The sequence below is a fragment of the Diadema antillarum genome, unplaced genomic scaffold (assembly GCF_040938485.1).
Source record: "Diadema antillarum isolate AM-2024a unplaced genomic scaffold, OU_Dant_1.0 seq00000697_RagTag, whole genome shotgun sequence".
NCBI classification, from domain to species: domain Eukaryota; kingdom Metazoa; phylum Echinodermata; class Echinoidea; order Diadematoida; family Diadematidae; genus Diadema; species Diadema antillarum.
In genome coordinates this window covers 1,032,929-1,177,107 of record NW_027271602.1, presented here as the reverse complement: position 1 = coordinate 1,177,107, position 144,179 = coordinate 1,032,929, and the positions used below count along the sequence as shown (strand labels likewise).

The window sequence follows — 144,179 nt, the reverse complement described above, 5'->3', positions numbered from 1 at the left end:
GGAATTTGTAATTTTCATGAAAAATGGATTTTTGTAGTATTTTCTTTATATTTTCTTGGTATTGTTGTCCACTCATACGTCATAACCTCTAGTAGTCTCCTCATCCAGCGGTTCCAACACCAAAACTTTAAAAATGCATAACTTTTGCATCGATTGTCTGATTTTCTTCAAACTTTCACTGATGTGTTCTACTAATGTTGCTGCTTTCACTCAATCCACATTGCTCCTGGGGTTTATCTTCCCTTTAACTATTTCAATTCATTTATTTCATTCTCATTTTTTTCTTCCAACCAAACATATCACAAGGTAAATCAGAAAATCCATCATAAGCATATATACATTACAAAGTGCAAAGGATAAACGATAGTCAACAAACTAATAAAAATAAATTATGTATACATACGGGAAAATACAAAGTTATATTTTGAGGAGAAAAAAGGAGAACTGAGAGGTCCACTAAAAAGCAGTGCTTGTGGATTGTGGACCACTCAAGAATTTACTCCAAAAATACTTACAATTACAAGTACATCACACAAAAATGATTCAGACAAAATGGAACAAACAACAGAGACACAACAACATGACACGACTAAACTGAGGGGGATACGATTGAACGGAATGGGACAAAAACAAACTTAAAGGAAGAAAAGGAAAGAAAGAAAGAAAGAAAGAGAGAGAAGAGAGAGAGAGAGAGAGAGAGAGAGAGAAAAAAAAAAGAGTGAATGCCTACACGCTGAACAAGAGAAACGGAGGAGAGAATTGAGGAGGTGCTTCGAACAGCTGGTGACTGCACGTAGCTGTGTAAAAATTATGCAAATAATTGCCTGGTAATGCCGTTTTTCACTGCGTAATGATGAATTCAATAACTGATGATGACCCTCGTGTTTGCTGTAACCTGTATAGGTAATGAAATTAAATATCTCAGCCAGAATTTAACAAAAAAGATTTCAAATTACGCTTAAAAATGTGTAACGATGGAGAATTGTTTATTTCAAAACCCAATTCCAAAATTTAGGGCCGGTGTATATAAATGTTTTCTGAGCTAATAAGGTTCTCAAAAGAGGTGAATGAAACTCATTAGACTGCCTAGTAGGATAATCATGAAAAGATTGATTTCTTGGAAACATTGAATTAAAAATATTGGGAAGAGCATTTGTGTTGTAATTGAACATGAACTGACCCAGTTGAAAAAGAAACATATCTTTAATTTTTGAAATCTTATATTTAATTAACTATAAATCTGAATGGGAACGTGGCCAAACCCCACAAATAATACGAAGTACTTTCTTTGGTAATGATAATAATTTATCTAATAAAGTTTGATGGGCGCTAAGAACAAGCATTACCCAAGTGCTTTGAGGAAAGGGTGCACGTCACAAGACCAACACCCAGGAGTCATACAGCCCACGAGTTCAACACTAAGTGAACAAAGCCCATGAGTTCAACATCATGTAAACTAGGCTCACGAGTTATACAGCCCACGAGGTTTGACACAGGCAAATAAAGCCCATGAATTTGACTACGCAAAGAAGGCTCATGAGACCCACACTAGATAAAGAAGGCTCACGAGGCCAACACTACGCACACAAAGCCCACGAGACTGACAATGTGAACAGCGCCATCTATAGACCAATGAAGAGTGTGCAGTTGTAGAGGGTGTCCCAATAGTGGCGTAAGGAAGAAATGAGTGATCAGAAAGGGGAATTGCTCGGATGTTACTGCGTCAGTTCCCTTCCCTCACCCCTGGAATTTTCAGGACCTTTATTTGTGTGTACGTGTGTGAGTGTTTGTGCAAAAACTATGAAAACACTACGCACACAAAGCCCATGAGACTGACAATGTGAACAGCGCCATCTATAGACCAATGAAGAGTGTGCAGTTGTAGAGGGTGTCCCGATAGTGGCATAAGAAATGAGGGATGGGAAAGGGGAGTTATTGCTTGGATGTTACTGCGTCGGTTACCTTCCCTCACCCCCTGGAATTTTCAGGACCTTTATTCGTGTGTGCGTGGATGAGTGTTTGGGCAAAAATTGATAACATTTACTAAAAGTGTGCACCAGATCTTTTCACTTCTAATCCAAAAATGTAAAAACACCATCATATACGTTATAACTCCGCAACCTCTTAAAGTATTTTTGCCCCCCCCCCCCTTAAAAAAAAAATGGGTACAGCCATGGTTTGTACAGTTAAGTGGGATTGTCGAAGAAAATGTGATTGCAATTTATATAAAAATTCTTTAATATAGCCTCATTACAATAAGTGTTGGTGTGCTAGTGTATTAGAGTTCCTTATAGAATAAAAAATGTACCTTCCCCATCCACTTTTATTCTTTTTACTTAGGAGGTAGAGGAATTGATCCCCCAAAACCCTCCTGCCCCTTCCAACCTGTTAAAAAAAAAAGAAAAAGAGGAATGATGTGCACATTTAGGTCTGCCTACTAGGAAAAACGTCCTGTAAGAAATGAAGTTTGCGTGGAAATATTTCAAAACTAGAAATGTCGCTATAGCGACTGATGCCTCCGCCATAATGCATGATTCTCCCAATAGGCGTATAGTACAATGTCTTCACAGTGTGTGATCCATGACAGTTTCACATAACTGGCAAAATATTGAAATGACAGGTCTGTCAGAAATGTCTTGAACTGGGTTTGCTATAATTTTCTAAGAGTGCAGGTACACATATTTGGGGAATTGAGAATTTTTACTTGAATGATGGACCTTTTTATAAGTTTATGCATTGAGTAATTTCCAAGGTATGAAGAAAGAGTGTAATGACGGTTCAAAATAGATTTTTTTTTTTTTTTTTGGGGGGGGGGGGGCATTGAAACCTGGCCTTTGACCCTTAACCTCTGACATTTGACCTGGCTGGAAATTTCCCAGAGAATCTCCTTTAGGTAATGCATGTATTAAGATTTGAAACTAATTATGCAAGCATTGCATATACTAGTATATGAGGGAAATAGTAAAATTTGCAACATTTTCACCTCACCTTTGACCTTTTGACCTTTGACCTTATGACATGAATCTCTCTGGAGAATCTTTACGCAGTAGTACATGTCCACACCAAGTTTCAAGAAAATACCGTATGGGCATTGCATAGATATGGGGGAAATTGCAACATTTGTAGCATTTGACCTTGACCTTTGACCTTTGACCTCTTGCCAATGTCACTAAAATCTACTGAACCAATTGTCCCATCATACATCATCCTTCGACCAAGCTTGGTGAAAGCTGCTTCATCCAGTTTTGAGTTATCACGTAAACAGATAAATTTTAGGATTTGACCTTGATCTTTGACCATTGACTTCTGTCCGATTTCACTGAAAAACTAATCAGGTAATTTTCCCATCATACATCATCCTCCAAGAAAGTTTGGTGAAATTTGCTCGATCCAGTCTTGAGTTATCGCGTAAACGGATACAATTTCATGATTTGACCTTGACCTTTGACCTTTAGCCGATTTCATCCAAAATTTAATCAAATAATTGCCCCATCATACTTTATACTTGGACCAAGTTTGGTTAAATTCCAGTAAATATTACTCAAATTATCGCGTAAATGAAAGCGGACGGACGTACGGACGTACGGATGTACAGATGTACGGACGTAGAGACGTACGGACAGACGGACAATCCGAAAACATAATGCCTCCGGCACCACTTCGTGGCGGAGGCATAAAAAGGTCAATGTCGCAGCGCACACCTATTTTACATGATCTGGAGGGGGCGTAGTCGTCAACGAAGGTGTGGGTTTGGTATGAATTCACAGAAAATAGCATAATCACTTATCAAGGTATTTGTTATGATTCAGGAAAAAAATGCATCCATGAAAAGAGGTATTTATTCCTTTAGAAATTTATCATTTTGAGGAGAATAATCATATGCATCACTGTGATATAATATTTTTTTCATCAATTGACTTTCATACATTGTAGCTACAGATGGGTTCTCTAAATCTTCTCAGCAGTGGGATAGGATATCCAATACTTCATTAGTGCAGTAATGAAAAAGGGGGAAAAATCTTACATCCTGCCCATATATCTTCTAGCTAGAAATGGGGAAAGCCTATTAAAATTAGCATGATGTCATCATAAAAACATAAACTTGAAGCCATACATTGTTCTTATTTTTCCCTTTTCCCTTTATGACATTAATGCAACACCCTGTACAGATACACACTTGTAGTTAAAGGTTTTATGACATACAAATGCATCTTGATTCGTGTTGATTTATGATACCCTCAACATCACTTTTGTGGTGAAACGAATATCTAGAAACATTCCATATATTTTTAAATAATTTTTCTTCTATTTTTCTTCAGATTACTTGGATACACCCACAAAAAAAGCCAACCTTCCAAACCAAGATTCTGGTTGTGACCTCATCTATCAATCATTGCTAAAGTACTAATATGATTATTGATTAACAAAAGACATTGGAATGCACCCTCCCTGAGACCGAGCATAACTTGCATGTTCTCTCGCCATGTCTTTTGTTAGTCACATTAATATCCCAGAAATATGCAAGTTATGCTGAGTGGAGGGGAAAGTGCATATTCCAATGTCTTTTGCTAAACATATCAGTACTTATAGCAATGATTGACAGATGAGGTCACAACCAGAATCTTGGTTTGGAAGGTTTTTTTTTTGTGGGCGTATCCAAGTAATCTGAAGAAAAATAGGAGAAAAATTATTAAAAGATATATGGATTGTTTCTATATTTGTTTCACAGCAAAAGTGATGTTGAGGGTATCATGAATCCACACAAATCAACATGCATTTGGATGTCTTAAAACCTTTAACATAAAGATGGCGCTGTTTATCCTGTTGGTCTTGTGGTTCTTCTTTACCTAGTGTCGGTCTTGTGGGCTTGTTTGCGTAGTGTCGGTCTCATGAGCCCTCATTGCGTAGGGTCGGCCTCATGAGCCCGTTTTGCCTAGTGTCGAACTCATGAGCTGTATGACTCGTGAGCTGTATAACTCATGGGCTGTATGACTCATGGACCTACATATATATTCAATGTTGGTCTCGTGGGCCATATGACTCGTGGGTGTCGATCTCGTGGGATGACCCTGAGGAAAGAGTGCATCAGTAATCAAGACTAGCACTCTCACAGCAGAAAAGACCTCCCCTGATGCAGTTTGCTGTGTGTGTCTGTGTGTGTGAGAGCTTTGAACTGGAGCAGCAAATCAAAATGCAGTGCGAACATGACACTTAAAGGACAAGTCCACCTTCATATACATGTGGATTGAGTGAAGGCAACAATGTTAGTAGAACACATCAGTGAAAGTTTGAGGAAAATTGGACAATCCGTTCAAAAGTTATGAATTTTTAAAGTATATGCGCAGTCATTGCTGGATGAGAAGACTACTACAGTGTATGATGTCACATGCGTACAACAATACATGTATAAGGAAAGTAATAAGAGAATTTCACAAAACTTTTTGAATAAACTGCACATTTCTTCGACTTGTTACTGACATTATGTTAAGGATAATAATTATTCCCCCTGCCTTCTGAGAGAAGTGGAGTGTTCTTTTGTTATGCCAGAAAAATGGAAATTTGTTGAATTTTCTTTATTCTTTCTTTATATCGTTGTACACATGTGACATCACAAGCTATAGTAGTCTTCTCATCCAGCCATGACTGAACAGAAACTTAAAAAATTCATAACTTTTGAACGGATTGTCCGATTTTCCTCAAACTCTCACTGATGTGTTTGCTGCATTCACTCAACCCACATGTCTATGAAGGTGAACTTGCCCTCTAACAGCAAGAAATAGAAAAGCACTCTTTAGTGGTGTTCTTCAATTGAAAGACAAATAATGCAGACCTAAAAGAAAGGAAACTAACATGTGCAAATGTGTGCATTATAGAAAAATATTTAGTTTCTTAAGTGGACCTGATTATCATTTCATTTTGAATGACACATCACAGGTACATGTGTTTGACTTTGAGTTCCCTTTTAAACTGTTCTAAACAAATTCTGATATTTCATTCAAAATTTTACGTTAAAGCACTGCTTGTAATTTAATGAAATTTGAAATTTTTTCTTTGTCTCTAAATTCGGTCATGGAGATGGAGCAGTGCTGAGCATGACTTCACAATGAAGAGGAATGTCAGACATCCCATTGTAATGCCTTAGAACCCAAACATGTTTGCATGGATTATGCAGCATTGGCACTCTTTCTACAACACCTCCCTGGTTACAAAACCAAATTTCTGTTGAAATTGTAAACCTCAAGGTCAAGGAATATGCCAGACAGTCTCTTTGAGCATCTGTTCGCGTCACATCTGGGCCCTGTTGCATAAAACCCTTACCGCTGGACTTACCGCTCCTTTCTAGCGGTAAGTCTTCAAATTAGCGGTAAATTTTATAATCCTTGATGCTGATTGGCTGTGACGCCTAATTTTGACGGTAGCTACCATTTAAATTCAACGATAAGTTTTATGCAACGGGCCCCTGCAGCTCTGTGATTCCTCCATCTTTGCTTTGTTCTCTCATGTGTCATTTACTGTTAACGCATGGTACATTAATTTTCGCATATTTCACGCTACTTCTGGTTAGCGCAAATTCTAAAACACACGAAAATATCTTCACAATTTTCTCTGCACATTGTGAACAGGTTGACAATTGCGCAGCGCGAATTCAAGAACCCGCGAACATATTTTTGAGCCGCTCAGCACGAAAAATTAATCACAGGAAAATATTGATGTTTACAGTATTTGTACATCTGACAGTTTTACTTCTTTACTTATAAGTAAATGTTTCCCACTGAAGAAAGTAATTTCATTAGTACGACAGATACGACAAACGAACAGTAAAAGATGCGAAAGTAGTAGCGGTGTAATTATTAACATTGGTCTTTGTTCAGTCATATTTATTATTTCATTCATAAACAGTACATATGTCTCAAATGATTTAGGATCTTTGTGATTTTCATAAAGAAGAACAAATGAAAGCAACATTTCCTTTAAACAGCCCCTTCAAAATCATTGTAACGAATAATTCAAAGTAGCTGTTACACTTTGTCATTAGCATGACACCAATGGCTTTACAACACACTAAATCTTACTGTGTTCATTTAAATAGAATCAACTAAAGCTGACTTTACACTCGACCAAGGTATTGGTAATTATGCATGTTTAAATATTGACATTTATACAAGTAGAAAATAGTTGCATCCATTATTTCTAATATGAGACATATATGTGAATTTGACTATCAATATATAGATTTTATATACACTTTGTCTAATTTCATGCTCTGATAATTTAATTGTATACAGGATCTCTTAAAAGAATACACAAAGAAAAGTTCTTAAAGTCTAGAGATACAACAAAAATATTTTCACATCATTGAAATACTAATCTTTAAGTTTAAGTCAAACGTATGTGTTGATTTGATGTCAGGCTGACATTTACAAGACATCTTGTTCTACAGTCTTGGCTCTTGACATACACAGAAAAAAAAGACAATACAAACGGTAATCATCAAAATTCAACTTACAGAAAAAGTCCAACAGAGATTCACTGTAGGTGAAGGTAAAAGCCACAACACAGCTTTTCTACAATCAAGTACTGTGTTAAGTGACTTTCTGGAGGCCCTTGAAAGTAAAAAAAAAAAGTACAGGTAATAGAACATTACGATCTCTTTACACAAAACTCTCATGACTTTCCCTGATAAGCATGGCGTATTTAAGTAGAGGTCAATGTTCAGCAATAATTCCACCTTTTATTAACTCTTTATGCATCACAGTGTAAACCCCCATGTGCCACATTATTCCGAGACTGAAACGCAGGCATGCTTTCAGAAAACATTTTTTCAAATCCATGCGATTTTTAATCAATTTTGTTATGCTGGACATGCAATAAGCAAAGTTGTAGAGAAAATCCAACCCTTTGCTATGATGTAAACTTAATGACACATTATGATGATTTATTTTTCAAATGACCAGTGGCTATTTTTATTGTACAGGCATGTCTTTCGCTCACAAAACAATGACAGAAAGTTGAAATTTACACAAAAATCCAATACGGAACACTGCTCGATATTCAATCACCACACAATGCAAGCTACATGTAAGAGAACAGAATCATGAGCAAAGCTTTCATTGTACTGTGGCATTTGGTGATTAACAATTTATCAGTTGGTTTGAGTGGGTTTAAACGTTTGAGTAAAATACACAAACTTGGCATGCCCGACTTGAGTGGGACGTGCGAACATGGCACATAAAGAGTTAAACTTGCAATTTACAACAAATTCAATGAGTTTCAAGACATAACTATTTACTTGCAAAAGCCTTTGTTATTCTGGAGCAGGAACAGCATGTTGAAAATGTCAACACTTGATACATGTTGTATGTTGGACAAGTTATATTGCCTCCATAGCCTGTGTGAAAACTGTATGCATAAATATCTGTGATTTTATTCTTTTCTCTCTCTTTCACACAACATGAAAGACTCCATAGTGTGGGGATACCTTGGAGAGGAAAGCTGGCCCAGCTCAGAAACTTTTCAGAAACCCCCCCCCCCCCCCAAAAAAAAAAGTGTAAACCTACATGTATATCACTAATCTCTATATAAGTACACACAGAGCAAAAAAATCTCGACTGGAGTCAACCATTACCAATGAGCATACGCTGCATATTCACTGACGGGTGATATACATAGTTTTTTAATGTGCCTCCGGTGGGCAGCCAATGAAGATAGATGTTTCCTTATGCTACTGGGTCTTAAAAGGATCTCTGCTTTCCTGTGTTTTGTTATTCTCTGTAATGACTAAATAATGGTAAGAAGTAAGAATTAAGAAAAAAAAACTGTAACTTTTACTGGCTCTTTGAAAGGGAATGTAGAAGGAAGAAGCAACTACTGGTAGGTTGAACAAGTTTGCTATCTTCCCAAATTTACTAAAGATAGAAACGTGGACATCCTGACTGATTTGGTAACATCCAAAAAGTAGTCACTGGTGTGCATTTGTAGTTTCTGCAGACAGTGGGACCGTGCAAAACATTGCCTTTCTGTACTTATGTCTCATTTCCAGGTTATCATACAATGTAAAATATCCACAATATGGAATATATAATTTTCCCCCACTTAGAGAGGGAAAAATTGAAGAGTGTATTCAACACTACAATTACATGGAAACAAAATACACAATATATCACACCTGTAATGAGGGACTTGCAACTCATATTGCAGCTCTGAGCAAAGTGGTGTGTTGGAAGAAAAGAGGGGCAGCACTAACGTGTTGACACAAACCTGTGAAAATTTGAATTTCACTTCCCCTCCTACAATGGCATGATGACATTTGTGTGTGTATCACTCTCTCTCATCCACACATTCATTTATTCACTCTTACAGACAAAACCTATTCTCATTTTCAAAAAAGAAAACATGACAATGATGTGATGAGTAAAGTGTAGGTATGTGGCAAACATGATATGAGTCAGTCTTCCTTAACAACATCATATTCTGACAAATCTTTTACATTATTCATTACTTGTCACAAACATTTTGTGATGGTTACTACACAATGCATGTGTGGTAATTCATACTTATAAGTGTGAACCAGAGGGAAAATAAACTGTTATTTTCACAACATGCCATCATACCTACATTGCACAGACATGAAATAAAAAGTTAATTTCTGTTTTTAATATAAGACTTTTAAAGATACTAACAAATGGGGAAAAGACATTTTACCACAACAGGATATGGTCTATCAGCAATACCAGTGTAGGTATTTGATTACTTTGTTGCTCGTTTTTTTAAAGAAAACTAGAGCAATTCGACTGGGCTGCTTCGGCTTTTCACACAATCACTGCTACTGCCAGAGAAACATGCCACTTCATTGATATTTTGAAAAAGCTGACTGATATTCACAACTGACTGCAGACTGACCAGTGCCTCTCTCTACACAAAGGAAATACTTTGCAATATATTTGTCTATTACACCAAATAATATTATTACCAAACTTATTATTACTCGGCATATACCTCTTAGAATTTGTGCTGTTCAAAATTGCTTTATTATTTTTTTTTTCAAATAAAGCTCACTGACTTCGACCACCAATTGTGGACTGGTTGAAAGCTTTGTATGCACAAAGGAAGTACTCTCCCATCTACTCCTGTCAATTATGCACAATAATATCATAATTAAGCTTATACCTACTAGACTTTATGGCTAGAAAATGACATTTAAGCCAAAATTTGGTAATCTTTAGAACTTGACCCTTAATCTTTTACCCAAGTGATTTCAAACAGCTAATTATTGATATTTTCCCCCTATCCTGCTTACCAACTGATATTACCAATGGACATTCCTAGCTAAAGTTATGGATTGAGAAGTACATTTTACCCTAAGTACAGATCTTTGACCTTGACCCTTTACAATACCTAACACCAGTATCATGTTCAGGCAAATACATTGTGAATTATATTAAAAATATATTAATACCCTGTCCAAAAACTTGCATCATCTCTTGACATTCCTTGCTGAATGACTGGAAGTGACTATCTATATCTCTCTCTCTCTCTCTCTCTCTCTCTCTCTCTCTCTCTATATATATATATATATATATATATATATATATATATATACACGCATATTTTTTTTTAAAGTACTGTGACCTTTGACTTTACACAACTACTATTTCATGTTAGTATCTATCTTTATTAATTCTACCTTTCTTATAATTGGCCAAAGTTGAGTGATATTTGACCATGAGGAATTTTCCACAATTCTAATCAGCATATCAGCATATCAGCATCTCATGTAGCATACCTGGGTCAGGAGCCTAAAAAATGTGTTGAATGTTTTCCTTCAATCATAATAAGAGGTGGGACATGCACACAATCCCAAAACACAATGCCTCTGATACCCTTGGGCAGAGGCATATAATAAAAAGAACTGAACAGGAATACAAAGATTTTTTTTTTTTCACTCATTCAAATACAGGACAGCTACTCTCAGAATTGCAAGCTCCTGAAAAAATACAAGCTTTTAGCAATGCTTTCCTGCATCTGTTACAGCTTTGTTTCCAATGCTCCAGCGGAACATCAATCTTTACAGACATTAACCATAGGCTTCAAAATCTAATCTGCCCAGAATTTAAACCCACTATCACTTCATCTGTAATCAGTCAGACAAGGAATGGCAAGTGCTTCAACAATGCACTTATTTAAAATACACCGGTTGCCATAGCAACATCTGCATGATGCCATTGAATAACTCTAGATCTTGTAAGGCTTCTGTGTGACAAGACAAAATATGGCATAGGTGCATGCAGGAAAGGTTTATGCTGTTGATCGAGGAAAGTGCTCATATTTGACACAGAAAAAGATGAATGAAAGATATAAAGAGATTATTGCAATTTCCATACCTGCCAACATTTCAAGATGAAATATCTTACTCGTGGATTGCAAAAATCTTATTTTATATGCAAGCTGAAGTTAAAAATCTTAGTTTCAGTCAAATCTTCAGAAAATACACATGAAAGGTATATCTAAATATTTCTTAAAAATCTGATTTCTCTGACAGAAAATCTGATTTTGCTATTTTTAACGTAAAAAATCTTACTGAATCTGATAAAATCTTATTAGTTGGCAAGTATGAATTTCCTATTTGTATCAGTATTTGTGCTTTTAAACTGCCATGGTCTTTTTCTGATCTGTGTAATTGTGCCACATTTCCAGTAGGTCTATCACATTTAGGTGCATTATTGGCAATGAACAATCAATCGAACACAAATCTATTGTGGGCGCACTGTGGCTTGTTGGATATGGATTTTTCTTTTTTTTTTTTTTTTTTGGGGGGGGGGGGGGAGAGACCCTGGGTTCATGTACTGCAAAGCCTGTGTACACCAAAGGACATGATTCTTTACTTACTATATGCCATTATCAACCCATGTACAAACATGTACACGGGTAGCGGGTAGTGCTAATAATAACTAGAAATGTCGCTACAGCGACTGGTTATACCCCCGCCAAACAACATTTCATAAGCTTTGGTCAAAACAACATTTCATAAGCTTTGGTCAAAAAACTGAGGAAGTAGTTAAATCCGCAAGATCTTTCCTTGATCTTCTGCCATTAATATGTCGTTACCATGGCAACGTACTTTCGGGTACTGTCGAAAAATGCGTCTTGCACATCTACAACCAAAGGCACACATCTGTACCACGTTTCATGGAAATTGGGCAAAAACTGAGGAAGTAGTTTGCAACACAAAATTTTCCATCATTTTGGCTCATAATATGTGAGCTGTTACCATGGCAACATACTTTTTGTCACTGTCAAGAAATGTGTCATGCTGACCTATATCCTAAGACAAACATTCAATATGAATTCCATGAGAATTGGAAGAACACTGATGAAGCAGTTTTGCCATGAAGCATTTTGCCCTATATTTTACCAATAACATGCCGTTACCATGGCAACGCACTTTTTGCCACTGCGGAAATATGTGTCTTGCACATTAACATATTCAGATGAACATCTGTACCTAATTTCATAAAAATTGATCAAAAACTGTGGGAGGAGTTCGCGACGCAAGATTTGTACCCATTTTTGCCCATAATATGCCGTTACCATGGCAACGTACTTTTGGGTACTGTCAAAAAATATGTCTTGCACATCTACAACCCAAGGCACACATCTGTGCCAAGTTTTATGGGAATCGGTTGAAAACTGAGGAAGTAGTTCGCGATGCAAGATTGGCAACGGACCGACCGCCCGACCGCCCGACCGCCCGACCGCCCGACCGCCCGACCGCCCAACCGCCCGACCGTCCGCTGATTCCTATTTACCCCCTTCAAACTTCGTTTGGCGGGGGTATAATAAGTAATGATACTGATGATACTATGGCAGGTCCCTCTGGGAAAACAGTTCTCATACCAAAGACACTATCCAGAATAAAATGACTATGTTATTAGTATTCAATGTACTGTGGCAGTCCGACACAACTTATACATTAGAGCATGTAAATCTCCAATCTCCCAGTTGGTCCTCTCTCCATACCAGATAAACAACTATATATAAAATCCATCATTGTGCTCAACAATACCAGAAGCAAATTAGAAATATTTGTTGTCACGCAATGGAGGTGTATTCCCCCCCCCCTCCCCCGAGTTGTTTAACTATGGGGGGAGGGGGGGTTAAGTGTATACCACGATGGACCTACATACCAAAGGGGGGAAAAAAGACAAGTGTAGTCAGTAGAGTGTACAAGTCAGCAATCTAAACCTGTTGACCGAATAAAAGATGGAACACTGAGGGCAGCTCTCAACAGAAATAACATGAACCGAGATTGACCATCAAAAAGCTCATTACAAAGTTTCAACAATATCCGTCATGAAACACTACCTGTACGCTGCACACAAGACACCTACCATACGACCTTTGACCCTATAAAATGCAGAACACTGGGAACAGCATTACCAGAAACAATAGGGGTCTAAATTTCAACATACGATGATGCAAGTCCATAGTCCTGGAAAAAAAAAATCAAGAAATGCTGATAGCAGACCACACTCAAGAAATAGTAACACGCTGGCAGCCTTTCATCTACTGTATACGCCAAATATTTCACGAGGTTTTAATTTCGCGAATTTCACGAGTCAGGTGCTATTCGCGAAATTAAAGACACATGAAAATCAAGACTTTGATCCCGATGTGAATGTGACGTACGCGTGTACACTTGGCTGTTCAGTACAGGACTCAACGATCGCAAATTTAACCACTCACGAAATTGTTGGGAATTCCCGATTTCACAAAAATTTGGACTCGCAAAATATGTGCCATATACAGTAATACATGGCTGAACATTGAGGGCAGCATAACCAAAGCTAGCACAAGTCAAGATTTGACAGTTACACCCTTCTGTACAAAACTGGAATGCAATCCATCAAGAAAAGTGGCCAGTAGACTACAGACAAGAAGGTCCTCAAAAAATAAACTATTATATGTGTAAGGACTGAACACATGAGGGTGCAGCATCACCAGAAACAGTAGGGGTCTATGTTTCATTAATATAGAGTGCTGAAGAAAATCCACCACGAAACATGGATGATAAAACAACATTCAAGAAATCAGTCGCAGCGGACGGGTACAATTCACTCACTGTTTTCATTTTGACCTGACCTCGCTTTCCTCTTGAATGAACACGTTTCGCACAAAAACCGCTAGGAAAGTGTCGCAGCAAAACTGCTGTAACTTTACTATTTATTCATATTTTTTGATAATCCGAACGGTTATGAAAAGTAAAAACCTCATTTTAACCTGCCATTATGTTACCTTTTTTAAATAACGATAAAATATTCCAAAATGGAGCATAACTTCACTCTCAAAACGGAAATCGTTGTGAAAATTTCACATTTTGACTTCGTGAACAATAAAAAAACTCTTTTTTTTAAGTATGTATTTCTTTCCGGAACTCTGAAATATCACATTCGAGAAGTCATGCGTCCGGATATGTCTGGAAATAATCGAAAGTGGTGCACTTTTTCTAGCACACGAGAAGACAGGGTACAGTCCCACGTACCCACATCTTTGTCGCCCTCACGTCACCTGTACTTCAGTGCCGTACGGCACTGCTGTACTCTGATCGTAACTCGTACCGGGAATTCGTTGTTGTAATGTTACTTACCAGTGCAGTAAAATCTGCGTTAAGTCCGAATAATCCAATGTCATGAATTTGCAACTGGTATCATAGCTGATAGATATTCAAATATTAGCTACATTCTTTTTAATAGGCCAGTTCTGATATCGTAAGTCGCTTGTTTTTGAGGTGGTGCAGTCCCCTGCAGCGCACTGCTACATTGTGCTTATCGACACCCCGCGTCGACCACTCTCATAGCATGCATGTGCAGTGTACTAGGCATCCGCAGCAGCCACCTCGCCATCGCACAGTAACAGTACGCTGCATTGCATTCGACCAATCAGCTCAGTGGATCGAAGCAGCATGGGAAAGTCCATTCATTGCGCAAGCGCAAATCAGGTTTTCTTAGAATATGACGTCATTATTCTCGTTTGCTGCTCCGAGATTTCTGACAAGATACCTCATTTATTTTCACTTGTAAATTCAAAAATAGGTCTTCGGCAAAGCGAACAGGGCTACATTGACGTCCGCACATGTCTTATGCATATGTATGTCAAGTTCATGAATATTAAGTGGTGCGTCCAGATGTGTCTGGAAATAATCGGACGGTAGTTTTCCGAGACAGCGAAAAATCAAATGTTGAATAACTTGAAAAGTTATCGATCGTTTCTCGTGATTTTTCCTATGTTGATAGAAATCATGATTTTGCATTGATACTGAAAGTTTGAGCAATTTTGGTCCACGTATAGCGGAGATTTGAGAAGGTGAAATTTTGGCGAAAATGAGAACGCCCGATTCGCACTGCCTCGATGACGGTTGAAAATTCAAAACGTTTCGAGGGTTTCGGGGGAGTTAATTATAGTCGTCCGCTGCGACTGAACTATAACATAGTGGTAACCTTTGGCCCTGTAAAAGACAAAACACTGGAAGCAGCATCACCAAAATATATAGGGGTTCAGAATTGACCATGATAAACATCTGTTCATAATTTGAACAAAATCAGTCAAGAAATGTGGCTAGTAAAAGTGCACATACTGTGAGCAGACCCCCCAAATGAACTGTTTTGTGTATAAAAACAGAACAAGTGAGGGTGCCATCACAAGAAGTTATAGGCAGCTAGAATTTTTAATGGCACACCTCCACACCAAATCTGGATAAAATCTGTCAAGAAATGTAGCCCATAGGCCATACAAGACACCAACCAAAATATGATCTTTGACTCTATAAAAGGAAGAACACTGGGGACAGCATCACCAAAAACAGTAATAGTGGGGGCCTCGCATGTGTTATTTTTGATTTTCAGTTCAAGTTGATGTAAAAGTTTAATTTTTGGTACCATTGTAAAGGTAATTGTCTATAGATCAATTTTGGTTCGAGTGTCAAGCACACAAGTAAGAAATACTCAAAATGGCCGCCAAAATCCAAGATGGCCGCCAACTTCTAGACTTCTGTCAAAAAATTGGATAAAACTCTCCATTTGAAGTGATTTAAGTGCTAAACCTGATATTTTCATGGGTAATGAGATTATTGGACACATCTACAAATAAAAACAATGCCTTTTGCTTAATTTGCATAAATTTACATAAATTCCATTTTTAAAGCTTTTTTCCTTAAAAAAATACAATTATTTAGAGACAAAATGTATATAAACAAGGCAAGTGCCAAATTGTGTCTCGCCCATTCGCGTACAAGGAATTAATATTTTTTATAACTCCCAGAAGTTAATTGACCTGCTTATGACCTCTGACCTTGTGGTGACCTTCAACACCCCAAGGGACATTTACCATCCAAGTTTGGTCACAAACGGACAAAGGGATCAAAAGTTGTGAGCCATAAACGAAATGCGCCCTAAAAACTTAACATTGGGCCCTAAAAGTTCGTTGACCCGTCTGTGACCTTTGACCTTGTGGTTACCTTCAACTTCCCAAGAGACATCTACCATCACCCAAGTTTGATTGCCATTGTAGCAACATGTGCTGAGTTATGTGTGATAAGAGAGTCTTGCAAGTAAACTTTAACGTATTACCTCAAATGACCTTTGACCTTATCATGTGACCTCTTACAGCACCATAACATGAAGGTACCCCCAGTGCATCCATCACCCAAGTTTGATTGCCATTGTAGCAACATGTGTCGAGTTACGTGTGATAAGAGAGTCTTGCAAGTAAACTTTAACGTATGACCTCAAATGGCCTTTAACCTTATCCTGTGACCTCCAATGGCACCATAACATGAAGGTACCGCCAGTGCATCTATGACCCAAGTTAGGTTGTAATCCAAGCAACTTATGTGAAGTTATTTGTCAAAAGAGAGTCTTGCAGGTAAACTTTAACATAGAAAAGAGTCTTGCACATACTCTTTAATATATGACCTCAAATGACCTTTGACATCATCACATGACCTCCGACAACACAACATGAAGATACCCCTAGTGCTTCTATCACCCAAGTTTGGCTGCCATTGCTGTAACAGTTGCCAAGTTATGCATCATAAGAGAGTCTTGCAGGTAAACTTTAACATTTGTGACAGACGACGGACGGACGACGGACGGACGACATTTGGATCCCTTAGTCTCGCCTTCACCTCCGGTGGGCGAGACAAAAAGGAAATAATCACAAGGAAATGATAATAAGGAAAGAATTACAGCGAAATCTTAAAGAAATGTGCTAAAATACATTTTCAACACATCCGATGAATAGGGGGTCAATAGCTCCATGTTTTACAGAGGCATTATACTCCAAAGAAAGGTCTTGGAACTGCTAGCGCACCCACGTGACTATTGTGATAAAGTATACCTGCTTTCACCTATCTGAGACAACAAGTTGTACAAATCCTGATGTGACGGATATGATGACTGAAACATTAGAACAATATGTGATCAAGAAAACTGTCAACCATACATGCCTAAAGGAAAGAATACCAGAACACATCCCTAGTTTGACAGAGGAAAGACCTAGTTTAAATCGTTTGTTAAAAGATGCTAAAAAGGTCATATCAGATGCAACTCGAACACCACGTGGATGAGGCAGTACGGACATTATTAATGGCAGCATTTATTCTCAATAAAGCTGTTTGGGATGAAGAAACCGCAATCAGGTTTGATGATTTTTTTTTTTCCCCAAAAGGTTCCAAAGAACATCTGTATTTCTTCTGTCAACTCCTCTCAAAACCCAAATCAATGCCATAAAGAGAATTCCTGAAGATACTCTGTGAGTCAGAAAGCCTTGCTAAATATGACTTCTCTTTCTGCGAATCTGAATTGTGAGCTGCCTCTTCCAGTGTTTTTGTTCCTCAGATTGCTTTCCCAAACAAGGAGCAAGAAGCTGGACTGTAGAACCAAGGAAGTTCAAGAGCATGGTGTTCCAACTGGCTTGAATTATATAATGAGCTGTCAGTTTTCAATAGATGGACAATCAAATCATCAAAGACCTGAAATTTCACCTAATGATAAAACATAATCATATAACTAAAGTCAATCCTGTCCAGAAATATGTGAAAAAGTGTAAATCAGAGCTATATCATGCGAAATGTTTGAAACTGTGTTCTCCGGGAGAGCAGATTTTATCATTTTCTGCTTCATTCCGTGGTACAATGATCAAGTATAGTTCCTTATAGATTACCATGTAAGCTTAGTGGCAAGTCCAGTCGAGTAATTTTGATTCTTATTTCGTCAATTCTTTCACAAACATTGTTTCAAAGAAAATAAGACAATGTGGCTCCATTCTCTCGAACCTCCTTGGTGGAACTACTTAACAAGTATAGTCTCAGCGTGTCACACAATAAAGTCCTTAGCACTGAATCTAGATTTACAGAGGCTGTCGTTGGCTGTTGCAGATTAAACAAGGAACAAAACTTGTATAGACTGTGCTACAAATTGCATCAAGACATTTTCACAGTTTCAGTCCTGGATAACCTGGATCACAGTCCCACACCACGTACTGCAATAAAGCTCATCCTTCCAGGGAACTGGCGTCTTAATATTTCAGTTTAACTCATCACAAAAGCCTGGGTTGGACAGAGAATGCTTACGAATCAACTCATAGAAAGCAGGAACATGCAGCAGTGAACCCATCCTTCCTCGTTCGTACATGTTCGCACCACCAGTGGGCCAAAATTTTGTCACCCAACCTCCCATGAAAGATGCGCAACTGTTTGCAGTAGTAACGAATTTGCTTGATGAGGAGAAACAGCATGAACAGGCATGGATGACTGCAGTTATATGACATCCTAAGATAAAGAAATACACACTCCAGCGTCATAGTCTTCCTACCATGCAGCTCAACACTGTTGGACAACCAGGGACCCCCCCCCAAAAAAAAAGCAAAACATTGAAGCCTCCTTGCCACTTTACCATGAAAAGGCCGCCTCTCCATGAATGATTTCACATGGAGTGAAACGGGTGAAAGAGAAAACTGCGCACCCCGACCTACACCAAGTCCCTGTGTTGGTAGTTGACCAAGCAGTAGTTGACCTTGCATAAAAAGGCAGCTGACCTTTCCTACCATACTATCGCGGAGGGGATTGGGAAGAGTTTTTCATTATGAATCTTCCCCACACCCACCTACATTGTCATCCACAAGGTAGCTCAACTCTTGTACCAAGTCAGATTTGTTGGCATAGAAGATACAAAAGATAGTGCCATTCATGTCAGCAGGGAACCACTCGCACCAGATTGTTACGACATCATTATCATCGACGGTGTAGCACTGATACGCTCACTTCCTGGTATAACTGTCCGAGGCAACAACTTTACATCAGATTTAAACAAGATGTTGTGCCCAGGTATTTGCTACAACTTGCAGTGATTGTCAAGATTAGAGATTGTCTGGGACCAGTATCAAGCAAAGGAGGGACAAGAGAATAACTTGGAAAGGGCACATGACGAGTATCTGGTTCCGCAATAATTCTGGGAAATTGTCATGTCAAAAGTTTCTAGCAAATGATAGCAACAAGGAGGATCTTTATTCTCATTCTTGTCCAGTAAGATCATAGGAGAGCATTTTGCTGATGACAGAGTGTCTATGTCATGTCAGGCAATCAAGTGCTCCATGCTGGAAACGGTTCACCGATAGATCAGTGCAAATTGACACACGTCGTAGTACATCTGCCCAATGCTTTCTATTCTTCATCACTTGGAATGATGTATACTGGAGACACTAATGTTGTCGCAATCCTTCTAAGTGATTTCCATCACATCAACGCTCTAGTCGAAACCGACTAAAGAAATCTGGATCTCCTTCAAAATGAGAAATACAACTAAATGATCTCCCTGAACAGTATAGCCACAAACCTGGGTGCGACAGTGTGCATGCCATGACCCTTTTCCACGCATAAACTGGATCAGTTAGTACTTCTTCCTTCAAGTTCAAGGGTAAGCGATCCTGCTGCATGTTGATGCATGAAATGCCGTTCCCATGAGACAATTTGCTAGTATTGTTGACAATCCTTTACTTTACTGAATCACGTGAAGACAATGATGTTGACCTCGTCCAAGTAAAGTTGTTCTCACAGAAGACTATGGACGTGGAGAGAATTCCTCCATCCAGAGATGCTTTGTATCCACATCTAAGAGAATTGTTTTTCAATCGAATGCCTGGGTAACAGCCCACATGTCTATCTTTTCTCCTGTCGTAGGTGAGGGGTTATAGACTTATAGGTTGATATCTCAGCTGCAGATCTAGTTCAGGGTAGCATCGCGTACTTGCTTGAATAAGTTCTTTGAGCCCTGATGGGAACTTCGGCAGGTGGCAGTCTTCCACAATGTGGCGCAGAGTTTGGAAAGGATGGCCGCAGTCACACGCTGGGCTAGACAAGAACCCCATTTGTGTAGACGGTGACATATGTCCTTGCATGGAGGTTTCAGATGAGGTTTAGGGTGAGCCACTGTTTCTGAGGGAGGTTGAAGCCCTCTGGCTTTAAAGTCAGGTCAGTGATGGTGTTGCACGTGACTTGAGTTGTGTTCGAGACAGCATCAGACCAGCATCTGCGTCATTCACTTTTGGAGTCAGTGTGTTCCAGCGTGATGGAAGGAACATCTAGACTGGCTGCGGTATTTCAGGCGCATTGAGGCAAGTTGTTCAGGTCGTCGTGGATTTGGAGGTCAGGGTCAGCATTGATGGCATTGGCGACACTTACCATCCTTTCCATCCTGCGTAGGAAGGGGGGAGTGATGTGTGCTAAAACAGGTAGCCAGTGAAGAGGGTAAACTTGAGTGCACTCATTTCGTGTGGCAGCTTTTGGCCAACGAAGACGAGCAGTACTCTGCAGTTGAGTAGGCGAGGGCCAGTGTTGCAGTACGGAGAGTACTGGCTTTTGAACCCCAAGTGTTGCCGGCGAGTTTCCTGACGATGTTGACCCATGATTTCAACTTGTCTGCAACTCTCTTTAGGTGTTCTCGGTAAGTGAGGTCCTTTGGAAACTCCTTATGCTTCCAGGCTTGCCACAGAAGGCAACCTTCAGCTTAGCTTTGGCAAGATGGTTACTAAAATGGAAAGAAGTAATGGTAGTCTTTGAAGGGTTGGCGCGAAGTCTCTAGGAGGTGAAGTACTCCTCCATTGTCTTCAGATCTTGGGTTAGGACTTGGCTGATGTCATCCAAGGACCTTCTTTGATATGTAAGGGCGAGGTCACCTGCATAAGCAAATTTCCTGGATGAAGTGGTGGGCATGTCACTCATGTATATGTTGAAAAGGAATGGAACCAACACAGAACCAAGGGGGGGGGGGGGGGGGAGGGGGGGCATCATTGAGAGTCCTAACAGAGCTGGTCTGTTTACCCAGAGTGACCCTGAATTTTAGACCAAAGACAAGCAGCGCAGAGTAGTCTGGCAATTCAGGATTTGAGAAAATTTCAAAAGGAGACCTCGTCTCCACACTGTGCCGTATGCTGATGAAAGGTCTATGAGCGCTAGGTCAGTTTTCAAGCGTCGTTGGAAGCCAGCCTTAATGTTAGTGATGCCTGCGAACAGCCTAGCCAATGAACCATGGATGGAAAAAAGAAGACGGCAAGCTGCTTCCCATTTGGACCATGCTACTCCTTGCTAAGGATGTTTTTCACCTGGATGCGAAGTGCACCTGCCCAAATGCCTGCTCTCAGTGCAAATGTGTTAAGACAAAGCTGAAGTGCACATGTCAGATTGTGTTTACATGCCAGAAGTTGCTAGACGAGAACATTTTTCAATGCGACCACAAAAATATGTATATTTGGACAATTTGTCAACCATTTTGTTACTTTAATGCATTGTGGACGGATTTCTTAGAGCAACTGTTTATGTAATAATGAAAGAAGATATGCTCCAATGATGTCTATTTGTTTAGCAGTCAATTCCTCATACAAGTAAATAAAATTGGTGGAGAGACTGATATTACCAATAGCATAAGTATGAATCTTATGAGGCATGATGCGGAAAAAAGGAAATTTGAAAGTGGCAGCCATCTTGGATTTGGTTGGTATTTTGAATTGAATGCATGCACCAATTGTGTTGGTTTTTTTTTTTATTTGATTCCCCACACATGCAATCATAGGTATAGAGACCAAAATCTCCATTCTAGACTCAATAGTACAAAAGTTACGAGTCACATTGCAAATAAGCTTGAAAATGGCAGCCATCTTCGATTTTGGCGACCATTTTGAATTGGAGATGTGCTCTAATTGTGTTCGTTTTATTTTCATTCAATTGATAATGCATGCAATCATAGGTATAGAGTCCAAAATGTAAATTCTAGACTTAATAGTACAAGAGTTACGAGTCATAAAGCAAATAAGCTTGAAATGGCAGCCATCTTGGATTTTGGCGGCCATTTTGAATAGAGGATGTGCTCTAATTGTGATCATTTTATTTCTATTAAATTCCTGACACGTGCAATAATAGGCATAGCGACCAAAATCTAAAGTCTAGACTCAATAGTACAAGAGTTATGAGTCGCTATGCAAAATAGCTTGAAAATGGCAGCCATCTTAGATTTTGGCAGCCATTTTGAATAGAAGATGTGCTCTAATTGCGTTAATTCTATTCATATTCAACTCCTCACATGTGTAGTCAAAGGTGTAGAGACAAATATCTCCATTCCAGACTCAATAGTACAGGTGTTACGAGTCACAACGGAAAATAGCTTGAAAATGGCAGCCATCTTGGATTTTTGCGGCCATTTTGACTAGAAGATGTGCTCTAATTGTGTTCACTTTATTTTTATTCAATTCCTCACATGTGTAATCATAGGTATAGAGACCAAAATCTCCATTCTACACTCAATACTACAAGAGTTACGAGTCATACTGCAAATAAGCTTTAAAACGGCAGCCATCTTGGATTTTGGCGGCCATTTTGAATTGAAGATGTGCTCTAAATGTGTTCATTTTACTCGTATTCAATTCCTGACATGTGCAATCATAGGTATAGAGAGCAAAATCTTCATTCTAGACTCAATAGAACAAGAGTTACGAGTCATAATGCGAAAAAAACCTTGAAATTGGCGGCCATTTTGGATTTTGGCCGCCATTTTGAATTTTTTATGATACATGCTTGACACTCGAACCAAAATTGTTCTTCAGATCATAACCTTCAATTTGGTACCAAAATTGAAACTTTTACATGAATTTGAAATGACTGAGTGCTAGGGCACCCCACTATAAGGGGTCTAAGTTTTACCATGATGTACAAGCAATGTGGATGAAAGAAAACACAAAAAGAAATATGACACAGTGGCAACCCTGTAATGGGTTGAACACTGGAGGCAGAATAACCAAAACATACAGGCAGTTCAGATTTGACCATGATAAAAATCTACACAAAATTTGAAGAAAAAAAAATTCAAGAAATGTGGCTATTGAGAATGCACATAAACACACCCTCAAAAATCAACCATTTTGTGTATATAGATGACAGAAAGAGCTACATGAAGGGCACTAACACAAAAAGTTGTAGGCTGCTAGATATTTTTAATTGATGCACCCCTCTACTCTATATTGGAATAAACTCTGCAAAGAAATGTGGCCAGTATTGTGCACACAAATGTGAATTGGTGGAGTAACACTACTTAATCCAAAGTATCCTTTGGTACACGTACTGAGGGATACAATTTTGAAAAAAAGAAAGAATCTATTACTATTGCAACTTAAATCATGAAATAAACTGCACTTGTCAAGTGTTCTTTTCAAATGACTTGTTAAATATGACCTATAAAACAAATGTTCTCAAAAATGAGATAATTGAACTCACATAATACTTGTACATGCTAAAACAGAAACTTGAAGAGAGAGGTGTTTCAGGAAGGCAGCAATGTAAACAGATTCACTTAGCTGCAAAGTCCTAATATTTACCTTTTTCATGGTAGAATGACAATATTACATGAAAATGATGGTGATCATAGCATATGTGATAAAAAGTTGCTTGCACTAAAACATGTTTAAGTCATTTTTGTTTACGCACATACGCTACTGAGTGCATGGCCCTAAGCATTCTCAGCAAGTTTTGAAACTTATGTTCTCACTTGTAACTCTGGCATAACACACACACTAAGAAGAAAATACATTCTTTGGCTACAAAATCTGCCGAAAAAACAAAACAAACGAACAAAAAGCATGAAAGAGCTACAATTTTATTTTTCTAGCTGTACTCTAGCCTTTGTAATGATGGTAATTAAAATACGCCAGTATATATAAATTCAGTGATCAGGCCGTATGATTCCATTGCCCTGTAATATTGAACATACGGTATACCATCCTCCACACAATACAAATGTGTAATATTCACCAAAACCTTCTAGCAACCCAAGTTGAAGAAAACAAACTAACAGCAAATTCCAAATTTCACATTAATACTACTTTTTAATACTACAAAAAATTACATCTGAAAGACAGATTAAATAATGCCTCCAGCACCCTTCGGGCAGAGGCATAAAAAGTGACACTAATGAGAACAAACCAAAGAATGGCAAATAAAGGGCATGACAGCAGTACCATTTATGATATACAAAATATATAATATTGCTTGCCGACGTAAATGTTAACATACTTTCAATGAGGCACAGACTTGTTTGTACAATTTGCAATCAAACTTAATGTGGCAATACTGAATAATCTACAAAAATTGTCAAGTGTTCCTGTCCCTTCAGTGTACCACACTCAACTATTGCAAACAGGGATAGCAGGTAAAAGAAGCAGAAATTGAGGGCATGATTGGAGTGGAAGAGGCTGTGTACTTCAGGGAGAGAACCACTAGAATATCACTATGTCACAGAACCAGTTTTTGTTTTGTTTTGTGTCTTTATCTTTTTGTCCCCGCCGAATGAGTTCGAGCAGGGGACTATGAAACGGGCTCCGTACGTGTGTGTGTCCGTCTGTCCGTCCGTGTGTCCGTGTGTGCGTCCGTGTGTGATCAAAATCTTCAATTTGCTATTTCTCTGTCATTTATGAGCCAATTTTGATTCTGTTTGCTTTATATGATAGCACTACATGGGAGCTTTGAAACTTCTACACAGAATTTCAGTCGTGACCTTTGACCTTGACCTTTGACCTATATTGTACATTTTGCTACAAAATGTTACTCCTTCGCCATTTCTAACCCGATTTCGATTCCGTTTGCTTTATATGATGGCACTAGGTGAGGGCTTCAAAACTTCTACACAGAATTTTGACCTTTGACTTCTTTGACCTTTGACCTTGATTTTTGACCTATATTGTACATTTTGCTACAAAATGCTACTCCTTCGCCATTTCTAACCCGATTTCGATTCTGTTTGCTTTATGTGATGGCACTAGGTGAGGGCTTCAAAACTTCTACACAGAATTTTGACCTTTGCCTTCTTTGACCTTTGACCTTGATTTTTGACCTGTATTGTACATTTTGCTACAAAATGCTACTCCTTCGCCATTTCTAACCCGATTTCGATTCCGTTTGCTTTATGTGATGGCACTAGGTGAGGGCTTCAAAACTTCTACACAGAATTTTGATGTTTGCCTTCTTTGACCTTTGACCTTGATTTTTGACCTATATTGTACATTTTGCTACAAAATGCTACTCCTTCGCCATTTCTAACCCGATTTCGATTCCGTTTGCTTTATGTGATGGCACTAGGTGAGGGCTTCAAAACTTTACACAGAATTTTGACCTTTGCCTTCTTTGACCTTTGACCTTGATTTTTGACCTGTATTGTACATTGGCTATAAAATGCTACTCCTTCGCCATTTCTAACCCGATTTCGATTCCGTTTGCTTTATGTGATGGCACGAGGTGAGGGCTTCAAAACTTTTACACAGAATTTTGACCTTTGACTTCTTTGACCTTTGACCTATATTGCACATTTTGCTACAAAATGCTACTTCCGGCGGGGACATATATTACGCACCGCGTAATTTCTACTTTTCCTTGTTTTTCTTGATTTGCTTCTGTGACAACACTTTGCAGAACTCATATCTCCCCCCGCCCACAGTGTGCCAACCATGTCAATCACTGACCAAACCAAAAGTCACTTACAGCCTTCTGAGGGCCCATCTCATGAGATGTTTTGGAAATAAGTCAAACTACACTGTAATCAAGACAGCAGATGACATGGCAGCAAAGCAGGAAACAACCAGTCAGCTGTAAGCATTCAAGCTCTTGTCCTGGTAAATGCATTTAACTGCGGTTACTAGGAAGTGAAGGATGTTTGTTAGTAAGTCTTGGCACAAAAACACATAATTTGTATGACTGACCCATGTCCCATCTTCCTTTCTTCTACTCATGCAAATGATCATGATTTATCTATTTCTAATGGTCAAAAGCACTGTCAAAGGCGAGCAAAAGAAAAAAAGTAGTAAGTGATGAATTAAATGATTTATTGCACTGAAAATTGTTAATTGCTCCATACCAACCTATGAACATTGTCTATGATAGTGTCTTTTTCAGCATATAAGAATTGCAAGTACACTGAAATTATGGAGTAAAACACTGGAACTGCTACACTGTACACTAAAATAAATGCCACAAATTTTTCACATGGACTAAAACTAGAAGGTAGACTGCCTAAGTCATGACTTAAACCTATGACATGTCAAATAACATGCCTATATCCATTAGCTACCAGCAAGATTGTAGGAACCACTTCCAAACATACAAGTTAGTGAGTTTTCACTTTGCATGAACGACATTCAATATGAAATAGGTATGGAGTATGTGTTAAGCCAAGAACTGTGTTGCCACTTCAGTCCTGCAACTCAGAAAATTCTGGGTTTGGGGTCAGCTGGAAAGCATTACAGATTGCGATCATGTTTATGTGCTCTTGACTGTGCTGTTGTGTTGCAGTGCCCAAACACTAAAAAAACAAAACAAAACAAAGGAACTTTCATTCATGCCCATAGTTAGTAAATTTTGTTGTCATATTTGTACGAATATTTGTACTAACCTTTACAGACTATTCACATGGACCCTTGCAGTAGATTAAATGATTGTCATCTATCATAACTAACACGATCCCTGTTTTGATACTAGTCTCAATTCTGCATATGTCAAATGCACTGGGACTAGAGGAAAGGCTACAACTTTGGCAATCAACAACTCACATGGTGTGATTCACACACTGTTCATATCACTTGGGCAAAATTTGACTTATGCCACTGCAGCTTAATCCAACTGCAGTTATTTTGATGTCAAATTCTACATGGCACAGAGAGAACAGTAATCTATGATTTAAGGGCATATCAAACAGATTTTGGTCCTATCAATGGGTTCTTAAAGAATTTTTTTTTCATGAGAGCATGGATTGATTTGGCAAAGAATGTGACACTGTCATTTCAAAAGTACTAGAAGAGACAAAAGTATTGGGTTCAGTTGTCTCTTGTATTACCTGCATTCATGTAAAGTTCTCCTATCCAGCTAAGTTGTGGTTGAAAGTTGTGGATGGCTGTGTTGAGTCAAGGTGTAATAGTTCTTGTTCATGAACAGGACACCATACAATATCCAGCTGCTTGAATCAATCACGAGGTTCAAAAATATTGATCAAATTAGCAAACTGCCTTTAAACATTCATTACGCTCGGTTTAATCATAATCTGCAACAAACATTTTCATAAATTTGCTCATGGGAGGGGGGGGGGGGGTGCAATTTCTTACCAGAAATGGAAAACCTGGGGCTTGAAATGATGATTACTGTGTAAGTGGGAATGTCATCACAATTCTTTCAAAGTGAGAACAAACAAGTGATATTTGAAATATGAGCTTTATCCTAGGGTCAACAAAACTCACCTGGAATGTTTGAAAAAAAAATTAACCCAGCCCCACCAAACAGGAATTTACAGAAGCATTACCTTCCACTTCAAACCCACAACATCATTTATAGGATAGAAGTAGCGTTCTAATGCAAGGATTCCTGGTAAGAGTACCATTCTACTTATAACCTCAAGTATTTGCAAGACAGAAGGAAGTGTTAGAGCTCATGTCAACTCATAATACTTAACCACCACAGCTCTGCTAAGTGGCAAAGTACTGTATATGCTGAATATTTTGTGAGGTTTTATTTTTGCGAATCTCGCGAGTCAGGTGCTGTGCGCGAAATTAAAGACAAGCGAAAATAATGACTCTGATCCCAATATGAATGTGACGCACATGTATACATTTCTCAGTTCAGTACAGTAATCCACGATCATGAATTTAACCACTCCAATATCGCCGGGAAGTCTTGATTCGCAAAAATTTGGACTCGCTAAATATATGGCGTATACAATAACTAATGAAGCACAGACACAAAGGCTCTATTCTTTGGTGATGCCCCATGAACTATTTACCATTTTCTTAAAAAAAAAAAAAAAAGTTTATACCAAAGTTTGTACAATTAAGTGGGATACGCAGGTGGATTGCACAATACATTATTTCCAGACAGCATTTCATTTCCTTTTTTTTTTTTTGTGGTACCAGTCAGTGCTATGAGTGGATATGCGATGCACCCAAGTTGGCTTTGAAAACTGTATTATCATACTGCCTAAAACGTCAACTGAAGGATGTGCATGTTATCTGTTGTAAGTCAATTTCTGTAGGATGTGTTGTGCTGTATTAGTATTACAATCTCTCTGTTGCATCTCTTGGTTTATTTGTCTCAGAGAAAAGAATACATGCAGAGGTGGGCCACTTTGTTTGCATACATTATGAAAGGGCGCAGTTATTTGCTTAGTGAGAACTTGTACATGCACTTTATAGCTCATGAGCAATACTAGATTTGTAGCAACAATATTCAGCCATCTCCCTACATTGAATATGTGAAGAGTCATGTGCTTCTGTAAGCCATCCAAAATTAAACCAACTTTCAAAACAAGGGAAACAAATACACAAATGTCAATAATAACAAAATTTCTATGTCCTATCATAGATCAATAAAGACGAATCTGTATCTGACCGATATTAAAATTAAATCAAATCATTTTCCTGTGATCACATCCTCCAGTACTTCTTTTGAAGTTTTCATAGCTGATGAAATGGAATGACAGCAGTTACACATGAACAGAGACCAAGAATAAACAAATAGTAGGGACCACCCACACAAACAGAAACACACAGGCAATGTATTCACTGATATGTGTGTGTCTATTTTGCTTTGTTTTTGTTTTTTTGGTTGTTTTTTTTTCAGGAACCCCTACATATATTTCTTGAAAAGTACTGTTTTTGTATTACTAAAAGTCTAACAAGCAAAAGAAAACACTATGCGCAAGTGGCAAAATAAGATAAAAAATTTGGAAGTATCTCTGGATGAAAAAATTCTGAAAAAAAAAATGCTCATTTTATGCAATACAAGATTTGCAAGTGGTAAATACACATTTGTTTTTTTCATCATGTTTATTACAATACACAATTCCCAATTACATATGTGCAACCTCATATGAATACAGAGGAAAATGTGAGATGAGAGTATAGAGGCACTGGGCAGTATCACAGTAGGCAGGAAAAGCCGCTCTTCTTTCACAACTACCATCACTGGTGTACTGTAAAACGAGGAATTTTCGCGTGCATTTTAATTTCGCGAATTTTGCGAGCGCCAAGATTTGCGAAATTAAAAATGCACGCGAAAGTTCTTGTCTACACTATATGCATTGAATGCCAGTGGCAGTTCGCGAAAATTTCATGCCGCAAAAAAGGCCGTCGGCTCCAATTCGCGAAAATTTCATGCCGCGAATATATCATGTTTTGCAGTATTCTGTGCAACTGCATTACAAAGAAACCAATGAATTTGTCTTCCTAACTAAATGAAGATATAAATGCAGTGAAACCTGTGAGGAAGTGGTAACTTTCCTGAAAATCAAAAAATTTCATATCTCCTAAAAAAAACAAACATAATTTTCATATATTTCTTTTCTGAGGGACATTGCAATGGTGTGTTGAATCAACTTGTTGCATTTGAATGTCTACTCTCCTGCATGCTTGATGACATCTTGATGACATCTAAGCCAATTCCTAAAAATGGTGTTTCAAGTGAGTAGCTTTCTTACAATCTATAGTGTAGTTTCCTCTAAAGAAAGTGAGGGAAATCATATTAATTTGAAGCTCAAAGTCTGGACAACTGGAAAACAATAAAATTAGAAATCAATGTCCAGTAACTGTCAGGTTTTTGTGACAGGCCAGGAGAAGTCATAAATTGGGTCTGCTTTTGCCTTTCTTGCCCATATTATTGGCTTTTTTTTTTTTGCTGTTAACCAACAAGTGGTAATCACTACAAAAGGACTTTAAAGGGGCATTCCAGACAATTTTCATAATTTCACATCATGTAGTACATAAATCGACAGCTTCATGTATAGACCTGTAGAATTTATTGTGGTCCTTGAGCAGAGAAACCAATACTTTGAAAAATCTTAAAGATAATATAAATTTTTGGTACCTCAAAAGTTTCCTTGAATTTCCTTGTCTTAGTTTGTGTTTCAGGTTAAAGTACCTTTCATATAACTAACACTGTGAGACTTACTCGCCCCAAAGTGCTCTCATGTCTTAGTAATCATGCAATAATGGTTTCGTACCAGAGCCGTCGCGGTACCGCGAGAATCAATATACAGTACATGTATTGTACGAAACCATTACTGCATGCATGATAACTGCGACCAGCAGCCCCATACGCATAGCGTAATGGGGCTGCGCATTGTAGCATTCAGGATCACGACAGACGTAGTATCGCAGGTAAATATCAACTTAAAATTTAAAAATTTCTTCAATTTGAAGACTCACCAGTTAAGTTGAAGTATTGAAAACAGGCTTTGGGCAACGTTTGGTTCTGCCAATAGTCCCTTTCTGTTCGAATTGATGACTGAATGTGACTCGGTCCAGAGGACCTTGGGAGAGCTACTCTGAATCGACGGCCAGCGCATGCGCACACAGACATCTTATCTGTTCATGGATTTGAAATTTGCGCTGACCGTCAATTCAGTGTAGCTCTCCCAAGGTCCTCTCGACCGAGTCACATTCAGTCATCAATTCGAACAGAAAGGGACTATTGGCAGAACCAAACGTTGCCCGAAGCCTGTTTTCAATACTTCAACTTAACTGGTGAGTCTTCAAATTGAAGAAATTTTTGGATTTTAAGTTGATGTTTACCCGCGATACTACGTCTGTCGTGATCCTGAATGCTACAATGCGCAGCCCCATTACGCTATGCGTATGGGGCTGCTGGTCGCAGTTAATTGCATGATTACCAAGACATGAGAGCACTTTGGGGCGAGTAAGTCTCACAGTGTTAATTATATGAAAGGTACATTAACCTGAAACACAAACTAAGACAAGGAAATTCAGGGAAACTTTTGAGGTATCAAAACTTTATATTATCTTTAAACAAATTACACTGAACAGTGCTGATGACATTGGAGCCTCACATATTTCAGAAACGTAGCAGTGTAATTCCATTATAACACGGCTTGCTTAAAAAGTTCACCTGTTCATGCATCTCATGCATCCCTATGGTGAGGCTACCATGTCACCATCCTTGTTCATTGCAATTTGTTACAAATTTTGAAACATTCTTATTCCTCATCCCAATCACTATAAATTCTGAGACTCTGTACTCAGTATAACTAATTTATAGTTGTTCAAAATGTAAAAGTCTGAAACCATCTGGAGATGTCCTTTAAAGAAGAAATCCACTCAAAAATTTTGTGAAATTCATAAGAAAAAGAAAACAATTCCCAACAGAACAGTGCAAAAATGAGCAAAATCGGATAAGAATAAGGAAGTTATGACATTCTGAAATTTCACAACTTTTCCGAAAACACTTTTTGACCAGTCATTATGAATATTCAAATCAGCAATTGGATGTCATGCCATCACGATTTCTTATTCATTTCATATACAGTATGTCCCAACAAAAATTACGATCAGATTTTCGCATTGATAACACCCAATATGATTAAATTGTCTAAATGCTACTTCAGGGTCTTAAAATATAGCATCTTAGCTCTATTTTGCAGAAAACCCCATCCGATTTGGTTAAGAAGTCACAGAGAAATGTGGATCGTTGTAAACAATGTCATGAGTCTGATTCTTCCAAGTTTAGCACTTGGATGCTCTTGTGTGTGAACAGAATAGACAGAACTTGGGAGGGGGGGGGGGGGGAAGAGATTCCTGACATGCTCTACAAAATTCCTCATTTCTCTTTGACCACTGAAGCAAATCGAATGGGGTTTTCTGTAAGATGTGGGCAATGAGTTACAGTTTCGTACCCTGAAATTGTATTTGGATTGATTCACTATTTTTAAAGTTATCATTGCGGAGGGTCCAGTTGTAATTTTTTTTTTTTTTTTTTTTTTTTTTGGGGGGGGGGGGGGGGACATACGGTACAGAAACTACAAATGTCTCAAATTTCAGCTGTATAACTATAAACCTTGTCTTAAATACCCAAAATGAATACAAACAAATGTTAACTATGATATCTTTTGGTATGGGATTATGCTTTTACCTGTGTTAGCTAAAAATATATATATGTTTTTGTTTTTTTCTGAATTACATATATAACATAAATGAAAAACTGTGAGGGCATGACATGAACACGCTCATCTGAATATTCATAAAGGACTGGCCAAGAAACATATTTCAAAACTAGAAATGTCGCTATGGCGACTGGTATGCCTCCCCCATAATGCATGATTCTCCTAATAGGTCTAGATAGTACATGTGGACAATGTGTGATTACATTTTCACAAAATTGGCAAAATATTAAAATGACAAGTTTGTCACAAATGTGTAGAATGTTCACCTTCCTTGACCTAGGTTTAATTGGATGAATAGGAGAGCATGCATTTGGGATTTAAGGACTTTAACTTGACTTTGACCCATTCATACGTTTATGCATTGAGTAATTTTCAAGGTATGGAGAAAAAGTGCAATTTCTGTATTGAATAGTAAATGGTTACCATTTCATCTGGCCTTTGACCCTAAAATTCATAAGATAATCACTGTCAGGCAGAACATGCATAAATATGTAGTACGTTTCAAGATAACCTGAGCCACTTCCGAGATATGGAGGAAAAACTTAGTTCAGCACTTTCACTTGATCTTTGACCTTTTGACCTTTGAGGCAAAAACAAAAGAAAAAAAAAACTTTCCAGAGAATCTCTATTAGGTTAAACATGCATACACCAAGTGAAAAAAAAAAATAATCCTGCTGGCATTGCATAAACATGAGGGAAATAATAACATTTTGAAGTGTTGCCCTTGACCTTTGACCCCTGACCTTTGACCCCATGAACCCTAAATTCTCTAGATAATCACTGCCACTCAGTACATGTATATATACTATGTTCCATGAAGATACCTTGAACAATTTCCAAGGTACAGAGAAAAAAGGTGAAGTTTTAATACTTTTACTTGACCTTTTGACCTTTGACTTCATGACCCAAATTTTCACCAGTGAATCTTAATCGGGTAATATATGTATACACTAAGTTTCAAGAAAATATCTTCAGGCATTGCATAGATATGATGGAAATAGTGAAATTTTATATATTTGACCTAGACCTTTTCTCCTTTGACCTTGAGCATGTGCACCCAAAAGTTGATAGGCACAACTTCACCCCCTAATACACATACATGCCAAGTTTCAGTAGGATACCTCAAAAGGTTTTGATAGTTACACTGTCCACAAAATTCATTACCGACGGACGGAAGGATGGACGGACGGACGGAAGGACGGACAACCCGAAAACATAATGCCTCCGGCACCACTTCGTGGCGGAGGCATAAAAATGTGAAATATCAAAATGTCATATCTTCCTTATTTCTTATCCAATTTTTGTCATTTTTGCCATGTTCCTCTATAGAGGAATTCAAAGTTTATTCATGAAAATACCTACATATATAACTCTGTTGTACCATTCTTACAGTTGATAATCTTATCATTCCCGTTTCTGCAGTGTGTAGACTTTCTCACTTTATCATGGCATGACTAATTTAAAGGAATTATTGAATTTTTGGATGCTCCAGCATTTTGAAGAAATGAACAATTGCATGCAAGTGACAGAACTTATGTATCTCAATTATGATGTTTATGATTTTTATTTTCTTACGAGGACTCCCGCTTTCCCTCAAATTTGTCTCTCTCGATCTCCATCCCTCATTTCTGCCTCTCTAACCCCCTATTAGTAACTCTGTCTATCTTCTCCTTCTCCCTTCGCTGAGGCTTCCTCACAAGTCCATATCCTGGTTAAATATGATGTGTTTATGATGGAAATTATGCCTTTTTGTAATTTTATAATTCTTTAATCCGTATTGTATATGTATTATATTTTATTGTAACATTGTGCAATTCAGTCACCGACTGCGATACGATTGAAATAAAACCATTATTGAATTGAATTGAATCTGAATCGAACTGTACGGAATTTTTTCTCTCTCTCTTTCTTTTAAAGTTTATCTATTTTTGGGATGGATTTCTTCTTTAAAGGGAACCACCCAGCTAAGGAAGAGTTTTATTTATCTATTTTTGCTTTAAACACATATGCCAAAGAAATATTTTTAGGATGGCAATGATGTCTGTGAGGAGAAAACCACAAAACAACTAACAGCATTTCTGGATTTTTACTGAATACATATTGTCTGTTTGTGCATTTTAATAATAAAGTATGCTTAATCCTTATTACTTCTAAATTATTAGGCCCTCTTGTAATGAATATAGTAAAGCTTCAGCTATACCTACTTTCATTTATTATGTGTGCTAGCATTTAGCCCTGTGGTTACAACTGGGTGCATGCAGGTGGTAGTGATATACATGTACACATATATGACTCTATAATGCTACATCCACTGCACTGTTACAGGGCATCAGCAAAAGCTTGCACAAATGTAGTCCTTTAATGAAATCAGTAGGGATTTTATGGAAGTTGCTGCAATATATGTCCATGAGTTGTGTATCTGCTATACGGCAAAAAACAGAGTCCTTGCTAGGCAGAACCCTTTAAAGACATATATCCATGGAACTTGCCCATAAGATAACACTGATCTTAGCCCATATTTGCCTATGTGATTTCCTGTAGTCTACATGAACGCTGCAATTACCGATCTAAGGGATAGTCCGCAGCAGAAATAAATAGGTTAATGACGTCATACACTACCTTTTTATAGCCCATGAACTCTGACCGAACATCCCACAGTTCCATGCCTTACCTCCTGTTACTATTGTTTGGACTGGAGTTCCCTGGCGGGAGATCAAACAATGCCATACACTTACATACTTCACTGTAGTCCCATCCATTGGTTTACAATCTAGACTACACTAGTCCACAGCACCATAACAGTTTCCATTCAATATCTTTTCAGATTTGTAGGCATTACACCCGACGAGTTACTGTATAAACCATCAGAAAGCTCACATTGTGAACATTTGATACATGATGATTATCTTTCTGTGTAACAATTATTTATATTTTTTATATACGGTTTCTGTTGAAAAAGTCATGTGATCAAATGTAAATGTGTACCTCATGTATAAATACTTGTATGTGACAGCACATTCATCAAAGAACTGTGATTTACGTCTGTCACTAAAGACCATTATTTTCTCTCTCTCAATTGAATCTAGTTTTCTATACTTTTCCTCTCATAAGTGTCAGTGACATAAAGTTGCCTATCATATGTAAATATTTATACTATGTGACATCACATCATTCTTCAAAGGACTCTGATTTACATCTTATATTAAAGACCATAATGGTTATTTCTTCTTTCAATTGCTACTAGTTTTCTATAGTTAAAAGAGTACAGTTGATTGAACATGCTCAAAATAGCCTACGGCACCAAGAGCGTATATGCTACCAGCGGATATGGGTTAAGAATTATCTTAAATTGACTACTTTATTGCCCTATGCATTTCAATAATTACAGTTGAACTTGATATTCTTGGGGAAAAAAAATCTTTGTTTGTTACATGTGGTCTGACAACAACACAAGCAGGCCTGAAATATGACAGAAAGTCTGTTATACATAAATACACAATCTGCATGTCTGTATGCCTGTCTCTCCCTTCCCCTCCTCTCTTCAAAATACTAACAAAAACTTGAACCTAAAAACAAGAAGAGAAATTTGATGACATGTGATGCTTGATCAACTCAACAGACATGGCTTGAATAGAAGGGTGCCAGGGAGACCATTCCTACTCTGGCGCTCTTGAGTTTACAGACAAAGAGCAGCTATGTAGTGAGAGCATTGCCTAGTAGCCCATCTGCACAGCCAGCCTTTCCATAGCCTGTCGGAGAAACGCTCGCTCTTCGTCCCAACGCAAGGTGAAGAGACTGGAAGTACCATATGTTTGATCCATCGCCTCACTGTTAGTGCACCTTCCCTCATACCACTGTTCCTCCCATTGTTACTTGCTGTGTCATTCCCTGTATGATGCAAGATATTGTCAGAGAAAAAGAAAACAGAATGAATGGCGGACAAGACAGGCAGCAAAACTGGACTTTGAAATATGACGCTATAATCTCAAAGTGTATGGGGGTGTAGACAATTAAAATAAACCTTTTCAATGAAGCGATTCAAACTAATATTACTAAACTGGATTTGAACTAGAAGCATCACTGAAGGTGATTTTTCATTCATTCATTTCATTCATTTTCACTTAATAAGATATGTTACATAAAAAATGTGATAATAGTATGACAAGTATAACATGAAAGAGTGACAAAACAAACAAGCAAACAAACAATCAAAATTATCAAGTGAAGGGGTTAATGAGAAGGCGCTGGGCCATATTCAAAATTTAAATCATGATTAATACCCCCGCTCCCACAGCCCAGATTCCTATGAAAAAGAATTGAACCTGGATTTGACAAAAGGTTAATATGTGTGTGTGTGTCTGTCTGTGTATACATGTGTGTAGTACCTTGTGAGTACCTGGTGAATTTGACTGCTTCACAATTGTGGGAGTAGTTCACTCCACAAGATTTGAAGAAAATATGCAGTTAGCATGGCAACACGTTATCAGGTACAAACACAAAGAGTGTCTTGCGTAACCACACCTATAGATCATTAGAGGTCCTACATCCTGAATTTGAAATAAATTGCTTAAACACGGTGGAAGTAGTTCGCTCCATAGTTTTTTGGGGAAGTTGTGGTTACCATGGCAATGCTTTCTCTGACAAACACACACAAAAAACATGTCTTGCACATCTATACCTCAATGTCATTATCTACACCAAATTTGAGTTTAAGCCCGATCGCCCAAATGACCAGAGGCTGATTCCTATATACCCCCTTATACACTTAGCGTATGCGGGGGTATAATTAGAGAAATGAACATACGGACCAGTTTTGTTTGTTTGTTTCATTTTACATCTCAGGAGATGGCTGGAAAAACCTATATTCAGCTGTACTAGCTAGTCTTCCATGTGGTCCAGTTGGATGTGAGGAGATCACTTCACTGGTTTACGCTACCTGCTCTTTGCAATGAATGAAGCTGGAACATTTATGTGCATGAGTTTAAGTTGTGAATCTCTCACATACAGGACATCCATTCAATGTCCTATCAGAGGGACAGAGCGTTTTGCCTCTCACTAGAAGGGACGGTATGATTGTAACACATAACATCGCTCATCAAGTCTCGGGAATCGAACCTGGGTAATTTGGATTGGCTGGGCGGCAGATGCGTTATCATCTGAGCCAAATCACCACCCTATAGGTAAAAATTTGGCTGAAAAGACAGAGTACAATTCAACAAGCACAACAGTGAAAATTTGATCAAAAGTAAGAAAGTTTCAAAATGTAGAGAGTCACTACTTTTGCCAAATGGTTCTCAAACAGTTGATATGAATATATGCAAATGAGTGAGCTGATGAGTAAGCTGATGATCACTCGCAATTTTTCATAGATCATGTTAAAAAATAAAGACAATTCAATTCTTTTGTTACTAAATATAAAAGATAATGTTATTTCTGTCTGAATAAATTCACAATAATGGTTAGTTGATATGTATTAGGATTCGAGACTGGGGTATCAATTGCATTTGAAAAAAAAGAGAAAAAAACACAACCCTGAATATTAGAAGATTTTGTGTGAACACTATGGCAAGCTGTGAGGAAATGACATTATCAACTATTTGCATATATTCGCATTAACTGTTCAAGAACTGTTTTGTGAAAATGAGAGACACTTCATAATTTCAACACTTCCATAATCTTCATCCGATTTTGATCAAATATTCAATGTTGTGTTGTTAAAATTACTAGACCCTTTCTTTTCAGACTAACTTTTAACTGGTCTAGAATTCTCCTTTATGTGAAAACTTGTAAAGGAAACACAAGCCAAAATATAAATGTGGATTGAGTGAAAGCAGCAATATCAGTACTAGTAGAACACATCAGTGAACATTCAATAAAAATTGTTCAATCAATTCAAAAATTATGAATTTTTGAATGTCGGTACCGTCATTGCTGGATAAGGAGACTATCATACAGTACCTCATGACATCATTTTGGACAATATTCAAAGGAAATATAAAGAAAATTCAACATATTTTCACATTCTAGCATAATGAAAGAGCATTTGATTTATCTCTATCACAAAGCAGGGAAATCATATCACCCTTTACATATTTCAGTAACAAGTTAATAGAATTTCTTCTTCTCATGAAAAATAAAATTGTGTGAAATTCTTTTATTTCTTTATATCGCTGTCAAAAATGACATCAGGAACCATAGCAGTCTTCTTAGTCAGCAATAACAGCATCAAAACTTGTGATTTCATCAAAAGGGACATCATGCCTGTGCGAACATAAGAGCAAAGGCAGGTTTGATAAGATATATACAATGTATTTGAAAAGGTGTGTGTGTGGAAACATTCCTGACATAGCAGAAGAGCTATGGAATGACACTCACAGATGCACACATACCCAGACATACAACAGTTCTATACACACACGTACTGGCCGATTCCCATCAACTCCCCAACCACTGCTTACACTAAATAGCGTGGATCTGACAGGTCGCACGTGGAGAGAGGTCTCCTTGCTCTCCACAGATGTCAGACATCTATCCATTTTGTATCCATTTTGCATGCTAACCACTGGACATTCCCCTTGTTGAAACAAAAAGTTTCTTATACATCTTAGGAGAAATTTCTTGTAGATTCATACCATTTGTGCACAACTTTTGCCATTCTGTTATGAAGTATTTATGAAAATGATGTATAAAAGTGAACGTCCCAGTTGAGCAAAAGCTCACACTTGTTTTACAGAGCTTGAAAAAATGTTAGCAACTGCTAGCAAGAACAAGTGAAAGGTCAATTTTATGCATACGTCTTTTTTAGCAAATGCTTGGTCTCTAAGCAATTGCTCGCAGGCAGCAAGTAATTGCTTGTGCTTGCCAGCAAAAGCTTTTGCTCCCAAGCAATTGCTTATCTTTATGCATACGGATTCAAGGAAAAGGCTAGCACAAGCAATTGCTCCTTTTTATGCATACGGCCCATTGCCACGACATTTCTAAGACATCTCAGAGACCTCGTAGACAAAATTAGTCTCTGCAACTTGGCCGTAACTAAGGAGATATTGCAGAGACATCTCTGAGACCAGCTGGAGACTGGAAAATGTCTCTGAAAAAACTGAACATGTTCAATTCTCTCGCAACTCCTCTGCAACCAGTGAGACTCTAGTTGCCACCAGGATGCCATAGCTAGTCATTATAAAGCTAATGAGATACCCACTACTAAAGTATAATGTTGCAATAAAGGGATGTTATTATGAGCCAATCACATGGATGCATATGTGGTCACTACTACGGTCTTATTTTCCAAGTATGGTGTTGCTGTTTTGATTACCTACAGAGGTTAATCAAATGCCCTGGAAATTCTTCAGCTGATATATTCTTGCATAACTAGAATATCACTGAAGGTGATTACTGTAAAATGAGGAATGTTTGCATGCATTTTAATTTCGCGAATTTCATGAGAGCCAAGATTTGCGAAATTATAATGCATGTGAAAGTTCTTGTCTACACTTATACGCATTGAATGTAAGAGGCAACTTGCAAAAATTTTATGCCGTGAAAAAAGGCCATCTGCTCCAATTCGCGAAAATTTCATGTTGTAAAAATATCGTCTTACAGTAATAACAATTGCCAAACACTTTTGTGCTGGTAGACTGCCAAGAATAACTAGATTTGGAAATTTGTCAATTTTGACAAATTGGGTGATCTGATGTATCCGGAAATAAATGTTTTGAGCTCCGAACCTGATTTGCGTGACGCTATCTGTTACACATCTGTGATTTGGGACGAATGGCCATGTCAGTTTTGAGATTCTCATCAAAGAAAAGAGAATTGAACCTGTCATTTTGCGTACAGATTTTAAGATTTGATACGGCATATATATACTAACAATGATACAAAATGAAAATGTCATACTTTTGAACGTTATTTTCTGTCTCCCTTTCATTTTTTGCTTTTCAGGGGGCATACAGAGGAAGAGATGTAGGCCTACTTATGGGGGCATTATGCAATGTATTTAAGAAGATAAAGGACAAAATCTGTTTGATCCTTGACCCTACTTTAGAAAGCCAAGATGGCGTCTGAATAGAAAGTTGTTATTTCATGAAATGATCCATATGCCATGGGCTAAATAGTTGCAAAATATGGGAGTGATAGGGCATGTAATTACCAAGATACAGGACAAAGTAGTCTTGACCCTTGACCCTACATACCTCGCACAGCCTAGATGGCATCTGAGGCCAAAGTCATTGTTTTATGAAATGACCCACGTAACATGGTCTATATTATGTACAAAATCTGGCCCTAATTGAGCATTTAAGCCCTTTTTACACTTGTGTTTCTTAACCCCGTACTCTCTCCGACCCAGGACTATCGTTAATCCCGTACCAATTTTTTCAGCTTTTTACACTCGCCAATAAATCCCGTACTAAGCTCTTGTCCTGGGCTTTGGAGAAAAATGACCTTTTTACACTCATATTTCTTAGCCCCCTACTTTCCAAAGCACATGAATATTCATGATTACGCTGTGCACTGTACCAGTACACGCACACACCGGCAGCACTTGATTACCTCGTTTCTGATTGGTCAGTGGGGGGGTCGGACTTCGTCTCCGTCGCTTAGCCCCGGATTATTTTTTTCGTTCTGTTTACACTCGCTTGCTTGGCACCGTAATTGCGGTGCTAACAGTGTTCTCACCAGGAATTTCTTCACGCTTGTCGACACTTATACGCGCTGTTCTGGGGGTGGGTACGTCCCGCGCGAAGCGTGGAAACCTTCGCTTATGCTCAATAGAACACAAATAAATCGCCGCTAAAATTCCACTAAATGCGACATTTTCACGGAGATGAAATGAGCGTTGTGAGGGGCATATTCTCACAGAAACAATTCAGAAACTCCATATCTTTTGTTGGCAGCAGTTCCTAAATAATAAATGAAAGAGAAGTAGGTGCCGATGGTGAAGGTTCCGTTTTCTTTTAGGCCTTTCCTGTTTCACTGCTGCAATATAATTAGCCGTCTCTGCATCACAACAACGCGCGCTGTGTACTAACTACTAGTAGTGTTTTTGCTTTCTCGCCGTCTGCTCGACCATGTGGTAGGCCTACTGCATGCAGATGGGCGAGAATCGAGAACTTTCGGGACATCGTTGCACTTTCCTTTCTGGGTATACTGCGGTAGTTTGGCCGTGACATCAAAGAGATATCATACAACAAGAGACCCGGGGGTCACGCGCTCACCTGAGTATCGCAATTTTACCTTCCATGCATTCTTGCACACTCTTAAATGAGAACATTGGAAACTTAGGTCTGCATATGGATCCCCCCCCCCCCCCCCCAACTCCAGGGTGGGGGGGGGGGGGGGCAGGCAGCCCTGGATCTGCAATGAACAAACTTGAACTAAAGTCATCAATGTACAAACTCATGGTATTAACTTCATCATTTCTGGTTCTAGAGTAGAAGATTTTAAATATTCCTTAATGTGTGTGTGTGTGTGTGGGGGGGGGGGGGGATGGGCCCCTAGGGGCCCCCCAAGAGGGGACATGGTGCCCATTTGAAGGAATTGAGATTATAACCCCTAGGGATGCTACCTGCTAAGTTTGGTCAAAATTCATCATGAGGTTTTCAAGAAGAAGATGAACAAGTACACTTCAGGCCCCCATTACAACTGTAGGACTTCTCCCCATCCCCTCTCCTGGGTCCCAAGGGTGGGGGGGGGGGGGGGGGGGGGGGGCACCCCTGATTCCGCCAACCCCATGAACAAATTTGAAACTACAGTCATCAATGTACTAACTCATAGTATTATTTAAGCCTTATCACTTCTGGTTCTAGAGATGATTTTTAAAGATTCCTTAATCTTAGGGGGTTTGGGCCAGGTGGGCCATGGTGCCCATTTGTACAAATTGAGATCCTGTCCCCCTAGGGATGCTACCTACCAAGTTTGGTGAAAATCAGACATGGCGATCTCAAAGTGAAGATGGAAATGTACAATTTAGGCCCCATTATATAGGACCCCTCCCCTGGGTCCTAAGGGGGGCACCCCTGATTCCCCATGAACAAACTTGAAACTACAGTCATCAATGTACTTACTCATAGTATCAACTAAGCCCTATCACTTCTGGTTCTAGAGAAGAAGATTTTTTTTTTTTAATTCCTTAATTTTACTGTGTTTGGGCCCCCCTGGGGCCCCCATGTGTGGGCCATGGTGCCCATTTGAAGGAATTGAGATTATATCCCCCTAGGGATGCTACCTGCTAAGTTTGGTCAAAATTCATCATGAGGTTTTCAAGAAGAAGATGAACAAGTACACTTCAGGCCCCATTACAACTGTAGGACTTCTCCCCATCCCCTCTCCTGGGTCCCAAGGGTGGGGGCCACCCCTGATTCCGCCAACCCCATGAACAAACTAGAAACTACAGTCATCAATGTACTAACTCATAGTATTATCTAAGCCCTATCACTTCTGGTTCTAGAGAAGAAGATTTTTTTTTAATTCCTTAATTCTACAGTGTTTGGGCCCCCCTGGGGCCCCCCATGTGTGGGCCATGGTGCCCATTTGAACAAATTGAGATCCTATCCCCCTAGGGATGCTAACTGCCAAGTTTGGTGAAAATCGGTTATGGAGTTCTCAAGAAGAAGATGAAAATGTAAAATGTTTACGCACAACTGACGACAGACGACGCACGAATGATGCCGGACGAAGAGCGATGGCAATAGGTCACTTGAGCCTTTGACATCAAAGAGATATCATACAAATATGTACCTCCCTGATTACACGAGTGATGGTCGTTATTCCGAAGGTTTGTTTAATCATAAAGTGAAAGATTCATTACTGAGTACTTCGAAGGTTTGTTAATCGAAAACAACAACACCAAATGTCGGCACTACAGATGAATGTTCAAACTAAACAAAACTGATTTCGTTCGGAGATTAACAAACATTTTTTCTTTATTATTTTCGGATCAACGAACCTTCAGAAAAGAATCTAGTATTATCTATCATCGTTATTGTTTTGGAATAACAAACCTTCAGAGCAAGAAAACTGTAACCGTTTTGGGGCCGTTGTTGTATTCCGAAATTATACTGGCAGAACGTTCAAAATAACAAAACTGATTTCGTTTGGATTTAAATGAACATTTCTACTTTATAATATTTCGATTAACGATCATTCAGGACTAGATTAAGAATGTAGAGTATTTTTTAATCATTATTCTTTCGGAGTATGGAACCCTCAGAGTACGAAAACTGTAACCGTTTTGGGGCCATCGTTTTATTCCGAAATTATACTGCAGAACGTTCGAAATAACAAAACTGATTTCGTTTGGAAATAAATGAACATTTCTTCTTTATCGTTTTCTGATTAACGATCGTTCAGAATTAACAATGTATAGTATTTTATCATCATTATTCTTACGGAGTAACAAACCTTCAGAGTAAAAGAAAACTGTAACCGTTTTGGGGCCGTCGTTTTATTCCAAAATTTTACTGGCAGAAAGTTCGAAATAACAAAACTGATTTCGTTGTGAAATTAACGGATATTTTGTCTTTATTATTTTTGGATTAATGAACCTTCAGAAGATCATTTTATCATAATTTCTGGATTAATGAACCTTCAGAAGATCGTTTTATCCTTATAATTTCTGTCGGAGTAACGAACCCTAAGAGTAAGAAAACTATAACTATTTTGGGGCAGTCGTTTTATTCCGAAATTTCACTGGCAGAACATTCGAAATGACACACTGATTTCGTTTTAAAATTTACGGACATTTTTCTTTATTTGTTTTTCGGTTAACCAACCCTTCAGAATATAGAATCTAGTATTATTTTATCATTATCATTTCTGTCGGAGTAACAAACCCTCAGAGTACGAAAACTAATTGTTTTGTGCCGTCGTTTTATTCCAAAATTTCACTGGCAGAACGTTCGAAATGACAACTGATTTCGTTTTGAAATTTACGGATATTTTTTTCTTTGCTATTTTTTGGTTAACGAACCTTCAGAATATAGAATCTAGTACTATTTTATTACTATTTTTTCTGTCAGAGTAACGAACCCTCAGAGTAAGAAAACTGTAACTGCTTTATTTCAAAATTTTACTGGCAAAACGTTTGAAATAACAAAACTTATTTCATTTGGAAAGTAACGGACATTGTTTCTTTATTATTTTCCGATTAATGAACCTTCAGAATAATAAGGAATGTAGTATTAGAACTATCATTATTTCGGAACAAACCCTCAGAGTAACACCGTTTTGGGCCCATCGCTTTATTCCGAAATTTCACTGGTTGTGAACTGAACACTGGCTAACCAAACTGCCTTGTGTGAACGTGAAAAATATTGTTAACTTTCACTAAATCAAGGACTGATCTGGAAGGAGAACAATTCATGTGTTAACGATAATCAAAACTGCGTCACAAATATGATATGTATCTGCCTAGGCCGTCAATGCTAAAGAGAATAACATTGCGCTCTCTCCCATTAAAAAAAAAAAGAAGAAAATGCTCGACATTTAAGTGCATGAAAAGTCAAAACAATATCTTTTACATTACGTGAACAACCAAACATTCTCTATTTTAAATAAAACAAGGAGAAGTAGAAATTACGCGGTGCGTAATATATGTCCCCGCCGAAAGTAGCATTTTGTAGCAAAATGTACAATATAGGTCAAAAATCAAGGTCAAAGGTCAAAGAAGTCAAAGGTCAAAATTCTGTGAAGAAGTTTTGAAGCCCTCACCTAGTGCCATCACATAAAGCGAACGGAATCGAAATCGGGTTAGAAATGACGAAGGAGTAGCATTTTGTAGCAAAATGTACAACAAAATGTTGGTCAAAAATTCAGGTCAAAGGTCAAAGAAGTCAAAGGTCAAAATTCTGTGTAGAAGTTTTGAAGCCCTCACCTAGTGCCATCACATAAAGCAAACAGAATCGAAATCGGGGAAGAAATGGCGAAGGAGTAGCATTTTGTAGCCAATGTACAATATGGGTCAAAAATCAAGGTCAAAGGTCAAAGAAGTCAAAGGTCAAAATTCTGTGTAGAAGTTTTGAAGCCCTCACCTAGTGCCATCACATAAAGCAAACGGAATCGAAATCGGGTAAGAAATGGCGAAGAAGTAGCATTTTGTAGCAAAATGTACAATACAGGTCAAAAATCAAGGTCAAAGGTCAAATAAGTCAAAGGTCAAAATTCTGTTTAGAAGTTTTGAAGCCCTCACCTAGTGTCATCATATAAAGCAAACAGAATCGAAATCGAGGAAGAAATGGCGAAGGAGTAGCATTTTGTAGCCAATGTACAATATGGGTCAAAAATCAAGGTCAAAGGTCAAAGAAGTCAAAGGTCAAAATTCTGTGTAGAAGTTTTAAAGCCCTCACCTAGTGCCATCACATAAAGCAAACGGAATCGAAATTGGGTAAGAAATGGCGAAGGAGTAGCATTTTGTAGCAAAATGTACAATATAGGTCAAAGGTCAAGGTCAAAGGTCACGACTGAAATTCTGTGTAAAGTTTCAAAGCTCCCATGTAGTGCTATCATATAAAGCAAACAGAATCAAAATTGGCTCAAAAATGACATAGAAGTAGCAAATTGAACATTTTGATCACACACGGACGCACACACGGACGGACGGACGGACGGACACACGGACACACACACGTACGGAGCCCGTTTCATAGTCCCCTGCTCGAACTCGTTCGGCGGGGACAAAAATATTACAAATATATAAAGAATGTGTGGTTCTTCACGTCAAAACATGGGCCTCTGCGCGCGGTATCCATTATTAATTTTACGTGGGAAAAGCGTAGCTCCTTGAAGCAAGAGCACAATAAAAAAAAAATGAACAAACACACACAAAAAACTAGAAATGTCGCTAAGGCGACTGGTATGCCTCCACCATATAGACCGGGGGCCCAGAAGATTTATTCAGCTGAAAAGAGTCACACCTTTTAATGGTCTCATCATATAAGGATGTGTCCAAGGGTCAATAAAATGAATTGCTGGCAAGTCACATCCTGTACCGTAAGCCTAGGGACCACAAAAAGGGACCCCGAAAAATGGATTTATTCAGCCGAAGGGGGTCACGGACAAAAGTTGGTGGATATTGTTCCTTTGGGTGTACTTATCATGAAAACAGCAATGGCAGCTATTTTATCCTGTACGGGGCCCCAGACAGTAGCCCCAAAGGGCCCCACAAATCGGTGTTATTCAGCTGAAAAGGGTCACGGCTAATTTCTTTTGCGATGGAAGTAGTTCCCATCAGAGGTATCCAAAACACCAATGCCAGCTATTTTATCCTGTACGGGGCCCCAGACAGTAGCCCCAAAGGGCCCCACCCCCCATAAGCCTACGTACAAACACACACAAACATTGACTTTATTCAGTTGAGAAGAATCACGGCTAATTTCTTTTGCAATTGAAGTAGTTCCCATCAGAGATATCCAAAACACCAATACCAGCTACTTTATCCTGTACGGGGCCCCAGACAGTAGCCCCAAAGAGCCCCACCCCCCATAGGTCATACGTACAAACACACACAAACATTGATTTCTTTCGTGCAGCTGAGAAGAGTCACGGCTAATTTCATTTGCAATGGAAGGAGTACCCATCAGAGATATCAAAAACACCAAAGTCAGCTATGTTATCCAGTATGGGGCCCCGGACAGTAGCCCCAAAGGAGCTCCCCCCCCCCCCCCCCACACACACACACACATTTTTTTTTCATTCAGCTGAAAAGAGTCACGGCTAATTTCTTTTGCAATGGAAGTAGTACCCATCAGAGACATCCAAAATACCAAAGCCAGCTATTTTATCCTGCACGGGGCCCCAGTCAGTAGCCCCAAATTGCTCCCTCCCCCCCCCCCCCCCCACACACACATAGATTTTATTCAGCTGAAAAGGGTCATGGCTACTTTCTTTTGCAATTGGAAGTAGTAGGCATACTCATCAGAGATATCCAAAACACTAAAGCCAGTTATTTTATCCTGTACGGGGTCTCAGACAGTAGCCCCGAAGTGCACCCCCCCCCCCAACACACACACACACACATTAGTTTCATTCAGCCAAAATGGGTCACGGCTAATTTCTTTTGCAATGGAAGTATACCCATCAGAGATATCCAAAGCACCAAAGCCAGTTATTTTATCCTGTACGGGGCCCCAGACAGTAGCCCCAAAGTGCCCCCCCCCCTCTCCACATACACACACACACACACACATTAGTTTCATTCAGGTGAAAAGGGTCACGGCTAATTTCTTTTGCAATGGAAGTAGTACCCATCAGAGATATCCAAAATACCAAAGCCAGTTATTTCATTCTGTACGGGGCCCCGCACAGTATAGCCCCAAACACGGGTAATTTCTTTTGCACTGGAAGAAGTACCTATCAGAGATATTCAACACACCAAGGCTAGTTATTTCATCCTGCACAGAGCCCCAGACAGTAGCTCCACAGTGTCCCATCCATTATACATGTACTGTGAATCAGCTGAAAATGGTCATTACAAATTCTTTTGTAACGTTAATATCAGGGCCTACTGAACAGAGATATCACAAACACTAAAGCAAGTCATCTTATCCTGTATACGGGGTCCCATAGGTTACAGTAGCAAAACACTCAAGAAATTTGCAAAGGAAGCATACTTCTGTATAGTGCACAACCAAGATGACCATATTACGAAAACCAGTCATTTCATCTTGTACTAAAGTGCCCCTCCCCCACATAATTATTATGACATCATTTAGCTGAAAAGAGTCATAGTTGTTTTTCTTTTACAATCGAAGTAGGCCTTAGTTTACATCATAGATACCCAAAACATCACAGCCAGTTAGGTTTTCCCAGCCAATTTCGCACTTTTGTTGGTTCATTTGATAGAAGGTTCGAATTCGTAAAATGGGTATTCAAATTGGCTGGTACCCTACGTTCATTCAAATTCGCCTTGACTTGCCGAAAAGGGTATTTCAGTCATTAAATTTCGCGAAAGACAGTCAAATTCCAAACGTGTTCATTCAAATTCATATCATGCTATTTCTTTGTTTCAGATCATTTTAACATGTCTTTCTATGTGTGTTTTCGTTTCATCTATAAACTAGAAATGTCGCTATGGCGACTGATGCCTCCGCCATAATGCATGATTCTTCCAATAGGTGTATAGTACAATGTCTTCACAATGTGTGATGACAGTTTCACATAACTGGCAAAATATTGAAATGACAGGTTTGTCAGAAATATCTTGAATGTTCACTTTCCTTGAACTGGGTATGCTATAATTGTCTAAGAGTGCAGGTACACATATTTAGGGAATTGAGAATTTTTATTTGACTTCTGACGGACCCTTTTATAAGTTTATGCATTGAGTAATTTCCAAGGTATGAAGAAAGAGTGTAATTAAAGTACAAAATAGTTTTGGTTTTTTTTTTTTTTTTTTTTTTTTGGGGGGGGGGGGCATTGAAACCTATCCTTTGACCCTTAACCTTTGACCTTTGACCTTCTGGCTGGAAATTTCCCGGAGAATGCATGTATATATTAAGTTTTAAAACTAATAATGCAAGCATTGCATATACTAGTATATGAGGGAAATAGTAAAATTTTGAGGAGTTGACCTTGACCTTTGACCCCCCTGACTATTGACCCACCACCCCTCAATTCCCTAGATAATCCCTGCCAGTCAGTACATGCGTATGCACCAAGTTCCATGAAGATACATTGAACCATTTGCGAGAAAAGTGATACTGTAACATTTTCACCTAACCTTTGACCTTTTGACCTTTGACCTTATGACATGAAACTCTCTTTGGAGAATCTTTACGCAGTAGTACATGTCTACATTAAGTTTCAAGAAAATACCTTTGGGCATTGCATAGATATGAGGGAAATAGCAACATTTGTAGCATTTGACCTTGACCTTTTGACCTTTGACCTCTTGCCGATGTCACTAAAATCTACTCAACTAATTGTCCCATCATACATCATCCTTGGACCAAGTTTGGTGAAAGCTGCTTCATCCAGTTTTGAGTTATCATGTAAACAGATAAATTTTAGGATTTGACCTTGATCTTTGACCTTTGACCTCTGTCCGATTTCAGTAAAAAACTTATCAAGTAATTTCCCCATCATACATCATCCTCCGACAAAGTTTGGTGAAATTTGCTCGATCCAGTCTTAAGTTATCGCGTAAAAGGATACAATTTCATGATTTGACCTTGACCTTTGACCTTTGGCTGATTTCATCCAAAATCTTCTCAATTAATTGCCCCATCATACTTTATACTTGGACCAAGTTTGGTAAAATTCCAGTCAATATTACTCAAGTTATCCCGTAAACGAAAGCGGACGGACGTACGGACGGACGTACTGACGGACGTACGTACGGACGGACGGACAACCCGAAAACATAATGCCTCTGGCACCATTTCGTGGCGGAGGCATAAATTACTGTTATAAAGCAGTAAAAGTATATTTCTTATCTAGTATAACTGGATTTGGTTGTTCTGTAACCAGACTGGCAACGCTCCTTCTCTTTCATATACATGTCATTATAGGCCTATACGTGTACCAGTAATGCAGATTAACTTCATTTTTTATAGTCATGACAGCACAATAGATACAGACGTATATCTCTAGAAGACATAGAAAGAATTATTCAAAAAAAAAAAAAAACATTTGAGGATCATAACCTTGACTTCTTGGAACTGGCCGACCGCTCGTAATGAAGCGCTCGTAATGACCAGATAATTTGTGGCTTCTTACTTCTTTGGATTCAAAAAGCACGTTTAAAAAAATGGTGTCAAAGTCTCTTAAACGAATACGAAAACATGAAATGCTATGATGCTTACAAAACAATAACTACGATGAAAGAAAATAAGGAAAGAGGCCAAGTATGAACATATCTGTTTAATTGACTGCAGAACATGTTAAAATAGATGGCCAGAAATCAATTTGAATGAACGAGCGCAGCATGTAATCACGTGACTATATCATTATGAATTTATGAATGAACAGATAGTGGAATGGTACTTGTCTTATGGATTTCAGTTGAAAAAGTGTTATTTAGAATAAGGTTAGAGGTAATGTGAATGTTTCAAAATAGATTTGAATGAAGAGATTAATATGACATTGAACTACCATGTCATCTAGGCGAAATTTTAGCTAAATTTAATTCAACATTAAAGAATTCGATTAAAAGAGGTGCGATATTGGTTCGGATGCAGGGCCCTTAACAGGTATAGCCCCAAGGTATTCCCACCCCATAAGAATTAAGTGTTTTTAGGTGAAAAGAGTCACGTATGCCTATTTTCCTTGGCAGTGGAATTAACAACTGAGATACGTAAAACACAAACCCATCCAGTTAAGGGGCCCCCAGCCAGTAGCTGGAAAGTGCTCCCGTATTATTTTATTCTAAGTGAAAAGAATCACTGCCATAATTTCTTTTGCAATGGAAGTAGTACTCAACGAGGTATCAAAACCACCGAAACCAGTTATATAGCTGTACGGGGCCCCATGGAGTGTTCCTAAAGTGTCCCCACATGTAATTCCACTATCAAGATCTGCATCCCGATCTTTTCAATCTGTCAGATCGGGAGAGAGCGGCAAAAGTGTACTGGGACCGGGAGCATCGTAGCAGCAGAGTTTGGGTGATGGGGTTGGATCTGGCAATTTTACAGATCGGGAAGAAATTTTGAACTGGTTAAAAATTTCTTCCTCATCTCCCCATCAAGATTGACCTATTTTGAATCGTAGCTCAAACGGGGAGAGAGCAGTGACAGCGTAAATACCACGGGATGAGCGCAACAATTCCAGGTTTTTCTGACCGTAGTAACAGCGGCACAAGAACGGGAAATATAGTCTAAACTAGACACCGATGACATGGTCCCGCTGCTGCGTCGCTTTCTTGATCAAAGCACGACCTTCCCGCTTTAACGACGCTCTCACTAAGTTCTCTACTCTCGTATAAAATCAAGGCCTGTTCCTACGACGCTTCATTCCTGCTTCGATAACACTGTTGGCCGCTCTAGCTACGCTGTTCCTACGCTTTCCCGAACTCAATTATGCATGTCTTCCGCTCTCGCCGCTCTAAAATCGAACGTAGCAGATACGCTGGAAAATGTTTGCCAGAACAGCAAAACTGATGATGAGGAGGAGGACGCGTTGTCGTTGTCGCGAAAATGAAGACGAAGGAGTGCATATTTAAGAAGAAGAAGAGATGCAAACAATAAAGAGAATAAAGCAAAACACTTTGGAGCTACTGTACGGGGCCCCGTGCAGGATAAAATATCTGACTTTGGTATTTTGATATTCGATGGATACTACTTCCATTGCAAAAGAAATTAGCCGTGACCCTTTTCAGGTGAATGAAACCAATATATAATATCATGTGTGTGTGTGTGTGTGTGTGTTTGTGTGTGTAGGGGGCACTTTGGGGCTACTGTCTGGGGCCCCGTACAGGATAAAATAACTGGCTTTAGTGCTTTGGATATCTCTGATGAGTACTACTTTCCGATTGCAAAAGAAAGTAGCCGTGACCCTTTTCAGCTGAATAAAATCAATGTGTGTGTGTGTGGGGGGGGGGGGGGGAGGGGGTAAAGGGGTAAGGGGGGCAACTTAGGGCTACTGTCTGGGGCCCCATGCAGGATAAAATAACTAGCTTTGGTATTTTGGATTTCTCTGATGGGTACTAATTCCATTGCAAAAGAAATTAGAAGTGACCCTTTTCAGCTGAATGAAACTATTGTGTGAGTATGTGTGTTGGGGGGGGGGGCACTTTGGGGCTACTGTCTGGGGCCCCGTACAGGATAAAATAACTGGCTTTAGTGCTTTGGATATCTCTGATGAGTACTACTTCCGATTGCAAAAGAAAGTAGCCATGACCCTTTTTAGCTGAATAAAATCAATGTGTGTGTGTGGGGGGGGGGGGGGGGGGCAAGGGGATAAGGGGGCAATTTGGGGCTACTGTCTGGGGCTACTGTCTGGGGCCCGTACAGGATAAAATAGCTGGCTTTGGTGTTTTCGATATCTCTGATGGGAACTACTTCCATTGCAAAAGAAATTAGCCGTGACCCTTTCCAGCTGAATAACACCATATTTGTGGGGCCCTTTGGGGCTACTGTCTGGGGCCCCGTACAGGATAAAATAGCTGGCATTGCTATTTTCATGATAAGTACACCCAAAGGAACAATATCCACCAACTTTTGTCCGTGACCCCCTTCGGCTGAATAAATCCATTTTTCGGGGTCCCTTTTTGTGGTCCCTAGGCTTACGGTACAGGATGTGACTTGCCAGCAATTCATTTTACTGACCCTTGGCCACATCCTTACATGATGAGACCATCAAAAAGTGTGACCCTTTTCAGCTGAATAAATGCTCTGGGCCCCCAGTCTAATAATGCATGATTCTGCTAATAGGTCTATACACGTAGTACATGTGGACAATGTGTGATTACATTTTCACAAAATTGGAAGATATTAAAATGACAAGTTTGTCACAAATGTGCTGAATGTTCACCTTCCTTGACCTAGATTTAATTGGATGAATAGGAGAGCATGTATTTGGGGATTTAAGGACTTTAACTTGACTTTGACCCATTCATAAGTTTATGCACAGAGTAATTTTTAAGGTATGGAGAAAAAGTGCGATTTCTGTATTGAAAAGTACATTGTAACCATTTTCATCTGGCCTTTGACCCTAAAATTCATGGGATAATCACTGTCAGGCAGAACATGCATAAATATGTAGTAAGTATCAAGATAACTTGAGCCACTTCCGAGATATGGAGAAAAAAATTAGTTCAGCACTTTCCCTTGATCTTTGACCTTTTGACCTTTGAGGCAAACAAAAAAAAGAAGAAAAAAAAAAAGAAAGTTTCCAGAGAATCTCTTTCAGGTTATACATGCATACACCAAGTGTAAAAAAAAAAATAATAATAATCCTGCTGGCAGTGCATAAATATGAAGGAAATAGTGAAATTTTGAAGTGTTGCCGTTAACCTTTGACCCCATGAACCCTAAATTCTCTAAATCATAACTGCCAGTCAGTGCACGAAGAACACGCAACGGAAATGCGAACAAAGAAACATTTTCAATAATCATGGGAGAAAATGTAACCAAGGAGAGGTGGAAGCTGTCTTGAGTTGAATTTTTTTCTTTCCTCTATTTCTCCTTTCTTTTTCTCTCATTTCTCTATCGTGTGCTTTCCTACATTTTTTTCCCCTAGGACCTATCTCCACTAGTAAAGCATTTGATTTTTTTTTTTTTTGCAGTTCCTCCAACACATAATCTCTATAGTTCAAATGAAATTTTACATACTTAAGTTTGATTTTAAGTGTATTCTGCGATTTTTTTTTTGTATATCAAACACTGCTTTCTCTTTGCTAGTCTTTAATTTTTTTTTGTTACTATAGTTGTTAATATTTGTTTGATGTTTAGATGTATGCTACAATTTTTATTTGGAGAAAACGTATAGGTCGTACATTCCCCAAACGTGCGCTAAACTTTCGCGAGAGTGTCTCAAAAGGTACGCGAACAGTTTGCGATTACGTCGTAAAATGATCGGAAAAACTTCGCAGATTTCGCGTAACATATGCGAGACATTCTCCAAAGATTCGGAGTCTGTTTGGGGTTTCACGAACATTTTGCGAACATCACGCGTGTCTTGCGAAGGTCTTGCGCATATGACGAGGCTTTAAAGACACTTTTGAGAACAATTCAACAGCAAATCATGACCAAGTGTGCGGAAAAGGTTCACAAAAAATTGCAAACTTTTTTGAAATTCTCGCCGAAGTAAAAATGACATTCGCAAACATTTGACATTTCCGAACCCTCACGTTCGTTTTGCAATCTTTTGCAGACTAAAATACGAATGCTGGATTTTGCCATTCGCGTCCTTCGCAAATTGTTCGTGTGCTCCGTGAAATCTCACCTTTAGTAACATACTTAAAAATTTTTTGTTGTTCACGAACTCAAAATGTGAAATTTTAGCAACGATTTCTGACAATTATTTTCCGTTTTGAGAGTGAAGTTACGCTCCATTTTGGAATATTTTATCGTCGTTATTTAACCCATCCCCGTCACGTCCCACAAAAAACGTGGTTTTTATTATTTATGACCAAAAGAGGGCGTCCTAGGACCTCAGGCTTGGCCAGGAGCTGTAGAATAATTTTAGCCAATCACAGAGATCCTTACTGGGACTCAGAAAAATAATTTATGCAAAGAAACATATTTTAGAATGTCTCTTATTGGCCAAAACACCTGCCAGGGGTTCGAGCCTGCTGAGAAACTAATCAATATTCATGTTTACAGCGCGCATGTATCTTTGTTGCCCCAGCAACTGCAGTGATTTCTTACGCGCGGTATCGTGATATCGATCTCCTCATAGAGTGCTTGACGATATCTCCTTGTGTGTGTACGTGTACTGCTATGCTATGCTTATGCTGGGGCGGGCACGGGGGTGTGTGTGTCGAATTCCATTTACGTTAGTGAGTGTGGGTAACTTCTCTAGGTTTCCCGTCCATTTCTCTCTCTCTTTTCTCTCTTTTGCTTTCGTATCATTCTATATCTTTCATTCTCAGAGAACAATCGTACTTCTGAGAGTGTTTTGTTCATTTTTTCTAAGTGATTATCTCGTTTGCAACAATTTAGAGGTGAGTTTTTGTCCTAGTGTTTGTTGAGTTTTTTGATTGAACACGATGTAGCTTATCTACGTATGTGCGCATAACATCGTAGCTTGTGTGGTACCCACTCGTTTGTTTTCCGTGTAAGCATTTTTGCCGTAGTGTCTTCATCGTTCGTCTTCCAAGCATCGTGTTTTCACCCTAGTTTTTCTCATCGTAGTTTTTTACCTCGATTTTTTTTTGGGTGCAAGATGTTCTGTGTATTTTTTTCTACGGTAATATGCCATCGTTGATGATCTTCGTGTATTCATTACTAGTTTTTCACCTCCGTTTCATTTTTGTGTACAACTAATGTCTGACGTGGCGTAGTTACAACTATGTTTAGAGCTAGTAGTTAGCTAGGTCTGCGATGTCTGTATCGTTTGCTGATATGTTTTGTGAGCTGAGAGTGACTATGATGGGAGTGATATTCAGGGTTTTGCTGTGGTTGAGGTGATGGCAAGATGTAATTTATTTTGTGTAACCATGTATGACATTGATGATGGCGAGTAAAACTACGACACGAGTAACCTAGCCTAGGCCAATGCAAATGACGAGAGCTAGAGTGACACTGAAGAAACGGGGGCTGATGCTCGCTCGTGCACGGGAGTGGTCTAGAGACCTGCATTACAGTTGTGTATTTATTTTTTTTTCCTTTTTCTTATTCACTCGGGTATTGTGCTACCAAAATTCGTGTCTCTGAAGAAACTCAACCAAAAGCTTGACAACAAGTTTGCATCAGGTCTATTCTGTAGTACTAGCACTAGGTTCTAGATCTAAATCATAATGGCGATGCTAATTTAGTTTTCATTTAGAACTCGATGAAATCCATTTTCTTTGCTCATTTTTCAACTGATAAATTATTTAGAACTGTACTTAAATTCTGATGTACTGCATTCACCATTGTAATAAAAAAGAGCCTGCTGATCAGGTGTTTCATTGTATCCTTTTCATTTCCTCCCTATCCTTTTGGTTTCCTTCCTGTCACTTTCTTCTTTGACCCTGGATGGAAAAAAAAAATCCCATCTTGCCATGTAAAGACAGAATACATAACCATCATGGAATATCATGACATTGAAGTAATAATAAGAAATATTCAAGTGACCAAAATACTTGTTTGTGAAAATAAATAACAAATGAAAGGTGATTTCTTATGGAGCAGTTCTTTCAAATGTCAAACAGCTTCGATAATGAAGCAAGTGAAATCTGAAAACTATCCTGGCAACAAGTTGAAATTGATAGGGAATTCTGACAAAAACTGTCACACCATTTGATGTTTGAATTTGTCTTTTTTATTGGATGAGGTTATAAAACTAAGTGCCGCCGATAAAATAACAATCCTCTCAATTTGAACAAGAGCAGTAGGGTGGTACACTAGTACGACTCAGTAAACAGCTGATTATTTATGCATCGTATCCATGGGCAACTGCGGGGTAACTGCAAGAAGGCGCAGGAAATTAGACTTGAGTCAAGAACGACTATTTATTATTATTTTTTTATTCAAACTATTTTTTTTTCTTGGACTAAAAAAAACCCCAAAATATTTCATATTACGCTTCTAAAATATAAAATGAATATATGAAGTCTTTTTATCGTGATTTTATGAAGAATTAGAATTATTAAAAAAATATAGATACTAGACGGGCTGAACAAGGAAGTCTAATTTCACCCCAAGAATTTGCAACACACCGCATCTCGGGTGCATTCCTAGCGTTCTTGCCGCACTCTCACGATCACCTAGCTAGGCCATGTGCACAAGCCAGTCACATGTTCACAGTACACACGTTGTTAGCCAGTTCACCGATCTCATTCCTGATCTCGTGCGTGTAGAAAATTCTATCAAAACTAAGCCAGACATGATTTTGGAACATACATTACAATGTCAAGACCTTTTCAGTGGACTTTGAATTCGCTATTTGTCTGTTTTAGCTCTTGAATGTACGACTTCGAACGTCCGATTTGTTTTTCACTACACCACGTGGAGTCCCGGGTTTTCTCAGCCCCATGCTTCTCCACACATGCACGTCACACTAGCACTGTGTACCTGTGTACACACACAAGCCATCGCGATCGAAGTTTGAGCGATAGCGATAACATGTGCGGAGCAGACATGCGGATTTCAGCACAGGGTAAATGAGCAGTTGAACGTATCACGATTGTAAAACAAATCTTTTTCTATGTCTCTGCAAATTTGAATTAGGCTATCTTAGCATAGATAGATTATGATACATTACAAAATAGATTAGCCATAGCAAGAACTTGCTTACATGAGAGTTATTAGATAACGTTGCAAAATAAAAACCCCGTCATTGAATGGAATGTTCCAGAGCTATCTCGGGGGGCGGGGGGTGGGGCACGAGGACATTATGGACACGTCGATTCGCAAGTGGGTAAGATGTGATTACAGATGGCTTGAAATGAAGAGGATTTATCAATGAAATACACAGAAACAATATTTTTTCATAATTCCTGCATAATTTATTATTTCTTTTCATAAAATTCACATAAACTAGTGCTGTATTGAGTCAACTAAGTGCATATTAGCACGAGTGTACACGCATCATCCCTCCTGCCTAGTGGGAATGACACAGGCAGTTTTTTCCATGACGTATGAATGCTCTTCGCGTGTAGATCGCGCCGTAGGGAAGATCGCGCCCAAGTTCATGGCCAACTTACTAGGCAGGCACGATATTACAGATTACACAGAGGCCCGTACGTGGATGGGTTAAAGAAGGTAACATAATGGCAGGTTAGAATTAGGTTTTTACTTTTCATAACCGTTTGGATTATCAAAAAATCTGAATAAATAGTAAAGTTACAGCAGTTCTGCTGCGACACTTTCCTAGCGGTTTTCGTGCGAAACGTGTTCATTCAAGAGGAAAGCGAGGTCAGGTCAAAATAAAAACAGTGAGTTAATTGCACCCGTCCGCTGCGACTGAGTAGGCCTACTCCATGTAACATTAATCCTTCGTCTTCGCCTTCCTTGCAGTCTGGAGCTTTTTCTTGGGGGGGGGGTGGGCACTGGTAAACAATGTTAAGATTACGAGTTTTTGTTTTTTTGTGTAGTTTTATTGGTGTTGTATTATATTCGTATACAAGATAGGGCCTCATCCACGTCAAGCTCCAGTTATGATGACTGTCCCCTGGGGTATTGATTTTTCCTTTGTTCACACATGAACACAGTATGCTTGAACATAATTTATGTTACTTTTTTTTGCACGTTATTAGAAATTGATGTTGTTATAAGATTGAGAAATTCTTGTATTGATTTGTATGTTGCACTCTCCTTTTTTTTTACATACTGTTCATCACTTTGTTTCCATTTGTGATTGTATCTGGAGAAAGGAAATGCATTAAACAAAACAAAACCACACCAAACCAAATCAAACTCTCTTTGCTTTATTCTGCACTATTATGAACAATTCAACTACAGCTCTGCAGGGCCGGTGGAAGGGGGGGGGGGGGGGGGAGCACCCGTAGGGCTACATAGGAGTAGGACCGACATGGTGTCACCACTTTGGGCCCCGGTCAGCCCGGAAGTGACGCTAGATAAAAAAAAACAAGGAAAAGTAGAAATTACGCGGTGCGTAATATATGTCCCCGCCGGAAGTAGCATTTTGTAGCAAAATGTGCAATAGAGGTAAAAAATCAAGGTCAAAGGTCAAAGAAGTCAAAGGTCAAAATTCTGTGTAAAAGTTTTGAAGCCCTCACCTAGTGCCATCACATAAAGCAAACGGAATCGAAATCGGGTTAGAAATGGCGAAGGAGTAGCATTTTATAGCCAATGTACAATACAGGTCAAAAATCAAGGTCAAAGGTCAAAGAAGTCAAAGGTCAAAGGTCAAAGAAGTCAAAGGTCAAAATTCTGTGTAACGTTTTGAAGCCCTCACCTAGTGCCATTACATAAAGCAAACGGAATCAAAATCGGGTTAGAAATGGCGAAGGAGTAGCATTTTGTAGCCAACGTACAATACAGGTCAAAAATCAAGGTCAAAGGTCAAAGAAGGCAAAGGTCAAAATTCTGTGTAGAAGTTTTGAAGCCCTCACCTAGTGCCATCACATAAAGCAAACAGAATCGAAATCGGGTTAGAAATGGCGAAGGAGTAGCATTTTGTAGCAAAATGTACAATATAGGTCAAAAATCAAGGTCAAAGGTCAAAGAAGGCAAAGGTCAAAATTCTGTGTAGAAGTTTTGAAGCCCTCACCTAGTGCCATCACATAAAGCAAACGGAATCGAAATCGGGTTAGAAATGGCGAAGGAGTAGCATTTTGTAGCAAAATGTACAATATAGGTCAAAAATCAAGGTCAAAGGTCAAAGAAGTCAAAGGTCAAAATTCTGTGTAGAAGTTTTGAAGCCCTCACCTAGTGCCATCATATAAAGCAAACGGAATCGAAATCGGGTTAGAAATGGCGAAGGAGTAGCATTTTGTAGCAAAATGTACAATATAGGTCAAAGGTCAAGGTCAAAGGTCACGACTGAAATTCTGTGTAGAAGTTTCAAAGCTCCCATGTAGTGCTATCATATAAAGCAAACAGAATCAAAATTGGCTCATAAATGACAGAGAAGTAGCAAATTGAAGATTTTGATCACACACGGACGCACACACGGACACACGGACGGACGGACGGACGGACGGACGGACACACGGACGGACACACGGACACACACACGTACGGAGCCCGTTTCATAGTCCCCTGCTCGAACTCGTTCGGCGGGGACAAAAAAAAGGAATGAAACCTTTGAGCACTGTTAGGACTTTGTTTCTGCCCTGAAGACCTTTTTTTCTTTCTTTTCTTTCTTTTTTTTCCTTTCAGCAGAAGAAATGCGGAAGTGGAATGAGAAAGATACACTGAAGACCTATTTTTATTATCATTATTATTATTATTATTATTTTTTTTTTTTTTTTTTGCTTGTCAGCTGAAGAAACTCGGAAGTGGCACCCGATGTGGGCTGAAGCCCTTTTTATTTTGTTTTGTTCTGCTTTGCTTTGTTTTGTTTTGCTTTGCTTTGTTTTATTTTTGTTACCTCATGAAAACCCAGAATTAGACCCCTCCCCCCACCCATTTTTGAAAGAAGGCGACAATGAACGGATAACATCGAACTGTTTAAAGATATGAATACACGTCACTCACGAAGAAAACAATGCACTGCATTGTGCTGCCGCAGCATGAGCAAGATGTATCAATCGAGAATTGCCTAACTCTATGGCTCAAATCCACTAACAGCTCCGTAACAGCGCACGTGTCTAACAGCGCTCTAACAGCGCTTTCTGTGCGGTCATTTTGCCCATGCTGTTAGTGGCTGATTTGTTAGTGACTTGTTAGCGCTAACAAACCTCTCACTAACAGCGTTTCTGTGCGGCCGGTACAGGTGGGTCATGGCGCCCATTTGAACAAATTGAGATCCTATCCCCCTGGGGATGATACCTGCTAAGTTTGGTGAAAATCAGCCATGGGATTCTCCAAGGAGAAGATGAAAATGTAAAAAGTTTACGCACGACAGACGAAGGGCGATCACAATATTGTAAAACGAGGAATGTTCGCGTGCACTTTAATTTTGCGAGTGCCAAGATTCGCGAAATTAAAATCCACGAGAAAGTTCTTGTCTACACTGTATGCATTGAATGGCAGTGGCAGTTCGCGAAAATTTCATGCCGCAAAAAAGGCCGTAGGCTCCAATTCGCAAAAAATTCATGCCGCGAATATATCATGCTTTACAGTAGCTCACTTGAGCCTTTGGCTCAGGTGAGCTAATGAAACCCAAGTTGACATGCAAATAAAAGTGTATGGAACATTTGTCCATGACTACAACATAATCTTATTTCCATCATGCAAATTTGACAACATGACATCAATAGATGGAATATATCATAGATGTTACAAAACCTGTATGAATTTTTATGCCACTGAATGTAATAAAAAAATACAGAAACACACAATTTGCATGTTGGAAAGGGGGTGGATTTGTATAATACATCGACATGTGTGAGTGTGTGCAGCAATGTCAAGATGCAGCTCCATGAATGATTCAAACCACACTGCTCTGGTGTAGAGCAGAATGCAGGAACATATAGCTGATCACTCCCCTCTCTTCATACAAACTGTAAATGTTTATTAAAGATCAGCAGCAATTTAACAATCTTAAGGCAAAATTTTGTGTATGACATTCTAAATTAACAATAATTCAAATTCTATAAAAATAGCAAATCATAACATTGTGTTTGTAAAGCAATGCTGGAATAGAAGTTCTTAGAACTTGGAAGCAAAGTTGAAATTTGATCTTGAGTGAAAGATGTGAAAATTTAGGAACTTCTCACGCATCATCAAACGAGAGGGGCCGCCAAGGCGGCAGACCCCCGCCTTAGCGGCGCTATAGAGTAGTTGCAATACTATACTAATAGGGGTCAAAACTACAAAGTCACATAGAATTTGCAGGGGTCAATTGATCATCACCAAAATGTAATCGATTCTTCCTTGTCACTATCCGAACATTCACTTCCACCAAAACACTCTACAATGAAAAAGAGTGCGAAGTGGTGATCTTGACATATATATGGTGCTGTGTCCAAATTTCGCCCAGTGAGAAAGTGCACTACTAGCCCAACCAGACGCCATGCCAAGCACGACACTTGTGTACAGCGACAGGGCTGTGTATAGCTAGTGCACTACGAAATGGAAGCATACGCATGGCAGAGTGACTGGGACCGAGCAAAATTTGTTTGTGATTGACGAATGTTCCTCTAACGAAAAAAAAAGAATCAATATTAATATGAACTAGAAATGTCGCTATGGCGACTGATGCCTCCACCATAATGCATGATTCTCCCAATAGGCGTATAGTACAATGTCTTCACAATGTGTGATCCATGACAGTTTCACATAACTGGCAAAATATTGAATTGACAGGTTTGTCAGAAATGTCTTGAACTGGGTTTGCTATAATTTTCTAAGAGTGCAGGTACACATATTTGGGGAATTGAGAATTAGGTGATCCCAGTATCCTCTCGGATCACCTATTGTATCTGTACGGAATCTTTCTTCTTTATTTCTTTCTCCTCAAATGTTGTGCAGCGGTTAACTCAAAAAGTCATTCACCTATCACTTTTAAACTTACACCATATATGTATCACGTCATAAGAACGACAGATCTAATGTATCATTGTGATCAGACAACCATGACGTCACTATGACGTCATTATCTGAAATCACGTTCACATTCGTATCTCATTAATGGAATGGAATTTCTCAATAAAATTTACATATCATATAGTTCAAGTCAAGTTCTATCGATATATCTCACAAAATTTGATCACGATCCTGGTAAATGAGCGCGTACGCGCGCGTTGAAATTTCAACATGCTCCAATCGAGCTCAAAATTGTTTTGCACACATTTCAGGTCATTTGGAGTATTTCATAAAAAATCGACGGACGCGTACGCGCGCGCGCATATACGCACGCAAAGCTCATATGCGACAAAAATATCCCGTTTTTTCACACGGATCGGATGTTTGAAATGTCAAGGAATATTTCTACCAAGTTTCAAGTCAATCCGACTCAATATGAGGTCATACGGGCCCGTCAAAGTTGAAATTCCGCGCGCGCGTCAATGGCGATATACAGTGCAACTATGTCAAAAAACCGCCAATTTTCAATCCGATTTTACTCGTCAGAATGGACGGTGACCCCCCATTTTCTTTACATATTTTGAAAGCTGATGAGTTTTACATGTCATTTCATGGGGTGGTAATGCTGGCAAAATGATTAAAAGATATCAAATTTCTTAATAAAGTAAAAAAAGTAAATTTTCAAAATGACGTCATCAAATTTCAAATTTAGTCAAGCGTATCTTATCAATCCTTTATCAATTTTCACCCAGATTTCAGTATGTTGTAGTTTATTTAATGTTCTTTCAAACATAAAATTACAAAACTTTGATTGGATATCAGCATCACCTCGTAAAAATGGATTGAAAGTAACCTTGTCAAATTTGACCAGTTTACGTGTTATCTCTATGGGAGTGCAGTTTTTCTGGAAATGAAAATTGACATGACTATCTTTATCGAGCACTAGCTCACTTACCCTTCGGTAAATTTCTCCCAGATTTTAATATGTTGTAGCTGAGACTTTACGCTACCGTAAGTGTGCCCTTCGTTTTTTCATACGATGTCGGGATCACGTCAAAAATTTTGGTTGAAATTCAGGCTTATCTTCGATGTATTGAGATATTTCTTTCTTTCTGCAACTTTCTTTGCAATAACTCAAGAAAAACACGCCCTATCACCCCCATATTCTGCACATGTTTAGTTCATGTCACGTACATTATTTCATAAAATAACAACTACTTGATCGGACACCATCTTGGGTATGTAAATTAGGGTCAAAGGTCATAAGTGTTTCATCCTGTATCTTAGTGAATACATGTCCTATCTTTCCCATATTTTGCAAACGCAAAGAGACCATGTTACAAGGATCATTTCACAAAATAACCACTTTTTACTCAGATGCCATCTTGTCTGTGCAAATTGAGGTCAAAGGTCATATGTACTTCTTTTTGTATCTTCGTTATGACGTGTTATCTCTAGGGGAGGGAATTTTTTTAAATGTGAAAATTGACATGATTGTCTTTATCGAGCACTAGCTCACTTACCCTTCGGTGAATTTCTCCCAGATTTTAATATGTTGTAGCTGAGACTTTGCGCTATCGTTAAATTTGATTTTGTTTTTTCATACGATGTCGGGATCACGATAAAAAACTTGGTTGAAATTAAAGCTTATCTTCTATGTATTGAGATATTTCTTTCTTTCTGCAACTTTCTTTGCAATAACTCAAGAAAAACACGCCCTATCACCCCCATATTCTGCACATGTTTAGTTCATGTCACATACATTATTTCATAAAATAACAACTACTTGATCGGACAACATCTTGGGTATGTAAATTAGGGTCAAAGGTCATAAATGTTTCATCTTGTATCTTGGCGAATACCTGTCCTATCTTTCCCATATTTTGCACACGTATAGACGATGTCGCAAGAATCATTTCACAAAATAACCACTATTTCCTCAGATGCCATCTTGGGAGTGTAAAGGTGGGTCAAAGGTCATATGTATTTGTTGTTGTATCTTCGTTATCTAGTGTATACGGAATTTGGTACCAAAGATGGCAGATATGACTCCCTTTTCTAAACGAGAATTCAAACATCACACGGCCAACGTTTTTAACAACAGACGAAACCTGTATGGTCATGCCTATTGCGATCAGGACTCGAATCATTGATGAAAAAAAAAAAATCGGATCACCTTAATTTGTCAGTAATGACAAATTACAATCTCTAGTTTTTACTTGAATTCTGACAGACCTTTTTATAAGTTTATGCATTGATTAATTTCCAAGGTATGAAGAAAGAGTGTAATGACGGTACAAAATAGATATTTATTTTTTTTTTTTTTGGGGGGGGGGGCATTGAAACCTGGCCTTTGACCCTTAACATTTGACCTTTGACCTTCTGGCTGGAAATTTCCCAGATAATCTCCATTAGGTAATGCATGTATTAAGTTTTGAAACTAATAATGCAAGCATTGCATTTACACTAGTATATGAGGGAAATAGTAAAATTTGGAGGAGTTGACCTTGACCTTTGACCCCTGACTATTGACCAATGACCCCTAAATTCCCAAGATAATCCCTGCCAGTCAGACTATGCGTGTGTACCAAGTTCCACGAAGATACATTGAACCATTTGCGAGAAAAGTGATATTGCAACATTTTCACCTAACCTTTGACCTTTTGACATTTGACCTTATGACATGAAATTCTCTCTGGAGAATCTTTATGCAGTAGTACATGTTCACACCAAGTTTCAAGAAAATACCTTTGGGCATTGCATAGATATGGGGGTAATTGCAACATTTGTAGCATTTGACCTTGACCTTTTGACCTTTTGACCTCTTGCCAATGTCACTAAAATCTACTCAACTAATTGTCCCATCATACATCATCCTTGGACCAAGTTTGGTGAAAGCTGCTTCATCCAGTTTTGAGTTATCACGTAAACAGATAAATTTTAGGATTTGACCTTGATCTTTGACCTTTGACCTCTGTCTGATTTCACTGAAAAACTAATCAGGTAATTCTCCCATCATACATCATCCTCCAACAAAGTTTGGTGAAATTTGCTCCATCCAGTCTTGAGTCATCGCGTAAACGGATACAATTTCATGATTTGACCATGACCTTTGAACTTTAGCCGATTTCACCCAAAATCTTATCAAATAATTGCCCCATCATACTTCATACTTGGACCAAGTTTGGTAAAATTCCAGTAAATATTACTCGAGTTATCGCGTAAACGAAAGCGGACGTACGGACGGACGTACGGACAGACAATCCGAAAACATAATGCCTCCGGCACCACTTTGTGGCGGAGGCATAAAAATCACCAAATACGGGCTATTTTGTGACGATGGAAAGCGAACTTTCACAAAATTGTCACAAATTTAGAAGGACTAGTCCGTCAAATAAACCTAAATTTCGGAATTCTTACGAATATTTGAGCAGCGAAGTCCGTCGTCTGGGAGTTCTGTTTTCGAATGGTAGCGGAAAATCGCAAGGCAAGAAACAGGAAAATGTTCGGAATGGTCACCCCATGGGGTCAAAACTGCAAGGTCACACAGAATTTGCAGGGGTCAACCGATTATCAAAATACGCAAAATGTGAACAATAGTTATAATAAAAATGTTTCCAGACTAAACTGTCTACAGTTACGGTTTATTGAGAAAAATGCAGATATCTCCATATATTTTAGGCTTTATTGCGAAAATTGTATATGATAGGATGTTTTGTGGTACAACAGACCTACACATATGGATTAAATGTCATATCTTGAAAAATTTTTTAATCACTGTTCCCAAGGGTAAACAGGACCTTTAACCCTAACTAGGAAGGGGGGGGGGGGGGGGGGTTCTGCGCGATGTATCGCTATTGCGCGAAAAGCTATCGCCGCGACATTTCATGACTTCTTTCTTTCGAGTCTCCCGCATCTTTTGACACCAAATTTGCGATGCTCAGATGCGCGGTTCCGAAGTTGCACATAAATATGTGCATGCGTGTCAGACCAAAAATTGCTCAAAAACGTGAATTCGTGTACAATTTCAATGCAAACTGCGCTGACAGGTAAAGTTGATAAAAGCACGATTATTTGGGGGTTTTATTAATTAAAATCAATAAATAATTTATTTTCTTGTTGAGAACAATGTCGCGGACAAATTTCATCGAAATAACAATGGAAAACATAAAGTCGAAAAACAAAGAAATACATAAGAAATTCTAAAAACAATAAAATATTTAAGCAATTTTTTCTGATGGCACAATTTTTCTCTCTTACATTTGCTAAGGACACTAAAAAGAATATTTACACAAAAAATGTGCCTGTTTTGAGCTTTATTTGGTGATTTATACCTAATTGTCTGATTTCATGCATCATTATGCATAAATTAGCATAATTTAGCATAAATGATAATTTTTTGAAAAATAAACTTCATGGTACTTTAGATAACGTCATAGGCAATGTGTGTGCCAATTTTCGTCGCGATCGCGCGGTCGACGGCCAAGATCTGGAGGGGCCCCCCTCCCAGGCACCCCCCGCTCTATCATCTACCTATAATAGCCTAGCCTAGTTAGGGTTAACACTAATGACTGTAAAATTTTAAGGAGCTTTAAAGCAGAACAAACAAAGTGGAGCAGAGAGAATAATCTGTGAGGTGGGCAGGTAGGACATCCAAACTTGCAGACAATTGTTGTAGGTGCAAAGTCCAGACAAGGTACATATTGCAACTATACACACTACATGTTACTAGCTAACTTCACTGCAAAGCATATCTTGGTTGTACAGCTTTGAAATACTTCATCCTCAGTTGGTACTGTGTATAGCAGTGTACATGATGAATGGACGGGAGATACAAAATTCAATTCGCATCCTTTTCATGTGTCAGCACAGTGCATGATAACAACATAATGTCCCTTAATCACACAGTATGACAAGGTCTGTGATACAGATACAGCAATTTACTGGAATCTACACTACCATGGGTGTCATTAGGTGATCCGAGTATTCTCTTGGATCACCTTCTGTATCTGTATGCACGCCTCGAATTAACCGACGGCCACCGACGGCCATGGCCGTCGGTGCCCTCTCGTTGGCCGCAATGCCCTTTCTTCCGTGATCAAAGTTACGGCCAAAAAAAATGTGCCCTTTTTCTTGTGGCCGTGGTGCCCTTTTAGAATGAAAGTTCTTGTTTATGACGTATAATATGCCCTTTCTCAAAGTCTACACTTCAATAAGCTTGAACAAATTTCCTCATCTCAAATATCATACCTTCTGTTCAGTTCACTCGCGTCCCAATATATCTGATTCAAACTCAACAAGACGACGTGTACGTACACTTGTACTTATGTACGTACGGCCGACCGGCTTTGACCGTTCCGACTGCCTCCGCAGCGCAGCGGCCATAGAGTTACTAGCTAGGTAGTAGTCCACTTCCTGGACTGTATTCGTAGTGTGCCCGCGCGTACGTACGGAAGTACGTTGATGGTGTCTGTACGTCGAGTGTCGCAATCAGCGGTTGAGCGCGTTGGGTGGGTGCAGTATGTGCATGCGTGTGTTACTGTGGGGAATGCGGAAGATTAAAATCGTCTGGAGCAAGTCTGGTGGCTGCGAGCATTGCCATCTCTCTCGCTCTGCATTCATGCCCACATGCTCAAAGTAAATGTGATCGAGGGCAGGCATGCGAAAAAAAGTGAAATAAAATGTAAAAAAATTGTGCAGATCCCCCACCCCCGTAACACTGCATGTGAACACGGGTTGGCTGGTTAGTTGAAAGTGGGGACCGGGCCTTTTTGTTCCTCAAAGTGCCCTATTTGTTCCTCAAAGTGCCCTTTTTGTTGCTCAAAGTGCCCTTTTTGTTGCTCAAAGTGCCCTTTTTGTTCCTCAAAGTGCCCTTTTTGTTCCTCAAAGTGCCTTTTTGTTCCTCAAAGTGCCCTTTTTGTTGCTCAAAGTGCCCTTTTTGTTGCTCAAAGTGCCCTTTTTGTTGCTCAAAGTGCCCTTTTTGTTCCTCAAAGTGCCCTTTTGTTCCTCAAAGTGCCCTTTTTTGTTCCTCAAAGTGCCCTTTTTGTTCCTCAAAGTGCCCTTTTTGTTCCTCAAAGTGCCCTTTTCGTTCCTCAAAGTGCCCTTTTTGTTCCTAAAAGTGCTCTTTTCGTTCCTCAAAGTGCCCTTTTTGTTCCTCAAAGTGCCCTTTTTGTTTCTCAAAGTGCCCTTTTTGTTCCTCAAAGTGCCCTTTTTGTTCTTAAAACTGCCCCTTAGGAAAAAGTGTGCCCCCCTTTACAGGAAAAAAGGGGCACCTTCAAAGAAAAAAAGGGCACATTTAGTTGATCCTCCAAAAGGTGGAGGGGCACTGTGTACCCCTGCCCCCCCCCCCTCCCCCAGAGAGCTGCCCCTGTGCTCCTTCCAGGCCCTTTTTTTACTTTCAGTTGCCCTTTCTAGTGCAAAATCGGTCCCATTCTCCTAAATAGGGGCATATTCCAGAAAAGGGGGCACATTTTGATGGTGCCCCAAAAAGTATGGGGGGGGGGGGGGGGGGTATGTGCCCCCTGCCTCTATAGAGCCGTCCGGCCCTTGAATGTGAACAACACGTCGACTAAGGATGAAGTGGGGAGGTACAGCAGAAAAGGGGCACTTTGTAAGTTGAATGGCCAAAGGGAGATATTCAATCCATGCAAGTGAGCAAAGAGAGTGAGTTTTTTTGTGAAAAATTAATTTTTGCAGAAATTGCAAGAGGGTGAAGAAAGTGAGCCAACACTTCAAAAAAAAAAGAAGAAAAAGAAAAAGAAATGAGAGGGAACAAAGCAAACCGGCCAATAAATTGTTTGCCTTTTTTTTTTTTCTCTTGACTCTTTGCCCATGCTTTGGCAAGAAGTGCCCCTTTTACCTAAAGGTATTTTCCAGAGGGGGAAATAAGGCATTCGTTGATGAAAATGAGGCGGAGTGAAGTTGAAAAAAAAAAGAGGGTTTGGCAGAAAAGGGGCATTTCATAACTTGTATGATTATTTTTTTTTAATGAAATTGGATAGTCTTCATTAAAAGGGGGCTAAAAAAACATCCAGGCGGACAATAACGTCATAATATTTTTAATGCAAAGATTGTCAGAGTTAGTAGGCCTAGAGATAACACAGAATTCATGAAAGAACCTCTTATATTCTCATTGTTGGCGACAGTGGTCATCAATGAAAAGATTGAGAGTTTGTTTCACGGGGTGGTTAGTATGTGTGTGGCACGTGCGGTACCACGAGGATGGGGGCAGGAGTGAATTTTGAAGAAGTGAAAAATATGGGGAAATGTGGTGAAAGGGGGAAATGAAAGGAAGCAAAATAAAAACAACAACAACCAACGAAACAAAGGGCAAACAGTAATCTGATATATTTATCTATAGGCATCAGGGTGTTTTGGTAGGAGGGCCGGCGAAGGTGGCAAGATGACGTTACAATGTATGTGTTTGTGATAAGTGGGGATAAAAAAAAAGTAATGCACGATCCAGAACGCATTTTACACTTTTCTATCCTTTTTCCTCGTCTTTTTTTCTTTTTCTTCTCTCTTTTCATTTTTTTTTTTGCTTTTTTTAAATACTTGAAAATAATTCGTTAAGGAGGTTGCCCCTGTCCCCTCCTGTGGCACCATCCTTGATTACAGCCTTTTTAATATAAAGGTTTTATATATACAGTAGACCTCGCCTAAGTCGACTTCGCATAAGTCGACAACTCGCTTAAGTCGACACAATAGAAAAGTCCCGATTTTTGCCTTTGTTATTCCTTGAAAATTTCCTCGTCTTAGTCGACATTTATAAGTCGACAACTCGCGTAAGTCGACCTGATTTTTCAGTGCCAACTGAGCTGAAATACGTATTAATTCCCTCGTCTAAGTCGACATTATTTTTCGCTCAAAATCTTATCGCCATTCTCTGAAAAAGAATTGTTTTCCCGCTCCGATTCGCTGTGTTTCTACTCGGTAATTCGCTAGTGTACGGAGCGGTAGCGTTCGCGCCATGCGTCCATTGTCTTGTATGCCAGAATGTAGAAAGGACAAACACTCATTTACACTGGAGCATTAACCGTCATGTAGTACCCAAGACAGTTCACTTTACCCCTTTTCTCCCTCTCGTTTTTCTCAAAACGCACAAATTTTGCACACTTATATGTCCCAGTAGGTACATGTATTCATTATCCGAACATGAAATAGGTGTTTTTGTAAATCCGAATATTCTAACGTTGATTATTCCGAAGCTGTATTAAAACCAGGGCCCTTTCTAAAAAGATTTATTATACAATGCAACTAATGATGCAACTCAAAAAATCAAATGCAGGTGATATCAAATCACACGCAACTTTTGCATTTAAACGCAATTGCATTGCTGAAAAGACTTGCGTTTGATAATCATATGAAACTAGAAAATAATTGTTACGAACCTGAAACTCAATTGCGTTTACACGCAACTCTAAAAATCAAATGCAAGTCCATCAAATCACACGCAACGATGTATTTAAACGCAAGAGCGTTGCAGAGAAGACTTGCCGTTTTTGTACAAAACTAGAAACTGCGTTTAAATAAATCTCTATACATCTACGGAAATGACGGAAGTGCGTTATTGTTGAAAAGACTTGCATTACTTTTTTTCATTTCGTAAGCAAAATTAAAAATTAAACGCAACTCTGAAAATCAAATGCAAGTCCATCAAAACACATGGCACGCTGAAAAGACTTGCGTTTGATAATCACACGAAACTAGAAAATTGTAGGAAACTTAAACTCAATTGCGTTTAAACGCAACACTAAAAATCAAATGCAAGTCCATCAAATCGCACGGAACGCTGAAAGACTTGCGTTTGATAATCATACGAAACTAGAAAATTGTAGGGAACTTTTTTTAACTCAATTGCGTTTAAACGCAACTCTAAAAATCAAATGCAAGTCCATCAAATCACGTGACGCTGTATTCAAACGTAAGAGCGTTGCAGAGAAGACTTGCGGACTGCTTGCGGTTTTTGTACGAAACTATAAGAAATTGCGTTTAAACGCATCTCTAAACATCTACGGAAGTGTGTTATTGTTTAAAAGACTTATCGTAAGCAAAGTTAAAAATTAAACGCAATTCTGAAAATCAAATATACAAGTCCATCAAATCACACGGAACGCTGAAAAGACTTGCGTTTGATAATAACACAAAACTAGAAAATTGTATGAAATTTAAACTCAATTGCGTTTAAACGCAACTCTAAAAATCAAATGCAAATCTGTTTTTAAAACGCAAGAGCGTTGCAGAAAAGACTTGCGGTTCTTGTCCGAAACTAGAAACGGCGTTTAAACGCATAAATATGTACGGAAGTGCATTATTGTTGAAAAGGCTCGCATTATTTTTTATTTCGTAACGGAACTTTCGCCGTGACTGAACTTAGTCTGCACTTGCAGGGGAAAGACATCGCAACATTTACACGTTTCAAACTACCGAAACGCATGCTGTTTCACAAAATGTCAATGAAAAAAATGATAACGAATTATTGTTAAAGTTCGCTATGCCAAAGTTTTAAATCTCAGTCCAAAGCTAAATTAGTCCGACAATGGTAAGAGGTTTGTTTTTACGAAGGTTATAGTAGTCCGAAAGATGTCGTTTTCGGATGAACGAACTTTTCTTCTTCTTTTTATTTCAGACAGGCCCGCGCCGTACAGAGCGGTAGTTATAATGTTGCGAATCGGAGCGCGAGAACAATTCATTTTCAGAGTATGGCAATACAAATTTAAGCAGAACAAATATGGCGACTTAGGGAAGGAAAATCACACATATTTCAACTCAGTCGGCACTGAAAAATAATCTCGACAGAATCATGCGAAATCACACGCATATCTTCCCAGCAACGCACTTGAATTTAAATCGCAAAGTTTAATTCAATTTTGGGGAATTTGCCTTTGATATTTCAAATCAAGTTTAAAACGTTAAGTGTCTAGAAACGGGCCTAGGTTTCCGATCCCGCTCTCTCAAAATCTCTCTAGAGATTTGGGAATTGTGCGTTGTCGTTACTAACCCGCGCAAGATTTATGCATGAACTAAATCATTATTGTTGCTCATGTCAGTAGGCATGTTTTGGCGGCAAAAGGAGTAAGGCATATGGGTAGCGATCCGCATCGTGATCCAAATCTTACTCTGTACAGGGGAAATTAAGTTTCATTTATAAGTCGACAAAATGTCGACTTACCCGTAAGTCGACATTCGCGTAAGTCCACGTGTTTTGCTCAGTCCCGATTATGTCGACTTACGCGAGGTTGACTGTAGGGCCTATATATATTATGTATTTGGGGGGTTGTTGTTAGAATATGAAAAAAAGAACATAAAATTCTTGCAACGTCGCAAAAATCACCCTTTAAAAAAAACACCCAACATGCCCTTTTCAATGTGGCCTTGGTGCCCCTCTGACTGACCTAAGTGCCCTTTCATGGCTGGCCTCTTGGAAAAAGTGCCCTTTTCTAAATGGTCTTGCCCCTCCAAAATCCTATTTCAAGGCCTGTGTATGGATTCTTTGTTCTTCTTTCTTTGTTTCTGGGCAAAAGTTGTGTTTCGATTAGCTCAGAAAGTGCTCTTCCTATCAATTTCAAACTTATACCATATATGTATCGTGTCCCAAAGACGACAGATCAAGTAAAATCATTGTGATCAGTCGACCGTGACATCACTATGACGTCATTATATGAAAACACATTTTCATTCATATCTCATTAATGAAACGGAATTTTTCAATGAAATTTACGTCACATATAGTTCAAGTCAAGATGATTCTACACATATTCTCAAAATTCATCTATACCCTTAAACGTGCGCGTTCGCGTGCATTGAAATATTTGTATGCTCCAACCGAGCTCAAAATTTTTTTGCACACGTTTCAGACAATTTGGAGCATTTTTTGAAAAATTGAAAAATTTGGACGAACGCGTACGCACACATACGCACGCACAGCTCATATGCAATAGAAATTTCCCGTTTTTTCACTTTGATCGGATGTCTGAAATGGCAAGGAATATCTATACCAAGTTTTAAGTCAGTCCGACTCAATATGACGTCATACGGGCCCGTCAAAGTTGAAAATCCGCGCGCGCGTCAATGGCAGTATACAGTGCAACTATGCCAAAAAACCGCCAATTTTAAATCCGATTTTACTCGTCAGGATGGACGGTGACCCCCCATTTTCTTTACATATTTTGAAAGCTGATGAGTTGTACATGTCATTTCATGTGGTGGCAATGCTGGCAAAATGATTAAAAGATATCAAATAAAGTAAAAAAAGTAAATTTTCAAAATGACGTCATCAAATTTCAAGTTTATTCGAGCGTTTCTTACTAATCCTTTGTCGATTTTTACCCAGATTTCAGTATGTTGTAGCTTATTTAATGTTCTTTCAAACTTTAATAACACAATTTTGATTGGATGACGGTATCACCTCGTAAAAAAGGATTGAAAGTAATCTTGTCAAATTTGACCAGTTTACGTGTTATCTATATAGGAGTGCAGTTTTTCTGGAAATGAAAATTGAGATGACTATCTTTACCGAGCACTAGCTCACTTACCCTTCGGTGAATTTCTCCCAGATTGTAATATGTTGTAGCTGAGACTTTGCACTATCGTAATGTGCCCTTCATTTTTTCATACGATGTCGGGATCACGTTAAAAAACTTGGTTGAAATTAATGCTTATCTTCTATGTACTGAGATATTTCTTTCTTTCTGCAACTTTCTTTGCAATAACTCAAGAAAAACACACCCTATCACCCCCATATTTTGCACATGTTTAGTTCATGTCACGTACATTATTTCATAAAATAACAACTACTTGATCGGACGACATCTTGGGTATGTAAATTAGGGTCAAAGGTCATAAATGTTTCTTCCTGTATCTTTGTGAATACCTGTCCTATCTTTCCCATATTTTTCACAGGTATAGACGATGTCGCAAGAATCATTTCACAAAATAACCACTATTTCATCAGATGCCATCTTGGGAGTGCAAAGGTGGGTCAAAGGTCATATGTACTTGTTGCTGTTTATTCATTATAGTGTATACAGAATTTGGTACCAAACATGGCAGATATGACTCCCTTTGCTAAATGAGAATCCAAACATAACACAGCCAATGTCTCTAAACACAGATGAAACTTGTATGGTCATGCCTATTGTGATCAGGACTCGAATCATTGATACAAAAAAAATCGGATCACCTTAATTTGTCAGTGATGACAAATTACAATCTCTAGTTTTGATGTAGCTTTATTAACAGATCAGTCTTCTCTTTTTGTATCGTGGATGCAGCAGTGTGTCATCAAATGCTCAGATTCAAATGAAGTTCCCCTGCTTGGCTCAGCTTTTATTAGTCCAGGCTAGGCACCATAGAAAGTGCACCTAACCTTGTTTTTGCTTTTTGATGGTTTCCTGTCAATTCGAGGGTGCCAATTCCAAATCTGATTGATGCCACTTGCGTAACCTTGAGCGTTTTCGGCATAATGCAAAAATCCAAAATGGCCGCCAGATATGCTAATTTGGCCATGATAATCCCAGTTATGTCAATTTTATGACCGATTATTCCATCAAACTTTTTAGAATTTTGTTCCTTGAGTAATTCTATATGCAAATGTTAAGAAAAGTTTCACGTGAAGTAGGTATCTTTACTATTTTAAGCTTATTTTCAATTCAAAATGGCCACCACTCCTATACTCATGTACTATATGAATGGCAAATATATACATAGAAATAGAAGACGAATTTGCTGTATTTCCAGTCACAAATCTACACTGTTATCAAGTTTTGCATGTGCAATGCAAATCTGATGAATGCCGCTAGCAAACATGCAAGCAAGCAAACAAACAAGCAGAAATATATTGTTTGTAGGCTTCTTCTCAATACAAAACTTCAAAATGGATGTCACTTATATACCCCTGTACAATATGAACGGCAAAATATACATGGAAATAAACAAATATTCTTTTTTTTCTGTCATGTAGCTACACTATTTATCAATTTGGGTGCTGATTAGAAATCAGAAGGTTGTTACTAACAAAAAACTAAAAAGCAAAACATCTAAATTTTCTGGATTTTCCCATAGGAATTGGGAAAGAAAAACACCAAAACTTGGAATTGACCCCAACATCAAGATCGTTTATCAGGAATTATTAGATATGAACATGTTATTTGCCTTGAGATCTTCAACATCATAATATTCACTCTGATTTACTGAAGCTGAATCTTGGATGATGACACAAATGAAATTTCCAAATAACTGTCCTATTCTACATTATCTGAAAGCGATATTATACAAACATCTAAATTCCCTCATCCGAGAAAGAACATGTGTTAGGACTCTGAATGATGGCCTCTTCCAGGGTGGCTGTAAACTAACTCCACTCCTTTTTAACATATCTATACATGGTGACATGACAATCACTTCATGTAGGAAGTTTGCTCGTGCAGATGATCTTGCCCTCACGTCTCACATAGAAGGTCCTTGAATGACATCAGCCAATAATGAGCCATCTCAAGACAACAGAGGAGTACTTCACCTTCAGGAGACTTCGCCCCAACTTGTACAAGATTACAATCCGGCCCATGCCTTCCATCTTAGTAACCATGTTGTCAATGCTATGTTCAAGGTAGCCTTCTGTGGCAAGCCTTCCAAGCATAGGCTAAGGAAGTCCACCCTCCTTCACTGGCCCTCGATCACTCTCCCTCCTTACGCTGGAAGGAAAGAATGTCAACAGTGCCGTCAACGCATACCCTGACCTTCCAATCACGATAACCTTGGGGAAGCATTTTGTCTGACAAATTTGTCAGGATTTTAGTAGCTTCTAACGGTTTGTCAAAAAAAAAAAAAAAAAACCTTGGACAAAACGCTTCATGAAATGACCCTCTGAATAACCTGCTATCAATACATCTGAAATCCCACAAGCCAACGTAGACGCCCCCTTCACTTGAAAGTTTTGACCTCAAAACGGGGTGGTGCAGATGCTGGTCTGATGCCACCTCTGACACCACCAAGTTACCTACAACACTCCCTCTGGCCTGGCAATCAAGGAGCTCCTTGGTGAAACAAGTCTTCATGTCTCCATCCTGTTTCTGTGGCAAATAATCACCCTCTGACCCCTGAGGTAGTGCTGCACATAATGAAATGTGGTTGCAATTAAGGCAACTGCAGGACTGATATGCATCTTTATCCTAAGAATCCGGCAAATTTTGGGCGGATATGCCACCTGCTGCCAAACATCTAATTAAAGAGATCTTTGAAGACAATAAAAATGACAGTTTTAAGATAAGACTGAACTAGACTTGGAATTTGTCAAGACTGACAAATTAGGTGATCCGATTTTTTTTTTTAATCAATGATTCGAGTCCTGATCGCAATAGGCATGACCATATAGGTTTCATCTGTGTTTAGAGACATTGGCCGTGTGATATTTGGATTCTCATTTAGAAAAGAGAGTCAGGTCTGCCATCTTTGGTACCAAATTCGGTATACACTATAACGAAGATACAGAATGAAGTATATTTGACCATTGACCCAACTTTGCACAGCCAAGATGGCATCTGAGCAAAAAGTGGTTATTTTGTGAAATGATTCTTGTAACATGGTCTTTGCGTGTGCAAAATACGGGAAAGATAGGACAGGTATTCACCAAGATACAGGTTGAAACATTTATGACCTTTGACCCTAATTTACATATCCAAGATGGTGTCCGATCAAGTAGTTGTTATTTTATGAAATAATGTACGTGACATGAACTAAACATGTGCAAAATATGGGGATGATAGGGGCTGTTTTTCTTGAGTTATTGCAAAGACAGTTGCAGAGAGAAAGAAATATCTCAATACATCGAAGATAAATTTGATTTCAACCAAGTTTTTTGACGTGATCTCGGCGTCGTATGAAAAAATGGAGAGAACACTGACGATAGCCCAAAGTCTCAGCTACAACATATGAAAATCTGGGAGAAATTCACCGAAGAGTAAGTGAGCTAGTGCTCGATAAAGACCGTCATGTCAATTTTCATTTCCAGAAAAATTCCCTCCCATAAAGATAACACGTAAACTGGTTAAATTTGACAAGGTTACATTATATCCATTTTCACGAGGTGAAGACATCATCCGATTAAAACTTTGATTGGACTAAACTTAAAGAGTATTAAATTGGCTACAACATACTAAAATCTGGAAGAAATTCACCGAAGGGTAAGTGAGCTAGTCGTCGATAACGACAATCATGTCAATTTTCACATCTAGAAAAATTCCCTCCCATAGAGATAAGACGTCATAACGAAGATACAGGAAGAAGTACATATGACCTTTGACCCCACTTTGCACAGACAAGATGGCCTCTGAGCCAAAAATAGCTATTTTGTGAAATGATCCTTGTAACATGGTCTTTACGTGTGCAAAATATGGGAAAGATAGGACATGTATTCACCAAGATACAGGATGAAACATTTATGACCTTTGACCCTAATTTACATACCCAAAATGGTGTCTCATCAAGTAGTTGTTATTTTGTGAAATAATGTACGTGACATGAACTAAACATGTGCAAAATATGGTGGTGATAGGGTATGTTTTTCTTGAGTTATTGCAAAGAAAGTTGCAGAAAGAAATATTTCAATACAATGAAGACAAGCTTTAATTTCAACTAAGTTTTTGGACGTGATGCCGACTCCGTATGAAAAAACGAAGGGCACACTTATGATAGCCCAAAGTCTCAGCTACAACATATTAAAATCTGGGAGAAATTCACTGAAGCATAAGTGAGCTAGTGCTCGATAAAGATAGTCATGTCAGTTTTCATTTCCAGAAAAACTGCACTCCCATAGAGATAACACGTAAACTGGTCAAATTTGACAATGTTACTTTCAATCCCTTTTTATGAGGTGATGCCGTCATCCAATCAAAATGTTGTTATCATATGACTGAAAGACCATTTCATAAGCTACAACATATTGAAATTTGGACGAAAATCGACAAAAGAATAAGTGATATACACTTAAGTGAACTTGAAATTTGATGACATCACTTTGAAAATTTACTTTTTTTTACTTTATTAAGAAATTTGATGACATCACTTTGAAAATTTACTTTTTTTACTTTATTAAGAAATTTGATATCTTTTAATCATTTTTTTAGCATCGCCAACCCATGAAATGACATGTACAACTCATCAGCTTTCAGAATATGTCAAGAAAATGGGGGGTCATCCTGACGAGTAAAATTGGATTTAAAATTGGCGATTTTTTGGCATAGTTGCACTGCAGGCATCGAAATAGGATTTTGGAGGGGCAAGGCCATTTAGAAAAGGGCACTTTTTCCACGAGGCCAGGGCACTGAAGTCAGTCAGAGGGGCACCAAGGCCACATTGGAAAGGGCATGTTTGGTGTTTATGAAAAAAGAAAGAAGAAAAACAAACCGAGAAAAACAAACAAACACACACACACACACACACACACAAAGTGCAACACACAACAAAAACCTCTTCCCTACAGCTGTAACACATTCCTGATCTCCGCATTTCTATCAGGTGAAACGACATTTTTAAAACAGGAATAAAACAACAGTAGGTATTGATTGAAACTCGACACCCTTTCAGGCCAGCCAGGCTGCCATGAAACTTCAAAGCACATTCCGACAGCTGGCTGGCAAAACCACAAGGCAAAGGAATTTGCGCGCGCGTGTAGATTGCTATGATTAGTCTGTGACAGACAGTTCATGACCTCCAAGAATGCGCCAGTACGAGCGGTTTCTTCTGTTGATTGGTCTCTCTCTCTCTCCACCCCTCCCCATTCCCCAGTCTGGCACACCTTGGCATCGTGGGATTTTTCTTTTTTCTTGGTGAACTTGGAGTTCACTCTTTACTACTCTATCTGAATATGCGCTGCCTAACTAGTACATACTCGCGGCCGCTGCGCTGCGGAGGCAGTCGGGACGGTAAAAGCCGGTCGGGCGTACATGTACGTACACGTCGTCTCGTATCTCGGAAAGATACTTTGAGTTTGAATCAGATATATCGGGACGCGAGTGAACTGAAGGTATGATATTTGAGATCAGGAAAGTTGTTCAAGCTTATTAAAGAGACCTTGAGAAAGGGCATATCATACGTCATAAATAATAACTTTCATTCTAAAAGGGCACCACGGCCCCAAGAAAAAGGGCACATTTTTTTTGGCCGTAACTTTGATCAAAAAACAAAAGGTATTGCGGCCAACGAGAGGGGCACCGACGGCCATGGCCGTCGGTGGCCGTCGGTTAATTCGAGGCCTGGCACTGTATATCGCCATTGACGCGCGCGCGGAATTTCAACTTTGACTGGCCCGTATGACGTCATATTGAGTCGGACTGACTTGAAACTTGGTAGAAATATTCCCTGACATTTCAGAAATCAGATATAAGTGAAAAAACGGGAAATTTCTATTTCATATGAGCTGTGCGTGCGTATATGTGCGCGCGTGTACGCGTCCGTCCAATTTTTTCAATTTTTCAAAAAATGCTCTAAATGGTCTGAACAAGTGCAAAAAAATTTTGAGCTCGATTGGAACATGTAAATATTTCAACGCGGGCGTACACGCACGTTTTAAGAGTAGATATGAATTTTGAGAATATGAGTAGAATGCGCATAACTTGAAATATATGTGACGTGAATTTCATTGAAAAATTCCATTCCATTAATGAGATATGATTGAGAATGTGTTTTCATATAATGACGTCATAGTGACATCACGGTCAACTGATCACATTGATACATTAGATTTGTTGTCTTTGGGACATGATACATACATGGTATAAGTTTGAAATTGATAGTCTCAGGACTTTCTGAGCTTACCTCTGCACAACTTTTGAGGAGAAAGAAGAAAAAGAAGAAGAAGAAGAAGAAGAACAAAGAATCAGTACAGATACAGAAGGTGATCCGAGAGGATACTCGGATCACCTACTGACCTCATGATGTCAAAGTGTATACTACCAACATCTGGGAACTGTGAGAAAACTGAAAGAGGTACCTCATTGCTCCTTGGTTGTACGGTATTGTATTTGGACAGTTTTGTTTATGCCTTCACCAGTTTTTGTTGTTTTAATTCAAGAAGAAAATCAAGCTTGCTCGATAATACCAAGGCGGTACTCCTAAAATATATAATATCAAAGTGATGGAGGTTATGATCCATTTCAAACTCGCTTCAGCCCCCCCCCCCAACTCCTTGCTGCTGAAAAAATAAACATTTTAAAGGTTTTTAAGTTTTGTCATTAAAGGACAAGTTCACCTTCATAGACATGTGGGTTGAGTGAATGCAGCAGTATTAGTAGATCACATCAGTGAGAGTTTGAGGAAAATCGGACAATCCGTTAAAAAGTTATGAATTTTTGAAGTTTCTGCTCAGTCACGGCTGGATGAAAAGACTACTATAGCTTATGATGTCACATGAGTACAACGATATAAAGAAAGAATAGAGAAAATTCAACATACCGTAAAGTTCCGTGTATAAGACGCACCCGTGTATAAGACGCACCCCTAATTTCGGACCTAAAATTAAAAAAAAAAAAACAAACACGAAAATGTCCACGCAAATATTGCGTGTGTTCTACATATTATTTCAGCTCAATATTTCCCTAGAATGCAGCATGTATTTGCTCTATTTTTCGTTTCCTTTTATATTTTATTTTAACGGTATTCATCGGATATCAACAAAATATGGAAGACGCAAAATGCGAGACTTGTCTCGGTACTCACTTGCTATTTGTTTCGCCTTTCAATCGTGGTACATGTGTCATGCATATCATACTCATGAGTAACAGTACGATCTTTGCTGTCAAACATAGCAGAGGGTGTCTCGCATATTGACGCATGTCAGAGTGGAAGGTTCATCACGAAAAATAATAAAAAACATCAACAAGTGTAGCAGAGGGATCATACGGCAAGACGTACGGTGCGTACGGTAATTACACTCATGCACTGTTACCAGTAACATGTGTGTCTCTTGTACCATGCTTGTATGCACAGTGCTAGCCTTTTGCAAAAGGCAGCTCGCTATAATTTCAGCACAAGCACACAGAGAGCAATGGACTTGTATACACAGCGCGCAACGGGCAAGCGCGCTTCGATCCGATCGCTGTGTGCACGCGAGTCCATTGCAAAGCTCTCTGCATAACATGCAGCTGCTGCCTTTGCCAAAGGCTTGCTAGCTAGCTAGCTAGCTAGCTACAGCACAGTGTAGCTATGCTATCATCCTACAGTATGGTCTTGCACTCGTGAAATGAAGAGCAAACGAACGACATGGATATGCATGCATGCTTCACACATCGTTCATATTTACGGTGACATAGTGTCGATCCTACTCCGTATTTTACAGCTTTTGTCTATGGCCATATTGATACTAGTACATTGATAAGTTTTACGGTATCGGTAATTTAGTAATGATACCTGTACATCGCGTATTCCAGCTACTAGGTTGGCCGTTGGTAGCTTGGTAGACTGACATCGGTAGCATACAGCAGTGCTGTTAGTGTTACAGCTGTTGTCTATGGCCAGATTGATACATCGTTACTGCACAAGGCCGATGTAAGTTTATCTCGTATTTGCAGCTTTTGTGTGTGTCCAGATTGAAAGATCGCTCTTTTATCCGTAAGTTCTAGTGATTGCTTACCTTCCAAACGTCGATGGGCATACATGGCCCCAAGTTGGCCTTATAAAATTGGGTGTACATGACGGATTTTTTTCCGTGATTCGACTGTACCCGTGTATACGACGCACCCCCGATTTTCAACGTTTTCCGACGAAAAAATAGTGCGTCTTATACACGGAACTTTACGGTATTTCCATTTTTCTCGCATAACAAAAGAACACTCACTCCTCTCTTTCAGAAGGCAGGGGGAATAATATTACCCTTAAAGGGGAAGGCTAGTAACTGATCAGTGGGAATCAGTGGAAGTGCTGGGAGATGATTGTTCCAATCCTTATGGGATTCATTCAAGAGTTCATTGTATATCTATTGTTGTGTGAAAATGATTTGCTTTAGAACGGTCTCATATTCAAGTAATGTGCAGATTAATGCTCCGTCACTGACCAGGGACGCTAACCTGGAAGCATTAAACTGCACGTTACTTGAATATGAGACCGTTCTGAAGCAAATCATTTTCACACAACAATAGATATACAATGAACTCTTGAATGAATCCCATAAGGATTGGAACAATCATCGTTCAGCATTTTCACTGATTCCCACTGATCAGTTACTAGCCTTCCCCTTTAACATACGTCAGTAGCAAGTCGAAGAAATGTGCACTTTATTCAAAAAGTAAAGTTTTGTGAAATTCTCCTTTTATTTTCCTTATATAGTTGTACGCATGTGACATCATACACTGTAGTAGTCTTCTCTTCCAGCAGTGACTGCGCAGATACTTAAAATATTCGTAACTTTTGAACGGACTGTCCAATTTTCCTCAAACTTTCACTGATGTGTTCTACTAATATTGCTGCATTCTCTCAATCCTTATGTATATGAAGGTGGACTTGTCCTTTAATGTCCGATGCGTGTTTAAACCGCAACCATGTATCTCTGTGGTACTCTTTAGCATTTTTCTGTATTTATTTTTCCTTTAATAAAATGGTTTTAGTTGGATGCATAGTAGAAGCTTTGTTTTCCTATCTTCCCCTCCATTTTCAACATTATTTGACAAATACCATGCATCTAGGCTTCTTATATTCAATGACCTGTATGTAGAATATGATGGTTTATGAAATTGTGTTAAATATCGTAAGGCTTATGAATATTTAAGGCTCAAAACTCCATCATAATTCCTAGTAAAAATCCAAATTAATGTGGTAAATTGGGACTTTTGCGTCACAAAAGAATAACTTCTTGTTAAGAACATCCTTCAGATATATGATCAGCACTAAATCTTAATAAACAATGTCTACAGCTGCATGTCAGAAAAAAAAAAAGCAAAACGGTTTTCTATTTCCACATATATTTATGCCATTCGTATTGTACAGGAGAATAAGAGTGGCGACCATTTTGAATTTTTGCATTTAGAAGAATAAAAATAGGATGTAGGCCCTCTATATTGTAAGTGGCACCCAACATATTTGCATTGCACATGCAACACTTTATAACAGCGTAGGTACAGGACTGGAATTACAGTAAATCTGTTCTACATTCCATGCATATATTTTGCCATTCATATTGTACATGACCTTATGAATGGCGGCCATTTTGAATTGAAAATGAACTTAAAATACTAAATGAAGCTATATGAAATGAAAATTCTCTTGCAAATGCAGATGAAGAACTCTAGGAACAGAAATGTACAAAGTTTGGTGGAATAATCGGTCATAGAATGCATATTATTGTGATTATCATGACCAAATTAGCAAATCTGGCGGCCATTTTGGATTTTTGCATTTTACCAAAAATGCTCAAGGTTACGCGAGTTGCATCAATCGGATTTGGAATCAGCACCCTCGAATTGACAAGAAACCATCAAAAAATATTGTATAAATATTGTTACGGATTTTTGATGATAATATCACAAATAACTACGTCTTGTGTGTCAGACTATAGCCTGCTATCATGGATATGTAACGCTTTGGAATGTAACGGTCTTGGCCTCGCTTTCCCTTCCCCCATCTGCTATTCTATTTACTCTGTCTGCGACAAGTCCTTCTCCCTTCCAAGTCCCTTTGATTCTCCCGACTGTTATCTTCTCCTTCGGGACCACAGTGTCCTCGCTCCACTGACCTGACTTGGCCATGTCCTCAACTTGCCCTCAGCGAATTAGGTCAAGGACTAAGTTCTTAGGTCCAGCCTTGTGGCCAATCAACTGCACTCTCTTGAGCCTTGGTCGCGTGCCGCCCAGGCCAGGCCCATGGACGTATGAATGGTATAAATACTGGCTCCTTGCAGAAATTAGGGAGTGTATCGAGTAGTCAGTCGGGTTGAGATTGCGACTGCGGGTTCGGACTAGACGCTTATCACCTTAACACTGCGAGTCGGGCTGGAGAGCCAGCCAAGGGATTCTGTTCTGAATTGTGTAACACTGCGAGTTGGGATGAGCCAATAAACTTGCTGTCAGGTCCGGAAGACTTCGTGTCCCCTTTACTTTCTACAAGCTGTCCGACTGAACTGCGTGCTGAGTGTGTGGTGCAATGCTTTACAATACATTTCTCGTTAACTGATAACGAAGGTTCCATGTATTCTCATCATCAGAAACAAGGGAAATTTTACCCAACTTACGTTACAATATCAAAAAGCAAGGTTGGGTGCCTTCTAGCCTGGACTATTATGCTCCCTCCCACACAGCACTTACAGCTGTACAGTATGTCCCAAAAAAAATTACAACGGGACTCCCCCCCCCGTGAGGAGAGAGTTTGCGAGGGAGCGTAGCAACCGAGCGGGGGGAGGGTGTGGGAGGGGGGTGTCCCCCCTCCCACGGTAAGGACTTTTTGAAATTCAAGGTATGAAAAAACTAATTTTAATGCATTTTACAACTGACATTTACTATTGTTATGAGGTACATTTTACAGAGAAACATTGTGATAATTGAACTCATGAATGACACTTGCAAAATCTAAAGGAAGGAAAAGTATGCTTAACTGTTATACCTAGGACCTACTCAAATGTGAGGCCATAATAAATCACAGTAATGTACACCTGGTGACGTCTTGCTGGATTCAGTTCATACGGGTACAAAAAAAAAAAATTAAAATAAATCACAGCTTAGCATTGCCATTGTTGGCTGTCTTTACCTTAGTCCATTAACAGTTTACAGTGCGCAGACCAGGCAAAGTACTACTACTAGTATTGTTGATCTTGGTCCATGTAGTCTAGTAGAGAATCATGTATGTATATAAGACAGCTGAAAATAAATCATACATGCAGCTCAGCATTGTTGACCGTCTCTACTGTTACGTCCATGCAACAGCTAACTTTGACCGAAAGAACGGTCTGTATCTGTCCGTCGGGGAATGTTCCGCGGAGACTGCGTCTGGCTTCACGGATCCCCTCCGTAGGACAGCGTTAATGGCAAGATATAAAAGAGTCCTCCGGACAGACGGATCTTTCTGTCTACAGCTAACTTAGACTGCCTATAATATCTTACAGGAGGTACAACAATTTGTAGACCCGGTTAAGTCCATAAACAGCTAATGTAGACCAAGCAAATGAAGTATTGTTGGATGAAGTCCAGAATGTAAAGCGAATCCTTGCGGCGGATGATGTATCACAAGTTCCAGGTGCAGAGGAAGTCGATTGAATCGCTGGCCTAACGTGGTTAGAAGACGAAACTGGTTCTGGGAGATCAACTTCATATTCCAACCACTGCCACTCGAACTTACTGTATTGGAGACATCTGTGTCAATATCCGCTACACGAGGGTCATCCATATCGAAGGTCTTCATTTTCTCGTCGAAGAAAGAAATATTCTCACCGGTCCACAAAATCACGATGACAAATGTAGGTCACGCCAACGTAATCAGCGGGAAACAAAAGCAGCACATCGCGTAGACAGAAAGATCCGTCTGTCCGGAGGACTCTTTTATATTTTGTTAACGCTGTCCTCCGTATACAGAGGAGATCCGTGAAGCGAGACGCAGTCTCCGCGGAACATTCCCCGCGACGGACAGATACAGACTGATCTTTCGGTCAACGCATCGCGCTGAATGCTGCGGCAGCGCATGCATGCCGAAGCTCCTTGATAGTACAGTAATGATACACGGCAGGGGTCGCACTTAATTTTTTTTTTAACTAGCCAGGCGGACTACTTAGAATCAATTTTGACACTGAAGCAATATTTGGGCTAGCCAGACGGACTAGTTACTTCAGAATTTTATGATTTTTAGCTAGTCCGACATGGTTTTGGGTGGCCAATGGCCAGCGGACCATCGCCAATTTCGAACCCTGTTACACGTATAATACGCAGTTACAGCTTCACACACGTGTGCATCATATCACACCACACTGCAAGCTACAGTATAGTACCGTAGCTACAAGTTGATCGACACGCACGTTTCACATCCATTTCACGCATGAAACATGCAACATTGCACAGCTGCCCACTGACAAATGCACTTGAATCACTATTCACACACGGCGAGATATGGTGGCTGCAAAAAAAAAAAGAAAAAAAAAAAAGAAAAAGAGGAAAATCACAGAAATTTTCCCGACTGTGTATTTTCTCCCCAGAATTTCAAAATCTGCGGATCCGCGGAGAAATCTCATGCCTGGTAATGATATCTTTAAAAATAATGAATCAATCTAAATATAAATTCATGGTATGAAGCTATATAACTCATTGCCCACATCTTACAGAAAACCCCATTCCATTTGCTTCAGTGGTCAAAGAGAAATGAGGAATTTTGTACAGAGGATGTCAGGAATCTCTTTCATCCAAGTTCTGTCTATTATTCACGCACTAGAGCATTGAATTGCTAAAATTGGAAAAATCAGACTCATGACATGCTTTACAACAATCTACATTTCTCTGTGACCGCTTAACCAAACTGAATGGGGTTTTCTGCAAAATAGAGCTAAGATGTTATATTTCAAGACCCTGAAGTAGCACTTAGACAGGTGGATCATTTTGGATGTTATTAATTCGAAAAATTGATTGTAATTTTTTGGGGACATACTGCAGTATGTCATACAAAAATTACAATCAGATTTTCGCATTGATAACAACCAATATGATTATTTTTTTTTCAATGCTACTTCAGGGTCTTGAAATATAACATCTTCGCTCTATTTTGCAGAAATCCCCATTAGATTTGGTTAAGCGGTCACAGAGAAATGTGGATTGTAGTAAAGCATGTCATGAGTCTGATTCTTCCAAGTTTACCACTTAGATGATTTTGTGTGTGAACAACAGACAGAACTTGGACAAAAGAGATTCCAGACATCCTGTACAAAATTCCTCATTTCTCTCTGACTGAAACAAATCGAATGGGGTTTTCTGTAAGATGTGGGCAATGAGTTATAGTTTCATACCCTGAATTTGTATTTAGATTGATGCAATACTTTTAACGATATCATTGAATAGGGCCCCGTTGTAATTATTTTTGGGACATACGGTACATGTCGGACCTTAGCTGAAAGCAAGCTGCCACCTGCACCAGGCCCATGAACAACCGTACTTATATGCCAGGACTTGATACGGCTGAATGCAACAAAACAGCTACAGTGTACCATACACCCTATGGCGTAGCTTGCCATGAGAACCCTGACAAAATGTGCAGCAACCATCAAGCAACCATGACAAAATGGGCACTAAATATGGCAGAACACGATAATAATTTGAAAAAAATCATGAGATGCCATGGAATACGCTCCCCATCCCACTACAAACTGCCTCCAAGTTTTGTTGCAGCCCGTAACACACTGTCACGTTTGGTTGCTTTCACCCAGTTTTCCAGGGGTCTATGTCGTGTCTCATCTGCACCGTGACTGATGTGGCGAATCTTTAGAGAGCTTAGAAATCAGAGCAATCTTGGCCTGTCACGTTTGCCCATCCTGTGTCCCCCCCCCCTCCCCATTTCATTCATTGCTACCCTTTTCTCTGGTTTGCATTTAACACAAAAACATTTAAAAACCATTTCACAATTAGACTGATTTGTACAATGTAGCTATTAGAGCCAATGGTTGTCATTGTGAAGCTGCAATGTGCTGGTCACATGATAGTGACACTAGGTCATGTTAAATACGTTTTCTATTGGAAAGAATCCCTCTGAGTCAAAATTGCTTTTTGCTGAGGGATTTTCACTTCTACTAACAAAGCAAGTGCCGTAATTTGTCTCCCCCACAAACGTACACCTTTTTAATATTTTGTTCACAAATGGACCTATGGAGCAAAAGTTAGGAGTCATAATTAAATGCAAAATACATTGGGCCCCAAAAGTGCATTGACCCCTGAATGTGACCTTTGACCTTGTGGTGACCATCAACTCCCAAAGATACATCTACCATCCAAGTTTGGTCACAAATAAACTTACGGATCAAAAGTTATGACCCATACCCAAAACGCACCCTAAAAACTTAACATTGGGCCCTAAAAGTTCATTGACCCCTGTCTGTGACCTTTGACCTTGTGGTGACCATCAACACCCAAAGGTACATCTACCATCCAAGTTTGGTCACAAACAGACTTGCGGGTCAAAAGTTATGGTCCATAATCGAAACGTGCCCTAAAATTTAACATTGGGCCCTAAAAGTTCATTGACCCCTGCCTGTGACCTTTGACCTTGTGGTGACCATCAACTCCCCAAGGGACATCTACCACCAAAGTTTAGGCACAAACGGACTAATGCATCAAAAGTTATGACCCATACCCAAAACGCACCCTAAAAACTTAACATTGGGCCCTAAAAGTTCATTGACCCCTGTCTGTGACCTTTGACCTTGTGGTGACCATCAACACCCAAAGGTACATCTACCATCCAAGTTTGGTCACAAACAGACTTACAGATCAAAAGTTATGGTCCATAATCGAAACGTGCCCTAAGAACTTAACATTGGGCCCTAAAAGTTCATTGACCCCGGTCTGTGACCTTTGACCTTGTGGTAACCATCAACTCCCCAAGGGACATCTACCACCCAAGTTTAGGCACAAACGGACTAATGGATCAAAAGTTATGACCCATAATCGAAATGCACCCTAAAAACTTAACATTGGGCCCTAAAAGTTCATTGACCCCTGCCTGTGACCTTTGACCTTGTGGTGGACATCAACTCCCAAAGGTACATCTACCATCCAAGTTTGGCCAAAATACATTTACGGATCAAAAGTTACGGCCCATAATCGAAACGCTAATCGAAAAGTTTTGGTACCTCAAAGGTTTCCCTGAATTTCCTTGTCTTAGTTTGTGTTTCAGGTTAAAGTACTTTTCATATAACTAACACTGTGAGACTTACTCGCCCCAAAGTGCTCTCATATCTTAGTAATCATGCAATAATGGTTTCGTACCAGAGCCGCCGTCGTTCGACGGCGAGGTAGTACACGTATTGTGCGAAACCATTATTGCATGATAACTGCGACCAGCAGCGTGCAGCCCCATACAAAACACGTGTACACATAGCTAACTGCGACCAGCAGCCCCATACGCATAGCGTAACGGGGCTTCGCATTGTAGCATCCAGGATCATGACAGATTTAGCATTGCGGGTAAATATCAACTTAAAATCCAAAAATTTCTTCAATTTGAAGACTTACCAATTAAGTTGAAGTATTGAAAACAGGCTTCGGGCAACGTTTGGTTCTACCAATAGTCCCTTTCTGTTCGAATTGATGACTGAATGTGACTCGGTCGAGAGGACCTTGGGAGAGCTACATACACTGAATACTACGGCCAGCGCATGCACACATATCACATGCGCACAAATTTCAAATCCATGAACGGATAAGATGTTTGTGTGCGCATGCAAAGAAAACAAAAGGGGTTCATTAGAAGTCAAAGGCAGGGGGCCCCAACAGGTAAGGGAGGGGGATTCAAAGCGATGTTGCTTCCCTATTCATCTTTGTCCTTCATGGGTTGCCCCTGATCCTTGAGATCATCATTGGCCCACTTCTGCCTTTCGTCTGTGTCTGTGTCTACCTTTGTCTGTTAACCCCCTTGATTTGTAGATTGGCTCGCCACTATTGGATAAGCAGTTTCCAGCAGCTTGTTTCGTTACCTGACAAAGGAAATACAACATGCATATAAAACTCTGAAAACAGAGAGCTACTCAAAGAATGAGAGAAACTTACCACTTTGCCTGGCCTTGCCCACGTGCTAACGAAGCCCTCTTGACAGGCTGTCACAATACAGTCCTCTCTAAAAAGTAGGGATGTCAATCTCTCATGTGCAATCTTTTTGGCCACTACAGGTTCTAATGTGAGCACCTCATCCAGCCTTGGGCACAGATTGGTCCCAATGGCTCTTGAGCCCTCTTCAAAGATCCTCAGGTGCATTTTGTTCAGATGTGAGTGCACGCTACTCTTGCTAGACACACTATCCTTCTTGTTTTTCTCCTTGTGCTTGTCGGAAAGTGAGAGAGTGGAGAACTTGGAGAGGGTGCCATCCGGGTGGTTTGAGCTGGCATTGCTGCTGGCTTTGTGTGAGATGTTATTGCAATGTGATGCGGACAGCTGCGTGTTGGTGCGAGTTCTGGCAGGTGGCTGGAACTGCTGGATCATGTCCTCCGTGAGTTCCCATAGGCACAACTGTGTGTCCTGTCCTATTGATCCAAAGCGGTACAGGAGAGGGGGCGGTAGGTCACTGGCACTTCTTATTGAAGTCCTGGAATAATTGCTAAAGGAGCGATCCCTGTTATTACTCACATCATGATTGTGAGTGCCAAAGTCATCATCACTTCCAAAGTCATGTCCATCACCATTCATCATTCCTGTTGTAAAAGGGTCAAATGTGACAACACTTACCCATGAACTGTGACCTCTCCCCCTTGCTATAACCCTTAGTTCTAGGAATGACCACACTGTCACAAGATCGTCTTCACCTCCCACCACAATATACTTGCCATCTGGGCTCCAACATACACATATTAGGCCACCAAAGTAGCTTTTCATCATGCCATGGAGTTCCATTGTATCATAGTTGAAAACTCGCAGGAATCCATCCTGTGACACACACGCTAAGTAGTTGGCATCAGGTGAGAAGGCAAACTCATTGATGGAGCCCTCCCCCACTGCCCACCTGTATACAGGGTTCCTTGGTGTCTTGCTCTTGCATGTGAAGACTGCATAACCCTCACCCTGCTTGATGTGCTGGTAGTGAGGTGGTGTGTTCACAGGTAGCAGTGTCTCATTGTACACATACATAAATCCACTCTGGTGGGATGCAATGAACATGTGTTCTGTTCCAGGAACCCACTTTAGGCACATAACTTTGCTCTTGTCTATTGTCCTCTGCAATAAAAAAAAAATATTAAAAAAATGATACAGTAAATTGTTTCAATACAATATACATTACTCCTGTATCAGTTAGAGCACACTTTAAACTAGACCAATAAATCTGCCTCTTGTTTCGGTGGCCTCTTGTTAACTGTACTGTCGATAATACAGTCAGCCCCTCATAACAGACGGATATCTTCCTTTCACTCTGCTGTGTGGACTGTGCGATCTATCTGCGCACATGTGAGTTCAGTGGTTTGAACGTGACTGCTGCATCTTATAGGGAAGCTCAGTTCTAAGTCCATTTTACTCGATAAAGCATGCAGAACTGTGTTAAAGAGGAATAAATCATGAAATTGGTGAGCTTCACTTGTTCGTTGAGTATATAGATCAGCATGCCCAGTTTTGTGATCTCTTATTTAATATTATAAAACAAGAGACCCGGGGGTCTAGCGCTCACCTGAGTATCGCAAGTTCACCTTTCATGCATTCTAGCAGACTCTTACCTGAGAACACTGGAAACTTGTGGTGGGGGGTAGCTTTGAGAGCTGAGGCCATGGTGTCCATTTGCATATTCCATCACACCAGGGGGGTGTTTCATAAAGCTGTTCGTAAAGTTACGAACAACTTACGAGCGATTGGTGATCAGTTGCGATGTGCTATACTTACTAGAATTTGAATAATTCACCACAAGAACTGATCACCAGTCGCTCGTAAGTCGTTCGTAACTTTACGAACAACTTTATGAAACAGGGCCCAGTAAAAAAAAAAAAAACCTGCCAAGTACACTGTACTTCATAGAATGTTGGACTATGTAGTTTTTTGGGGTTTTTTTTGTTTTTTGTTTGTTTTTGTTTTTGTTTTTTTTTTGGGGGGGGGGGGGGGAGATTTAAAGCCCTACCACTTTTGATTCTAGAGAAGAATATTATTGAATATTCCTTAATTTAGGAGGTTTGGACCCCCTGGGGCCCCCAAAGAAAGCATGTTGCCCATTCAAACACTTTGAGATCCTATCCCTAGTCGGGAAGGGGGGGGGGGGGGGAGGCAGCCCTGGATCTGCAGTGAACAAACTTGGAACTACAGTCATCAATGTACAAACTCAAAGTAACTTTGCTTTAAATATCACTTCTGGTTCTCAAGAAGAATTGTAAATATTCCTTAATGTTGGAGGGGGGCGGAATTAGGCCCCTTTGGGTCTCCAAGGGGTTTGGCCCTTCTGGGGGGCCCCCCAGGTGGGACATGGTGCCCATTTGATGGAATTGAGATTCTATCCCCCTAGGGATGCTACCTGCCAAGTTTGGTGAAAATTCATCATGGCATTTTCAAGAAAAAGAAGAAAATTTACAATTTAGGCCACAATTTCGGTCCCCTTGGGCCCTCAGTTGGGGCATGGTGCCCATTTGATGGGGATGAGATTCTATCCCCTAGGGATGCTACCTGCTAAGTTTGGTTAAAATTCATTTTGGCATTTTCAAGAAAAAGATGAAAATGTACAATTTTGGCCCATTAGGACCCCTCCCCACCCCTCTCTCCCAAGGGGGGCACCCCAGATTCCGCCATGAACAAACTTGAAACTACAGTCATTAAAGTACGAAGTCGTAGTATTAACTTAGCTCTATCACTTCTGGTTCTACAGAAGAAGATTTTTTAAGATTCCTTAATTTTTGGGGGTTTGGGCCCCTCTGGGGGGCCCCCCAGGTAGGGCATGGTGTCCATTTGAACAAGTTGAGATCCTATCCCCCTAGGGATGCTACCTGCCAAGTTTGGTGAAAATCGGTCATGGGATTCTCAAGAAGATGAAAATGTAAAAAGTTTATGCACGACGCACGCCGGACGCCCGACGAAGAGCGATCGCAATAGCTCACTCGAGCCTTTGGCTCAGGTGAGCTGAAAAGGGAACTTCTACCACATTTCTTATTTGCCGTCATCAGGGAAGTTAAGTCCACACAGCAGAGTGAATAGAAGACATCTGTCTGTTGAGAGGGGCCGACCGTATTCTCGACCAAAAAAGAGTGAACAAGAGGCCTTCGTTTAAAAGGCAGATTTATCAGTCTAGCTTTAAGCACCAACATTTCTACAAATTGTTTAATAAGTGTACATTGGTTAATTCATATACTGTAAAAATGGAAATTTTCGCGAAGTTGAATTTTTAGCGCATTTCGTGTGAGAAACGAGCATGAAAATAAAAGCATGCGAATATCTTTGCTTGCCATACTCCAGTGGCGGATGTCTTGATTCCGCGGAATTAAAAACATGCAAAACTCATCTTACTCAGCCCAGCGCGAAATATCCACTTTTACAGTATTTGGCTTCAAAGACAGTATCTCAGCTAAATACAGAATACAACTTTTTAATTTATTCAAAGCATTAGATTTAGTTAAAAGGGGACTTCCACATCAGTTTTTCTAAACAGAAAGCATAGAATGATATAAACACAATGGTGAAAATTTGATCAAAATCACATAAAAATTAGGGAGGCTGATAATTGATAATTGACATTGATAAGTGTTGTTAATTTTTGCAAAACAGTCTTGAACAGCTGATATGAGTCTGTGCAAATGACCTCACATTTTTCCATATCGTGTACAAAAATCAGATGAAAAATCTATTTTTGTGTCAGAAAGTGTTAAACATACACCTGTACGGTTGAATTGTTATCACTAGTTGAATAACTTCAACATAATGATCAGTCAAATATATAAGGTTTTGAGACTAAGGCAAAATTTCTTTCGAACCCCAAAAAAGATTATTTCAAGATTTTGTGTACAAAGTTGCAAAGTGGCAAGTTGTGAGGTGATAACATCAACTCATTCATATGCATATCCAGGGCCCCGTTTTATCAAAAGATAAATTTAACGTTAAGTCAAGATAATCTATGATTAACTTCTCATATCAACTCTAAGTCCAATTAATCAATGATTAACTTCCAAATAAACTTCAAGTCCGTTTTATCACGAGACCCAGAGTCTAAATCAACTCCAACTTCACCCCAAATCAACATATAAGTTTTCTTAACCGCTCCAAATCCATGATAACTTCACAGTTGATAAAATATTAACTCTAAGTAGAGACAGTATAGCTGGGGTCTTGTCACAAATGTTTGTCTGTTAACTGCTCGCTTTCTCTTAACATTTAGTTGCGTTTCTTTCATGTAATTATGGTCTTTTCCTTGCATGAAATTCACGATCGGTACGCATTGCTTACGCGACTGCTGCATGCAAACACCCTAGACAGCAGTCTCAATCCCAGCCTGCGCGCCCGACGCCTCGGCCCGCCCGCCTGCCAATAAAGCCATCATCAGCAAGGGCAAGTAACCGAGTAACTAGAACCGCGTCTGTGTGCAATGCATATCTTGCCAAAGAACCCATTAATGCGAGGAAACCAGTGATTTCTGACGTGCGTAGGCCTACGTAGAGCTAGTTCGTCAATAGATACCAATTAAGAGTTTAGTAGGCCTATACAGAAAATAAAGAGTTTAATTCTATAGCACCGAGTCATGAACTCGTCGGGACGACGCGGGAGGATGCATGCCAGTGCGTGGCAGTGCGCGCCATGCCACAACTGTCACGAACTGCCACGAATAGTTCACGAACAGCTCACGTCGGGTTCACGAGAAGTTCACATGTTCACAAATTGGTGCGTGTCGCAGCGTGGCCGTGCCTTCCACTGACACGGTCACGTGTACTTCATGCAATGATGGCACGAGCAGTTCACGACTAGTTTACGCACTTCACGAACAGGTTGCGCATGGCACGAGCAGTTCACGACCAGTTCAAGAGCAGTTCACGAGCAGTTCACAACTTCTGTGCCACCGTGGCGCTCGCGTCGGTGCGGTGGTATATACAGTCAACCTCGCTTACCTCGACGTCAGATAAGCCGAATATCACTTACCTCGGGGGCAAAATGAAAGTCCCGATTGTTCCTATGGAGTTTCCGTGTACTAAAAATCGCGTAGCTCGAACTCGAAGTTCGGTTACCTCGAAGGGGAATCTAATGTCCCGATCTTAATTAACTTATTGTTTTTCCCAGCATGTTGCTCGAATCGAAATTGCAAACATCACTCAGCATTTCCGATTAAGCGCGCGTGGACAGCGAAGACATGTCACAAATCTTTTCACACTCAATTGTAAATATTTTAAGACCAGAACGATCATGCGCCCAAAGAAATACCCGGTACACAGCTGACAAGAAAAATCCCCAACACCTACCTACACACGTACACGGTATGCATATAGCACCCGTGCCAATGGAGTGCTTATGATAGCACTACGCTCTGCCCCATCATCTTTTCTTTAACGACTGTGTTCTGATTTGCGATCGTGATAGTCATGCCGTGCGCGTAGATTTCTTAAACGTCGTGGCGCACCTGCTTAGGTGTTGACAGTTATATCTTTGGCATTAATCACGGTCCACCGTCCAAACATCAATCTCCTGCTAGTGCTTTTTTAACTTTTTTCCTTTCACAAAGTTTGTTTCATTGATTCTCCCCCAAGAACGCAAGCACTGAATACTTTTTTTTTTTTCAGCAATGCGATTATGAAAATAGTGTGGTATATGTTATAGAAGTATAGACCTAGCATAATATGGAATAGTATAGATATGATTTAACAACAGTTTCTGATAAATATAGATGTTACGGAATGATACGCTGTACGATTTTCAGAAAAAAAAATCATAATTTATTACTTTACCCCTGTTTTGACTTGAATCTTATTTGAGTTTTCGGTAATTAATTTTTTTTTCTTTTCTAGCACAATCGTATATGCCTTGTTTTTTGTTTGTTTGTTTTTTTTTTTTTTGGGGGGGGGGGGTTTGGCAACCGAGTAGCCCATCCTTTGTGTGCTGCACTTATTCAGGGCTCGACACTAATGGTGGTCCGGGGCCACCAAAAACACGAGTCGGACCACCAAAAAAATGTTGGATGTTTGCCTTTACTTTTGGAGATGAACAGTGGTAACAATCGGCTCCACAAGATGCTAAAATAAATGTCAAATGTTTGCTTTTAATTTTGGAAATGAATAATGGTGATATTCAACTCCACATGATACTAAAATAAATGTCGCATGTTTGCTTACTTTTGGAAATGAATAACGGCAAGATTCAGCTCCGTACGGTACTTGAATTAATGTCGGATATTTGATTTTGCATTCGGAAAAGAATAAGGAGAACATTCGGCTCCGGAAGATGCTGAAATAAATGTTGAATGTTTGCCTTGACGTTCAGAAATAATTAATAATAATATTCAACTCCGTATATACGATGATAGAAATAAATGCCGGATGTTTGTTTTTACGTTCGAAAGTAAATAACGATAACATTCGGCTCCGGAAGATGCCAAAATAAATGTTGAATGTTTGCTTTGACGTTCGGAAATGAATAACAACAATATTCAACTCTGTACGATGATAGAATAAATTCCAGATGTTTGCTTTTACGTTCGAAAGTAAATAGCTATAATGTTCAGCTCTGGAAGATGCTAAAATAAATGTCGAATGATCCCTTTGACGTTCGGAAATGAATAACAATAATAACTCCGTACGATGATTAAATAAATGTCGGATGTTTGCTGACATTTCGAAAGGAATAACAGTAACATTCAGCTGCGTTTAATGGTAAAATAAATGTCTGATATAGTCTGCCTTGACGTTCCAAAATGAAAAACAGTAACATTCGGCTCCGTACGATGCTAAAATAATTGTCAGATGATTCATTTCACTTTTGGAAGTGGACAGCAGTAACATTCTGCTCCGTATGATAGTAAAATAAATGTTGGATGTTTGCTTTTAAATTTGGAAATGAATAACTGTAATATTCTGCTCCATATGATGCTAAAATAAATAACAGATTGTTGCTTTTACATTTAGAAATGATTAACGGTATCAATCGGCTGACTGTGAGTGCTGCTGGTAGACACATGGAAGACCGGTGTGTAGCGGTGCGACATTGCTGTCGCTCCCTGTAGCTCTAGATGTTCTCAGTGAGCAACATGTACACCCATAGTTGTGCGAAATATTAATAGTGTGCAAAGCTAAGAATGTGATTATTGTAATTCTTGTGTAACTGTGTGCCTGGTAAATTTAGTTTGTGTTTCCAACGTCCTCGCCAGGCGTTTTTCGCGTGGCGGGTGCGCCACGCGTAAATTGTGGCAGCCAATTTTGCGCCACGCGTGAATTTGGACTACCACGCGTAATTTTCAGAGTTTTTGTTATCTTCCTTCCCCATTTTGTAATATTTCCCATTTTAAAAAAATATATCTTTTGCAGTTTCCTTCGAACGCATGCTCGACAGTTACTTGCTCGGCGCTCGCTTTAGCGGCAAGATCGTCGATCGTGTCATATAGTGTGCGATGTACCCGCATCGCACACGGTCTATTACCGATTCCACTTATTTGCTTGCCAGCAGCATACGCAGGTGTACAGTGAGCGCAGTATTATACCACGTTCACCGAGATTCCGGTGCAGAAAATTTACGAGCGCTTCTCTCCGATCACTGTGAGTTGCCACTGTTTACTACACGTGTACGCGAGCAATCCCCGGAGCAGCAGATCGAGCCATGTGCGAGTGATCCAGCAAGCAAAGCTGCCAATGTTTGGAAGCACAAACTAGTATTGTACTGAGCAACTCTAAAATTTGTATTTTTTTTTTTTATTTCATACATTTCAACCTCCTTTTTTTCGGATGTTTGCCTTTACTTTTGGAAATGAACAGCGGTATCAAACAATCGGCTCCGTAAGATGCTAAAATTAATGTCGGATGACCTCTTTGACGTTCAGAAATGACTAACAATAATATTCAACTCCGTACGATGATAAAACAAATGTCTGATGTTTGCTCTTATGTTCGAAAGTAGATAGCAATAACATTCAGCTCCGGAAGATCCTAAAATAAATGTCGCATGTTTGCTTTGACGTTCGGAAATGAATAACAATAATATTCAACTCCCTACGATGATGAAATAAATGCCGGATGTTTGCTTTTACGTTCGAAAGTAAATAGCAATAACATTCAGCTCCGGAAGATGCTAAAATAAATGTCGAATGATCCCTTTGACGTTCGGAAATGAATAGCAATAAAATTGAACTCCGTATGATGATTAAATAAATGTAGGATGTTTGCTTTCACGTTCGAAAGTAAATAGCAATAACATTCGGATCCGGAAGATGCCAAAATAAATGTCAGATGACTGTTTTTACGTTTGGAAGTGAATAGCAGTAACATTTGGCTCTGTACGATGCTGAAATAATTGTCAGATGATTCATTTCACTTTTGGATGCGGGCAACAGTAACATTCGGCTCCGTACGATGATGAAATAAAATAATGTCGGATGTTTGCTTTTAAATTTGGAAATGAATATAACGGAAATATTCTGCTCCGTACATGCTAAGATAAATAACCGATTGTTGCTTTTATACATTTGGAAATGATTAACGGTATCAATCGGCTCATTTAGACGCTAAAATAAATAACGGATGTTTCCTTTCACGTTCGGAACTGAATAAGGATAACATTCTGCTGTGTAAGATGCTAAACATCACCATTTTCCCAAGTATTCCTGTTTCTTTTCCCATGATTGAAATCAGACTATCTGTCATAACGATGATTGCTAAATGTCTCGCTCTGTGTCGATGTGCCGATGTGCGAAACACGTGCCATGTGCTCTTGCCTTGTTTGAGGCTACTTCAAGTTCAATGAATCGAATGCTCCGCAGCTGCGCTATATGGCTTGATTGCGGTAACAGTTTACATTCGATACGAAGAAATCGTCATGTCTTGTACGAGCAAAAACAAAACCAAACAAAAGCAAGCAAGCAAACAAACAGACAAGACATAACAAAACAAGAAACAAACGAATGTTGATAGCCAAATCATCTCCGTAGTGGACCGTCACAGTTCACAGGTGAAATTCTTCCAAACTTTGAAAAGTAATGCGCAGTTTTAATGAGCCTGAAATTGTCGTGATTTTACAGTCTAATCGGGTAGTGGCTGCATATCACATACTCGTAATGAATTTCTGTCTGCAATCAAGACGTGTGCTTTCATGATCATTGTCTTTCTGTGATTCAATAAATCGAGTGATTAATCAATCCCTTTCTATAGTTCAGGAACATCTAAGATAATCAGGTATACACTATTATCCCGGATTATGATCGACTGTTCGATGCTTCTACTATGGGCCAAAAGAAAGACTAAATTAATAGAATCATGGTCCTTGCAATGATTCCTTTAATTCTACTCTCGAGCTAGTTCTTTGATCGATATTTCCAGGCTATTTACACTCTGTTTATTAACAGAATTCTAGTGCGTGCATTCTTTCGACTGGCACCTGCGTCTAGCACCTGGTTTTGTGGAAATTTCTGCAAGGGGGGGGGGGGGGGTGGGGAGGATGTCAAGCGTCTTCGATCCGAAGAGACTGCATGCTTATACAATCTTTCGCTCTTATTTGTCGTATTTCCCCACGGTGGCTATTCTTTGCTAACAATCAACAATTAGATTTAACTTTCTGAAGGTTGCTAGCACGTGGTTCTTTTTGTTGGGAGGGAGACATGTACATAATTTTTATTTTCATCATTCATTGGAGGGGAAATACAGCAAAAGAGGAAGACATGAAATAAGATGAAGACGTATGCATGTTCTAAATTGCGTGATCTTTGTAGTATACTATAATATAATGGAAAAATAGACGAAAGAATAAAATGTGATGCAAACCTACACTTTGTTACTTGATAAGTACTAACGATTATAAACGAAATCATAATTTCGGACTCTATAAATGCCACATTTTAGTGACATAAAGCGTCGATATAGTATGATGTCACGGACTCTGCGATCAGTTCGTTCCACTCATACTTTCTTCTTTTAAATTCTTTTCTTTTTTCTTTTTTCTTAAATTTTGCGATTCTTGAATGATAAAATAAAATAAACTCTAGATAAGTCACATTCTCAGCGACGCAAGAAAGCTTTGATAAAATGCAGCTTTCATATAGCGGGATGCCGGGCTTCTGTTATCTTGTTGCACCGATATTTTCTTCTTATTCCATTTTTCTTCAAATCAGTGTAATCCTTGAAATAAAAAAAAAGAACTTAATATAGCGCAAAAGAAAGTATGAAAGCAATGCAAACCCTCACTTTATCAAGTGATAAGTATCCACAATATTGTCATAAAAGAATAGATAATTTCGGAGATATTTTTGAAGTCACATTTAGTGCGAGGCCGCTGACTCTGCACTCAGTTTGTTCCACTAATACTTTCTTCTTTTAATCTTTTCCAGCTGTTATTTTTTCTCCTAAATTGCGTGACTCTTGACATAAAAAACACAAAGGAAATTATATAAATGCGATTGAAATATATGCTTTAGTTACGTGATAAATATCAACAATCATGTCATGAAAGAAAAGAATTTCAGACACTTAAACACTTCACAGAGACGTTTAGTTAATCTAAATGCAGAGTTGATAGAGCATGGATGCTGCTTCGTTACGGCAGTTGCACTATTTTTTTCTTCTTCATCATCTTCGTTTTCTTTCCACATTCTTCTAAATAGCGTGATTTTTAAAGAACAGAACAAAATAAAAATGAGACGAAAGGAAATAGTGCAAAGATGCAAACCTTCACTTTAGTTACATGATGAATAACAACAATTATGTCATTGTATGATGAAAGAAAACATAATTTCGGACACTGGAAGTCACATTTTCAGCACCGCAAAGTTAAGCTATAGACGAAGCTTTGATACCGCGATGCCGTTTTGTTATACAATAGTGTACTTGCATCAATATTTTCTTCTTTTTCTTTTCTTTTTCAAAACTTCTTCCTTTGCTCATTTTTTCTTCTTAATCGTGTGAGACTTGAAATAGAGAAAGAAACGCACAAAAATAAAGGATGAAAGCGATGCAAACTTGCACTTTATTACGTGACAAGTTATCAACAATATTGCATTAAAGGAAAGATAATTACGAAGACTTTTAGTCACATTTTCAGCAACGCAAAGTTAACGTATAAACGCAGCTTTTATGGTGGGTTGACGCTTCGTTATAGGCTAGTAGCACCAATATTTTTTTCCTTTTTCTTTTTTTCTTCAAATCAGTGTAATCCTTTAAAATAAAAAAAAAAAGAAACGCAAAACAAAGTGTAAAAAAAAATGATGCAAACCGATCACTGCAAAAAGTCCGGTGTTAAATAGTGAACACCGAGCTGGTGTTAAATTTTCGGTGCTCATTTCTGGTGTTAAATTAACACCTCCGGGTGTCATTTCCAAATTTTAAACTGTTTTTTGAAGAGTTTCTTAGTAACTGCACTTCTTGTTGATTTTTAATTTAAACAAGACGATCAAGAATTTTACATTAAAATACTAGATTTTTGAAAAAATGTGAAAATAAATTTACACCACAGTAACACCAGCTGGTGTGGTTTCTTACTGAAGCTGGACGGGTGTTAAACCATTGATATTAACACCAACAAATATCAAATCAACACCATGTGGTGTCATTTTTGAATTAACACCAGTACAGTGTCAAAATAACACCAGGTACAGTGTCAAATTAACACCACAAAGTGTCAGGTGAACACTTTTCAACACCATCACAGTGCATTTTCAACACCTGTGGGTGTAGTCCTTTATTGAAGTTTGATCGGTGTTAGATTTAACACCCGTGGTGTCAAATCTAACACCGATGTTTTTACAGTGATACTTTATTAAGTTATATACGTATCCACTATTGTCATAAAAGAAAAGATGATTTCGCTGACTATAAGTCACATTTTCAGCGACACGGAGCTAAGCTAAACGCAGCGTTGCAGTGTCATACCGGTCCGTTAGAAAAATAACAAGGAAAAGTAGAAATTACGCAGTGCGTAATATATGTCCCCGCTGGAAGTAGCATTTTGTAGCAAAATGTACAATATAGGTCAAAAATCAAGGTCAAAGGTCAAAGAAGTCAAAGGTCAAAATTCTGTGTACAAGTTTTGAAGCCCTCACCTAGTGCCATCACATAAAGCAAACGGAATCGAAATCGGGTTAGAAATGGCGAAGGAGTAGCATTTTGTAGGAAAATGTACAACAAAATGTAGGTCAAAAATTAAGGTCAAAGGTCAAAGAAGTCAAAGGTCAAAATTCTGTGTACAAGTTTTGAAGCCCTCACCTAGTGCCATCACATAAAGCAAACAGAATCGAAATCGGATAAGAAATGGCGAAGGAGTAGCATTTTGTAGCAAAATGTACAATACAGGTCAAAAATCAAGGTCAAAGGTCAAAATTCTGTGTAGAAGTTTTGAAGCCCTCACCTAGTGCATCACATAAAGCAAACAGAATCGAAATCGGGTTAGAAATGGCGAAGGAGTAGCATTTTGTAGCCAATGTACAATATGGGTCAAAAATCAAGGTCAAAGGTCAAAGAAGTCAAAGGTCAAAATTCTGTGTACAAGTTTTGAAGCCCTCACCTAGTGCCATCACATAAAGCAAACGGAATCGAAATCGGGTAAGAAATGGCGAAGGAGTAGCATTTTGTAGCAAAATGTACAATACAGGTCAAAAATCAAGGTCAAAGGTCAAAGAAGTCAAAGGTCAAAATTCTGTGTACAAGTTTTGAAGCCCTCACCTGGTGCCATCACATAAAGCAAACGGAATCGAAATCAGATTAGAAATGGCGAAAAAGTAGCATTTTGTAGCAAAATGTACAATATAGGTCAAAGGTCAAGGTCAAAGGTCACGACTGAAATTCTGTGTAGAAGTTTCAAAGCTCCCATGTAGTGCTATCATATAAAGCAAACAGAATCAAAATTGGCTCATAAATGACAGAGAAGTAGCAAATTGAAGATTTTGATCACACACGGACGCACACACGGACGGACGGACACACGGACGGACACACGGACACACACACGTACGGAGCCCGTTTCATAGTCCCCTGCTCGAACTCGTTCGGCGGGGACAAAAAGAAAGCATGACTGAAGTGATACAGGTACCCATGTCTGAAATAAATGAATAAAAAAATCAATCATCTCACCGTTATTCAGAGTTCTAAGATTTAGCAAATTATAGATTACTATAAAAGTTGATACCTATTTAGGGTGATCAAAACTTACATTTGAAATGAGAAAGTGGGATCATTTGCAGACATTATTTTGTAAACATCCGACATGTATTTTGATTTAGCATTGTAAAGAGCCGAAAGTTACTGTTATTCATTTCTGATTGTAGAAGCAATCATCCAACATTTGCTGATATTTTAGCACCTTACGGAGCCGAATTATACCGTAAATGATTTTAAAATCTAAAAGCAAACAACCGACATTCATTTTAGCACCTTACGGAGCTTCATGAATGTTATCCTTATCTTTTCAGTTCCGAACGTGAAAGCAAACATCCGACATTATTTCATTATCGTACTGAGCCGAATGTTACTGCTGTCCACATCCGAAAGTGAAATGAATCATCTGGAAATTATTTTAGCATCATACGGAGCCGAATGTTATACTATTTTTTATTTTTGAACGTCAAGGCATACATCAGATATTTACTTTATCATCAAACGCAGCTGAACGTTACTGTTATTCATTTCGAAATTTAAAAGCAAACATCCGACAGTTATTTTAGCATCATATGGAGTTGAATATTACTGCTATTCACTTCCGAACGTAAAAGCACTCATCTGATATTTATTTTAGCTTCTTCCGGAGCTAAACTTTATTGTTATTTATACCTTCGAACGTAAAAACAAATTTCTGGCATTCATTTTTATCATCGTACGGAGTTGAATACTATTGTTATTCATCTCCGAACGTCAAAGCAAACATCAAACATTAAATTTACCACCGAACGCAACTAAATGTGACTGTTATTCGTTTCGAAATTTAAAAGCAAACATCCGACAGTTATCTTTAATAGCATCGTATGGAGCCAATTGTTACCGCTGAATTTCATTTCCGAACGTAAAAAGCACTCATCTGACATTTATTTTAGCATCTTCCGGAGCTGAAAGTTGTTATTTACTTTTAAACATAATAGCAAACATCAGGCATTTATTTCATCATCGTACCGAGTTGAATAGTATTGTTATTCATTTCCGAACGTCAAAGGGATCATTGAACATTTATTTTAGTATCTTCCGGAGCTAAATTTTATTGTTATTTACATTCGAACGTAAGAACAAACTTCCGGCATTGGTATCATCGTACGGAGTTAAATACTATTGTAATTCATTTCCGAATTTCAAAGCAAACATCAAACATTAAATTTACCATCGAACGCAACTAAATATTACTGTTATTCATTTCGAAATTTAAAAGCAAACATCCGACAGTTATCTTGGCATCGTATGGAGCCGATTGTTAACCGCTGTTCATTTCCAAAAGCAAAGGCAAACATCCGACATTTATTTTATTATCGTACGGAGCCGAATGTTACTGCTGTCCACTTCCGAAAGTGAAAGGAATCGCCTGTAAATTATTTTAGCATCGTACGGAGCCGAATGTTTTAAGATTTTTGACTTTTGAACGTCAAGGCAGACATCAGATATTTACTTTATCATCAAACGCAGCTGAACGTTACTTTTATTCATTTCGAAATTTAAAAGCAAACATCCGACAGTTATTTTAGCATAGTATGGAGCAGAATATTACTGCTATTCACTTCCGAACGTAAAAGAACTCATCTGACATTTATTTTAGCATCTTCCGGAACTGAAAGTTATTGTTATTTACTTTCGAACGTAAAAGCAAACATCAGACATTTATTTCATCATCGTACGGAGTTGAATAGTATTGTTATTCATTTCCGAACGTCAAAGGGATCATTGGACATTTATTTTAGTATCTTCGGGAGCTAAATGTTGATTGTTATTTACTTTCGAACGTAAGAACAAACTTCCGGCATTCATTTTACGATCGTACGGAGTTGAATACTATTGTTATTCACTTCCGAATGTCAAAGCAAACATCAAACATTAAATTTACCATCGAACGCAACTAAATGTTACTGTTATTCATTTCGAAATTTAAAAGCAAACATCCGACAGTTATCTTGGCATTGTAAGGAGCCGATTGTTACCGCTGTTCATTTCCAAAAGCAAAGGCAAACATCAGACTTTTTCGGTGACCCCGGGCCACCGTTAGTGTCGAGCCCTTCATATATAAGATCTGTTACCAACGGAGGGATGATTTCGGACACTTTTAGTACCATTTTTTTAGCTACGAAGCTGTAACGTTATAACGCAGAGTCGACAGTGCGATATCGCACCAATTTTGTCCCTCTCTCTCTCTCTCTCTCTCTTTTTGTTTTGTTTTGTTTTTGCATGCTTCTCGCGCACGCGCATGTCGGTGTGTAAGCACCGTTTCTTCCCCCGACGACCCGACCACGTGTTCAGTTTGAGCCACCACGCGTAAATATTTCAAACTACCTGACGGCATTTTTCCGCCACGCGTACTTCATTTTCTGGCGAGGACGCTGTGTGTTTCAACGGGTTTCTCCACATGACGTGTACGAGTATTATGCAAATGCATACACAGTATTCTGTAGACACACCACGGTCATCCACACGCAATGTACATTCAGCACGCATGTTCTGCAACCCCGTCTTGCACTCAATTACTTATTGGTACTTTCTTTTTGTTTTCATGGTGATAAGTGATTTAATTGTCCACCAGAAAACAGTGTTGAAAGAAGAACATCGATTTTCATTCAATTCATTTGTATAAAAGTTGATCCAAATCCAATTGACAAGCATGCAAACAATCGGTACATGTTGAAAATCGATAAACGTCGGATAAGTCGGAGAAAATTTGACGTACACGTACCTCACAGTTCGCGTACCTCGAACCATTTTCTTCAGTCCCAACTAATTCGAGGTATGCGAGGTTGACTGTATAGGGCAAGAAACGCAAGAAAGTCCCCTCACCCACCCCCCCCCCCCAAAAAAAAAAACACGAAATCCTTTGTTTCTTGAGTTTCTTTTCCGTTTCTCTTTCTTTTCGTTTCACTTTTCGCTTACTTCCATTTCTTCATTTCTTTTTTCTTTTTTGGGGGGTGAGTGGGGGAGGGGACTGCTTTTCTTTTTATTTCTTTCCGTTTCTTTTCCGTTTCTTTTTTCATGTCTTTTTTGTTCCTTTTTTTTTCGTTTCTTTTTCTCTTTTTTTTTTCCTTTCTTTTTTTGGAAGGGGAGTGGGGGAGGGGAGTTCTTTTTTTTTGTCCTTTATTTCTTTGTTTCTTTTTCGTTTCCTTTTTTTCATTTCGTTTCGTTTTCGTTTATTTTGAACTTTATTTCAAGGTTAAAAAGAAAAACAAGTGTTTTGAAATAAGATAACAATTTATTAACATAAAAACAGCAAACAACAAATATGTACAAGTATTCAGCATGTTGTCTCTTCCACAGCCAATCCAAAGATGACCAGGGGTTGGGGAGGCCCCCTATTTATATGGCGTGCCCAAGTCGGCACGACACCGTCCGAATTGCACATACTCGTCATGCCAATGCGGGAAGTGCGTAAACTATGTGCAAACTATGCGTGAACTCATCGTGCCAGTTCGTGTCAATGTGGACACTGATGGGCACGCATTCGTGAACTATTCGTGAACTTGCCATGAACTATGCGTGAACTAGTCGTGAACAGTGCAGGAGCCTCCCAGTTCGTGCCCCAAAACTTGCCATGACAAAGTCGTGGCCAAAAGTCGTGCAAGTGTCAGCCTGGCATAACTTTAACTAGTTCGGAAATCCTCTAAAATTTGAAGCCTATCGACAAACATCCTCTGCCCTGACTAAACCACAAGATTTCGCTGAATGAGATATGATACAATTTCTAATCACTGTACATCAAATAGCCACAAGGTACATGTAACATACTACTTAAAATGAAGAAGAACTGACCTCCTCATTATAGATTTTACTGATATCTTTTCGGATTGGGTCGATCAGTTGGACCTGGCCAGCAGAAAAGCCCACAATGACGGACACTCCCTTGGCATTGGCTGTCAGCTGGTTGAAGTCATGACAAGTGGGAAGGGTGCCACCCTTGTACGTTCGCTTGTCCAGTGGCTTGGTCAAGTCTGCTGCCTGGAAGGTGAATGAAAGAAAAAGATTCCTTGCTGTACACTAGGAGATATGTGATAAATGAAAGATTTGCTGCCAAGCTAAAGGGATATCATGGCCTTTTACAACAAAAATCATTTGTGAGTAGACTATGAAACCAATACAATTAAGAAAGCAACGTCAATCATTGATTTGACAGAGCTAAAGGGTGCATCATTAAGAAACAGACTGATAATGACTGTGTCCGTATTTGTAAGGATTAAATATCATCACAAAATGAGTATATATTTGCTTCATTGCCAGGAGACATTTAGCACAATCTTAGTGAAGGAACTCCCTTTGGGTTAAAATGTACTTTTTGTCTTTTTCTTGAAATGGTGCTGCAGAGGTCTAAGACAGAAATATGGGTCACTGTATAAAAATTGGCATATAGACAACTTAAGAAAATCATTTTGAGTGAAAGAAGGTGCATCAAAGAGCAGTCATATGTAGTTTGCAGGCACAAACCCTTGTTGGTCGTTGTAGTCGCTGGAAGAAGCTACAACACAGGGTCTATGGGACAGTGCCGAAGTGGTGCATGTAGTAGTCTTGGCGCAGACTCCTTTACGACGAACAAGGGTTTGTGCCTGCAAACTAAGTCATACTGTATATCGAATATTAAGTAATTTTTAAAAATTTTGTTTGGACAGTTGCATATTACATGTAAAAGAAATATCTTTGCACAGTATGAGAGTATGAGGCTCTTTGTGGGAAGATACAGCAGCAGAAAAAGTTTAATTCAAGAAATCAATAGAAATAAAAGGGACATAAGTGTACCAAGTCAACAAGCTTACCCCTACATATCCCTGCAATGGGCTGATTTAATCCACTACGCATGTAAATCTGCCATCTAAACATTAAAGGGGACCTCCGAAAGATTTTCAGACTTTTACATTTGAACAACTAGAAATAAGTTATACTGAGTAGAGTTTCAGAATCTCATTGGATGAGGAATAATAATGCTTTCAAAATTTATAACAAATTGCATTAAACAAGGATGATGACATGGCATGGTGAATTTCTATTTCAGCCATTTCAAAATGTTGCTATAGCACTTTCATGAGATCTTTTACAGTTGAACCTCTCGTATCCGGACAAGTTGGGACCGGGGCTCATCCGGATAAGGGATTTGGCCGGACACAGGAGACTCAATGCTTTATACATGTACATATACATACACATGTACTGATGTAGCCCATTGTAGTACCACATGTAGTAATGTGCATACTGCAACCTTTTCATTGTTACACTCAGTAACAGACCCCAAAATAGAGGTTCGTGTTTGCAAGAATGAAATCATTTTCTTTTATAAATTCTTGGGATGATTTACCTAAATAATTATTAAGAAATGTATCAAGAATATGTAATTCATGTGTGTTTGTGTAGGAGTTCTCAAGGAGTTGGGAATCCCCCTTTCCTCCCGTAATTATTTTTAAAAAATCACAGCGAGATTGCGTCCGTATAATAGAGAGATCCGGATAAAGGGAGGCCGGATAAGAGAGGTTCAACTGTACTTTAGGACCTGCCAATTTCAGGACTATTCTTCTTTTCTGTTTGTGTATTGATCCCTATACCCATCACATTTTCATTTCCATCTATATCAATGGCTGAGACATTATTCTGCACTATTTGCAACTTGTGTTTTAATTAGAAAAAAATGCGTAATAGGTCAAAAAAAACTAGAAATGTCGCTATGGCGACTGATATAGCGACTGATGCCTCCGCCATAAAGCAGGATTCTCCCAATAGGTGTATAGTACAATGTCTTCACAATGTGTGATGACAGGTTTCACATAACTGGCAAAATATTGAAATGACAGGTTTGTCAGAAATATCTTGAATGTTCACTACCCTTAAACTGGGTTTGCTATAAATGTCTAAGAGTGCAGGTACACATATTTGTTGAATTGAGGATTTTTACTTGACTTCTGACCGACCCTTTAATAATTTAATGCAATGAGTAATTCTCAAGGTATGAAGAAAGAGTGTAATTACAGTACAAAATAGATTTTTTTTCTTTGCATTTAAACATGGCCTTTGACCCTTAACCTTTGACCTTTGACCTTCTGGTTGGAAATTTCTCAGCGAATCTCCATTAGGTAATACATGTATATATATATTAAGTTTTAAAACTAATAATGTAAGCCTTGCATATACTAGTATATGAGGGAAATAGTATAATTTTGAGGAGTTGACCTTGACCTTTGACCCCCATGACTATCGACACATAACCCCTAAGTAACCACTTGCGAGGAAAGTGAAATTGTAACATTTTCACCTAATCTTTGACCTTTTGACCTTTGACCTTATGACATGAAACTCTCTCTGGAGAAATATTTACGCAGTAGTACATGTCTACACTAAGTTTCAAGAAAATACCTCCGGGCATTGCATAGATATGGGGGAAATAGCAACATTTTTAGCATTTGACCTTGACCTGTTGACCTTTGACCTTTGCCAATGTCACTAAAATCTACTCAACTAATCGCCCCATCATACATCATCCTCGGACCAAGTTTGGTGAAAGCTGCTTCATCCAGTTTTGAGTTATCACGTAAACAGATACATTTTAGGATTTGACCTTGATTTTTTACCTTTGACCTCTGTCCGATTTCTCTCAAAAACTAATCAAGTAATTGTCCCATCACACATCCTTGGACAAAGTTTGGTGGAATTTGCTCCATTCAGTCTTGAGTTATCGCGTAAACACATACAATTTCATGATTTGATCTTGACCTTTGACCTTTGGCCTTTGGCTGATTTCACCCAAAATCTTATCAAGTAATTGCCCCATCATATTTTATACTTGGACCAAGTTTGGTACAATTCCAGTCAATATCACTCAAGTTATCGCGTAAACGAATGCGGTCGGACGTACGGACGGATGGACAGACAACCCGAAAACATAATGCCTCCGGCACCACTTCGTGGCGGAGGCATAAAAAACAGTTCAATATGTCCTGCACAATTAAGGATCTATTTTTTTGTAGTTTGCTGTATTTACAGTCATGTCAGCATCAGAAAAGTCTGTAAAGTTGAATATCACTTATTCTGCTTCCACATCAGCTCAATAACAGAACATGGGAGAGGGCAGCAATGTTGTGATTATGTGGTAGATCCTGTTCTCAACAAAAGACTCTTCAACTTAACTGTACATAGAAGAATCCATCAATGTAGATCCTTCTAATTTGAGCGATGAAGTACTAAGCAGATTTTGTTGGGTTTCTTTTTGTGAGGAAACTCCATGCAGAAGAAAACTAGAAATGTCGCTATGGCGACTGGTATGCCTCCGCCATAATGCATGATTCTTCTAATAGGTCTATAGTACATGTGGACAATGTGTGATTACAAATGTGTTGAATGTTCACCTTCCTTGATCTATGTTTAATTCGATGAATAGGAGAGCATGTATTTGGGGATTTAAGAACTTTAACTTGACTTTGACCCTTTCATAACTTTATGCATTGAGTAATTTTCAAGGTATGGAGAAAAAGTGCAATTTCTGTATTGAACAGTAAATTGTTACCATTTTCATCTGGCCTTTGACCCTAAGATATATAAGAGAATCACTGTCAGGCAGAACATACATAAATACGTACTAAGTTTCAAGATAACTTGAGCCACTTCTGAGATATGGAGAAAGAAGTAAGTTCAGCACTTTCACCTGATCTTTGACCTTTTGACCTTTGACCTTCTTGGCAAAAAAAAAAAATTCCAGAGAATCTCTATTGGGTTACACATGCATACACCAAATTTTAAAATAATGATCCTGCTGGCAATGCATACATAAGGGAAATAGTAAAATTTTGAAGTATTGCCCTTAACCTTTGACCCCTGACCTTTGACCCCATGAACCCCAAATTCCCTAGATAACCACTGCCCGTTAGTACATGCTTATATACTATGTTCCATGAAGATACCTTGAACAATTTCCAAGATATAGAGAAAAAAGTGAAATTTCACAATTTTTACTTGACCTTTTGACCTTTAACCTTCGACCTCACGACCCAAACTTTCACCAGAGAATCTTAATTGGGTAATACATGTATACACTAAGTTTAAAGAAAATATCTTCAGGCATTGCATAGATATGGGGGAAATAGTGAAATTTTAAGCATTTGACCTTGACCTTTGACCTTAAGCATGTGCACCCAAAAGTTGATAGGCACAACTTCACCCCCTAATACACATACATGCCAAGTTTCATTAGGATACCTCAAAAGGTTTTTTAGTTACGCTGTCCACAAAATTCATTACGGACGGAAGGACGGATGGACAGACGGACAACCCGAAACATAATGCCTCCTGCACCACTTCATGGCGGAGGCATAAAAAAAAGAAAACAAACAAACCAAGAGACCCAGGGGTATCACGCTCACCTGAGTATCACAATTCACCTTCTATGCATTTTTGCAGATTAGTACCTGAAAACATTAACTTTGACGCTTAACACCATTTTCGGTGACCTCGTGCGCAATAATGGATCGTCAGATCCGTGCCATAATATATCGTGCATAGTAAGATCATAAAGTTCTTCTAAATTACAGAAAATGAGCAATGTAACTCATCTAACTTGGCTGCAGCAGTCAATCAAAAATAGCAAATTTTACTTAAAGGGGATGGCTAGTAACTGATCAGCGGGAATCAGTGGGAATCAGTGGGAATGCTGGGGGATGATTGTTCCAATCCTTGTGGAATTCATTATGTATTATTTGCTTCAGAATGGTCTCATATTCAAGTAATGTGCAGTTTAATGTTTCCAGATAAGCATGCCTGTACAGTGATGGGGTGATCGTTAACGGCGATGTACTGTTCTCACACGCTGCATTATAATCTTCATTTTCGTTAAGTTGCGAATCGTGTATGTCAATATCGATAACGTAAATATAAAGTCTAATTAATGAATAGACCACTCTTATGAATATAAAGGTAAGTGCATTCTCTCCTAGTTTATGAATAAACAAGGCAAGTGCCAAATTGTATCTCGCCCATTCGCGTATAAGAAATTAATGTTTTTCTAACTCCCAGAAGTTCTTTGACCCACCTATGAGTTAGAAATGAGCGCTTTATAAGTCTCACTATCATTGTTATCATTGTTATGAGCCATAATCAAAACGCGCCGTAAAATCTTAACATTGGGCCCTAAAAGTTCATTGACCCCTGTCTGTGACCTTTGACCTTGTTGTGACCTTCAACTCCCCAAGGGACATTTACCATCCAAGTTTTGTCACAAACGCACACATACATCAAATGGTACAATGAAGAAATTGCTAGAGCGAAACTGCGTCGAAGGCAATTAGAAAGAAAATGGAGGAAATCATTGTTAAAGATGGATAGGCAGTTGTATTGTAAACAACTACTACAGAAAAGAAAAAACTGAATATCACTCTAAACAAGTTAATGACTGTGGAAAAGACACAAAGAAACTCTTTCAGGTTGTAAACAAGCTTCTTGGCAGAAAACAGAAATCTCCTCTACCTGAGCATGATTCTGACAAAGAATTGGCTAACCAGTTTAATCGGTTTTTCGTAGATAAGATAGCGAATATACGCTTATCCTTACCATGTGTCCGTGTGGTTAAAAGTGAAGCTGAAGTTGCAACTACTTCAAAATTAGACTCACTAAATCCAACCTCTGTAACTGAGGTTAAGAATATGATTATGAAGTCTCCAAATAAGTCATGTGAATTAGACGCCTACGAGACTACTTGCAGGAGAATGATTTTCTTGATAGCCACAAATCAGCATATTGCCCTGATCATAGTGTAGAGACATTACTTACTGACCTAACTGATCAATGTTTGAGTCAGATGGATGCTGGGAATATCACTGCAGTTGTTTTACTTGATATGTCGGCAGCTTTTGATACTGTCGACCATTCCATTCTCATCCAGACTCTCAGATCTGTTGGTGTCACAGGACTTGCATTAGAGTGGTTTCAATCTTACCTTACCAGCCGTTCACAGTATGTTAAGATCAATGACAGTAACTCTGATCCGGCTGCACTTACTTGCGGTGTCCCGCAAGGGTCTGTAGGTGGACCACTTCTATTCTCAATATATCTTTCAAGGATTAGACACATCTTTGAAAGACACGACATTCAGTATCACTGTTATGCAGATCAAATATTTGTATCTTTTTCACCAACCAGGACTGAACTCTCTGAAGCTGTAAAACGATTAGAATTATGTGTTGATGATGTTAAGGCATGGATAGAAAGAAATGGTCTCAAATTTAATGACAGTCAGAATTTATTCTGATAGGATCCAAACAGATGTTGTCTAAAGTGAACTCTGATACATGTTAGAGTTGGCAATAGTAATATCAAGCCTTCGAACAAAGTTCGTAATCTTGGTGTTGTTTATGACGCAAGTCTGACATTCAAAGACCACATTTCATATGTATCCCAATCTGTAAGATTTCATTTGCGTAACCTGGGCTCAATTCGGAGATATTTAACTAGATCAGCAGCAGAAAAACTGATGCATGCTGTTATTTCGTCTCGTCTAGATTTCTGCAATTCTCTGTTTTGCAGCCTTCCACAAAAAAGAACCCAGTAAACTGCAACGTCTTCAGAAATGTGCCGCTAGATTACTTACTTTCACAAAGAAAACTGTGCCTATTGTTTTGTTGGCTTATTGTCTTATTATTTTCTGTGATACTGTTCTAACGTGACACAATATGTACTCTGTTCTACATAGCGCCTTGAGGATCTTTTTTAGTTAGAAATGAGCGCTTTAGAAGAGTCTCACTATCATTATCATTATTATTATGAGCCATAATCAAAACGCGCCGTAAAATCTTAACATTGGGCCCTAAAAGTTCATTGACCCCTGTCTGTGACCTTTGACCTTGTGGTGACCTTCAACTCCACAAGGGACATGTACCATCCAAGTTTTGTCACAAACGGACACATACATCAAAAGTTATGAGCCATAATAGAAACACGCCGTAAAATCTTAACATTGGGCCCTAAAAGTTCAGCGACCCCTGTCTGTGACCTTTGACCTTGTGGTGACCTTCAACTCCCCAAGGGACATTTACCATCCAAGTTTTGTCACAAACGGACACATACATCAAAAGTTATGAGCCATAATCGAAACGCGCCGTAAAAACTTAAAGGACAAGTTCACCTTCATAGACATGTAGGTTGAGTGAATGCAGCAATATTAGTAGAACACATCAATGAGAGTTTGACATCATATCATACACTGTAGTAGTCTTCTCTTCCAGCAGTGACTGCGCAGATACTTAAAATATTCGTAACGTTTGAACGGATTGTCCAATTTTCCTCAAACTTTCACTGATGTGTTCTACTAATATTGCTGCATTCTCTCAATCCTTATGTATATGAAGGTGGACTTGTCCTTTAACATTGAGCCCTAAAGTTCATTGACCTCTGCCTGTGACCTTTGACGTTGAGGTGCCCTTCATATTTGGTAAAATGTGTAACTTTGTATAACCATTCTTCCCTCCAAGTTTGATTGAAATTGAAGTCCTCATTAGAGAGTTGTTCAAGTTTTTGTTGCGTTACGGACAGATGACGGACGGACGACGGACGGACAGAAGGCGCAGGCGATCCCTTAGTCTCCCCACACCTCCAGTGGGCCCAACAAGTGCAAAATTCAAACAATGCAACTATAGACTTGTTTCATTCCAAGTTTCGAAGTTACTAGTCAGTTTATCTGTATTGAACGTGTACGGCGTGTACACCTACAGTCACGGTGGCAGCAGTCTCTGAGATCGGCTTCTGTGTTTACACGCTATTTATATTTGCACGCCGACCGTGCCAGGATTTGCGATATGTGCCATAGTTTGGCATAAAAGTATGCGCATTGAATTTGTGCGTATGTGAACGCAAATCTCTTACACTCAATAGACAGCGTGGAGTACATTGAGTACTGCGCTCGGAGTCATAGTGCAATGTATACAACTCTCCTCCGCGTGTGGTAGAATCATGGCATGCGCACTTATCCATTCATAGGCGGCGTACGGCGGTATGTCGAATTCAAAGCAAGGGCATATGGGGTCGAACGGTGGGCGCAGGCGTTCGAATTATGCTCACTAAACTGCTTCCACAATTAAGTCTATTTAACCCTATTTCTGTCACATACACCGTAGCCAGACCACTCAGACATTTTGCAGTGTGCAGACACAAGATTGTTGATGGCCATTTCTGATTATTATTATTGACATTAATGCGTCATGTTACATCATTTGAAAGCTTATAGTTTAAACTTTCATATTACATAATAATCTGAGTAAGGGCGCCCTTAAATTTTAAGTAGGACGCCCTCTTATGTCACATAATTATCATTGCAGACTTACTTTTACATGTTATAGGGCTCACACCTGTAAATAAAATGGACTGTCCCAGACCCCTTCACAAATTCGTACCAAAGATACCAAAATAAATGAAGAAAAAAATTAATTAAAAATCAATGATGTAGTTTGGCAAAAAACTGAATAGCTGTAGATATTGAGTATGAATTCCTCTACAAACTGCATTTTGGTTGGAAGATGAAAGCTTTTCTGATGGAATTTGAGGGGATTATATTTCATTGGGTACGTGTACGGAAAATAGGTGATTTTTTGAGTGACAAGAACTCGTAGTCTGGCTTTGCGGACCCCTGGACAGAATTAGAGCAGAACAACCCACCCTGGCAATCTGATGGATGAAAGGTAATATCTCACTTATTCAGGTTAGTGAAGATGAAATACCTCATTTCTCCCAGCTATTTTACAGAATTTTTTGAAATTTGAATTTTAACACACGTCTCTATGGGGAATTATTTACCCGTGTGAGCCCTATAGAGAATGCACGCAATACATGCAAGTCTATGGGAAGTATTCATCCCATACAAGCTCTGCTGGTTTATGTTGATCTTGTATTGTGTCAGATCTCTCTTCCTCCCTCCCCCTTCTCCTCCCTACTCCCCCCCCCCCCCCAACTCTATCTTGCTACAATTTCTTTTCTTAATATTATGTTCTTGTGGTACTAGATCTTAGTAAATAGCAGTCATCAGTATCACACAACTTTGAATGACCTCTTGTATTGTGTATCTTGTATTGTGTCAGATCTCTCTTCCTCCCTCCCCCTTCTGCTCCCTACCCCCCCCCCCCACTCCCTCTACCTCTCTCCTCTACTCCCCCCCCCCCACTCTTCCTTGCTACAATTTCTTTTAATATTATGTTCTTGTGGTACTAGATCTTAGTAAATAGCAGTCATCAGTATCACACAACTTTGAATGACTGTGTTAATCTTGTATTGTGTATCTTGTATTGTGTCAGATCTCTTCCTCCCTCCCCTTCCCCTCCCTACCCCCTCTCTCTACCTCTCTCCTCTACTCCCCCCCCCCCCCAACTCTGCCTTGCTACTATTTCTTTTCTTAATATTATGTTCTTGTCACTAGATCTTAGTACATAGCAGTCAGTCATCAGCATCACACAACTTTGAATGACTGTGTTATTTTAATGTATTTCTTTGTTTTGGCTACCACTGAAACAGCTCAAAATACATAAAGTTAGTCTGTTTGACAAAACAAAGTCTTATCAAGTACTTTGTAGGCTATAAGGTGATGATGACACACCCACAATCAAGGATAACTGCCTGGATCTATGTATTCATCTTATGAAGAACTGATCAAAACTGCAAGATTTATTTTTAAAAAAACCCTAAAGGGCATGATTTTCTAAAAGTGTCCCTTTGAGAAGCTTTATAATCGTTGAAAGTGTAATTTCTCATATGATGTAGGGGCAAATATCATAAAAAACACATTTATGATGTTTAAAAGTCAAATAAGAAATATGACCTCCACTATAGGGCTCACACCTGTAAATAAAATGGACTGTCCCAGACCCCTTCACAAATTCGTACCAAAGATACCAAAATAAATGAAGAAAAAAATTAATTAAAAATCAATGATGTAGTTTGGCAAAAAACTGAATAGCTGTAGATATTGAGTATGAATTCCTCTACAAACTGCATTTTGGTTGGAAGATGAAAGCTTTTCTGATGGAATTTGAGGGGATTATATTTCATTGGGTACGTGTACGGAAATAGGTGATTTTTTGAGTGACAAGAACTCGTAGTCTGGCTTTGCGGACCCCTGGACAGAATTAGAGCAGAACAACCCACCCTGGCAATCTGATGGATGAAAGGTAATATCTCACTTATTCAGGTTAGTGAAGATGAAACACCTCATTTCTCCCAGCTATTTTACAGAATTTTTTGAAATTTGAATTTTAACACACGTCTCTATGGGGAATTATTTACCCGTGTGAGCCCGTTACCATCTCATTTTTCCACACAACATGCCGATTTAATCGGCCCATGACACAGATACGGTTAACCCTATCTGTGTTACATGCTGATTTCATCGGCCCAAAACCTGCCATGTAAAGGCTTCGGCCAATTTGATCGGCCCTATGTTGATTGACAGATTACTTCAAAGGCTATGACACTACCACTCTATAAACTCATTTGTGATTGCTTGACAGTGTAAGGAAACGATATCCAGTGCGAAAAAAAGCTTCCCCACCTCCAACCAATCAGGAAAGCCTTCTCACAGTCCAAGAAATTGTAGTGGCCCCGCCCATGTTTATTTCAATTCAGGCTGCAATGTACTGTGTACAATTTTGCCATAGGTTTCTTGTGTGGAGAACTTACACAAATCTGTATATATGGGACTGTAATAGAGATCGCCATGTGCGATGAAAAGATCGTACACATGGGTCAATTTTCATCTATTCTATCTAAGTCAAAATAGTAAAATATGAAGTGAAAACATTCAGGATAGGGATTTCAACATCTTTAAATTCTGTGAAGGGATGTAGCTCCAGTAATATCAGCCTCATAAATGATCTGTAGGATGGATGAACACTCCACATTCAGTGCAGCAGTGGCAACTGTTTACTCGGCACTAACAGCAGTGCAATGGGTCTCGTAGCCGGGGCTAGCGGGGCAGGGTGCTGGAGCAATAAGGTTACAGTAGCCTCCTACCTGAAGCTGCACAGTCTCGATCTCGAAGCTGAGGTATGTTTGACTGTCGATCATTATTATCTAATAAACCGTTACTTTATGAAACTTATGTTCAATGAAGGTTTATGATAAAGCAAATGACTAGTGATAGTTCAATTCTGTTTCAATGAGGAGAGTGCAAATAGTTGAAGTCTAGCATACTTGACTGGAATGGACATTCTGAAGACTGAATATTTTCAGTGACAATTTTTACCCTGAGATTATCTTATCATTAATGGCAATATTATAGGACATGAATAATCTAAATTACAAGTAAAAGGCATATAATTCAATTGATATTTTCATACTGACTAGATATAAGCAAGCTTTATCTACTTTCAGGCCAACATTTCATTCATAAAATCAAAAATTATGCGAAAAGTGTGAAATGTAGGTTGTAATTGCCACACGCTTTTGTTCATAAAATGAAAACAGGCCAGAGACAGAGAAAAGTTGAAGAAAGAGGAGAGAGTTTGCGAGGGAGCGTAGCGACTGAGCGGGGGGAGGGTGTGGGAGGGGGGTGTCCCCCCTCACACGGTGAGGACTTTTTGAAATTCAAGGTATGAAAAAACTCATTTTAATGCATTTTACAACTGAAATTTACTATTGTTATGAGGTACATTTTACAGAGAAACATTGTGATAATTGAACTCATGAATGACACTTGCAAAATCTAAAGGAAGGAATAGTATGCTTAACTGTTATACCTAGGACCTACTCAAATGTGAGGCCATAATAAATCACAGTAATGTACACCCAGGTGACGTCTTGCTGGATTCAGTTCATATGGGTACAAAAAAAAAAAAAAATTAAAATAAATCACAGCTTGGCATTGCCATTGTTGGCTGTCTTTACCTTAGTCCATTAACAGTTTACAGTGCGCAGACCAGGCAAAGTATTGCTGATCTTGGTCCATGTAGTCTAGTAGAGAATCATGTATGTAAGACAGCTGAAAATAAATCATACATGCAGCTCAGCATTGTTGACCGTCTCTACGTCCATGCAACAGCTAACTTAGACTGCCTATAATACCTTACAGGAGGTACAAAAATTTGTAGACCAAAAATTTGTAGACCCGGTTAAGTTCATAAACAGCTAATGTAGACCAAGCAAATGAAGTATTGTTGGATGAAGTCCAGAATGTAAAGCGAATCCTTGCGGCGGATGATGTATCACAAGTTCCAGGTCCCGAGGAAGTCGATTGACTCGCTGGCCTAACGTGGTTAGAAGACGAAACTGGTTCTGGGAGATCAACTTCATATTCCAACCACTGCCACTTGAACTTACTGTATTGGAGACATCTGTGTCAATATGCGCTACACGAGGGTCGTCCTTATCGAGGGTCTTCATTTTCTCATTGAAGAAAGAAATATTCTCACCGGTCCACAAAATCACGATGACAAAAATGTAGGTCACGCCAACGTAATCAGCGGGATACAAAAGCAGCGCATCGTGTAGACAGAAAGATCCGTCTGTCCGGAGGACTCTTTTATATTTTGCCATAACGCTGTCCTCCGTATACGGAGGAGATCCGTGAAGCCAGACGCAGTCTCTGCGGAACATTCCCCGATGGACAGATACAGACCGATCTTTCGGTCAACACATCGCGCTGAATGCTGCAGCAGCATGCGTGCCGAAGCTCCTTGATAGTAATGATACACGTAATACGCAGTTACAGCCTCACACACGTGTGCATCATATCACACCACACTGCAAGCTACAGTATAGTAGCTACAAGTAGATCAACACGCACGTTTCACATCCATTTCACGCATGAAACATGCAACATCTCACAGCTGCCCGCTGACAACTGCACTCATCACCATTCACACACGGCGAGATATGGTGGCTGCAAAAAAAAAAAAAAAGAGGAAAATCACGGAAATTTTCCCGACTGTGTATTTTCTCCCCAGAATTTCAAAATCCGCAGAAATCCGCGGATCCGCGGAGAAATCTCATGCCTGTGAAAAGTACTAATGCTACTGATGAAAAAATCACATCATCTGAAAGCTGAATAAATTCTGTACAACATTTGTGTAGACCTTTTTCGGATACAAGAGCATGTTGTGTGAGAAAATGAGGTGGTAACATGAAGAAGTAAGTCTGCGAAGATAATTATGTGACATAAGAGGGCGTCCTACTTCAAATTTGAGGACGCCCTCACTCAGATTATTACGTAATATGAAAGTTTAGACAATAAGCTTTCAAATGATGTATAACATGACACATTAATGTCAATCAGAACAATCAGAACTGGCCATCAACAATCCCATGTCTGCGCACTGCAAAATATCTGAGCACTCGGGCTTGGTCTATGTGACAGAGATAGGGTTAAAGTACCTCAATCTAAATTTTGCAAGTATATCCTTAGGTTGGTGAATGATAAAGCCCGCCACACACTATACGATCCGACCGGTCGTACAACCTTAAGACCGGTGGTGTGACGTCACCAGTCTTGCCAGTTTCAGTCGTACGACTGGGTCTTAGTGCCAGTCGTAGAGATTTGACATGTTGAATTTCCACGACCGGTCGTGGGCTTTCAGCCAATCAAGATACAGTAAAATGCAAGCGCACGCAGTGCGCACTGCGCACGCTTTAATACTCATTGGTAAAATGTACTGAAGACAAAACAGTCGTAAGGGCAATTCCGCAGTAAGAGGGACATAACCATAAAATTTCAATTTGGTTTTTTCCTTGATATTTGTATCTGACTTCAGAAAGAACACATTGATAAGTCAGGAAAAACTATTTTTCAGGGTATCTTGATAGTTTTAGGTATTGAATTCACCAATTTTTAACAAGTAATCTTTCAGATTGAATTTCATCAGCAAAATCTCCATAATGGCAAAGAAGATAGCTAGTCAAGTTAAATGCCATTTTCTAGCCACAAATATTGAATTCATAGAGGCAATGCAGTGCTTTCATGGGTAGATTAAGTAAAATCAACTTACATGTCTTCGAAATGCAAACATGAGTGCATTTCCCCAACCATCGGACAGTCATGTAACGTTACTAACCAAAAAGTGAAATTATTTACCTCCAGAGAGTATAAAGTGTCTATGAATGATAATATCTAAATTTTTCCTGCTGTGTCCAATGACTAACTGAAATATAAAAATAAGTATTACTAATCATTATAGAAGTTAGAAATAACAGCAGTCAAAATGTGTAACGTTACTAACCACGTAACGTTACTAACCACAGCCTGTGTATATTGTAACGTTACTAACCATGAAATAAGTGAATAAGACTCCAATGGACAGGTCCTGGTCTGGCAAAATTTTGCCTGATGATAGAGCCAGATGTCAACTACAAGATTACGTGGTCATACAGTAAAAAGATATTGGCTTTTTTTTTTAGTAAATTAATTATGCAAATTTACGCATGAAATCATATTTTCACCTTTAACTCCATAAAAAAGACTGAAGGATTGCTAAATTTTTGTCTAAGAGTTCCTCAAGACACATCAAATGATTTTCTTGCAAAAAAAAATAGCAAAATCAAAATCAGTTTCTTTTGTTTTTTATTGTTTTGTTAATTTCTTATGTATTTTAATGTTTTTTTACCTTTTGTTTTCTATTGGTTTTTTTTGCCAAAATTTGTTGCAGGCACTTTTTCAAGCTTATCTACATTACAATTGATTAATTTCACTGGTCAAAGGTTGAAACAATCTAATTAATATCAAATTAACGAAAAACACAATTTGCATTGGATTTGCACACGATATCATGAATTTGAGCTGTTTTCATGTCGACATGCATTTATGCAAAACATTACATAACTGCAGAACGGTGTACCCAGACGTCGCAAATTTGGTCTCAAAATATGCGGGAGACTTCAATGAACATGAGGTTTTCAGGAGGAAGATGAAAATGTACAATTCAGGCCCCCATTTGGACCCTTCCAACCACCCCCCCCCCCCTACCCAAGAGGGGCACCCCTGGATCTCCTATGAACAAACTTGAAACTACAGTCATTAATGCACTCACTCATAGTATTATCTCAGCTCTATAACTTCTGATTCTAGAGAAGATTTATAAAGATTCCTTCATTTGGGGGGTTTGGGCCCCCTGGGGGCCCCCTGGGTGGGGCATGGTGCCCATTTTAACAAATTGAGATCCTAACCCCCTAGGGATGCTACCTGCCAAGTTTGGTGAAAATGGGTCATGGGGTTCTCAAGAAGAAGATAAAAATGTACAATTTAGGCCCCATAAGGACCCCTCCTCACCCCCTCCCCTGGGTCCCAAGGGGGGCACCCCTGATTCTGCCATGAACAAACTTGAAACTACAGTCATCAATGTACTAACTCATAGTATTAACTTAGCTCTATCACTTCTGGTTCTAGAGAAGAAGATTTTTGCGGATTCCTTAATTTTGGGGGTTTGGGCCCCCTGGGGGCCCCCTGGGTGGGGCATGGTGCCCATTTTAACAAATTGAGTTCCTAACCCCCTAGGGATGCTACCTGCCAAGTTTGGTGAAAATGGGTCATGGGGTTCTCAAGAAGAAGATGAAAATGTACAATTTAGGCCCCATTAGAACCCTTCCCCACCCCCCTCCCCTGGGTCCCAAGGGGGGCACCCCTGATTCTGCCATGAACAAACTTGAAACTACAGTCATCAATGTACTAACTCATAGTATTAACTTAGCTCTATCACTTCTGGTTCTAGAGAAGAAGATTTTTGCGGATTCCTTAATTTTGGGGGGTTTGGGCCCCCTGGGGGCCCCCTGGGTGGGGCATGGTGCCCATTTTTAAAAATTGAGTTCCTAACCCCCTAGGGATGCTACCTGCCAAGTTTGGTGAAAATGGGTCATGGGGTTCTCAAGAAGAAGATGAAAATGTACAATCCCCACCCCCCTCCCCTGGGTCCCAAGGGGGGCACCCCTGATTCTGCCATGAACAAACTTGAAACTATAGTCATCAATGTACTAAGTAATAGTATTAACTTAGCTCTATCACTTCTGGTTCTAGAGAAGAAGATTTTTACAGATTCCTTAATTTTGGGGGGTTTGGGCCCCCCTGGGGGCCCCCTGGGTGGGGCATGGTGCCCATTTTAACAAATTGAGTTCCTAACCCCCTAGGGATGCTACCTGCCAAGTTTGATGAAAATCGGTCTTGGGGTTTTCAAGAAGAAGATGAAAATGTAAAAAGTTTACGCACGACGCACGACGCACGACGGACGACGGACGACGGACGACGGACGACGGACGACGGACGACGCACGACGCACGACGCACGACGCACGACGCACGACGGACGCCGGACGAAGGGCGATCGCAATAGCTCACTTGAGCCTTTGGCTCAGGTGAGCTAAAAAGGTCATGAGACGATGCGGCAAAATCTTTGCGCGTTGCAGAATCGTGGCGGGAAATATTGGGGGAGGGGTCTACAGCATTCGCATCACTACAGAAGGCTCACAGGGTGCACATTGAGCGATTTTTTTTTTTTTTTTTAAACCACTTCCCATGTGAAGGGGCAATTGATGGAATCTGTGGGCTAGCAGAGCATTTTGTGTGGAAAGTAACAATTGAGGCCATCACTTCGAATTTTCTGTCCTGATTTGAAATTATCATACAATGGTTTGTCGGGGTTAATTACGCTTCAGGTACAGCGAACAGACTTTTGTTTTCAGAACAATGCAGAGATTAGACATTCAATGGATTTCAAACTGGTCTAAAAGAAAAAAAAAATACATGTCTCTAGACTTGAATAAACATGAATTCAACTAATACACTGTATTATTTGATTTAATGTCATATGACTTAAACTACTTTCACAATAATATAAAACATTGCATTATGCTGGATTCCTATTGCGCAATGACTACGCACACCACAATTGGCCATACACTGTACATACTACATACCGGTACATTAGTTTTTGCTCTTTAATTTCTTTCCCCTTTATTAAAGGTACTCTTGATAAGGAACACATTAACTGTTTTGCTCAATAAAACAGGCTGCTTTTGTGAATTACTGTGAGTCATGATGAACAGTGATTGGCAAAGTTATGAAACTGTGGATATCACTTGACCTAGTCTTCAAAAGTGGTACTTTTTTTTAGTTTGTAATTCATGCAAACTTTTTTTCTAGTCTTTTTTAACATGTACAAGTACAATGGTACTATACCGCATGAGTTTAATGATTAAAATAAGAGTTTCATGTCTTATCTGATGTTTCTTAGCTTTAACTTTGCATTCTCATGGGGAAATATGTAATGACTTGAGTTAACACACAATTCTGTAATCACTGGACAAACCGTAACGTTACTAACCATGATTTTTGTACTTAATTTTCAAACAAAGTTATAATGAGAAAGGATATTTGGGGTAGATATTGCCCTTAAAGCTAGAAATGAAAAATGAGTGTTGATATATTTCAAGCTATACCAGTTTTAGCAAACTTTTTGTTCAAAGATGCTCATCAATTTTTTATGTCCTTTTTTTGTAACGTTACTAACCGGCATTAAAAGCAGACCTTTCTTCTAAAATAATTCATGAAATGATTTCATTCTTTGCTCTGTTCTAGGTCTACACTAGAATGATCTCTGGTGACATTAATGAGACTTCATATCCACAGATAGAGAAATGAGTCTAATCTAAATCATGAGAATGTCCCTAAAATGTAACGTTACTAACCGCGGAATTGCCCGTAAGCCTACTCGTAAGGTCAGGTCGTATAGTGTGCGTTAGCAGGTCCAGGCCTTGAAATAGGATTTTGGAGGGGCAAGGCCATTTAGAAAAGGGCACTTTTTCCAAGAGGCCAGCCATTAAAGGGCACTTAGGTCAGTCAGAGGGGCACCAAGGCCACATTGGAAAGGGCATGTTGGGTGTTTATACGTGATGTGAATGCCCCATTGAACTGTATGCTATCGACCGTGCTGCTACACTCCAGCAGCGCACGCACGCATAAGATCTCTCCGCAGCAGACGACGTTAGGCAGTAGGCCATACGCAATACGATGTAGGTTCTGTAATACAGTACGTTCTCAACGCATACGCCGCGCTCGCTTTGGAGCACTTCCGGCGCCATTTTGCTTTGAGCATGCGGGCATGAATGCAGAGCGAGAGAGATGGCAATGCTCGCAGCCGTCCGACAGGCCTGGCATTTTTTAGCATGGCTTGCGACCACTTGCTCCGGCCCGCCGCTGCCTAGCTAGTTACTCTATGGCCGCTGCGCTGCGGAGGCAGTCGGGACGGTGAAAGCCGGTCGGGCGTACATGTATGTACACGTCGTTTCGTATCTTGGAAAGATACTTTCAGTTTGAATCAGATATATTGGGATGCGAGTGAACTGAAAGTATGATATTTGAGATCAGGAAATTCATGCTTATTAAAGTGTAGACTTTGAGAAAGGGCATATTATACGTCATAAATAATAACTTTCATTCTAAAAGGGCACCACGGCCACAAGAAAAAGGGCACATTTTTTTTTGCCGTAACTTTGATCAAGGAAAAAAAATGCACTGCGGCCAACGAGAGGGGCACCGACGGCCGGCCGTCGGTTAATTCGAGGCCTGCAGGTCGTACGACTGAGTCTTATGGTCGTAAGGTTGTATAGTCGTAGGTCGTATCCTGTCGTGGGTTGTATAGTGTGCGGCGGGCTTCAGTATTCTCTATGCACATACCGCTTTATTTGCATCCGTGCATTTCTTAAATCAGTGTAATAGTAACAAATTTAGTGTGCCAAATCTAGGTGTTGGTTCTCATCATGGGCGGTCAAAAAGTGGGCAACGTGCTTTACCTGTGAAATAGGCCCCAACACTGCGTGTCCGTACTATATGGCGGCTTGCCTGTTTGTAAATACTCGTGAATTCAGCCATACCGTGTGGCGCTTAAAAGATACATAACTAAAGCGCGGTGGTGGGGCATTCTTCTGCAGTTATTAATTTGTACTCGTGAATGCGGCGTCACCAAATGGAGTTTACGCGAGATTGATCAGGGACTGATTTCCACAGCATAGCATCTTTCATCCTTCCCTTCTCCTGGCTTTTCGGCCCCAGTGTACTTTCGCACCTGCTTGTCAATTGACCTCCAAACATGCACAAACTCACTCTAAATATCCAACAGCCTCGAATATTTACATCTGAGTGAGATTCAAGTCCAGTAGAAAAGGAATTTTCACCGTTTTGACACTTTTCTACTTCTCGGAATAATGTCGATCGCAGCTCCTCGTTCTGCGATAACTGCTGCATTGCACAGGAGCAGACAGCACAGCACGGTGTACAAAACACACAGCAGCACAGTAGTGTGCGCCTCGACCAGGGCATGTTCTTCTATGGTGTCTTTACAAAGATAATACTTTTTCTACCTTTCTCTCAGCTTGTACCTGGTCACGGTAGCGATTGATTTGAGGATTCAAGGGTTGTTCGTTTCGTGTGTGTGTGAGGGTGTGTGTGTGTTTTGTTTCATACAAATTTTTTTTTTTTTTCATTCGTAATATTGACAATGTGGCATTTATATTGTTGTAATGAAATTTGTATATTTTGCAATTAAATAATTTGTATATTATTGCGTATATGTATAAGAAAGAAAAATAAAAGACTGACAAAAAACAAAAAGTGAGTGTGTATGCGTGTGTGTGTGTGTGTATGCGTGTGTGTGTGTGAATGAAAGAAGATCATGAAAAATGCAGTTATAAGACAAGGGTGACAGAATATAAAGGGAAACGCTAGGAAGAGGGGGAAGGAAATGAAAGAAAAGTACACTGTATTAAAAAGTTGAACCCATACTAAATGAAAAAAGGCTTAAAAAATAGCGAGTACACTAAAAGATGGAAGGAAAGAGAGAAGAGAAACTTGCAAGGAAAGCAAGGGAGAGATGGATATGTTTGAAAAGAAAAGAGGAAAGCAATTAAAGAAAAAAAAAACACAATAGGGTAGAATAATACTAAAAGAATGAGAATCAAAACTAGATGAAAGCAAAGATGAATAGGAAGGAAAGAACTATTCACTACAGGTTGAAAAGGAAATAAAGAAAAGGATCCATTAGAACAACACATAAGAAAAAGATGTCATGAGGATAGAGGAAAGACCCTTGTACTGTAGTTAGAGGGGAAAAACAACCCATGACGAAAACAAAGCACAATCAGGCAGAAAGTACAGTTAAATACGAAATTGAGAAAGTTAGACAAGAGGAAAAGCAGAAAGAAATTATTGATAGGAAGGAAGGGGAAATTTAGGAATAGATTCTGCTTTAAAATGAAAGAAGAAAAGACAGAAATAAAAGAGAAAGATATAAGTGGCAGCATACATTCACACATGCACTCAACTGCTATGAAGCTACAACCGATAACGCAAGACTGGGCTGAGGAAAAAGGAATTTTAAAACAAATTTTAGCTTTTCACCGCCACCATAGAAAAAGCCGCTGTGTCGCTACATTCAGACCAACATCGACCCTTAGTGCATGCGTTAAACATTCATAACTGTGCTTGTGTACAGAGCAGCAATTTCAGCGATCGAGACTTTCCAATGATTTTCTGACACTTGTATAACACTTAAAGTGTGAAAACTTAACTTCTCTACGACTTTGGAGACTCAGATGCATGCTTTTTTAGGTTACTGAACAACAAGGAGAGTTTTTGCATGTTTGGAGATCAATTGACAAACAGGTGCGAAAGTACACCAGCACCTGTTTTTCCTTTGTTCTTTCTTTTCTTTCTCCCTATTCTTCTCGGCAATTGTGGACTTTACGGCACTATATTATTGGTGCGAGATTTTACTCTAATCTAGCAGTGCGTGCGAATTCGAGCACCTATCAGGTACCGCGGGTCGACAGCATGTCTTCCGGTACTGTACTGTATGCATGTGTGTGAGATTTTGCATTGGGATGCAGTGTGTATGTGTCAACGTGTGTGTTCGTGTGATGAAAGCACTTACGGTTCGCAACATGGTTGCTCAAACGCCCTTCCCTGCGCCGCGCGGTGTGATCGAGCGCGAGCAGAAACAAATGGGGTGCTGTGCATAATTGGCACACAACGGAACGCAATGAGTGGTAAACTTTCGTCCTTCAATCATGATTTTAAATGAATGAATGCTGCATTATATGCAGGGGATCACTAATTACAAACCTATTGCAGAGGACATAAAATACAGTGTATGTCCACTCGCGGCCTTGGCAAAATTATTCTGTGAAATAGTAATGAAAAACACCTAAAATCTTAACCTGATATGTCAGTCTGTTGGTGTTTATATCGTCTACACAGTTACCGTTTTACTAGCCCGACTAGACGCTGTGCGAAGCTCCAAGCACGCACTTGTGTACAGCTAGCTACCGATATATGGGCAGCCACTACATGGAGTCAGTGGACACACACACACACACAAGCCTGTGGCGAGCTGGAGTGAGCTAGGTCTAGGATGTTCAAAATGGAAATCTATTGTATCGCAGACTACTGCCAACTTTCTCACACTTTGTCTTTGCACCATGATCATGGCAATTTTCAGTGATGCAACATTGTAAATGTAGTATCTATAGCTCAATAATCCTGCAGCGGAGAGCAAAGGCACCCGATATCGCGATGGCACAGTGCTTGAAGTGTCAGCTCCGCAGCAGAAGTGCAGTGAGTGAGGCAGGTTTTTAGTGACCTTATCACTTGTCAAATAACAGCATTCCATACAGCAAGAGAAGCTCAGTGCGTGGTGGTTCATGGGATATCACCTTGGCGTACAGCGAATGAGGTACCGTCTACCGATAATATAGGGCCGTAAAGTGCACAATTGCCTTTTAATATTCTTGGAATGACTTCCTAATGAGTAATAGTAGTAGGGTATCTGGAGCATTTTTGTAACTTTTAAAATTCTATAAAAGGTGGATTATTAACTATTTCATATGAAAGAGAATTATGTCATTTTATATTTCAAATTTCATGGCGAAAATAACTATTCTATCTCGAGAAATTTAACTTTCAAATCACTGCAATATTACACCTTTTTCTGATGAGCACGCACGAAAATGTGTCCAAATCATGTTTGCAGACAACGCCGATAAGTAGCATTCGTGTGCGGATCTCTAGCGACCAGTTAATGAGCGTACATCGGTTTGCTTCACAATCGACATGCCTGATGCATTGTGTAGCCTACGCCTATCTGCTATGTAGCATAAAGATCGCGAGAAAGACTGCAACTCGTGCATCGTGAGTGCACTTTTCTATTGAAGTATTAACAAAAATAACAATGACTCTACGTGATTGTTTGTTTGTATTGCTAACTCATACATTGTAGGCCTATTATGATCATTACCAATCCAGTAATAGTACTTTTTCTTCATTGAAACTAATGTGCCAGGTGGTTTACGAGCATAAGTGTTTCCATTACTGTATCCACACATGCACATTGTGAATGCTGGGCAGTCGTAACCTCATAGAACTCGGTGCTGTAGAACTATCACAAGCGAAGCGACAGCTCTGTTTTCAGTGGCACGGGTGCGCACGTACTCGTAAATAGACACACACACACACACAGCGAGCTAGCTGCATGCACACACGATCAAGCTATGCGCCATGTGGCGGCGAATGTGTGTAGATCTAAATATGTATGAGTGTATTTGTGCAGATGTTACTATGGTTGTTGCATACGAAGCCACGCCTGACACGTTCGCTGAGACCAAAAAATTATTGCAAGAGGTGTTTTCAAAGCAATACCCCCACCCCAAGACGTGGAGCTAGCGAAAAACTAACCTTACCATCGGATTCAGCATATCCTAAACTACTCGCATGCCACACGCTGGTTTGAGTATCGAAGCAGACGCTGAGATACAAGGACATATGTGATTCTAACGCTGTTTTCATCAACTTACAGTCGGAAATGTTTACCAGCGCTCTAATAGGAGATGGAGACCAACTTCTTCTTTCATATGATACCAAATATGTTAAGATTTGTTGGCGACTTGCCATGGGGAAAAGACGATAAAGGCAAAATCCAGCACAAAATTTCATGTCAAAATCGGCACTGCGCGCGTTTCCATTGCGCCCTATGGGAGTTGCGTATTATGAGATAGAGCGCACATTCGTGGTAAGGTTGGCAGCGCACGATCCGACACCCTAATAGTACATTGTAGGCCTAAAAGAAAAGGTAGGTCTAAATTACAGTCCGCCATGCAACAAAACACAGCCCAGCCCCGTTGCCACGCTGTATGTTATGCATTTAGATATTTCTACTGCACACGCACGGTGTCTACGTCTGGTCAGGCCGCCGGGCTAGAGTCCACGATTTCATCGACACAGAGTCTGACGTTTCTAACGTTAGCTAGATCATCACTTCTGTCTTCTACTAGGGTGTCGGATCGCGCCCTTCCTACCTTCGGACCATTTTGCGCCCTATCTCACAACACGCAACTCCCATAGGACGCTGTGTAAAACGCGAGGTGCGCCGATTTTGGCAAGCGATTTTGAGCCGGATTTTGCCTTTATTGCATTTTCCACAGTCGATGCCAACATCAAATCCTCACAAATTTGGTATCATATATGAAAGAAGAAGTTTGTCTCCACATTGTATTAGAGCGCTGGTACATGAATCCTTCTATAAATTGGTGTAAATGTCGTTAGAAACACGTTTATCCCCATATCTCAGCGTCTGCTTCGGTACTTGCACCAGCGTGTAGCATGTGAGTAGTTTTTAGTAGTGTGGTTAGTTTTTCGCTAGCTCCACGTCTTCGACTGTGGATTTTGCCTTGAAAGCACCCATTGCAATAATTTTTCGGCTGCAGCGAACGCTTTAGGCGTGGCTTCGTATGCAAGGATCCATGGTAACTTTCGCGTATTGGGGCTCATGCATATTTAAATTCAACACGCAACGCAGCCACATGGCGTTCGCGGCGCGAAGCTGGATTGCGTGTGTGCATGCTGTGTGTATTATGTTGGATGGGTGTGTGTGTGTGTGTGTGTGTGTGTACCGTACTTATACATACGGTCCGCCGCGTCTGTTGCTCGCTGCACACCCAGCAAGCTAGCTAGGGAATCGCAGCAGCTGCAGGCATGCATGGCAGCTCTAACAATTAGGCCGCCAGGGCCAGCCCTGTCGTGATGTTAGTAACGACGTCTTTTTTTGTCGAGCACGCTCGAAAATGTGACCAAATCATTACCCCGGAAAGTTACATTCGCGTGTGGAACTCAAACGATCGGATAATGAGCGTACAGCGGTTAGAAAATACGCGTAACAAGCGCAGAAGCAACTCCCCCACAATGTCGTCACACCGCATGTGGTGATTGTGTATGTATGTGTGTGTGTGTGTGTGTGCGTATACAACATGCTCGCTACCCTTACATACCACACACGACGCAGTTGTTTACATTGCAGATCCACGCACGCAACCCCATCACTGCGATAAAGCTAGCGCGAAAGCATGCATGTGCGCTGCAGAGCGAGGATGCCATATGCACCAGCCGACCGTGCCCATGCCTTTACCACAGCGCGCGCAGTGTTGCCACCGGCAGCTAGCTTCGCCACCGCGCGCCAGTATCAGTACATTTATGTAGGCAGCTAGCTTGCATGCACGGCACATGCACAGGAAGCATACTAAGTATAATCGCCCAGCAGCCACTCGCGTGAAAGTGATGCCAAATTACCACCATCCATAAAAGCATTATTTTATCATAAAAGAGCCTACAGGCTAAAGCAATCTTTTGAAAATATCCTTGATTAGAATTTAGTAACAAATATTGGTATTCGCAAGTAATAGGTCTACTCGATCGTACTCACAGTGTCCTGTTCAATCGTGTCTTCCACGTGTAGGCCTTAGGAAGGAATTGGCTGATCATTTACAGCTGTGGCACTACGTACAACTTGTATGTTTGCATGGTTAACTCATGTGATAACTGCCACATCGGCTGTCTGAGAAAAGCGAGAGTCAATGTTATCTATAGTGTTTTGTTTGTGACTGTGGTTGTTTGTATGTATATTATAAGCTAGTCTACACGAAGGCACATGGCATTTAGCATTATCCTTTTGTAAATTGTGGAATTGGTGTGTATCAAACATTGTGTGTTGATTGCTGTCGACCGGGGTAGCGCAGTTTGCAACACAAGCGGCATCGGTGAGCTGAAGATATTCGCCTTATAAGACAACATTTTCTGCATCATAAGCTATGAAATGCATCAAACAGTCACCGATTGGAATCATTTAGGTCTAATCGACCCATGTAAGTATTCCTAGTAGTTTTTGTTGAAAAATTAAAGAAATATAGCGCCAGAATGGCACCCGTTTTGTACAAGATTTAGATCTTAAAGTGCGGCAGCTGTCACAGTTATAACGTTAGATGCTCTCTCGCGCTATCTAATATTATCTAGACGGTTCTATGTAATGGTAATGTTCTAAGTAGGGCGTCAGTAGCGCGATGCGCTTTGTCATCCCCTTCAAAATTCACGCAAAAGTCGCGAGTTCACAAGTCATCTTTGACCTAGGTCTGTATGCATATTTACAGAACATAAAACTCCTTCAAAACATTTTTTACAATAAGAGAAATCTATCATATTATCTTCGATACTAAATTATATCACGAAAGACCCATTTTGGTTGCAAAAGCGCTAGCATTTTCAAATAAACTTACAACTACCAGATATGCGTTCAGTGCGTGTTGGGCAATGGGCAAACGTAGGGCGCGCAACTTTGGCTTAAACTCACCTTTCAGGGATTTTCGCGGGTTTATCCTGGGATTAAATCCCCATAAATTTGGTATCATATGAAAGCTTGTGGTGGTCTCATTCTTCTCGTCCTACGCCGAGTTCAGATATCAAGACGTACTGCTACCTAAATTCAGATTTAAGCCTAAACATCGCTATAACTCGGCTGTTCCGTCCGACTGTGAAACTGGCCATGCTGGTGTAGGAGGATTCAATGGTGCTGAATCCAAAAAGAGCATTGGTTTTTCGCTTATTCCCCGGGATAAACCCGCGAAATAGTGATTAAGATACCCTTGTCAGCATAGTAACAGCATCAGCGAACTAAGCGAGGCGGGGCCTACAAGTCTTAAGACACGTAGTTACACACCATGACTCATGGTTACGGTGCGCACTTACACGAAGCCCCAGTAACAGTCGAGTCGGTTTTGCATGCATAGGTGCGATGTTCAGCCTCCGCACAGCATAGCGCACCGCCAATATGTAATGTGAGTATCGGTACATGTGCGCGTCTCCATGTAATCGCACATATTATGCACCACTACTGTGTGCGCTTTTACTCTGCCGCGCTGTTAGACCTACGTTTGTGATACGTTTGTATGTGTGATGGGTCATCGGTCTCGTAAACCCGTGTACAAATCGGTCTGTAGCCGGGAATATGTTCGGCGGTGACTACACTGTACGACTAGCTTCACGGAATCCTTTCTCATGGACATGGAAGAGAACCGTGAGTGTAAAAATTTATGAGTAAAAATTCCTCCGGACCAAGAAATTTCTCTGTATACGACCTCGGTTGCTCACTTTCCGCATTGTATTTTCCCAGCTAACCGTATGAAGTGCAGTACGGTAGTAGCGCGATAGCGCGGTACCATGCATGTATTGCTGACATAATCACAGAGAAAACCAGTGGGTGCGAGTGCAAGTACAAGTGCGTGCCGCGGGATCGAAGCGGGCCTCGCACAGCTAGCTGGGTAGGTGTGTGCTAGCTGACATGGATGCGCGCTTAGTAGGGTGTCTGGAGTATTTTTCTAACTTTTGACATTCTTTCAAAAGCCAATTATGAACAATTTCATATGAAAGAGAATTATGTTATTAAGACATATTTCAAATTTCATGACGAAATGATGTTCCTATCTCGAGAAATTAAGCTTTGAAATTACGCCAATATCAGAACTTTTTCTCGCTGAGAACGAGCAAAACATGGCACAAATCATGTTCGCAAATAGCGCTAAGAAGCTGCTTGAGCGTGCGGATCTCGAGCGAGAGGTTAATGAGCGCACAGTGGTTAGCTAAAACGTGTAACAGCGCAGAAGCCACTCTCCCTAATTGTGTTGTCATACCCGTGTGCGCTAGCGTGCTGCATGCGTTCGTACGTGCTCGCTATGGTACATGGTCGTATCGCAGGCTGCGTAGCTAGTTCTAGCCCGCGCCCCACCGGAAAATGCAGGGAGCTGGGCGGCGGAGAACATCGCGATTTGTCAGCGGCACGGCGGCCAGGGCAGCGGGCATGGCGAACATGGTTCGAAGAAAACGTAGCCAACTGTCGAGAGCAGGTGCAAGCAGCTCGTGTGAAATGTACAAGCTGTACTAGTACAACCTCTACAGGCTTGGAAATAATGCCACATTACCACTATTCGTACGTGCATGAAAAATTCCAAAATCTTTTGCATGCCCTTTTTGTCGATCGGGTATTCATACATTTGCAGATATGAGTACCGCTACTAATACAGTACATACGTTGGCAAGAGAACAATCACAATCGACTTCTCCGTGCCAGTCTAGACTTGACCATCGCGGGTGCATTTTCGAAAAATAAATAAGCAACGATAAGAACATTACCAATCCACATAATACCGTATACTAGTAAATAGAACTTTAGTAGAGTCTAGAGCTAGATGTTCTCCGCTTTCTCTGTGATTTGTGAGCGTGACTGTATCCAAATGTACAAAGTGCTATGTGTGATGTGTGCTAAATAGCTATCGCAAGCGACAGCTCAGTTTCCAGCAGCTGCTCACTGATCGGCCACATACACACACATACACAGGTAGCTTGCTTGTAGCGCTGCATGTACGCACGCAATCAACACACACCGCAGCAGAGGCCATGTGGCTGCAGACGCGATGCGTATTGAATTTACATAATGAGTACCTTCGCGCGAAGTTACTATGGATTCTTGCATACGAAGCCACGCCTAAAACGTTCGCTGTGACCAAAAAATTATTGCAAGGGGTATCTTCAAGGCAATATCCCCACACCTAGGCGTGGAGCTAGCGAAAAACTAGCAGCACCATCGGATTCAGCATATCCTCAACTACTAGCATGTCTCACGGCGATACAAATACCGAAGCAGACGCTGAGATATGGGGATAGATGTGCTTCTATCGATTTTTACATCAATTTATCGTCGGATTCATGTACCGCCGTTCTGATAAGATATGGAGAAAAACTTCCTCTTGCATATGATACCAAATTTGTCAGGATTTGTTAATGGCATGGTCTGGGGATTTGGCAATAAAGGCGAAATTTGGCTAAAAAATGCTTGGTCAAAACAGCATAGGCGCGCGGCTCCATTGCGTTCTATGGGAGTTGCATTTTATTATACAAATGATGCACAGGATAGAGTGCGTTAGTGGAGATGTAGCGCACTCGAGGGTATTTACAATTGTGAAACATGCACGAGGTGAAGCCGAGTGCATGTTGCACTACATTGTAAATACCCGAGAGTGAGCTGCATCTCCACTAACGCCACGAAATAATCCTGTGCATCATTTGTTTTATAAAATAGGTCGAAAATTCGAAAACTAACAGCATTTTTCACGTACCTTTGTGGGTCAAGATGTCCGAAGATGTTCGTCCCAAACATTTACGCACGTCGCACTCGGAAATCCCGCACATACAAGTATGATGGGGGGGTTGGGTTTCCGGACACTTAAGTTCCCGCATGAAAACTTACTTATTTTACATAGAATATGCACCCTTTACCTTAAAGACTTGATATAGACTCCTCATATAGGCCTACTAGACAACATACTCTGAAAACGGCGTGAGAATTGACCTGCTAAATCGTTGGATTTGCCCTTCAAAGTGACTCCATGTACGCATCCGGTCCCACAACGCTTGGTCTACTGTACGTATAAGAGTACAGTACTGTCTACGTACGCCACACATGTTATGCACAAGGGAAGAAAGGCTGGCCGGCCGGCAGCCCGAACTAGAAGTTGTTTACAGGATTGACAGCGCGTATGCATGCAATTCAAACTCAAAGGAGCCGCCGCACGCACAGACGATCGGCAATAGGATTTAACACGCAGTGCAATGGGACTAAAATAACCAAAGCACACGTGACTCATTTCAGCGCTTCCTATTGGCTACATTCTTGAACCTATTTTATAAAAGATAGAGAGCGTTTTGGCAGGGTTCGAAATTGGCGATGGTCCGCTGGCCATTGGCCACCCAAAATCACGTCGGACTAGCTAAAAATCATCAAATTCGGAAGTTACTAGTCCGTGTGGCCAGCCAAAATATTGCTCCAGTGTCGTTCCCACTTCCCAGCATACTGGCTGTGACAAGCGCTGAACGCAAATCGCTGCGTACTCCGTGTGCAGCGCGCGAACGGAGCTAGTCCGTTTGTGCATCCTGTAAAGGAGTCTGCGCCAAGACTACTACACGCACCACCCTGACACGGTCTCATATATATAGGCTGTGTTGTAGCTTCTCCCTGGAGAGGCTGCAGTGCCAGTGGTGCGTGTTGTAGTCTTGGCGCACGCAGACTTTTTCCACGACCTACAAGGGTTTGTGCCTGCAAACTAGCGGACGCCCATGGACCCTGGTGTTTACATCGATCGCCGTGGTATCTGCTTATACCGATTACCGGTAGTTGTATTGTGTGTCTGGCCAGCCACATGCACATGCTGCTACATGCATTTTGTCCAATGTCTGTTTCTTTTCTCTCTCTCTCTCTCTTCTTTGCTTCTTCATCCGCTTATTCCCCTACCTCCCAAGTACGAACTGACTTTTTAGAGTGTTGTCTGTGTGATATTTACGATGTTATTGCATCATTTTTCTGCAATTAAGAGGTGAGTTTCTGTTCATGTGTTGCATACTTTGTTTGACGATGTGCAGGTGAAAAGTGTTCGAACTTTGTGTACCGTGGAAACTCGATATATAGAACTAGCTAGTTGTAAATATACAGTGACTAGACCTTCATTCGCCTTTGGAGATCTGATAAAATATCTAAATACCTGAAAAACAAACTGATTTTTCCGGTCCCATTGAATTCATTTCCTTTGTTTTGTATGGTTTATTGACTACTGATATAAACATTAGGATTACAAAGAACAAATTGTCTCGGTCCTAAAGGAGCTCGTCATACCGAGTTTCCATTGTATTTCGCTTGGCGTTCGGTGCTGCAAACTTCCGCTAGGGCTTATTCTCTTCAATGGTTTCTAATATTACTAGTTTGGTACGATTTCTTTCGTTTAATGTCACTCTATTCATTCCCTTTATATTTCGAAGTATTTAAAAGTGATTATTTTAAGTGTTTGGCACTGTACATGCATTGTCGTAACGGCGATTTCTCCGCTTTGCTGCAGTATTTCGAAGGAAGTTTGATCCCAGCTGTGTGTGATCTTTTGTAGAGTTTGTGTTGTCGGGATGTTGTTTGCGTAGGTGCAGTTTATCCCGAGTGATCATGTTGGTCATGTTTCTGAATGTTATAGGACAAGGGCCGAATGATCTGAGTGATGGTGACGATAATTACTGATACTGGTGTAAAAGACAGCTTGCTGAGCATACTTCTTCTTTCCCCTCCGGCCCATGAATGATGAAAAAAAAAATACATACACCTCACAACAAGAACCACTTGCTAGATAGCAACCTTCGTTAAGTTAAATCTAAATGTTCATTAACAGCAAAGGGGAAAAACACCACAGTACACATGTTTGTAAATACCATCGAAGAGATTGTGTATGCAGCCTCTGGTCTTACGAGAAACTTGACACCCCACCCCCTCTCCCCTTGTGGAAATTTCCACAAAACCAGGTGCCAGACCCCAGCTAGGTGCCAGACGAAAGAATGCGCGCACTGGAATAAACAGCGTGTAAATATAGCCTGGAAATATTGATTGAAAAACTAGCTCGTGAGTTGAGTTCAAGGAATCATCGCAACGATCATGATTCTATAAGCAACACATGGTTCTATAGCCTTTCTTTTGACCCATAGTAGAAATATCGAACAGTCGATTACACTATAAATTATAATAGTGTGCTTAATCGAGTATTTTAAATGTTTACTGAACTGTAGAAAGGGATTGATTAATCACTCGATTAAAAAACTAAATCACAGAAATATATGAAAGTTCTCATATGCCGAGACAAATTCACTACCCGGTTAGACAGCGGGAAGAGAATCTAACCTCCCTGGGTGTCAGGAAGTTTTCACAAACTCCAGGATCACCCCTTCCCCTGCCAACTCCAACATGTTGCTCCCAAACGTGCATGGTAAATGCATGGCGTCTCGATGTCACCGTCAGGTACCCGAGGCTGCTTTGTTTTTGTCTTGGAATATTGATTCATTTCTTGTCATGACATGAGTGTAGTAGTCTTTTTGCATGACTATGTAAAAATTTATGATACTCAACTCGTCTTTTATATGTTTTTCTTTCAGTCCAAAAGGAAGACAAGATCGTATCATGACGTTTCAATTGTTCAAAAGGTCTGCTTTTGATAACTCACAGACTATCAAATCACCCTTGCCTGTTCCCAGGCCCTAGCTCCACCCTCCCTGCTCCACCCAATCCTGCAATCTACACGCGCGCGCAAATTTTGCCATGTGGTTTTGCCAGCCAGCTGTCGGAATGTGCTTTGAAGTTACATGGCAGTCTGGCCTGGCTGGCATGAATGGGTGTCGAGTTTCAATCAACATAGTACTGTTGTTTTATTCTTTCACCTGATAGAAACACGGAAATCAGGAAGGTGTAGGGAAGAGGTTTTTGTTGTGTGTTGCAATATGTGTGTGTGTGTGTGTTTTCTCGTTGTTTTTTCTTCTTCTTTTTTCCAATGGGATCGAGGCCAAGGTGTGGAAAGATCAGAGTGAAATGAGTACAAGTACACAGTGAAAGGAGTCAGGTAGAGGGGAGATGGAATAACCAATTACCAGAAGCATTTTATATATGAAGTACCATTATGTGAAAAAAAAAAATAAGGAGAGCTACACCTATTTCAGTGCTCCTGACAAGGCGTAAAGGAGCGTGGTACTAGTAATAGTCCTAAAAAATGAAACCCTGATTCTCTTTTTCTCAACCTCAGCTGTTTACCAACTTCACTCTCTTTTTTTTCCATTAAAACCTTGACATACTAGTGATTTTTTTTTTTCAATTATTTATATTTTCTGATTTATTTTTTTTCTGTTCGGGCAAGTGATTGAAAAAAGTTGTGTAGCACCCTGGTTTATAATGGTGCCTCAAAAAGATACTTAGCTTAAAACAAATCGACCATTACTTAGGCCTGTATTTGTCACTACTGAAACGTTTGTTTGGAGATAAAAAAAGAATGAATAATCGACCTGTTCTTCACTTCTTGTGAATGTCGTGTTGGTGTGATTACGGCGTGCGTGCTTTCGTAAATAAACATCAACATTTCCGAGGCCTGTAGGCTGTATGTCTTGCCCCTGACCCGGAAGACAATTTAACCTGTTACAAAACAGTTACAAAACATAGTGATGATGAATGATGATAATGAAGTAATGATAATGAATATGATATAATAACTGAAATGTAGGCCTACTTGGGGCCCTCCCCAAATTGACATTAGTCATGCGATTAAAAAACAAGACGGACTAGTCAAAAATTTCTGTTGGCCAGTCAAAAATTTTGCGGACTAGCCAAAATTGAATCTAGCTGGTCCGCGTGGCTAGTTTAAAAAAAAGTTAAGCGCGACCCCTGGTTTTGGTCGAGGGTTAGCAGTGTGCGATCAGACACCCTACGCTTAGCCTTAGAAACACGCGCGCTTTGAATCTGATAAACGCAGTGAATAGCACCGCCCACTGGAGTGCGCTTGACAGTGAATTTTCATTACGCTCGCGACCCACTTTTTCGCCAAGGTTTTAACAGCATGAGGATGAAAAATATCCTGTTTTATTTGCTCATAACTTCACCATTATTCATGATTATGGTGAGAAATTTTGCACATGTATTATGTTAACTATGGACATTATGGATACCCTATGTATGTTTTAGTGTGAAATGACTTGTATTTCTCCAGTTGCAAAAATCTACCAGACACCCTATTCTAAGGCTTATTTTTCAACATAGATTTCTACAATGAAATTAAGTAAGAAATCATTTAAAGCGGGAGAAATTAAATCTCAAGCGGGAGAACAGGAGATTCTGCAAAAGGCAGTGTATACAACCACACGCGTGTGTCTTTACCATCCAGCCACACGAGTGTGGTTGTAGCCATGGCCCGAGTCGCTGGATACAGCCACACTCGTTTGTATTTGTAAATGTACATAGGGATACACACACGGTACGGAGAAGATGATCGCCGTGCATGCATGTCAAACACGTAAACGCCACACAATCAGTTTGCTCACAAAGTGATGAAAGTAACCTCATTTTCATACCTTTTAATATTGTTATTTTACTAATGACTTTATATTTTTCGCTCCATTCTCATCGTGTTTGCTTGATATAATGGGTTTAGAATTAATAGCAAAGTTACAACTGCCGCTAAATTGGGGGACTTTGGATTGACATCGCTAAACTGCTGGTGTTGTGCAAGCGATCGCTCAGCGCAGCTGCAACCTAGCCAGCGCAGTTGCTTGTGCCGCCCGCCCGCCCCAGCAGGGACCCGTGTGCTGGCTGCCTGTGTACGCTGGATCGTGGATGCGCATTTTGCGAGTACCCGAACGAAGGCGAAGTCTCAATATAACGACACGATGTATCAAAATCAATTGTAACTTTAAATTCACCTCATCAAATCAAGAAAATGAGAATAAAGTTAAAAATGAAAAAGTAAATTTGTCTAACAGTTAGATGGTGTGATTAAATGGGATTAATCTAGGAGGCAGGTTCATGTTCATCGCTTTGCGGTGAGCCAGTGCATGATCGCGTGTTGATGCGGCCAGCCACACACACCTTCCCGCTACGCAATAGCTTCTTCGTGTGTAATACACACGAATGTGGCTGTATCCAGCAACTTACAACCACACTCGTGTGGCTGGATGGTAAAGACACACGCGTGTGGTTGTATACACTGCTCTAGTGTATACAACCACACGCGTGTGTCTTTACCATCCAGCCACTCGAATGTGGTTGTAGCCATGGCCCAAGTCGCTGGATACAGCCACACTCGTTTGTACATAATGTAAACTTACATGTACATAGGGATACACACACGGTACGGAGAAGATGATCGCCGTGCGTGCATGTCAAACACGTAAACGCCACACAATCACTGAGTTTGCTCACAAAGTGATGAAAGTAACCTCATTTTCATACCTTTTAATATTGTTATTTTACTAATGACTTTATATTTTTCGCTCCAATCTCATCGACATCGTGTTTGCTTGATATAATGGGCTTAGAATTAATAGCAAAGTGAAAAAATGGGCTTTCGGCGGGAGATCTCCCGTCGAAAGTGGGAGAGTTGGAGTCTCTGGACCTTATTAGGCCTACTGTACTGGACTCCAGGCCAGTGCAACACAACACCGGCCGACAGCTCGCCTTTGCATGCTGCTCATAAACAGCATTGCAATCTCCAGTTTGTTGCTTACCTTTCGCACTCCCTTGTACGGGTAAAAGTACAGCTCGCGACCAACGTTGAAACATATCTTGTCATTGCAGACACCAGTCTCATTAATACTAGTGAATGACACTTTTACAGGATGGCAGCACTGGACACTGTACGGTTGTCTTGTCGGTCGAGAGTACTCCGACAAAGTCATAAGTTTATACGTCCCTTCCCGAGTTGTGAATTGTGTTTTCACCTCGTCTTTTCCTCCTCCTTCAGAAGTCGCCATGTTGTTTGGAGTTCAACATAGCCCGGATGTCGTGGGTGCGTGCAGCGTACAGAGCGTAAACAACTAGCGCTACGCTATGCCGCTGATCTGATACGAGAGCTAGTAGTGAGGGCATGCATGCAGCTGGCCCATTGCATTGAGCTTCTCGCTCGAGCAAGCGATGTGCTGATGTACCGACCTTCTCGCCCAGCTCACAGTACGGCCAGCGCCAATGCACTCATTTCCCCTGTACGAAAATGATGTGTGCATGCGTATTATGCTGTACAGAGCGAACCCCGACTGCTGGCAACATCCGTACCTCACCGTGTACGATGTACTTAAGTGTAAACGCGAAAAGAAGAGAAACGCCCTCTTCCCACACATTTTAAAGAGCAAACAATTTGAAATATTAAAAAAAAAAAAAATCGCAGTTACAGGGCAGCGATGTTTATCAAATATATTCATAAGCCTTCTCATTTGCCATCACTTGACGCAGATGGCAGTAAGTGACAGAAAAAAATTCATAGTTAAAGCTCCCACGGAGATAAGCAGGCCCTATATGATCCAGGGGTGGTATTCTGAGGTCGTAATTAAGTCTGTAATTAACTTCGTGATTAAGTCGTGAAGTTAATAGGCCCTTAATCATGGGCAAAATCGGTATTCTGAGGACGTAATTAAGGTATGATTAAGTCCCCTGTAATTATCTTAGGTCCCTCCCATCTAATTGTTATTCCATCCAATCAGACGCGTTGTTAGAAGCCAAAATGATGATTACACGCGCAAATATGCCCTCAATGCGCGCTCCTGCACGCCCCCTGTAATTACAACCCAAGAGATCCGTGCGCACACTCCGGTATTTGATTACAACCCCTCACCTACGCACGCGAAGACCTCAACCTCTTTGACTATATTTCTTTTTTCTCTGAATTCTACGGATACCATGATAACAAGATTCAACCGCTCCTCGGTTACCGAAGACGGTAAGCATCGTTGTGGCCGAGAAAACACGATGTAATGCGTGATATCGGAGTAGTTAATGACACTCTTTGGTATCATTAAGTTTTCCATTAACTTTCATACTTAATTACACCCTCAGAATACCGATTCGTAATTAACTCTGTGATTAATTCCTCTCAGAGGTGCACGCGCATTGATACGCGCAAACGCGTAGGTCCTTCCCGCCAAAACGCTTGTTGCTATGGTAGTTAATATACCCCCTACTTAATCATGCTCTCAGAATACCAATTCGGTAATTAAGTGCTAATCAGACACTTAATAAGCTCTCAGAATACGGCCCCATCTATGTTCTTCCCCCCCCCCCCAACAAAAAGATTGGTTAAAATATCACTCTAGTTTTCTGAATTTTCGACCTGTAGAACATAAACGTCAATCAGGAAAAAAAAAAGTGATGTGCATATTTAGGTCTGTAGCCTAGAGAAACGTCCAGTTGTGAAATAAAGTTTACAAGGTATTACTTCACAAAATGCGTATGGTCAATGTCACAGCGCACACCTTGCTTTATGATTTAGAGGGGGCATAGTCATCAGCGAAGAGGACTTACAGGTTTCGTATGAATTTGCAGAAAATAACGTAATCGTCTATCAAGGTAATTGTTATGATTCAGGAAAAGGAGATGCCACAATCCATGAAAAATTTACCGTTTCGAGTAGAATAATTATACAGTGCGTAAAAAAAAAAAAAAAGGTAATCCCACTTTGGAGGGCTACTTTTTCGTGATGGTCAGCTATGGAGAGCACAATGTTAGTTGTTAGGAAAGACGAACTCTTCCTCTTTCCATTGTACCTAACTATGTTGACAAATGTCATATGCATGACTGAGCCGTATCCGGGCACTTACCCCCAGGGCAACTATACCCTCCGGATAACTATCACAAGGACAATCACCCCAGCTCTATTCCCCCTAGGGCAACTTCCCTCCCCCGGAAAACTACTAGTACCCTCCTGGGGCAATTACCCTCCAGGGCAATTACCCCCTAGGGCAACTACCCTCTTAGCGCAATCACCTCCAGGGCAATTTCCCCAGGACAACTACTCACCGGGTAACTTACCCACCGGGTAACTACCCCACGGATAACTAGACCACCCGGATAACTACCACCCAGATACCCCCCCCCCAAAAAAAAAAAAAAAAAAAAATTACCCCCTAGATCACTACCCCCCCCCCCCGATATATACCCCCTGGATAACAACCACCCGGATAACTACCACCCAGATAACTACCACTCGGATAACTACCCCCTGGACAACTACCACCCGGATAACTACCACCCGGATAACTACCACCCGGAAAAATCCCCTGGATAACTACCCCCCTCCCATAACTACCGACCGGAAAACTACCACCTGGATAACTACCTCCCAGATA

General features: G+C 39.8%; 1 protein-coding gene across 2 annotated transcripts; it reads right to left on the bottom strand.

The window, feature by feature from the left end:
• Positions 1 to 34,513: 34,513 nt before the first annotated feature.
• On the bottom strand, positions 34,514 to 142,114 carry LOC139737633 (WD repeat-containing protein 20-like). Of its 2 annotated transcripts, XM_071648308.1 has the most exons (4): positions 141,570 to 142,114; positions 106,968 to 107,153; positions 89,968 to 91,125; positions 34,514 to 36,410 (listed from the first exon to the last, which is right to left on the bottom strand). In XM_071648308.1, the coding sequence occupies exons 1-4, from the start codon at positions 141,813 to 141,815 to the stop codon at positions 36,369 to 36,371; spliced, it is 1,632 nt and encodes a 543-aa protein (XP_071504409.1). In that variant the 5' UTR covers positions 141,816 to 142,114; the 3' UTR covers positions 34,514 to 36,368. The 2 variants fall into 2 exon arrangements, with proteins under 2 accessions (XP_071504409.1, XP_071504408.1); XM_071648307.1 differs by lacking the exon at positions 34,514 to 36,410 and having other exon boundaries at positions 89,346 to 91,125.
• Positions 142,115 to 144,179: the final 2,065 nt, after the last annotated feature.

Excerpts from the sequence above, each read along its gene's own strand:
- LOC139737633 (XM_071648307.1), bottom strand. The coding sequence starts at position 141,815 with ATGGCGACTTCTGAAGGAGGAGGAAAAGACGAGGTGAAAACACAATTC. Across the intron at positions 107,154-141,569 it reads CGTACAAGGGAGTGCGAAAG|GCAGCAGACTTGACCAAGCC; the intron begins GTAAGCAACAAA and ends TTCACCTTCCAG. Across the intron at positions 91,126-106,967 it reads GTAAAATCTATAATGAGGAG|AGGACAATAGACAAGAGCAA; the intron begins GTCAGTTCTTCT and ends TTTTTATTGCAG.